Raw genomic sequence first — 144179 nt, 5'->3', positions numbered from 1 at the left:
AATGAAGAAAAGAGAAAGAGGGAGTGATTTAGGTGACAGGCTAAAACTTTAAAATGAAAAGGGCAGTCTCCTGCCTCCTTTTCTTACACAAAAAGGTTTGGCATGAGGTCTCCTATAGGTCTCTTATCCTCTGGCCAAGAACTTGGGGCTGATTTTCTTCAGCCTAACCCAGGAATCAGTGGGTGCACTGCATAATGTGCAGTGATTATTGCACATTTATTTAGTACATGTATAAGCAAGTGCTAAATAAATGTGCAGAGTAATCAGGGGTATTGTGCAGTAGTGCTAGAGAATACCTTTTAAGTGATGATACTGCATGGAAGTCTAAAACTACGGTGCAGTACCATCTCAACCTGGTTTTTGCCATGGGACGATACTGCACAGCAGTATCTGGCTATTGCACAGTCAGTGTCTAATGTAGATGTTCCCAGTGTAGTTCTGAATCATTCCCATGGTACCATATGGGACTTCAGTCTTACAGACAAAATGTCCTCCAGACATTTCCTGTCTTTGCTTTTTCTCTGTGAGGTGGCCCCTTCATCATTCATGTTACCCCAAACTGTGACACTCACCAAACTAGTCTTACCTCTTGTCATTATTATACCAGCCACCGAAAAGCTTCATCTTCCCTGTAGATAAATTTGCTTGAATTGATTTTTTTACAACTTGGACATCTTCCCTAACGTACCCATTGGCTTCCCAGAGTATAATAATTAAGATTAGCTTATTTATTCTGTAGCGACTTCCAGATTGGGTGTGTAATGGACCTTCTCATCCCCAGGCTGACTCCTTATATGCTGAGACATTCCGTGACACAGCAATTTCATAAAAATAACCAGAATTCATAATCAGTGCATACATTCCTCAGGTGTACTCCTAATATTAACATTTCTGTTCTTATTGCTGTTAACCTAAACTATGTTCTTAGAATATTGTGAAGAAGAAGGAGTGACTTCTGATTCCCTGTACAGGTGACTCAATGGGGCAGGGGAGGGGGGATTCTTTTTTTAGGAACAAGAAACCAGATGCTAACAAATCTGTAAACATAGCTCAGTACACCTCAGAGCAACAGAGCTTGGGCACATAATTAATAGCAACAAGACATGAAAGCTTCAAAATGACTCATAGCCTCCTTTTCAATCAATCTGCCTCCTACCCTTCATGGCTGGCCAACAGAACACAGAAATCCCTTCCTAGCCATGAAACACATTTTGAGACTCAAGAGTGGGTTAGTTCCAATGCTTCTGGCTATTAGCTCTTGTTGGACTTGGCAGTCTTAGAGCAAATTCAGTTAGCTACTGCCAGTCCTATAAAGTACAATGGAACTCATTGAACCTAAGGTTTTGTAATACAATATCTATCCATACAGTGAGCACTTGCTTTCATTGGCATTGTCAAAATGTGTCATCCCAATCAGTTAAATTGCCTTGGGTTCCACTGAATTAAACTGCTATATTACTTAGGCAGAGACTTCAGCTCACAGATCAGGGAGGGATATGAATGCTCTGAGGAAATTTTCAAAAAGATTTGACCAATTCCAGTGTAAGAATTAGTAAGGCATCATGAGGCACTTAAAATACTCTTTTAAATAGTTTATTAGGAGCTTCAGCCTTTAAAAAAAAATTTTTTTTTGCCTCTTGTTCGTAAGGCAAAAGTGGCAGTAGGTTTGTGAATTAAAGTGAATAAGGGGGATGATATGCTTATTCTCTAAAGACTCAAAACAAATTTATAGTTCTTATAGCTGAAGATAGTTGCCTGTAGCAACCATGGACATTTAGGGCTGTATTGTCTCATCAGTGGTATATCCTTCAAAAGATCAAACGCACACTTGAAACTATACCCCTGTGCTTACAGAACACCTCATTTTGTAACTGTTTTGAAGAAAAAAATTACTAGGGGCTTGAATAGTTTCTTAAAAGAAATCCCTTGTGAAATACCACAAAATTAGACATTAAATTGTTCAATGAGCAGCACAACACCACTAGCATACACTTAAGTTACTGAAAATCTGATCTCAGTGGTTATGCCACTTTCCAGAATTATCCTAAAGATATGCCTCCCTGCAGAAAGATAAATGTTATGATAAATGGCAAGAAAAGATCCATTCCAAAATAAAGGAGAACTGCCTAGGTGTGACTGAATTGTTCTTAATGGAAAAATGAAAATGGAGAACTTGATATCCTTCTGCAATTGCTATTGGATTTTTTTATTGAAGTTGTGAATCTGAAGATAAAACCTACTACACACTTGTCCCCTGGGATACCAAAATATTACAGCTATGAACAAATGCAGATTTAAATTCATCAGTGCACATCCTCATTGGGAAAACGTACAAACATAAATGTCATATTACCCTTAGTAGAATGTCAATAAGCCAAGAAAATGTTTAATTAAAATGTGTGGAAAAATTCAGTAAGACCATAACTACAACCCTTCCTTCCTGCCCTATCTCTGTACTATTTTGAGAAAGGGTGGGGAAGTATTTTTGGTAAGTGGTAAGGACAGAAACTGCTGGTTTTCTTACTGATGCTTCTTTTCCCCCTATCTTCTTCTGCACAGGTGACACTAAATACATACTATGTTCTGTGATATTTGACCCCCATAGATTTGAAAAGCAAATGTAGAACTTCGAAGAGGCAGGCTGTGGAGCATAGTACATCTGTTACATCTCCATTATAAAGTGATCGATTTGTGCACAGCAGGGATTCTGAGGGTAAGGAGGCACATGCCTTTTCGGAGAATCCTTAGTAGAGACTTCAAAACCCTTAATCTAGAAACTGTGGTCATGAGCAGCAGATACTCATGGATTTAGTGACAATTTTTGTACCCTTCTTTAGAAGGGACTTACTGATAGAAGCCATCACCTTTTACTTTTTTTGCTAAGGGCTTTTGCTGGGTTGAGACTGAAGAGAGTGCTGCGTTGTATTCAGATAGCCAGAGAAATAAAATAAATATTTTATTTTAAGGTAAGTCTTGGCATTCTTGATTTGGTGAGGGAGACAGTACCCCTGACATCCTGGTTGGAGCCCTCCATAATCCAGAATTTAGAAATAGATGGTTTATATTTATGGTTATAATCTAGGCTGAATTACCTCACTGTTTAGTAAAGTCTTATTTTCAATATAAATATGAAATGAGGTACTTATATGGCTATTATCGCACTATATTTTTGGCAATAAGAGAATGGACATGCCAGAAGTAATATAAAATGTAGCTAGAGTGTTGATGTACTCTGGTGACAGACCTGTAGGTTTTTTTAAGGTCTGTCATGAATTGGTTAGAAACTGGTATGTCCATCTCCTTGCTAAGACAGAGGATAAAGCCTCTTTTTTATTGCATATTTGCTGTTGCTATTGCCAGAAGGCTTGCTCTGCATCAGGAGTAAAACATGCTATCTAATCATAAACGTATAATGCTGTTCTTGCCACAGAAAAAATCTGTATCTCTGCTGTATGGAGAACTGTAGGGCTAATGAGAGGGGAATTAAATTTTCAACCTTGTTTGTAAAAGCCATTTCATACACTTATTAATCAAGATGCAGGAGCTTGTAAGAGAATTATTCTCTTGAAATGGAAATCTATTCCACTCTTAGAAATATTAATCTCTTATAATAGTGTAATTGAGTTGGGCAGTTCACAAAAAATATTTTTATGCAAATGGAAGGCTTCCAATATTAGAGAGGATATCATCAGCATATCTTGAAGGATATTGGTATAATGAAATAGCTTCTAGCTTGGTGTTTAATGAGGAAACACAAGTTCCTTCAAACACGGAACTATAGGAAATAGAAATGAAATAGTCGTCATTGGGCATGTCTACATGGGACGCTGTTGCACAGTGGTTTCTATGCATTTATTTAGTACTTGTATAATCAGTTACTTGTATAATCAAGTATTAAATAAATGTGCATACCAGTCACTGTGCAGTAGTGGCAGAGAATGCCTTTTTAGTGATGGTACTGAACAGTAGCTGAATAATACTGTGCAGTAGGGCAGCATGTAATTTTGCTGGCCATTTTGTTTCAACACTGTTTTGACTCATTTCAAGGTTGAAACAGCTAAATTAAAACAAAACAAAGGCCATCCAAATAGCCTTGAAACAAAACAAGGCTAGTCAAAATGTTTTGAAAGTTTAAACTTTTTGACCATAGCACTGGGGATGGGAAGTCAGTCTAACTGGGCTGACTTCCCATCCCTGGCACAAGACCAGACAAGGGACGGAGAGACAACCCAGCTGCACTGCCTCCCCGTGCCCCATTCTAGATTGCACTGGGGATGGGGAGGCAGCCCAGCTAGACTGACTTCCGATCCCCAGTGCTATGGCTGAAACATTTTTTTTGACTAGCTCAGCTGGGCTGCCTTCCATCCCCAGCGAAACTTGAAACAGCATCAAAACAGCTGTTCTGTTTTGATGGAATGGAACAGAACAGCTATTTCAAATCAAATGAAATTTGAAATGGAACAGTGTTCTGTGGCACCATCAAAACTCAAGGCTGTTTTGCACAGCCCTACTGTGCATAGCGTATTAGCACTGTTGATGCTCTAATGTGCTACTGTGGAGTATTATTCAGCTACTGTGCAGTCAGCATCTCATGTAGATATGCCTGGGAAGGCCAATCCTGTCCTTTCATGGGCAACCCCCTTTAAAAAAATCTTATCTAGTTCAATCTTGAAACAATTAGATTTCTTGTCCTGCCTTCTGTTGGAAGGTTGTCCCTAAATTACACTCTTCTATAGTTAGAAACTTTAAAATTTCCAGCCTAGACTTATTTTCAGCCAGTTTGTACCCATTCATTTTTATTCCAACATTGTCCTTAGCTTAAATAGTTCTTTTTCTCTGGCATTTGTCTACCAATCCCACTTTATTTTTCTCCCTCTTCAGCCTTTGCTTGATAAGCTGAATGAGAAAAGCCTCATAGTCTTCTATGATAGTCTTCTTTCCCCTGAATATCTTACTAATCTTCCTTTGTACATGTTTCTGTTTGAATTATTTTTTCATGTTCAGAACCTCATCTTTATCTCCTTTCTGCATTGTTTAATTGTTTTTGCCGTTACTTGCTGTTTTTAAGACAATCTTATTTCATGAGGGCTGCAACCTAATTGACTACCGGATTGGGTTCTGTTATGGGCTATGCCATTGGTTTCCATCTGACTATGTTACCCCATGAATAAAGTGAAAATAATGATAGTGAACACTTGCAGAAAGTTCTTTGAGATCTGTTGACCTTATGTGTAAAAGACAATGTTATACTAACAGTCTTCCCAGGGGCTTGTATTGTTTTGATTTAAATCACACTGTTCGTGCAATTTTACCCCATGGACAAGTCTGTGATTTTAAAGCAGTGATTGCCAAATTTTTGGTCCATGGATCTCCCCCTTTAAGTGTCTAAATTGTGAAATGCTGTTAAAACCTTCAAAGTGGGAATTAAGGATTTAAAATGGACTTAGTTTATGAATTAAATTAATTTAAACCAAAATTCTCAGAATTAAAGGGATGAGGATCTTTGTTCAAAATAGGTGGTTTTAATTCCACTTACAGAAATAAGTGGAAAAATGCACCTTGTGGATTGGTTGAATATTTAGATAAATCTTCAGTATTAAGGAACCTGAGTCAAACTGAAGGTAAAAAGCATTGTAGTGTTATAAAGCCAGATATTACGAGTATCCTTGGCAGAGTAGGACATGTGTCTAGTGTTTAAAGTCCATTGCATAAAGGTCATGGTGAGAGGGACACAATGATTTGAGAAGTTTTGTACTCCGGCTTCTTTTTTGGTTGCCAAAAAACTTACTTGGGCTCTTGGTAGCCACATTTAAGTTAAGTAGCCCCAAAACTATTCTAGCATATGCTAAGGGGCTGAGCAGGTCTCCATCAGAGCAAGGATACAACCCTTTAGACTCTATGCCAGTCAAGGCTCTACTGGATGTAAGCACTGGACCATTTTATTTGTATAAGCTGATTGTGAATAAAAAAGCCGTCTTTGGTGCAATCCAGTTGCTTCCGGTGTATCAAAATGAGAATGTGGCCTGCTGGAGAGTGATGTTTTGTAACTGGACTCCTGATCCAGAAAGCATGTCTATATAGCATGTAAGACATGACCATCTAAATTATTAGCTGATATGGAAGACTCATAGAAACAATAATAATAATAATGAGTAATATTAGTTGCTGTATATCCCTTTTTTGGTAGATATCAAAGCACCTGATTAAAGAAGTGATTATGCAGTTTTTTTCCAGCAAGGGCTTTTTTCTTATATGCCAGATGTCTCAGTTTTGTGTGTCCATTTTGGTGCTACATAATGTACCTTGACCAAGAAGAACACTATTAGAGAAAAGACTTTTCAAGTTGGCATCTAAAATGCAATCTTGATGCAGAAAGTGAATTTGGAAAAGGCTTGACACAAAACTTTTTAATATCATTTTTGTAACTTGATCTCTTCTTCAGTTGCTGAACATCTGCAGCCTGCAGAAAGACAGCTGATACAGGGATTGCTTCTAATCAGTAAAGTGTATAATACAAAGATTATTTGACGAAGCACAGATTTTTTCATTAAAATATTTTATGGTATCACTGGGAAATTTTGTAAAACAAGCCTTCAGTAAGATTTTACCATGACAGATCATATCTTTTTTCAGGTTGCATCTTATGACACCTACAAATGAAATTGATGACAATGCAAGAAAGTGTAGTCCAAGTGCTTTAAAACTATATATAGGGCCTAATCAAGCTGTATTAAAATAGTCATCTTTTGGAAAATGCATCTTTATCATAGCTGGTTCCTGACCTTAGTTGCAGATCTTGTAACTAATTATATGGACAATTAACCCAAATCCAGTAGGTATCCCATGAGAGACTAGTGCTTATCTAAACTGAAGAAAGCAGCTATCCTTGAATACCAAGTGCTATTAGTGCTTCCTTGACAGGCTACAGAATACCTATGAGATACTGATTATGCACCAGCTGAACCTGGACATCCCGAATGGCAAAAAGGACATTGTGCCAGATGGTATTTACCATATTCTGATTAGAGGATAAAGATCTTATCATTCAAGTTACTCTGCAGCTTTGAAGCAGACTGTGACCTGTGTGGGTTCTTTTTTGCTAGCATTGCTGAGCAAGCAATTATGCCATAAGACTTGCACAGTTTGCTTGTATTTCCATTCAAGGTCATGCTCTATTCAGACTTTGATACTAAAACAAACTTCCTAGAGAAAATCCTGACAAAACCACCTGTGATCTAACAATAAATTGTATCTGAACATGGTAAGATCTCAGCATGAAGTGAAAATGAAGTCAAAACTTGAAAGTGAAACCCAAGGCCAAACTACATTTTGGCCATATAATAATGCCTTTAGTTTTTTAATCTGTTAAGACAAATAGACAGTGACTTCTCCAATCTCGGGCCAATTTTGTTAATTTTATGTAATATTGTTTTCTGTTTCATACTACAACACATTCTGCATTATAGCAGGTGTCAGTAATAACTATTGTAAGTGCCTACACAATTTCTCTATTGTGCTTTTTCTTTTCCTCCAAACGTCATATTTGGGGGTAAAATAATACTTTGGCTGATCTTCATCTGAAAATATTAAGGTTTACAATTTAGTTACAAATCCTTTTTTTTTGGCATTTTGACACCTGGAAAAATGCCCCACCCCAACTAGGGATGATGCCCTCTGTGAAATCTATACAAATTCATTGCCTCTGTATAAGTCTGAATGATTAGCACTCAGTAAACCTTCCTTTTGATGAAGAATCAGACTGAACAAGCTGGATTTGATGTCCTCTTAGAGGACATTGATTAAGCAGGAATAAAATACAGTAAAATCTTGTCACTATAGACAGTTGAGATGCCTTGAAAAATACATCAGCAACTGAGCTGCTGGGTGATAATGACCATCCTAAATTATCTTGTTCTTCCATTATCAGGGTTTTACTGAATCTCTCTTGTTTGTTGACTACCTCTTATAGCCTTGTTTTATTTACATAAGGAGTTTTACACAAGCTTTTGTTTCAACTGCTGCTTGGCTCTGTTGCATTTCCTTCTCTCCCAGAGACCTGAGGAATGGTACAGTGGTACTCAAACACTTGTCTCTGTCTATCCCAACCAAGTAATTGGTTCTATAAAAGATAATAGGCACAAAGCTGTCTCTTATGATGATACCTATTCCCATTTTAAAATTTCATTTTAAGTCCTTCAGTCATGTTTGGAAGAAGAAAAATTAAACTGAAACTTCAGGGCTAAAATTCACTTGAGCATGTTTAGGGAGTATCTGATGAAACTGTAATACTATAAAGAGCTCCAGCCCGCTACTCCCATCCCCTTGTGATTATATGTTTTTTCTTTAGGAAAATATTGATGAGTGAGCTTATAGAGGTCTCATTGAAACACCCACAAATGCAACTTGAAACAAAAGAAACCTCAGCCTTACAAAGACCTAGCACTAGGAAGAGACATGCAGAAATAAAGTAGAAGCCATTATACTTTCAGTTTGGTAATTCATATTCTGAAATAAAATAGTGAAATTTTACAGATCTGGAGGAAAGTATATACCTTTAGTTTGGCCAGACATTTGGCCTGGCCCATTGAACTCAGTGGATTTTTTGACAAATTATTTACTACAAATATAGGCTTATTGTAGGTCTATAGCCTAATCAAGTATATTACCTATTAGTCTATGTTCAGAATTATGAAGTCAAACCTAAAAACACCTGCAGTTTTGGTCACTGGAAATATGTCATATGACTTCCCTCAGCAATCTGTGAGAGGGAATTCTTATGTTCTAAATCCCTTTATAAAGTCAAACCTAAAAACAGAAAGAAAGATCCTAAAGCTGTACTCAGTTAGGCTGCTTCCTTGGCGGGGGGGGAAGAGTGATATAAGGAAGGTCTAGCTCCTGTATAAAAAAAAATGTAGATTGCACAGAGGGTATTATGTACAAAAATTGAAACCTACTCCAAAGGCTTTAAAATAAAACTGCTAATAATATTCTAATAAGTACCAGGAAGGTCTTTAGTTACTTGTAATTGTGACCACATAGTACTTGGTTTGTTGAGTGGCAGAGGACCTATAATCAGCAACTTTGGGTGATCTGTTCTGGGTCATGCAGTTTCTATGTTAAATTATCCTTTTAATCTGAGTAATGAAATAGCTAGTGCAAAGTGAATTTGAAGCAATTTATGACTTTCTTTGTCAGTTGTGTGTGTATGTGTGCTTGCTTTCACATGGTAACTTTCCTCTCTTTTTCTCATTCTCCTGTGGATATCCCTGAAAAAGCAGCACTGAAAGTACAGCTTTATTTTCTCCTTTATTTAGTATCTCCTCTCTCCTTCTCAGTCAGTTTTCTTCTCTTTTTCCTGACAAAGAACTACATTGATTCATTTTCCCCTGTTCCATCTTACTTAGTATCTTAAAATGAAAAGGGGGGAAAGAAATCAGATAAATATCATTTATGTTTAAAAATACTGACTTCTCCCTATTCTTCCGTTCACTATTTTCATTAACATCAGCCTAGTTTCAAACTTGCTTTTCTTTTCCTTTCTTGTACAGATTCTTTTTCAGAAATCATGTCACCTATAGGGTCTGGCTAACTATTTCCAATGTAGCGATTCCTCATTTTCTTTCTGATGCAAATTTAAATACTGCTCTCCAGAAATAATCTTCTTACAGGAAGTGTTTAAACATGGTATTAGCATGCAACAATAAACTCCAGCACACATGGCACCAGAGTTTATTGCTCCCAGCATGTCATTTGAATATGCACCCGGGACTGAAACATGCTGAACTGGGTTGGGGCAGGCCTGCTCTGACTTGGCTCAGGATGCTGTGGCTAGGGCACAAAGGGTGTTTCAGTGCAGTGTTAGCTAGCAGGCAGCCCCCACACTGATGCAACCTTGTGCCCCTGCAATCTGGGTGAGCATCTGCATGTGTGCTGTTGTACATAAAAAACGCTGCAGCAGGGTAGTACTTGTAAATACTTGTAAATACTACCATACTGTGGAATTAATTAGTTTCCTGTGTCAGGGATGTACTTGGTAGCCGCACTGGTCTGAGAGAAAAAGAAATACAAAAATGTAGAACTCTTGGTTTCAAAATAATACCTTTTATTAGACCAACGAAGAAATTGCACAACCCACCCCCCCAACCCCCCGCCTCCACCTTTTGGGCTCAAAGGCCCTTCATCAGGCTCTGGGGAAAGTGTAGTTGATACAAGATGGTAAAAAGTCCCCATAGGTAGGAAATAAGCTTCATTTTTGCACAGGAGGGAGTTGTAGATGGAAAGCTGTCCCTCTGGGTCCATGAGAGTGTCTTTGTGAGTTGTGCTGAGTTGTTCTTTGATGTATAGATCAGGTAGAATTCCTTCCCTGGAGGAGTCAGATGGAAGGCAGGGAGGTAGAAAAACTTTCTTGTTCTGCAATGAAGTTTAAAATGCAGAAATGTTTTGCAATTTCTCAGTTAGTTTAATACAAGGTATCATTTTGGAACCAAAAATTCTAGATTTTTGCGTTAGTTTCATAGATTTCATAGACATTAAGGCTGAAAGGGACCTTGAAGATCATCAAGTCCAGTCCCGTACCCCAGGGGCAGGAAGTCAGCTAAGGTCAAAGGATCCTAGCAAGATAAGCATCCAAACATTTCTTGAATGAGTCCAGAGTAGGTGCCTGCACCCCTTCTGGAAGGAGTCTATTCCTGGCCTTGGGGGCTTGGACAATAAAGACATTTTTCCTTATGTCCATCCTAAAATGGTCTTGGAGGAGTTCCTTATTATCCCTCAGGGCACTCTGGTGAACAGATGTTGCTCCAGATCCTGATGCACACCCCTGATGTACTTATAAGCAGCCACCAGGTCCCCCTGAGCCTGCACTTTTCCAGGCTGAAGAGTCCCATGGCTCAGCCTCTCTTCATAAGGCCTATTCTCTTGCCCTCTGACATCATGCACATGGCTCTCTGGACTCTCTCAAAGTTCTTGACATCCTTCCTGAATTGCAGAGCCCAGAATTGGATGCAGTACTCCAGCTGTGGCCTCACCAAGGCCAAGTACAGCAGGAGGATGGTATCCTGAGATTTACTTGAGAAGCATCTATAGATGCAAGCCAGGGTTTTGTTTGCTTTACCAAATGTAACATCGCATTGGTGGCTCATGTTCATCTTGTGGTGAATCATGACCTCCAAGTGTCTTTCATTTGTGGTGCTAGCTAGCGTAACACTGCCAAGCCTATAAGCATGCTGCAGGTTTTTTCCCCCCCTGAGGTGGAGTACCTTGCATTTATCAGTATTGAATGTCATCAGGTTTGTATTCACCCACTTACTAAGCTTATCCAAGTCAGACTGGATCACTAGCCTGTCCTCAGGTGGGGGTGTTATGCCCCAAAGTTTAGTGTCATTGGTGAACTTGGCCAGTGTGCTGCTGACACCAATGATCACATCATTGAGAAAGATCTTAAAGAGAACTGGTCCAAGGACAGAGCCTTGGAGACACCACTGATCATGGAGAGCCATAATGATTCGATACCATTGACTGCTACTCTCTGGGTTTGACCTCAGAGCCAATTCCCCAGCCATCAGACTGTGGTGTAGCCGAGGCCACAGTTGGCCAATTTTTTTTCCCATGAGAAGATCATGGGACACCAGATTAAAGGCTTTTTTTAAAGTCCAGATATGTGATGTCAATCTGTTCTCCCTTATCCAGGTGATATGTCACCTGGTCATAGAAGGAGATGAGATTGGTCAGGCAAGACCTACCCATGATAAACCCAAGCTGGCTGTCCCTCAGGATGTTGCCATTAGCCAGCTTATCAAGAAGGGTCTCTGATAATTTTCTCCAGAATCTTGCCAGAGATTGAGGTCAAGCTGATTGGCCTGTAATTCCTAGGATCTACTTTCCACCTTTTCTTGAAGATGGACACCACATTGGCCTTCTTCCAGGTATTTCACCTGAGCACCATGAGTTTTCATACATTTTTGCCAATGGTTGGGCTATGATACTTGCCAGAACCTTGAGTACTCTAGGGTGTAATCTATCCAGACCAGCTGACTTGAAGGTGTCCAGCCTCTCAAGATGTTCCTTTACAAGGTCTACACCGATGCTGGGTATAAATATGCCCTCACCCTGGCTGTCCCATATCCTGCTAGGCAGGGCTGATAAAAGACAGAGGCAAAGTACCTGTTAAACAGGTTTTTGCTGGGTGTCAGTTAGCAGTTGTCCCATTTGGTTCAGCAGGGGTCCAATGTAACCCTTGCTTTTTTTCTGACTCCCTACCTATCTGAAAAAGGACTTTTTATTATCTTTGATATGTGAAGCCAGATGGAGTTTGGTTGCAGCCTTGGCTTTCCTGATCCAATCCCTGCAGATATGGACCAATGCTGAGTACTCCTCCTTGGTGGTGATTGCAGTCTTTATAAGTCTCTCTTTCTCTTTTTAGGTGTAGGAGTTCCTCAAGTTCCCTGCTGAGCCAAGGCGGTTGCTGTGCCCTTTTGCTAGCCTTCCTCCTTGATGGGATGGACATTCCTTGTAGTGTCAGGAATGGCCCCTTGAGGAGCAACCACTCCTCTTGGACTCCTCTTCCTGTCGAGTCATAGTCCCTTAGGGCCTTGACAACAAGCCTTCTGAGCTTGTCCAAGTCAGCTTCTGTAAAGTCAAGGGCTTCTGCATTGCTGACTGACTTACCAGCTTTGCTATGGATAGTAAAGTTGATCAGCTCATGGTCACTATCACCCAGCTTTCCATCTTAGGTCACCTTTGACCAGTACCAGGTCCAGCAATGCTTTACCCCTTGTCAGCCCATAGACTTCTTGAGTCAGGTAGAGTTCATCCATGCATGTGAGGAAGTTTTGCGACCAATTGGATTTGACTGAGTGCTGTTCCCATGAGATGTCCAGGTAGTTAAAGTCTCCATGACAACCATGCACTGAAAGCATGCAGCCTCAGCCAGTTCCCTGGTGATCCTGGTCCAGCTCTTTTTTCTGGTTAGGAGATCTGTAGTAGACTCCTACCATGGTGCCCCCTGTGCCACGTTCCCCAAGTATTTTAACCCAGAGGGACTCCAGTTATCCTCCCTGGGTGCCAATGTCAATTTGCAGAGACACATAGCTTTTCTTGACATAGAGAGTTACACCCCCACCCCTTTTATCTGCACAATCTCTCCTGTACAGGGTATAGCCATCTATATCTGTGGCCCAGTTATAGGTGAAGTCCCACCATGTCTCCATTACCTCTATGAGATCATAGTCTTTCTTGCTTAACACAGGACCAATTCCTCCTGTTCATTCCCCAAGCTCCTGGCATTGGTGTACAGATACATAAGTGTCCCATTGGAAGTCCTAGGCTTCCTTGCACTCCCAGACAGACACTATTCCAGGGCTGGGGTAGGTGTGGATTCTTTTGGGTGCCCTAACCTGCTGGTTATGCAGTAGTTGCCTAATGGGCTTACATTAGTGGTCATCCACCCATCCCCCAGTGGGCTTAGTTTAAAGCCTGGTCAAGCAGATCAGCCAGTCTGGCTGAGAAGAGCCTGCTCCCCGGCGCAGTGAGGTGGAGGCTATCTCTTCCCAGAAGACCACTGCCGCCCTCACCAAAGAATGGACTGTGATCATGGAAGCCGAAGGCTTCACAATGACATCAGCACTGCAGTCTTTGGTTAACTACTTCATTCCTCCTCTCCCTCCTCACCCCATAGCCCCAAACTGGGAGGATTGAGGAAAATACTACCTGTGCCCCCAACTCCTTAAGACCCACTCCCAAAGCCCTGTAGTATCTCATGACCCGGCTGAGATTGATCCAAGCCGTGTCATTCATGCCCATTAATTTCCTGTGGCATTATAGGGTTTCACATGTAAATTTTTACTGTGGAGCTAATTAGTCTACTGAGCAGCTACAGTCTTGTGTAGATGTGTCCACAGAGTTGCATTTAAGCTCCCAATGCGCATTTCTACATGTTGCCATACAGCTATGTTGCTACAGTGCCATGCTGTAGTATTTCCTTTTGGAAGTACTGCTATGCTGCTATGCCTTGATGATATTTAATTAAATTATTAATTAGGCAGGATGCTGCCCATTTCCTGCCCTGATGCTAGGGGGTGCTATCTGAGGCTCCATTCCTCCCCTATGCCACAAGCCAAGCCTCATAGATGGCATCCACTGTTGTTAACCTCACTGGCCCCACACTGGGCCCCAGAATCCTCCAATTAAGACCCCTTTAAGATCCCTTCATTCAGGCAGCCTACTCCTCCTTCATTTGGAGCTGCCTAGCTCCATAATCTGTTCCCCCTTATGGGTGTGGTCCCCCCAGGACCTTTGGCTACACTGGCCCTGGCCTCACCTCCTGGCCAGTTAGAACCCCAGGGCCTCAGCTCTGGGCATCCCTCACAGTGGGCCCCTGGCCATTTGACCCTTCCGGTCCTGGCCCCATTATTGACCAGTTGAGGAATTCCATGTCAGACTTCTGAGTCTATAGCCCTTTCCCTCTCTTGGGTCCACCTTCCTGATCCTTTTATGGGGTAACCCACCCGGTTGTGGGAGTTAGGGTTATTAAGGTGCCCTGACCCAATTTTCACTGGGGTGGTAACTGGCCTGGTATTTCCTGGAGGTTCCTATGCCATTGAGATCCCTACCAGGCCACCCATTCCCAGCAGGGTGTAGTTTTAAGTCATGCCTAGGACCAGGAGCCTCCAAACCATCCCCTACAGCACCTGCCTTTACCTCTAAGATGTTGCATGCAGCCTTGCAGCCAGCCAATGTTACTACCTGGCCTGTCAGCAGCAAACTGCCCTGTTTATACAGGTGGCCAGGGATCTAAAATGGCCGTCACAGTCAAGCCCCTACTGGCTGCTTGGCTCAGTGCTTAAAGTGGCAGGCACAAAGAGTGCCCTGTCACAGTTAGTTATAATTATAGTTGAAAAACATACTGTAGAAAAGAAAAATACAAAGTTAAGGTGTTCAAAGTCCTTAAGGACTTATCAATATTAAAACTCAACCCATTTTAAATTAAAATTATTTTTTTAACTGATTAACCTGGATTACGTCTTTTAGTGTCAAAGAATTTAGATGTTAGGGGAGCCCTCTAGTGGCCCCAACTCCCAAAATTTCAGAAGCCACCAGAACCTTTAGGTTAAGTACAGACAGCCAAAAAGCCTGAGGCTGAATCAAGTCAATCTTTGCAGATTAGTGTAAACTGCATAAATTGAACTGATAGGCAAGTGAGCAGACATTCACTTTTGGTTCTGGAAATGAAGTCATATATCTGGAGTGGTCCATGCCAGAAGCTACGGGGTACAGGAGCAGGCCTTCCTGCTCGGCTGGAGCAGACAGCTTAGGCCAAAGCTAGTGTACACACCCTACAAGGCTGGTTTGCAGGGGACGCGCAAAACATCTTAAGGTGCTGAGAGACTGTGAGTTAACTTGAATCTGGGAATCTGGGACAGAAATTCAATAATCTAATTTAACTTAAATCAGTTAAGTCTGATACTACATCCAGGTTTATCTTAAACTGGGTTCAGCCATTTTGAAAATGGTTTATGTGCGCTGAAGTTCTGTTGTACTGTACAATCACTTATACTGGTTTATATGTAATTTCTGTCCCTTGCCTTGTGGAGCAGGCATGTATATATGCATAGGTGTGGCTAATCATAACAGTTCAGTAACCTATTCAGTGGTTCTTATCATTATATCTACATTTTTATTTATGTTTATAACTTTTTAGACATGAATGTAGAAGTGATTATACCTGATTTCTTTACAGGGAACAAAACTAATAATAATCTGGAAAAAAATATTAAAACTCACTTAAAAATCTATTGCAGCTTATTAAATGTAATTGTACATATGTTTTATTTATAATAATACAAATATGTGTAATGTAACTTTCTCAATATACATTAAACCATTTTAGAACATCCATCATTAATAGAATAAATAGCATGAAAATTGTATCTGCTTTTATTCACTTACTAGGGACTGAGTTAAACAATCCTTTAATTATATATATATTTCAGAAAACACCTACTTTATTTTAATTTTGGACTTATTTGCAATTCTGAAGCTACATCTACATTGGTGGTGGGTTTAAGAAATTGAGGAGCTGAAGATATTTATTTAGAAACATCTCAGTGATGTGGAAATCACGACAGGATCACTGCTTGACTAACAGAGCGCTTTATTTTACATGGTCACGGGAGAAGAAGCAAGGGCGGCTAATTCTCTGCAGCTGCAGGATACAGACTGTGTTACATACTTGTGAGGAAAAGACACACAGAAGCCTCCCCCGAATACATTCTTGGCAGTCTGACAATAAATCACCCTGGAGTCCCGCTAAACTAAACGTGTTTTCTCCAGCTGTCTCCCGATAAGTTTTATCTCAAGGCCCCTTTGTTTTTCGGCCTTTACTTACGCTCCTTATTATGGCTTAACTTTATTTTTGCTTGCCCCGTACTTTTCCTCATCATTCCCCACCATGTAAGTGCTTGTGCTTACATCTTTATATTCATAAGATCTTTGACCTCTTTTTGATGCTTACACTTGCAGGCCACTTCTCCGAGCACCATCATCTGTAACTCAGTTGCAGACAACCTAGAAACACTTTGGGTGGTTTTTGATAAGCAAAGGCATGAACAGCACAAAATTATTTGGATAATAATAAAACAGCAAAAGGGCATAATACACTTATAATGCACCACTTCAATAGGGATTTCACCCATCTCCCTATATTTGGCAGCCAACCCACCAATCAAAGAATTTCTCTTCGGCATCAGCATGAATTACTTGCAATTGCTTTTTTATGGTGCGGAGATCCCCCTGTACTTGTTGGTGCTGATTTATTCAAGTGCAGCATGTGTGGTTCACAACCGCACATACCCCACCTTGGGCGGCTAGGAGATAGTTTAGGGCCATACAACTTTTAACAGCTACTTGCCCCACCTGGGTAATCTTATCATTGAGAGCTCCCAAATCATCAGCACTAGCATTGATAAAGTTCTCCATGACTCCCAAAATATTTTTAATGGCTTTTTCTAATTTAGCTATCCCTAGCCAAGGGAGGAAGGCCCTGGTAAATTGGTGAAACCCTGTGTGTCGGAGAACCAGTGGGTTTTCAACCGCACACTGATGTCTGGGCAAGCCAGGTGGGAAGTTAGACACTTTATGCCAACAGAGGCTACAGTGCAAGTCAAATGTCAGAACAACTTTGTCCAAGATACAGGTTCCAACCCAATTTCATCACAGAGTCCTCTGGGCGTCATCCCCACATAGCCAGCACAAACTGGGAGCTGCTGCAGTACTAAGATCCCTACAGGGTGTGTTCCTCACCCAACATTTTTGATTGACCTGTAGGGTGTAAGAAAGGGCATGTTGGCTCTTTACCATTCTGTGATGAGATATTGATTTGTTACAGGAAACAGGACCTAACACCACATAAAAATTAAAGCAATCAAGCACTTGCATTTGGGGTAATGCCTTACAAAGTAGCCAGCCTCCCCTGTCCTTTCTGTCCTATTAAATCTATAACAGAGGGCTGCTTCCAGCCCTGAGGACAATTTTCAACTGTCTTGAGGCACTTTTACCTACCATGTAGGTATTGACAGTTGGTTTCTGCTAGAGGGGCAAAACTTGACAAAGCTAGTATTGTAGTCAGTTCCCCAAACCTCAAGGGGGGTCGGCACCCCAAGCATTGGGATTCCCTTGGCAGAACTGAGGGGGTCACAGTGAACAAGGGTCATGTGGTCCGCCACCAGGAGGACCACCTCATAGTGGGTTAAGTGGCCGGGGGACAGGTGCTGAGTTCTGCTGCGTCGAAGAAGGGTGAGGACAGCGTGAGGGACAGCAACAGTAAGGGGGTGCCCAAGAACAAGGTTAGTTTTAGAAACCAACAGGGCAGCAGCAGCAACAGTGTGGAGGCAAGGGGGAGATCCAGAAGCAACTGGGTCAAGGGAGGCACTATAATAAGCAATGGGATGGTGCGGAGAAGGCCCAAAAGGCTGGGTTAAGACACCAGAAGAAGTGCCTTGGTGTTCATGGTAAAAAAGAGTAAACAGCTTAGAATAGTCAGGCAAACTGAGAGTGGGAGAAGAGGAAAGGGCTTGCTTGAGCTGGCAGAGAGCAGATTCATGGCTTTCATTCCAGGGTAGTGAGTCAGGGGAACAGTCACAGGTGAGAAGAGTAAGAGGTTTGGAAAGTCCAGAGTAATTGGGAATCCACTGTTGGCAGTAGTTTGCAGCACCTAGGAAACCACGGAGCTGGTGTTTAGTTTGTGGGTGAGGCAGAGAAAGGATAGCAGAAAGGCGATCAGGAGATAGGTGACAGGTACCATGAGAAATAGTATAGCTCAGGCAGGTAACAGAAGCCCGGCAGAATTGGAGCTTAGAGTGGGAGGCTTTGTGGTCCCGTGCTGCAAGTTGTTCTAAAAGGGCAACAGAATCAGCTTGGCAATGGGGCGGGTGGTATCAGAGCAGAGGAGCAAATCATCTACATATTGAACAAGCACAGAATCATGAGGCTGCTGGACTGTATCAAGGTCAGACTTGACAAGTTGGCTGTATATGGTGGGTGAGTCATGGAAACCTTGAGGCAGACGTGTGAAGGTATACTGCCGGCCCTGATAAGTAAAAGCAAAAAGATACTGAGCACCAGGGTGAACTGTTATAGAAAAAAAGGCATTACAGAGATTCACTACAGAAAAACAAGAGGCAGAAACAGGTATCTGAGAAAGAACAGTGGCAGGATCGGGCACCACAGCTGTTAAAGGAACCACAAAACTGTTAATAACATGCAAATTTTGAACAAACCAATAAACAGGCAATCGTTCGGGGTGAATTTTCCTAGTTTGCAGACCAGCAGGATTGGGGTATAACAACTGGAGTGAGTCGGTATAAGAACTCCTTGCTCTAGGAGCCCTTGTATAAGAGGTGCAATGCCTTGAGATGAGGCAGCCAACAGCGGGTATTGCAGGATCGATAGGGGAGACACTCCTGGTTTAACCTTGATAGAAACTGGGATGGCACTGTTAAGAAGCCCCATATTGGTTGTGGAGTAGGACCAAAAGGACTTAGGAAGGTGAGCCAATAGTTCCTGTTGCAACGAGGAAGGATTGCACTGGGGTTCCTGTTCCATTAGTGTCATCATCAAGGCAGGAATCTGGGTCTGGGGTAATGAGAGGAAAATCCCATCCAGAGAAAAATGAACAGTTCCTTGTAACTTGCACAGGAGGTCTTGCCCCAGAAGGTTTACAGAAGCACAAGGACTTAATAAAAAGGCATGTTGCTCAATAAGGGGACCTAAGGTAAACAAGAGTGGCTGCATAACAGGGTGGTCAATAAGTTGATCCCCAGTACCTACAGCGGTGATTACTTTATCAGAAATGGGAATCTTAGAAACAAAATCAGAGCTAAGCATAGACAAAGAAGCACTGATATCAACAAGAAAGGGAACAGTCTGTTTTCCCACAGTAACAGGTATTGTAGCATCAGAAAGGGTAGAAAGCAAAGGGGCTGGAGTCTCTGGGTCTTCTCGGCTGTCCTAACACTGATCTTTACCTTTGAAGGACTGGAGAGGAGCTGGTCCAGGCAGTGCAGCTTGGCTGAAACGGAGGGGCACTAGCTGAGAGCGGGTGCCCCCGGGGTTTATGTGGGGACTCATTCTTCCAGTGGCCTTTCTGTTTGCAGTAGTGACAGACATCATTAGGAATGTTAAAGGGACCGGGTGGCCGGGTTGAGTGAAACGGTCCAGTAGAGCACAGTGGTCTGGTGTTATCTTGAAGGTCTCTGAATTGCAGGGCCATCAATTTTTCCACAGCCTTTGATTTATTGTGGCTGAGCTTTAGTATAGAAATGAGTGGCAGCAGCCAGAATTTTGGTGATGGGTTTAGCTCCCCATCTGATAACAGTGGACTGCAGGGGATCAGAAATCTTTGGTAACAGCCCTAAAACAAAGGTCTGGATGATTACAGCAGAAAGGTTAGCTTCTGGGTCTTCATTGCCAGAATGTGCCTTAAAGGCTTGGATCAGGAAAGAATAGTAATTGGCAGGGTGTTCTTCTAGCTTCTGTTTACACATAGAAATTTTGGACCAGTCTGTTTTTTGTGGGGAAACCTTAGGGACAGTGTCTAGGACCTGTTTATAGAGGTCCCGCAGACTGGCATTGCTGGGGTCCTGAGCAGGCCAATGAGCCTCTTTAAGGAGGGTATCCCTTTGGTCTCCAGAGAGAAGACCACTAAGGAATGTCACCGTAAGTTGGCTTATAGACCTCAAAAAGGTTTTTAAGCTTTTGAGCAAACCTGGTAGGGTCTTCATGGAGCTTAGGGAAAGTAGTTGACCAGGAGATGATTTCTGAGGGTGAGAACGGGATGTGGACTACTGAGGATTCCCACCCCCCCGGCACAGGGTACTCTTGGAGAAGATACTGCACCGCAGCAAGGTTTCCGTCCCGACGAGTAGTAATCTTTCTTACAATGGCTCCCTTTGTTTCTATGTAGGTGGTAGCATTGTGGCAATTCTGCAGAGTCAATCTGATTGGGGAGTCATGTTGGTCTAGGGCAGCTGAATCTATGGTCCACCCATCTACAGGGTCCAGGGGGACAGTAACATAAAATTGGTCCCCCTTGGGAGAATTAAAGGTGAGAGAAGTAACAGGAGGCAATGAGCCAGAGGCAAGTGTTGGTGGAGTTATCGGAGAAATTGGTGCAGATGCAGCAACGCCTGAGGCCTCAGGATCGGCAACCAGCAGCGGAGCAAAAGCCGGAGCGAGTTGTGGCAGGACAGGGGCCAGAGGCTGTGGTGGGGATGGAAACCAATGATCCAATGGGTCATTTCGAGGTGAATTGTCCGGTGGTGGAGGCATGACTGGGTACAGCCTAGCCGGATGTGGTGAACAAGGGGCAGGTGGGGTTGGTCCCTGGCATTGGAAATCCTTAACTTGGTTCTGACTATGATCAAACTGTTTCTTAAATTTTTCCTCATTTTCCTTATAGGAAGCCATAAGGGAGTGCTTATGGCACTTTTTAGACTCTCCTTCCCATAGGTACCAGGCTTCCATTTGAACAGAGTGCTTGCTTTCCAAATTTCCTCAGAGGTGTTTGAGAATTTAGTGATCCCAGGACTCATCTAAGGGCCAGCATAATTTCAGGTCATCATTGGTATACTGATTCCATTTTGCTAAGTATTGGGTTGACCGGGGCCCATATTTTAGAGGCATAAACCAGGCGGGATCCCGTTGCGGGACCTTAGAGGTTCCGCTACCCACTGTCACGCCTAGGACTTACAGACACCGGAACAGACAGGTACTCACCCTGGCCAGAGACTTTTCCTCCAGAGCCAAGCAGGCAGATGACAGATCAGGGTCCAGAGTATCAAAGCCACAGAGCTGAAGAATTGGGTCTAGGAGAGCCTTCTCGGAGTGACAGAGTTGAAGAGCCGAGACGAGGGTCCTACCCAGGGCGGTCTGTGTGAGGACACATCCCAGACTGAGCCCCCAAGATGACGTGGAAATCACGACAGGATCACTGCTCGGCTAACAGAGCACTTTATTTTACATGGCCACGGGAGAAGAAGCAAGGGCGGCTAATTCTCTGCAGCTGCAGGATACAGACTCTGTCATATACTTGTAAGGAAAAGACACACAGAAGCCTCCCCCTGAATACATTCTTAGCAGTCTGACAATAAATTACCCTGGAGTCCCGCTAGACTAAACGTATTTTCTCCAGCTGGTTCCCAATAAGTTTTATCTCAAGGCCCCTTTGTTTTTCGGCTTTTACTTATGCTCCTTATTATGGCTTAACTTTATTTTTGCTTGCCCCAGTACTTTTCCTTATCATCAGTTTCACTGCAATTTGTGTTACTTTTGTCAGTTTGATTCTCAATCTTAATATTAACACAGATGGCTCCTTTCTTATTATTTTAATGCATTTTGTATTTCTATATGTGAAGCACTCCCAGCAACAGTGGTAGGACAGAAAATAGAATGAATGAAGGGCTTCAGAAATACTACTATTGGGGGAAAACCCTGAAGAAAGTAGCATTACAATATTGTTTTATCCTTCTGGGCAGTGGAGAATGGTGCTTCTTTGTTCTTTTTTTCCTTTTTCTTTTTGCAAATCTTAGAACTCATCGTGTTATAAGAAGGTTGTCTCTCAAAGAACAGTTCGTTGCTATTGAAATGCAATGTGAAGTTTCCTTTGGGACTACATCTATTTTCTTCAATTAGGAGACCTGATAACTGTTAAGTTATAAAGCGGAAGGAACTAACACATTAAAAACATCTGGTAGTGTTCTATAGGGAGGCCACTGAAGCTGGATTTTCCTTTTAAATACTTATTGAAATGAAGTGTGCAAAATTAAGCAAATCCAGCTCATTTCTATGGTTTTTTTTAAAGCTTTATTACTGAATGAAACAAATAATCAAGTGCCAGTTACTACACTTGTATCACAGGGTACATAAGCTTAAGAAGAAAAGTGAAAAAGACAAAAAGGCAAGCTATCAGTGGTATGAACTTTCACTTATCCTTAAACTTGATTTGTTGTCTAGTTGGTTACAGCTTTCAAATGGGTCATAGCTTTTCCCAGACTCTTTCACTGATCTGAATAGTTACTTTAGCCTTTGATTGATTGGTAGGTAGGCATGGATTTCATCCTATTTTTTCATTTCTTTTTTCAAGAAGCAAGAGGAAATTCCATTAGAAAAATTAATTATGAATTTGCTTTCATTATGTTCTTTTGGTTTTGTTTTGCTTCTGTGGTCCCAGGGCAGGAAGTCATCAGGGATCATAGGATCCCAGCAAGATAAGCATCCAAATGTGTCTTGAAGGCATTCAAAGTGGATGCTTGAACTGTCTCCAGCGGCAGTCTATTCCAAACCTTGGGGGCTCAGACAGTAAAGAAGTTCTTCCTTATGTCCAGCCTGAATCGGTCACAGCGGAGTTTGTGACCATTCGATCTTGTCATCCCTTGGGGTGCTCTGGTGAACCGACATTCCCCCAGATCCTGGTGAGCAGCCCTGATAAACTTATAGGTGGCCACCAGATAACTCCTGAGCCTGCGCTTTTCCAGGCTGAAGAGTCCTGTTGCTCTCAGTCCCTCATTGTAAGGTCTGTTTTCTTGACCTCTGATCATGCGTGTGGCTCTCCTCTGCACTCTGTCAAGCTTCTCCACATCCTTTTTGAATTGTGGAGCCCAAAACTGGACTCAGTACTCCAGCTGTTGCCTCACCAAGTCCGAGTACAATGGGAGAAAGACGTCCTGGGATTTGCTCGAGAAGCATCTATGGATGCAAGCCAGGATTTTTCTCAATTTACTAGCCACAGCATCACATTGCAGGCTCATGTTCAACTTGTGGTCAATCATGACTCCCAAGTCTCTTTCATCTGGAATGATAACCAGCATAGCACTGCCGAGCGTATAAGCATGCTGCAGGTTTTGCCTCCCAAGGTGGAGAACCTTGCATTTTTCGGTGTTAAACACCATCAGGTTCTCATCCGCCCATTTCATGAGCCTGTCAAGATCTGCCTGGATCACCATCCAGTCCTCAGGTGTGGATGCTTTATCCCAGAGTTTAGTGTCATCAGCAAACTTGGCCAGTCTGCTTCTGACACCAAGGTCTACATCATTGATGTAGATGTTAAATAGTATAAGGCCTTGGACAGAGCCTTGAGGGACCCCACTTATCACCACACACCAAGATTATTGGCTTCCGTCAACCACCACCCTCTCTGGGGCCTACCGCGGAGCCAATTCTTCAGCTGGGGAATTGTGGTGAGGTCAAAGCCACAGTTAGCTAGTTTTTCCAAGAGGTAATTACGGGATACCAGATCGAAGACTTTTTTAAAGTCAAGATATATAACATCAATCTCTTCCCCTAGTTTCTTCATACTGGTGAAAGTTCCCAATGCAGAAATTCTTGTTTTTAGTCTTCTTTTGGAGACTTCTTTTGTGGCAGGAGACAGAAGATATTCACTAGCACTAACTTGCAGTGTAATGGTACTAATAGACTCAAAATCTAATTCCACATACTTCTTTAGTAGCTATTCTATTATCTTTTTCTACCTATTCATGGGTTTTGGGATTAGTAGTTAAATATCTAAAACTCATGCTCACTAAGCTGCATCTCATTTTTAGTCATTACTATTCCTTGCGTCTGCTAACAATCAACAAATTCCAAATGAACAGTTAAAACACATACAATTGTTTTCCATCAGCATAAGCGCATATATGCTGATTTAGCTCTTGAACCCCAAAATGAGAACATCTTGGTGCTACCTCCTACTGCAAGACTGCTATTTCTGATAATTTTTTCCAACAAAAAACAGAGAGCACGATACATTATTTTACTGGATTTAAGCTCTATTCTTTGCATATGCAGCAACCTATAATTTATTTCTCAGTGTTGCTATTCAATTTATGGCTAGTATAAAAAAAATCTGACTTTATTTTTCTTTCTTTTCTTTCTTCAGTCCAAAAAAGAGTTTTATGAATTCTTCTAACATATATATTTTTTATTAAAGCTTTAGGAATAATTATCTAGAGCATTTAAACACATACTCATAATATTTTTTATTCCCCCTTAAAATGAAGATTGGATCCATAAATATGCTAAGTCAGCCACCTTATCATAATATCCTTAATTATTTTCTTCAGGGTATTGTTCTGAGCAGTAGTTCTGGCAGTCACTGTTCATAGATTTCATTGATTTCATAGATTTTTGGGGTCAGAAGGGACCTTAGCAGATCGAGTCTGACCTTCTGCTCCGGGCAGGAAAGAGCGCTGGGGTCAGATGACCCCAGCTAGGTGCTTGTCCAGTCTCCTCTCGAAGACCCCCAAGGTAGAGGAGAGCACCACCTGCCTTGGAAGCCCATTCCAGATTCTGGTAAACTTTACCATAAAGAAGTTTTTCCTAATGTCTAGTCTGAATCTGCTCTCTGTCACTTTGTGGCCCTTGTATCTAGTTACTCCATGAGATGCCTTAATAAACAGAGTATCACCAATTCCATGCTGCCCCACCCTGATGAATTTCTAGATGGCCTCTAAATCACCTCTCAGCCTTCTGTTGTGGAGGCTGAAAACGTCCAGGTCTCTCAATCTCTCCTCCTAGGACCTGTACATTCACTCTGAGATTTTTTTTTTTGAATTTTATTCAAAATCTTTGCTCTACTTCTGTCAAATGTTCTGTCAAATGTGTGTGTTAGTAAGCATCAAATCTTTCCCAGTTTTTGTATTTGTTTTGCAAACTCTACATTTGTATCATAGAATCATAGAAGTAGGGTCGGAAGGGACCTTGTAGATCTTCAAGTCCGACCCCCCGCCTGGGCGGGAGAAAAACTGGACTCAGATGAGTCCAGCCAGGTAGGCATCAAGCCTCTTCTTAAAGATCCCCAGGGTAGGAGCCAGCACGACTTCCCTAGGAAGTTGGTTCCAGATCCTAGCCGCCCTGACTGTGAAGTGGTTCTTGCGGATGTCTAATCTAAACCTACTCTCTAATAATTTGTGTCCATTGTTCCTTGTCATGCCAGGGGGCGCTAGGGGAAACAGTATCTCCCCTAAACCCTTCTAGTCCCCCCTAGTGAGTTTATAGACAGTCACCAGGTCCCCCCTCAGCCTTCTCTTGTGAAGGCTGAACAGGTTTAGGTCCCGCAGTCTTTCATTGTAGGGTCTGCCCTGTTGTCACCAAATCATGCAGGTGACCCTCCTCTGGACCCTTTCAATGTTGTCCACTTCCCTCCTGAAGTGGGGCGCACAGAACTGGATGCAGTACTCCAGCTGTGGATGCGTGACAAGGTCTGGTTAGCCCTGCCAACTGTGACCTCGCATTGTCGGCTCATGTTCATCTTGGAGTCAATAATGACTCCAAGATCCGTTTCTGCCTCCCTGCTCTCAAGAAGGGAGTTTCCCATTCTATAAGTGTGCTGCTGGTTTCTACTGCCTAAGGGCAGCACCCTGCACTTGTCAGTATTGAAACGCATCGTGTTTATATCAGCCCATTCCTGTAACCTATCCAGGTCTTGTTGCAGTCTTTCCCTCCCTACTAGCGTGCTCACCTCACCCCAAATTTTGGTATCATCAGCGAATTTAAACAGGTTGCATTTCACCACGTCATCCAAATTGCTGATGAAGAAATTGAACAGTGCAGGCCCCAGGACCAAGCCCTGGGGGACTCCACTGCCCACTTCCCCCCAGCTCGAATATGACCCATCCACCACCACCCTATGAGTACGAACCTTGAGCCAATCTTCAATCCATCTGACTGTGTAGGCATCAATACCACAGTCACCTAATTTTCTAATGAGGATGGGGTGGGAGACAGTGTCAAAGGCCTTTCTGAAGTCTAGAAAGACTACGTCCACGGCAACACCTGCATCCATTGCCTTTGTGACTTGATCATAAAAGGCAGTCAGGTTGGTCTGACATGACCTGCCCCTAATGAAACCGTGCTGGTTGCCCTTGAGCATCATCCCTGAAGCTGGCCCATCACAGATGTGCTCCTGAGGATCTTCTCAAAGAGTTTCCCAAGGATAGAGGTAAGACTGACAGGCCTATAGTTGCCCAGGTCCTCTCTCTTCCCTTTTTTGAAGATGGGGACCATGTTAACTATCTTCCAGTCATCCGGCACCTGGCCTGAGCACCACGAGCACTCGTAAAGCCATGCCAAGGGCCCTGCAATAACCCCAGCTATCTCCCTCAACACCCTGGGGTGGAGAGCATCTGGACCCTGTAGCTAAACAGTAATCTTGATATTTTTCCAGAGAACCGTGTGGGTGTTTGACCCATTTTAGCAAAAACAGTAGGTGGTCTGTGGTCACTTTCAACTAGCACTGGAATGTTTTATACCCTTGAGCTAAAGGCAGTATCAATGGCACTATTCCATTTTTGTTCATTGTTATGATGCATATTGGTGCCTACCATGACTCTAATGACAATTACAGTAAAATATTTCACCCCTGCATTGTACTCCAATATTGTCCCCCTTGTAGACAGGGGGTGTGTCTCCATGTGCAATGAAAGTGGAGCAATGAACTCTGGTGCATATCATGTAGAATATATTGCTCCCAGGTGCACCATTTGAAAGTGCGCCCAGAACTGCAGCACACTGAATGGGGTCAGAGCAGCCCCAGCTGGCCAAAGGCCCATGCAGTCCCCTAGCTCAACGTGCTGAGGAGGGGATGGCTGGGGTATGAGGTTGCTCCAGTGCAAGGTAAACTTGTAGGCAGATCTTTGTGCCCCAGCCAGCCCTTCCATAATCTATATGTGCATTGCGGTGCAGAAGAAAACACTGCAGCAGGATAGTATTTGTATTTACAAGTACTACCCTGCTCTTCTTGCAGCCTAATAGGTCAGTATGTATAGACACTGAGACAAGTCCATAGTAAACATCTCATGTAGATGCTCCCAGTGAAAACTATCTCCTTTTAACATGTGCCTTATTATTTACGAACTCTATTTAATCTATATAATCTCAATTGATTCCTGTGATAACTTTGATCTATAGAGGAAAGAAATTATTCATCTCTTCTTCTACCCTTTGTCTGTGGATAATGAGCATTTTTTAAGGCATGATTTGTGTTTTGGGTGGTGTCATTGAGGTCTGCATTTGTACTATGAGAATCTTCCTACCTTCTAGCTGATGCTTTCAAACTTGTCAATGGCCCTTAGTATTAAAATGTTTCTTCCAATATCTTATTTTTAAGTTTATCTTTCATATTTCTGTAGGGAGAATAAATTGCCAAGTGTAAGCTTTGAGTTTTATCCATTTTTCCTTCTATTGTTTCTAACTTTTCCTTTAGACTTGGTTAAATATATATATATATTTGGCCTACATTAATTTACACAATACTATTAAAATGAAGAAGATCCATTGATTCTCTCAAGTTGGACTTCTTTTTTATATAGTGCTACATCATTGTCCATTGCTCCTAGGAGGAATTTGTTGGAGATAATGGTACTGTCATTGTCCTTTTTGTACACCTGGTGCACACACTTTTGATAGCTTTGAGCTTTACATGCTTCTCACCCCTTGCAGTATTTAGGATACTCGATCGTGTTCACACTGGCAGAGCAGTATCCAAAGTCACTAAGCTTAATTCTGGACTGGGTTACTCCTGCAGTTTGGCAAAGTCAAAACACAGTAAAGCGTTAATTATGGATTATACCACCCTATCTGGAGATCCTTCCCCCTAAAATACTAGTTTCATGTGATAAGCAGTGTTTTCCTTTTCCTTCAAATCTGACAGATATCAGGAAGGATGCCTGAGAAGTTGAAGTCTTGAAACCCCATGGACCACTGCATGGATTGATATCTCTCACCCCTTCCTCCTGCCCAACAAGAACCTCTCCATAGCAGATTTCAAGAGGGTCATATTGCCATGGTTCCACCTTGCCTGAAGGAGACCCAGGACCAACATCAGTGGGTGGATTGTATTATCTTGACAAGGAAATATATAAAGGGAAAGAAGGGGACTTACTTGGTCCAGTCGTTATCTAACTTATCTTACTCTACATAAGCCCCAGATCAAGTGCTCTCCTCAGGTTTAAGAAAGGAGTAAAGAACACTTTCCTTCAACATGAGAGAAGAAAGATCCATGCATGGATCTGTCTTCATTAACCTTTTGAAAGATTACCCCCATGGACACTTTGGAATGATTGTTTTCTGTCTAATTTTAGGTAGACACATGCTTTTTCTGTGCTTTTTATGCTTTCTCCTTTTTTACATTAAAAGGAAATGAAGCTGTCACAAATTAGCGCTTGAATTTTGAAACCTTTATGTGAAGAACACAAGGCACTTTTTCAGTCTATAAAACTGAGCATTATAAGACAACCCCTCTCTAAATTGTGTATCGTTTACTTTGCTATAGAAAAGGCATTCATGTAATTGAAGCCACATCTAAGTTTTTACTACCACAGCCAATTGCAGTGGAACAGAAATGTGACCTACATCTCAAAATTATTATTCATCTTTTTTCATCTTCTCTTAGCTTTCAGAACAAAGAGCACTTGCCTGGAGATATTTACTTTGATTTGGTATGTTAGCATATTTTTATGATTTATTCCATGTGCCTGGGAAGCCAGAGAATCTTCTTGTGGTGATTCCTTATATAAAAATCTCTTTTACATGTTGAAAGTGAACTAGAACACTGAGGGCTTGGAGGGTACATTTATTGAGATTGTGTTTCAAAAGGCATGTTTTTATTTTTTTTTCAGTTTTGCTTTCCCAATGCATTTCAGCTGCTTAAGTGACTTTCTGCTTAATAGTGATTTGATGTGTTAAATTCAAAAGTAGTTGAAATATGTTTGTTTTCAGTAAAATAAGAAAACACCATGCTGGAAATCAAAAGAGCGGTGTAAAGCTGTTGTTGGTTTATCCTATAAATCTGTTATGTGTACATAGGCATAGGTTAGGGCATGGTTTAATAGTCTGTAGATTTATATGATTCTGAGAACTATATTTTCTCTTCATCTGAGGTCGGTATTTTAATTATTTCTTAAATAAGGCAAATGTGGGCATTTCTACATAAGATGCTTTACTGCACAGTTGACTTAATTGACTGCACAATAAACTGTCACCGTCTACACGTGCAGACACTTACTGCACAGTCAATCTACTCCACTGTTAATTTCTACCTGCAAATTAGTTACTGCATAGTAATGCACTTGTAGATGCCAAATTTGTTCCTGGTCAGCCCCACCATCAGAGGGCACCTGCAGGCTAGCCCTAGGGCTATGGGGCTTGGAGCTTCTCTAGGCCCTGGCCCTTAAAATGCTGCAGTGACTCTGGGGCTCTGGGTCACCTGCAGCCAGCTCCTGGCCACTGGCTCCCACACCAATGGCCAGCCACAGCAGCCTGTGCAGACCCCAGAGTTGCCCCCAGCACAGCCCCATTGACTTCCTGCCTATACTATGACATTCCTAGGCCCAGCAGCACCTGAACTGTCACATTCAGCAAGTGCTAGCCATCAAGGGAGCCACACTAGCATCTTCACCAATGCCACACTGCCTCCTGGTGGCAGAAGTGGTCCCAGGAGGAGACTGTGGACCTTGCGGCACTGTGGGGTGAGGCTGAGACCCTGAGCCAGTTCGTTCAGATTGAGCACTCTAATGCCCATATGTATGAAGGCCTGTTGGGCCCTGCATGCAGGAGCACAGGCATGATTGGTCAGTGCACCAGTGCCACCTAAAGGTCAATGCATTATGGGTACTGTGGGTCACTAACATCAGCCACCACCACCAGTCAGGGTCTTCCCACACATCAGTGCCCTTCATGTGGCAGTTGAACCACATCCTCATGCCCTAGGGACCCTGGCCAGAGTGATGCCATGTATTCTAGCATGGGTGGCCTGGCCAACCCTCCTCTGTGGCCTAGAAGTGGTGATGAGGTGTCAAAAGGGGATAGCCTCTCAGGGAACCAGGAGCCTGTCCTGCCATGGTTCCCATCTCCAGCTTCATCCAGCAGCTATGGAAGCCTGAGCCAGTGCTTGCCCTGTCAACTGGTGATACATAGTCTCACCCAGGAGGCAACCCTGGCCATGGCACTGCCAGCCCTCAGCAGCTCCAACTCCTCCCCGGCAGCAGCCTCTGCTCAGGCAGTCATGCCCCTGTACCCCAGGACACTTCCAGGAAATGCACATTTTCACTGCCTGCATGGACAGACTACCGGACAACCTGCCACACCCACACTGTAAGCCCTGCACTGAGGAGAGGCCCTCCCCACCCCTGGTCCTGCCTTTCACCGCCCCCCACCCAGACCAGCCATGCTCTCCCTGGCCTCCAAAGTCCCCACCCCCTCACAGCACACAGGGAGGTGGGAGGAAGTGAAACATTTTATTCAGCAGCCTGTGACACCTCAGCTAGGCAGGCACAAGCCTCCCACATGTGGAGGAGCATGTAACTGTCAGTGGTGCTGTTATCCTTGACTGTGGGGGGCAGGGGTGTGTAGTCTAGGCACAGGTACCCCTCCAGGCAGCAGCAGATGTTGCAGGGAAGTGTGGGCTTGCCCCCAACACTGTCAAAGCTCAGTTGCGGGCCAGATTCTCAAGTGCACTGTCAAAGCTCAGTCTGCCCACACCAGATGCTCAAGTGCATATAGGGCACCATGGCAATCAGCAGCAGCAGGGCATAGTGGATTGGACATCCCTCAGCCCACACAAACAGCTCCTCATGACACACCCAGGACACTCTCAGTAGGGGCACACTCAGGGCAAAGGGCAGGCACTGGTGGGGAGGGGCTGGCCCTGGGGCATCTCTCCGGAGAGATCCCCTGGGCTGAAGGTGGGGGTGCCACCAGCTCCACATTCCAGACAGCCTGTGTACTGCGGGCCTGGATCAATGACAAAGATAACCTGTCTTGCAGGAGAAGGTGGAGTGTGGCTCTGGAGCTGCAGCAGCAGGTGTTGCCAGGAGCCTGTCCTGTCCCAGCCTGGGAAGGAGGCAGGAAAGGCAGGCTGCCCAAGCACTCAGCAGCCCACCAGCCCTGTGGAGTGAGTGGGGATGAGGGGGCTCAGCTGCCAGCCACCTGTGCCAGAGCCTGCTTGGCTGACTAAACATGGGGCCTGTGTGCACACAACCTCTGATCTGAAGCCAGGCAGTGCACCGCCCCCTGGTACAGAGCATATTGTCTCAGAAATGTTCCGAACTCTCACAAATAGCCTCTTCCTTCTGGCTCTGAAGGCCCTGCAGCTGTGCATCAGCACCAGCTGCCAGCTGGCATGCACCATCAGGGTCACCATCAGTCTTGCCTGGGTCCCTCCATATGTGCCGGATCTGACAGTTGTGGACCCAGGACTGGACCCAGCTACTGGACCACCTGTTCACCATGGTGGAGGACCAGTTGCTGGAGGAGGATGCATGGAGTATGCTGCATGTGAGTGCAAGTTGTGGGACAGCCCCCTGGCTCTGAAGGAGAAGCACCTAGTTAAAATACATATCTTGGTTAAAACTGGATCTATTATCTAGCATAAAACAGATAAATAAACTCTGAGCAACCTTTAGCCTACTTTTAACCCGTGCTTCCAGCACTTTCTAAAATTATTCTGATATCTTCTTGCTTCCTCATTTTGTCTTCTCTTACCCAAACTTTGGTCAAGAGAATGCATGAAAATGCTATATTATGTTGTCACTGAGCAGCTTAAGGCCTATGATAATCTACACTTGCCTAATGTCAAACACAAAGGCTGTTCAAGGAAGAAGTTATATCTTGCTATTCCAAGATTCAGGCTGGTAACCTAAATTTAGCCTTGTCCTTCCCTCTATTCCCCTTATTCAATTATAGGGGCCTATTTTACATAACTAAAAAGCAATGATAGGATCATCATGCTATTGAAGATATGAAAGGAAAGAGAGGAAGAGGTGCAAGCAAGGAGTGACCTAGAAAACTGCAGGAAGTGTTAAGGCAAAGTCATTTGGAAGCCAAGAGGAAGGTGATGGAAAGTCATTAAAGGGAAGAGCTGTACAGGGCCCAGGAAAGGAATATGGGGAACAGATTTTGGGCCAGTGGAAAAGATAAGATGAAAAACCTGATGAAATGAGATATATTAAAAAATGGTCTGTAAGATGTATAGATGAATGAGATATATATATGTCTTTATACCTATTTAGAGCCACAGCACAAGAAAGAATATGGAGATGAAATTATGAGAATCATTAAGGGAGGTTTAAAATAATAGGAATGAGAGAAAATGACAGAAAACAAAGAGCTGGTCTAACAAAAGGACATATATTGGCACACCACCACTGAAATAAGCAGTGATCCCCTCTGAGACTATGGTCCAGAGAATCACTCCTGTTCAAGGATTTGATTTCAACTGGTATTTGTTGGAAGGGATTTGCAGATGTGACAAGGCTAAATTCATTGGTAGTATATTTATTCTTCATTTTTATTATTTCAATTTCACTGCACCTACATTTACATTTTAATTCAAACTGAGAGAGGGAGAGAAAAAGAAAGGGGGAGAGAATAAGGCTCATACTTACAGCCTTTGCACAGGCTGAGAACATTATTGGGAATGGGAATTGCACTGACTTCCCGCCTACTCAGAATGACTACCAGAAATGTCAGATCATAAAGCCTTTATGGGGAAAAAAGCAGCTAAAGTAAAAGAAAGTCTTGATAAATTTGATGACATTTGGGACCCATTTTTGTGCATACCGTTAGTAACAGCTTAAGAGGAAGGAATTCTGAAAGGTTATAAACACTGTTGAGCCCAAGAACTACATTCAAGGGATTCCTAATACCCATGTTTCTATCATCATGCACAATAAACGTACTTGCTCCACTAAGAGTGCCTATAAATAGCAATACGTTTCTTTCTTTGTATGCCTCAGTTTATTTCCCTTGTCCTGTTATTTCCCCTGTCCTGTGTATCTTTTTATTTTTATTTTTTTGTCCTTTATAGTTCTGCAAAGTTACTCTTAAGATATGAATAGCATTTGTGTGATACACATATTAGCTGTAGGGGATATGCTCATCACTGCCATACCTGTAAATTTGGTGTGCTAAGTATAAAGAAAAATGATTGAAAGAAACTCCCTCAAAATAAAAGCAGCTGGATCAGAGCTTTAGGAAGGATGTGAAAGGAGGAAAGGGTTTTTTTTGCTAAGATGAAAAACAAAACAAACAAAATACATAAGTTTTGGATGAACTGAATAAAAATCACAAGTATTCTTCTCTTTGAGAGAAATGTTAGCTCTTTGAGTCCTTTGATAATAACAATAACAGATGTTTCCCTTTCCAATTTTCTAACCACAGCTTTGTAGTTGGAAAAATCACAATTGGAAGTTGTGGGGAAGCAATACAAATTTAAATGGACTATCTGAGAATATCTCTTTCCGACTCATCTATGAAAATTATAAAATACCAGATAGATTTTGGACAATTCTAGGCAGTGCGTGTGCTTGCTTGCTATATATAAAAATACAAAATACCTTACCAATAGTAATTCATATTATTTATTTGCTCCAGCAAACATATACCATGAACTCTAGTCTCAGAAGCATATACGTAGTACTCAACATATACAAGCACACATAGGCACACATGCTGTATTTAAACATTATAATTCTTTTGTAACTATATACAGAATGAAGTGAGTTATCTTGGTCCCCAATTATAAGCACCTATTTTGCAGTGAAGTGTCAAAACTGACTTTGTCTTGCATGAGGCCCCCAGTCTACTATGCACACAAGTATTGGAGTTCCTGTGATATGTTGTTGCAGGCTTATTTTAACTCATTCCATTTAACTCTAACTCATTCCAAATGTATTTTTCCTCACTTTAAATTATTCTGCTTCCTTCACTTACTTTTATCTCCCTCATGTATTTCTAAAGTTAACTCAGTCTTCTCTGTGCTTCCTTGTTTTGGGATTTTTTAAAATTTAGTTATTTATTTATTTTTATTTTGCTCTTCACTCATCCCACTTACTGCCCCTATTTCCTGCCTCTTTGGCTACTCTTTTCCAATGCCTGTTTTCCCTTGCTCCATCTGGTCTCCATTGTCAGTGCCCTCTCCTCTTCTTTCTTCCTTCCATCTCATTTTTTTTTCTCTATCTAAAATCTTTCCTTATTCGGTCTTAATCTTTGTATTGTTTAGGATCCCATCTCTCTCTGTACTTTCCATATGCTCTTTATTATCCCACAGACCAGGAACCCTTTCTTCTTTTGTTCTCCAAGTATTGCTACCACTGTCCCATTGTTTGCTAGAATTATCACTCTCTACACATCTTGTCTCCAATTTGTTCTTTATACTCAACTTCACCAGGTTTAAATTTTATTCCATTTCTTCCTATTGTTCCTCTCAGTCCTGCAAGCTTCCTGGGCTCTGCTTAACCACATCGTGGCATTCTTACCTCTCTTTTCATCTTATGCGGGACCAGTCCTGAGCTAAGTCCATCTTCTGATTCTATCAACATATTTCTTTCCATAATGCATCAGTTCTCTTGCCCTCACACTTTCCAGTCAACCAATTATTCTGCTTACATGGGAAAATATGCCAGAACAGACATCATGAGATTATGTCGTCTAGCCCCCTGCTGAAGGCAGGAGCACCCCTGACTAAATCATCCCAGCCAAATATCTTTCCAACCTGATCTTGAAGATTTCCAAGAGTCCACATTTCCTATAGGTCTCTAGTCCAACCCCTTCCCATGAATAAATTCCCACATAGTCAAAAAGTTCTTTTAAGTCTCCAACCTAAATTTCCTCTCCTGTAGTTTGAGGCCACCTGCCCCTAGTCCTGTGTCCTATGGCCACAGAGATAAGGCTGTCTCTATTCTCTTTGCCTTCCAGGTATTTATTCCTTTTTCTTTTTCCTGGGAAATGGATTAGTTTTTCACTCCATTTTTTCTGCAGGCTTTTTTCTCTCTCTGCCTTATGAAGGAAGGGATGAATGTTGAATGTGAAGAAGCGAGAACTCTTTGGTAGATATTTCAGTTCCTGAACTTAGAAGAAATAGAGTACCAACAGTGCTCTCCCAAAAGCCTGCATGGGTCTTTTAAAGCCCAGCAAATTACCAACTGGACCTGCTTTTTCTTTTCCTCCTCCCCATACTCCCATCTGTGAGGCAGCAGTGAGTCAACAGCACGACCACTGCTGAACTGCTGCAGGGCACAGAGAGAACATCTGTGTGGCAGCACTTTCACTGCTTGAAGAGATGCACTGGCTTCATAGTACATGTGGTGGGGACAGCCCCCCAGTAACATTTCTCTGTGGCAACAGGCCTACTCACCTTTTATAAAGTTGCCAACAACTGTCATCTGTCCCCATGTACAGTTTATATTAGCATTAACATCCATGACATTGGAGAACTCTTTACATGGGTAACTGGAACAGCTTAAAATATCCTGCACCTTAATCCTGCTATGCATTGATACTTGTTCCTGGGTCTCTTCATAGACTATTTATTTCCTAGGCAGCAATATTATTAATTCAACAGAGCACACTAAATGGAAAGAGCTGGATGCACAGATCAAGGGGACAAATAGTTCTTAGAATCCTATTCTTATCTTTATTACTTTTTCTTGTCCTACAAATAAAAGATGTTCAACCTTGATTACAACTTCTATAATCTTTACATGCTTTATATCCCCTGATTATGATGAAATCTCATTTGGTGTGTTATAATGCTTCCCTCAGTACTGCCAGCTGGGACTGTATCCATCCAAAGTCCATTTATTTACAACATTTTCCCTATTCCTTATCCCAAACGAAAGAGAGATCCATTTGGCTTCTGATGGATAGCCAAGATTCTGTGCCATCTGTCATACTGAACATTACACCCAAATACCTCATCAGTCTGAGTAGGTTATCCTGTTAGTGAGTGAAACCTCTTGCCAATGTGTAGACTTACCTAATCTGCCTGGGGTTGCCCAGCTTCTAAATAATGTTGACACTTCTATTCTTTATTGGTAGGTGAAAGAAAATGTTCCTTTATACAACATGGTAACCTGGAGCAGCACAATATGGTACAATGACACAGAGCCTCACCACTTATTATAATCTCCTCTTCTAAGTATTAACAGGCAAGTACACCATATTATGAAATCATGTTAGCACCCCAGGGCCCTTTTACACATGCCACTAAAGTTGCAATGGGATCTAAGATACATGATCCACACAACTGTGCTTTCTACTAAGCCACATGTAAATGGCAGGAGGCACGATTGTGGAATCGTGCATTAGATTCCATGTGCCTTATTGCCGATTCAGGGGGAGCCGGAGATCTCAATTCCAGGCTCCCCTTGCATTAGTTCCCATGACTGTGAGCTCCACATAGCAGGAGGATTGCAGTGGCACCAGGGTTTCCCTGCTGTGAGTCCTGCAGGCCACGTCAACAACAGCAGTGAGGAAAAAGCTTCCACCACAGAAAGCCCTGCTACGAGCCCTGCACCACGTGGGGCTTGCAGTAGGAGCAATGTTCTCCCTGACGACCCTACTGTGAGCCCCACAGCTGAAGACTCTGCCCCACCTGTGAGTCAGACAGCCAGGCAGGCTCACAGGGGCAACATTGTTTTCCCCGCTGCAAGCCCCATAGTAAACAATACTGTCACCACTGTGAGCCTTGTCAGCTGTGGGGCTGGCAGCAGATAATGGATCTCTGTGGCTGGGAGTCCCTCAGTTGATGGGGCTCCCAGCCACAGGGGAGCACCTGGCCACATGTTCAATTAATGGCATGGCTAGAACAAACTACAAAGTTATTACACATTTTGTGGAATAACTTTGTAGCTTATTGCTTATTTTACTATGCCATTAATTGGTTGAACATGTAGCTGGGTCACAACTTCAGGCATGATTACCTGGTAATGTGTAGAGGGGGCCGTGGACACCTGTGGCACTTTCTAGATGCTGCATTTACATCACAGTCATGGGTCTGATTGTTCAACTAGCCCAGAGGTTTTCAACCTTTTTGGGTCAGAGGCTAGTCGAGTAGGAAGGAATCCCCAGATGGTCAACTGGTAAGCAGGGGGCCGCGGTCTCCCAACAGCCAGTCAATGAGCGGGGGGGGAGAGGGGGGAGCAGAATTGACAGCAATGGCAGAAGTGTCAATGGCAGCATCTGCTGTGGAGTACCTCCTGAGGCCTTCCCAAGTATCCCCAGGGGTATGTGTGCCTCCAGTTGAAAACTCTTGACCTAGCCTATTTTACTCTACACTTAAGTCATAGATTTTTAAAGGGAAAATTGTGGGTCAGTGTACTAAAGCAAGGGGTCCCAATCATATATATTATATATGTGAGATATTGTTTCATAGACTTAAAGAACATAATATAATGAGTATGAAAAATGTGTTGGTCTTAAAATTACAGATTTTTGGTAACCCCTGTATTTTCTGATTTTATAAGATTATTTACTTTGAATTGAAGGAAAAATGAAAAAAAAATCTAAAATGTGGAATTATTTGACAAAATTAGATTTTTTCACTTTGTGTAATTTACTGGAGAACTTTATAACCTGTAGGAGCTTTTACTCAATGAAATGCACTCACTGAAATCACTGGAAAGATCCTGTAAGTCACAGAAGGTTTAGAATGGCCATGAATGAAGCAAAGGCTTCTGTACCTGGATGAGATTTTGCATTATTGTTATGGTTATTTTTATTAGTTGCTCTTGAAATCCAGTAGCATGATATAGAGATCTGAATTTTGGAGCTGGTACTCACTGCGAAAAAAATTTGCTGAAACTTGATTTTTGTTTAGACCGCTACATAAACTATTGGAAATTAGTGGAATTCAGTCGGTACCTTAATCACTTTCTAGGCAATATTCAGAGTAAAGGTATCCATTTAATCTCTTCCCTTCTCCCCTGGGAGTGGGGCTTGGGAACTCAGCTTCCAGCCACTGGCTTTTAAATTGCTGTCTGCCACTCAGCAGCATGGGATAAGGCAGGGTGCTTTGCTCCTGCCTCAAGGACCTGGAGCCTTGCTGCAGCAGTAAATAGCCTTGGTCTTTTTACTGCATTCATCTGGGTCAGCCTAGAGGAGATCCAAGAGCAGGAATTATTCTCCTGCAGTGGAAAATCCCATCCTACCAATCAGCTGATTGACATTTGAAGGGAAGGTGGAGGGTGGGGGACATTCACTTGGGGTGAAAACCCTCCCTGGCTTTCTCTGGCAGCTGGTGCTTTTCAGCAGCTTCTAAATGCCCCTTAAGAAGTTGACCCCCCCAGGTAGGGGAGTGGACAGACTGTCAATTAATGGACTCCCCGAGGGAGGGGGTGGCCCAGGGAGCAGCCCTCTAGTTCCTCTTTTAGTGAGAGAGCTTGCCTGTGAAGCTCTTCCGCTATGTGGCTGAAGGAATGTCTATACAGTCCGGACCTCAGGCTATTTTTCTACCAGAAAAAAAATTCTTCTGATAGATATGAACATATATATGCAGCCTCAGTCCAAACTACCTAAGCCTAAATATAGCAACCTGTATGTTTTTGCTTACATATGACGTATGGGAAAGGCAAATCTTGTGCATGTAAAACAGAGTTATAAAAATGTTTTCTTTATAAGTATTTAAAAAATTTATCCCATGATGAAATCTCCCAATATTCTCTAATGCTCTTATGCAGGGAAAAAAGAACTTGATTTTTAACCTCTAATCAAACATTTTAATTCCTTTTCCCTAGTCAGAAATTAATCATTTTCAGTGGAATGAGATTTTTTTTCCCCACTGCAAGAATATTTTAATTTAGATGGAAAATGTGAAGCAGGGACAAGTATGTATGTGAGAACTCTTGAAAATACACCAGTGAGGAGCTGGCACAATGTTTTTCCTCAGACAGTGGGCATTTTTTCTTCAATCAAGTATTCCCCAGCTGATATGTGGAGAAATGCAGCAGCGTACCATAAGGTTCATCCCAGGAAAGCTTTAGCATTGACATAATTGGATTCAGATGTTGGCCCTTCTGTAATACAGGGCAAAGCCCCATATTAAGAATCCTATCTTTAATTTCCAAAAGCAAGCAGTGTTTGGCATGTTTGCTGATTACTGACACTTGTATCAATCATCTGCTGATGAACAAAAACACAATATGTTTAAAAAGGATAAAAAATTCAAGTTTGTTTTGCTTATATGTTCTACCAACGTTCTTGCAATTTGACAGTTTGTCTCAACTCTAAGATTAAAAACCAAGAATTGGCAAAGAAAACAATATGTTTCATTACATCATGATAAAAAAAATCTTAAGTGAATCATTTTTACGTAACTGCTTTGAGATAATGGAAGCACTGGTCTGAATACAGGTCAAATAATATTTTAGCTAATCATATTTAACAGTTTAAATCCTAAGACATATGATTGTTTGTAACTGCATTTTTTTTCACTCCTTCATGTATTTTCTGCCTCTTCTATTGATATTTAGTGTACAGCTCCATGTTAAGTTCTCCTTTTTTAGTATTGATAAAATTGTATTCACAGGGATGTGCTTTTCAAAATGAAATATCTGCCATAATTAGAGTTTTAATTAGAAGAAAAAAGAAATCTCTTGATAGTACTTCAAAAGAATGGATAGCATTTAAAATTGTACTTGGGTCCTCCTCTTTGTCAGGATTTTAAGATTAGAAGCTTTCAAAGATTCTATAGATTCATGGATCTGAAGACTGTTCTTATGAATAAAACTTTACCAAGTAAATTCTACCGTGTTTCCCCGAAAATAAGACACTGTCTTATATTTATTTTTCCTCAAGAAGACACACTATGGCTTATTTTCGGGGGATGTCTTATTTTTAAAACAGCATTTTTTTTTTTCCTGTTTTTTTGCACCGGTCCTGGAAGCACTGCAATACCAGGTCAATGCATGGAGTGGATGGAGCACGCTCCGGTTCCACCACCCAATACCAAAACTATGTATGATGTTAATCCAAAGCCGCAGCCACAGCTTTATTCTTCCCCCTGAGGACACACAATACCTACAGCAGAACTTCCTGCTCCTCACTTCACTGAGGAGACTTTTACTTTCACTTTCTATTTCTCCCTCTCCGGTCACCTCCGAGACAGCAGCTGTCACGATGGGGCAAATGAGAAGGGCTGCCCGTCTTATTTACCGCTTCGCGCCGGTACGCTTAGCCACGCCTATCACTATGTCTTATTTTCGGGGTATGGCTTATATTGCGCAAATACGCAGAAATCCTGCTACGGCTTATTTTATTATGTCTTATTTTCGGGGAAACACGGTACATCAAGCCCATAATGTCTAAATTCCTTGTTTGCAGAACTCAGCAGATTCATAGCAGGGTAGACCCATGCCTGGGGCAGCGACCAATGCATTTGGCAGTTCCAGCTCCTGCTATGCCTTTTGATGTGGCATTGTCAGCTGTCAATACAGTTGGAATTGTTTTTGTGCCCCAAAGGCACCCTGGTGCCTCTCTTCCCCCTTCAGTTCTGCTACTGGAACTCATAACGTTTTAATAGTAATAAAGCAAGGGTAGATCCAGTTAAAGACAGATAAAAGGTTGGGGGGGGGTGGACGGTTGTATAAAAATGGGGGAAGGAAAAGATTTCAGAGGCTGTTAACAATGAGGTACATCATTATGATAATATATGAAAAAGGGTTTAGTAGAACTCTGAACAAAGAAACAAATTTTATAATTCTCAGAAATAAAATCCAAAAATCACACTTTGAGGATGCCATTAAAAAGACCAATCCACTTTCAGAAATCTAACAATAACTGCTGTTTTCTGCAGGATGAATATGAGAGAGCTTCTCAAGCAGAGAAGTGTCTCCCTCTACCAGGCTCTGAGATTCTCCCTGTCACTAGCAGGATGAACCCTTGGCTTTCTACTTGTGACTCCTTTGCACAAGAACAGTACATTGCCTCTCTCTGAAGCCAGGAACAAAGCCTTTCTTTAGAGAAAGTTGAAGCTGAGCTCAGAGGAGAAACAGATTAATAGAACTTGACAGTTTTGGGAATATATACAAGAACCAAAGAGATGACACAGACTGGGGAAGGGACTTTATCTCTTGAAAGGAAAAAGGAGCATGCCCTGAATTCCCAACCAACAATAGCCTCTCTTGTACAAAAGACTAGGGGGTGACTTCTGATATGGCCTTGTATTATGTGTACCACTAAAGTAGAATCTCCCAGAGCTACTATACAGGAATAGTTTCTCTAGAGGCTTTTAGGGGAATATTAGCCAGAACAATCCATGTGTTTTATATCCTTTGTTTTGAGTGGCTATTCTGTAACTGGATAAGGGGGAAATGTGATAATAAGGCTCAACATTCATCATTCACAGAATGTGTTATTTTCCCTGTGAGCTGGAACAGACTTTGTGCTCTTTTAGTGAAAGAACAGGGAATGAATCATTCCCTTGAAAAAAGTATGAAAGAAGAGTTAAATTTCATGTGTTCTCTCCTTGTTCCTCTTCTCCTTTTACACATCTCTTGCACCCATTATCTTTCGGCTGAAATTACCCTGGACGGTGTGGAGGAAGTTCAAAGGACCCACGTTGAGGTTTTTTTAATATATATATCTTTTTTTCTTTTAAAAAGAAAATTGGTCCTCTTCCTCTTCCTGCCCCTTTTACATATTGCAAAACGAGCCAAAGTGCCATCAACTCCAAAATGCAGAGTTGATAAATAAATGTATAGTTGCTAAATTTCCATCTGGAAGATCCCCAAATTTAGACTGAGAAAAGAAGATTCAGTAACAGGATCAGGGATTTATCTTTCTCAAACAACTTCCTATTTTTTAATCCTTCGGCTTAATTCTAACAAGATTATTACTCCTGTGGCAGGCGGGCTGGTGGGCTCACCTATAGCCTGGATTGTTAACTTGAGCTTGAAATGGCTCAGGCTGATTGGTAGAGCATTCCACCAATCAAGAGGAGGCAAGCTTGCCCTGCCCCCAGGGCAGGGTGAAGAAGAAGACCTGAGGGGGAACTGGGAAACTAACCCCTCAGGCTTCCTTGCTGGTCCATTTTCATTCTGGGGGTGGAGCCTCCAGAAGGGATAAACCCATGTGCCCAGCATCTGGATGGCTGTTGGTGAGGGAGACGGGAGCTAGAGCCAAAGCTGCCTCGCCTACCTGACAGGAGTACAGACAGCAGGCAAAAAGCTGAATAGCCTTGTTAACAGTTCAGATGGATCTTGGAGGTGACCCCTAGGAGGTGTTAATGGAAGAGCAAAAATAAGGATGAAACAGTGGGCTGGCAGATTGAAAAAAAAAGAATACACCCCAGAGAAACACAGAGAACAGCTGAGGTAACTTTGGAGCACTCAAAAGCTCCAAATCCTTCAATGTGATGTTGCAGCTAGTAAAGCAAGCAAAACACTGCCTTGCATCCATAGATGGTTCTCAAGCAAATCCCGGGACGTCATTCTCCCCTTGTACTCGGCCTTGGTGAGGCCACAGCTGGAGTACTGCGTCCAGTTTTGGGCTCCACAATTCAAAAAAGATGTGGAGAAGCTTGACAGAGTCCAGAGGAGCGCCACGCGCATGATCAGAGGTCAGGAAAACAGATCTTACGACGACAGGCTGAAAAAGCGCAGGCTCAGGGGTGATCTGATGGCCACCTATAAGTTTATCGGGGTGCTCATCAGGATCTGGGGGAATGTCTGTTCACCAGAGTGCCCCAAGTGATGACAAAATCAAACAGTCGCAAACTCCGCTGTGACCGATTCAGGCTGGACATAAGGAAGATCTTCTTTACTGTCCGAGTCCCCAAGGTTTGGAATAGACTGCTGCTGGAGGCTGTTCAAGCACCCACTTTGAATGCCTTCAAGACACACTTAGATGTTTATCATGCTGGGCTCCTATGATCCCTGCTCACTTTCTGCCCCCTGGGGCAGGGGGCTGGACTCAATCCTTCGGGGTGCCTTCCAGCCTGAATGTCTATGAAATCTATGAAAGGCTGTGGGCCAGTTTGCATTCAAGGACTCAATTTGCTATACCATGGCTGCCCAACAAATCTTTTGTACAAGAGAGGCTATTGTTGGTTGGGAATTCAGGGCATGCTCCTTTTTCCTTTCAAGAGATAAAGTCCCTTCCCCAGAAGCTAACCCAGAAGGTAACTTTCTGAGGTAGGGGCTTCAGAAAGTTGGCGGTGGGATAAGGAAGAAGAACTGGTCTCTGAGAGCAGAGAGGCAGGGGATCAATTCTTGCAGAAATCACACCCAAGATACTTCAGGGAGTTCTCAAAAAGGCAAGGGTTTTGGGATCCCAGGACAGAGTTCACCTGGAGACCTGGAGAGGCTTCATGATAACATATTTGCAAAAGGCTTTTATATATCTATATCTATATCTATACACACATATATATATATACATAGATATAGATATAGATATGTGTGTGTGTGTGTATATATATATGTGTGTATATCTGTGTGTGTGCATATATATATATATATATTTATGTAGGTATGTATGTATGTATGGGTGTATGTGTATATATATATATATATATATATATATAAACTGTTTGTGAAAATCTACCAAAAATATGATCTTATTGAGAAAAAACTTTGTATGATTTAATAAAACTTGTTTTATATAATTCAGGGTAATATGTTTCAAATAACTTGTGGAATAATTAATCTGATAATTTAACACTTAATTCATACTAGAGGAAGTAAACTAAAGAAGGTCTTGCTTTGTAATAAATTGAGGTGGGATTGGAGCATGGGGTGTACTGATTCTGTTTCTTGAGATTGCTGGGACCTGGCAGCAGTGAGGGAAGGTGCTTTTGGAGCAACTAGTGTCCCTGCTCTGGGAAGGAAGCCCCAGCCTCCAGGATCCAATCTTGCCCCCTACCTTGTTCCTCACTCCCAGACTCATGTGACCTAGCTAGCTGGCATGTGCTCTGCAGGCTGTTTTTTCACAGAGTTGCACTCTCTGGGGTGCAAAGGTCACACCCTTGGGGGTAGGAGAAGGAGTTGGCTTGGTGCCAGAACTGCCAGGCAGTAGAGTTAGGGGGTGAAAAGTTTGTCTACACAAGCCAGGAGGGGAGGGGAAGGGACACTACATCCTAGGATGCTGGAGCTAGGATGACTCATCTGTAGGGAGTGGCCACACGTTAATGGAACACAAGCTGGGTAACTTGAATCAGAGAAATTTGCCCTGGAGTGGTGTAACTTTAAGCCACCTAAAATGTGCTTGAAACTAGTTTCAGGTGTTAATGTGTGAACAATCCAGGGGTTAAGAGCTCCAGGACTCACCTAAAATTAATATGTACCAAAGCCCCAAGTAAAGTTGAGTCAAGCTGAACTCCTATAAAAGAGTGGGAGTACCAGTTTATCTGTGTCTGGTTTCCTACCATGTTCAGGTAGACAGCAGGGATCACAACTGATTTTTTCAGCTTCTTTTTATATGAGCTCCCATCCTCCCTTCTAAACTGGTAGATGCTTGGCAGAAACACTACCATATGCTTATTTAATTTGATTCAAAATGTTACATGCCCAAAACTTTAGGGAACAGGTATTGGATCTTACTTGAGAGCACCTAAAGATACAAATAGACAAAATAAAATTTTCTAAATTACCTAAAGAACTTGATGAGATTGAGGTTCATGCTTTTAGTCCCCTCTACACATTACAGGTATCATGCAATTAACCAGTTAACTGAACTATTACCTTAAGACCAACTACAAATGCAAAGTAGCTGGCAAAACAAAAAACTCCAGCCAGCTGTAAAATTAGTCATTGAAAATGTGTACTAACTTTAATTTGCATTGTAGCAGGGGTGCACTATGTCCAGCCCGGGCTGGGAGTCCCATAGCTGAGGAGCTTGCTTCTTGCTGGTGCAGGAGGACCACATATTGCATGGCAGGAGGCATTGCAGTTGGAGTACTGCTTCCAGTTCTGGGTGCCACACTTCAGGAGGGATGTAGACAACATTGAGATCGTCCAGAGGATGGCCGCTCACATGACCAGGGGGCAGCAGGGCAGGCCATACAAGGACAGGCAACAAGACCTAAACCTGTTCAGCCTCCACAAGAGAAGGCTGAGAGGGGATCTAGTGGCCGTCTATAAACTGGCTGAGGGAGACCAGCAGGCAATGGGAGAGTCCCTGTTCCCCTGAGCACTACTAGGAGCAACAAGGAATAATGGCCATAAGTTGACAAAGAGTAGATTCAGGCTAGATATCAGGAGGCGCTACTTCACAGTCAGGGCGGCTAGGATCTGGAACCAACTTCCAAGAGAAGCAGTGCTCGCTTCTACTCTTTAAAAGGAGGCTAGACAATCATCTAGCCACCCCGGTACTCATTTGACCCCAGTACTCTTTCCTGCCCATGGCAGAGGGTCGGACTTGATGATCTGCTCAGGTCTCTTCTGACCCTCCCAACTATGAAACTATGATTATATGAATCACACATTAGATCCCATTGTACCTTTACCTGCATGTGCATAGAGGGCCTTACTTGTTTTGGCCTATTTGGAACTCCCTCAGAAACCTAACTGAATCTTTAGGCATCTAAATGCCTTTGAAAAACATGCCCTTCTCATTTTGATAAGTGTTGGGATACAGTGAAATTGCAGAAGCATTAAAATAATAATTTTAACAGGACATCTACCAGCCAGTCACCTACAGAAAGTTCTTTCGGCCCCTTCAGCATTAGGAAAAGCACATAATCGTACTTCTCCAAAATCCATATCAAGCAAGCTGTTTTCCATTACCGTAGCTAATCACACTCCTTAGCTATACATTCCACAGCTTTCAAATAGTGTTTTGGATAATATTACATGGTTGGATGAGCTGCAGGAGTGTCTGATAGAATCTTACTTAACTGTGAATATAACGTTGGGGTTTTTAGCACCTTTTTCATATTACTTCCACAAGTTAAATGACAAGTTGAAATGTGAGCAGATTGAAGATCTGAAATAATACAATCTACCTATATTTGAAAAAAAATATTGTTACATCTCAGCATTTATGTGATTATAATTAAATCTTCTTTTCTGCAAGTACAGTTAAAAATCGAAATCATTATATTTTTTTCTCAGAAGTTCCCTTTGAGGGCCCTGATTCATTAAAGTACTTATGAAACTATTTGGAGTTAAGCGTGTACCTATTCATTTATGATCAGGAAACTGTTTAAATTTAAGCATGTGCTTAAGCTCAGTTAAAGAAGGATTTAAGCATGTGCTTAGAATTAAGGGGTACCTGTACCTGTGTGGGGAAGCTATTTAATTTATGATTAATTGAGTCTGCTGGAGTGTGCTAATTAGCATGCTCCATCCAGCTTCTGCACTCAAGAAACTTTATTTAAAGCACCCTGTTACCATTTTAAAGTACATGGATGCTGATACACAAGATGCTGTGGGTGCCTTAATTAAAGCCCTCCTCCCCACCTCCCCACCCTTGGAGCACGTGTATAAATGCTCAGGGAGTGTTTCCTGTCTCAATGTAGATAAATTATTCTGTATATCAGATGCAACTGTGGGCAAGTAAATTACTGAGAACCTCATTCTTAATTGCTGTAAATCACTGTAACTTCTTTACACCAGTTAAGGATGAAGGCCTAAATTTTAATGGTGACTGGAACCTGAAGCCAGCACAGTAATTAAGCAAATTCATCAACTTCCATAGACTACTTACATGCTTAAGTTTAGGCAGCAGTTATTGCCTCAGAGTACATAATATATCTTTATAAGTTAGAGCTGGATAACCACTATATAAAATATTTAATATTATTTTCTGTCACAGATTTTAATATTTAATTTCAGAAATCATGGTATAAAATGTAAAACGTTATATTAATAGAGTTTGTGAAACAAATACAATAGCATGGGAAAAAACATGAAATAGTAGGGTCTAAATAGTCTTCTAATTCCTGTTTGAGAAGGTATGCATTATGCCTGGGCTTATAAAAATTCAAAGCAATAAAAAAAAATTCTCCTTTGATATTCTGTAATTGGTTGCTGTGCCTTTAGCTTGTGCACAATTCTGGTTACTTTGTCTTAAAGTGTATAGGTAAACTAGAAAAAGGGTGAGAGAAGACAATCAAGAAAATTAAACGACAAAGACTCCTCATGAGAAGAAACAATTGAGGGAGAGGGAAAATATGATAGAGGTCTATAAATTCACAACAGCCTTATAGTTATGTCTCTTAACTCAGACAGGGGGATGCTTGCTTGGTTCTGGTCCATTTCCAAGATTATTTCTGTGTTTTGTCCAATGATGTTTAATATAAAATTACTGAATAGCCCCTGGACCTCCTATCCCCTGTTAGGTAATTCATGCTTCTCTCTTCACACTCTGGCTTTGCAAATCTTACACTATTAGTACATAGTGGCCCATCTCCAACAGGAGGACAGCCCTTTCAATGCACTAGAGTCTTGAACCACCACCAGTGCAGTGAGAGGAATGGAACTGACATTTACCCTTCAACTGGCTCTGATGCAGTGAAGAGGGCTGGGACTAACAAAGTGATGTTTTTTTTGTTCCATCTCCCAGCCCACTGCAGCACACTAGAGTCTTTAATGGCTCCAGCATTTAGGTATTTTATGTAGATTACTGTGTGGCTGTTCAGAAAACTTTCTAACTCATAGTAATGCTTACTACTACCTAAATACAACATGCCCTAAGAATAACATGTGATGAGGCCTGAGACAGAGAATGATATGACCTTTTTACTTTAAACATCAAGCATTAATTCACAAGCTATTCAGAATTGAGAATGCTAATCAAGAGACTTATTCCCTCCTCTCTCAGGTGGCATCTTTGCAAAGCAATGAAATATCACAGTAGAGCTAATGAATAAACAACTACTGTGTAACCAAAAACACAATTTGTCTAAAGCTAATATGCTCACTTAAGCTTAAATCCTATTTATTATCCTTTTGGAAAGTAGCCATAGTAGTAAATATTGTCTTCTAGCAAGTTTTGCTTCATGCACATTGGGAGAGATGCATATTTGTATAACAAGCATGGACAGTACCATAATCACAGTATCAGAGAACTAGAAAGAAGAGTGTTAAAAAAAAGAGTTCAAGGAGGCTTCACTTTACAGATTACATGCTCACAGGTAGTAATTCTCTCCAGTCTTTTTTTTATTATTTCTGTTAGAGATGCATAGAAAACCTGATGTTGCTGGATGGGTAGAAATGGCTCTTATAAATGCATTGGATATTCTCAATGTATAGGGACATAGTGTGCTACTTACTACATAATGAACAGATCCATGCTCTCAATTTTTGTCTGCTACATCCAGTTTCTGCCTTTTAACCAGGAAGCAAGAGTGAGTCTGACATGAGAATATTACATGTCAACAGCAATGTGGACTGAAGCTGAATTTATGAATGAAATATGCTGCTTAAAATCCTTCCTGGTCTTTAAAAAATACCAACTGTACAAAATATCACTTTCAGTTCAGGTTGGATTTGGTGCTTAGGAAATTCTGTTTTAAGAAAAGTTACATTTCCAACTTACTAGGTATGATGGAGTGGATTTGGCTTGTGCATAAAACATACCATAAATCATATTTTTGCAGAAGTTTCCCTTTCTCTCGTCTCAGATATAACTTTGAGTCCTACACATGTTCACAGCATAGCCTTGGGGCTGGGAAAGCCCACCCACTCACCACAGCCCTGAGGCTGTGCTGTATTAACCCTTCCAACCCTGATCGGGTATGTTTTCCTTCCTGACTATACCGCCCCAGACCAGGCAGCTCCCCTCTGTGGACCTGCCAACCACCCCCATAAATCCCCCAGCTACCATCTATGGACCCCATCATCCCCTACCCCCAATTTACTTACCTCTGGCTGCCCATGTTTCCACTGGCAAGTGGATCCTAGCTCAAGTTTAGGCAGCTTACAGTAAGACACCTAAACCTGAGCCAGGTATGCAATAGCTTGGTCATACCCTTAAGGTGCTATTGCTCAGGATTTTCTTACTCCAGAGAAAACAGAAGACACAAACACAGTCTGCTGTTATTATTCTCAGCCAAGTACTCTTGATTACATAGATGTAATTCCATTGAAGTTCATGTGTAAAAGAGGAATTAAAATTTGGCCATACTGACTTCCTTCTGTAGGATCTTTTGCTAAGCAAAGTTTGACACTGTCTCAACTGTGCATCCATTTAAGTACCTTGATGAACTGGAGTTCTCCAGCAGCCAAAAAAAAGTAAGTGTAGTGATCACCAAGTTCAATAAAATCAAACATAAAAAGAATGAGAAGAACTAACAACAATTTTTATGTTGTACTAGTAGATGAGCATCTGCGGGTCTCTCTCCCTTTAGCAGGCCAGCTGATCCCTAATTGAGGGACTGTCTCCGAGTTTCCAACTTTGTCATCCTCCTGCTAGGGAGCATCTCTAAACTATAATTCTATCACTATAGTAGGGTACTAAGAAGTCCAAATTCTACCCTTGATTATAATTATTCATAGAAGTCAGTGGGAACTGTGTGTGAACTTCTGAGAGAAAAAGCAGCTCATAGTCACCAGGAGAAGTGGAAGTTGAGGACCACGTCACAAAATCCTTGGATGCAGGTGTTGCGGTGGACATAGTCTTTCTGGACTTTAGGAAGGCCTTCAACACTGTCTCTCACCCCATTCTCATCAAAAAATTAGGCAACTGTAGCATGAATGTGTACACAGTCAGATGGGTCATAAATTGGCTGGAGGGCCACATCCAGAGACTGGTGGTGGCTGGGTCTTTTTCACCTTGGAAGGATGTGGGCAGTGGGGTCCCCCAGGGCTTGGTCCTCAGGTCCACAATGTTCAACATCTTCATCAGCGATTTGGACAAGGGGGTGAAAAGCACCTTGTTCAAATTCACTGATGACACTAAGATGTTGGGACAAGTGGGCATGCTGGAGGACAAGGACAGGCTGCAATTAGATCTAGACAGGTTACAGGGGTGGGTGGATGAGAACAGGATGGGATTCAGTTCTGACCAGTGCAAGGTACTGCACCTAGGGAGGAAGAACCAGCACCATACCTACAGGATGGGGAACCCCATTCTAGTCAGCACAGAGGCACAAAAGAATCTTGGTGTCATTATTGACTCCAAAATGAGCATGGGCCGGCAGTGTGGGGACACGGTCAGGAAGGCTAACTGCGCCTTGTCATGCATCCACAGATGCATCACGAGCAGATCCAAGGAAGTGATCCTCCCCCTCTATGCGACACTCGTCAGGGTGCAGTTGGAGTAGTGTGTCCAGTTCTGGGCACTGCACTTCAGGAGAGATGTGGACAGCATCAAGAGGGTCCAGAGGAGGGCCATTTGCATGGTCAGGGGAGAGCAAGGCAGGTCCTATGAGCACAGGCTATGAGACCTGAATCTGTTCAGTCTACAAACTGGCCAAGTGGGTCCAGCAGGCTATGGGAGAGTCCCTGTTCCCCTGAACACTATCGGGAATAACGAGGAATAACAGCCATAAGTTGACTGAAAGTAGATTCAGGCTAGGTATCAGGTGGCACTACTTCAGTCAGGGCAGCTAGGATCTGGAACCTACTTCCAAGGGAAGTGGTGCTGGCTCCTACCCTGGGGGTCTTCAAAAGGAGGCTAGATAGACACCTTGCTGGGGTCATCTGACCCCAGTACTCTTTCCTGCCATAGCAGGGGTTTGAACTTGATGATCTGCTCAGGTCCCTTCCGACCCTACCAACTATGAAACTATGAAACTATATTGAAGAAATGGAATGAAACCCAAATTCCATAAGTACTTGAAATGCTGACTACTCAGTCATTACTGTACAGTCATTTAGTACTTGTATAAACAAGTAACCAGAGTTACTGTGCAATAGCACTGAGGAACTGCTTTTTATTGACACTTACCGCACAATAGCCCATGACTATTCCATAGTAGTGTTGTGTTATGCTTTTGGCCACATGACACTACTGGGCAGTAGTCACTGGCTACTGCACAATCAGCATCTCATGTAGGTGCGACCTGACACAATGATACTCAGTATAACTATGAATCACATCTAGATAGCTACTTGCAAACCTGAATTAGGCTCCTAAGTTTGTTGTACTATGAACAGGAGAGAATCAGAGGCCTAATGGGACTTACAATGCTAGCACACTAACCCTAGAAGCTAAGGAAGTCAATAAAAAATTCTGGTTCCATATAGGCACCTGAGTTGGACCTCTAAATCAGAATTCCAGTTACATATTTTGAAACTGCTTCATGGACTAGGGGATCCTTTTAGTTACAAAGAAGTGGCTGATTTATTTTGCTTTTAAAATATAACTGGAAGAGAAGGATGAAGGGAATAAAGTGTTGATGGTGTTTGCTCCATTTACCACCTCTTATAGTCTAGTGGTTAGAACATTTGCCTAAGCAATGCAAGATGAAGTTTTAATGACATCGTTAGTGTGAAGTAATTCAAGCCCACCTCTTCTGCCTTCCACAAGAGTATGATAATTATCACTCGATAGGCAAGGCTGGAGCAGAGGTGGGGTTGGGCCCACACTGTCAGCCCATGCTCTCTTCCCTGCCTCTTGAAAATGTGCATGCTGAAAAGCATGGAAGTCTTGTGGGGACGGAGCAAGTAAACATGAGGGAGGATGACCCAATAGTCAGGAATGATGGCATTTACCTTGGAGGAGATAGTCCTAGTGATTGGTCTCTGCTTTTAGCAATATTCATTTCTAATCCAGTGGTCATTCAAAACAGAATGCATGTGTCCTTGGAACAAGAACAAGAACTTAGGACTTCTCCTTTTAGGGGAATGAAATCACCACTAGGTCATGACCCCATGATTTTTTTTTTCCTTTTCTGTCCAATGGCTCATCTTCCACAGGAGGAATGAAAAGTGCCTCCACCCCAGCCCCTTATATGCTGTTGTCCAGACTCATGTTTTGGAAGGTGATAGGTGTAGATTTAAACCCTTTCGGCATGAGGAAGGCCCAAAGCCTAGATCTCCGAGGTAAGTGCCTTAACTATTAGTGTATTAAATAATAGGTAGGGATATTTAATGAAAATATGAGTGGCCCTGATTCAGAAAATCATCCCTATTCAGCATAGCATTTCAGCTGATGGTGAACTACTATTGAACTCAGTAGGACTCCACTATGTGCTGAAATGTTTTCTTGAATCAGAGCCAAGGCTAATACATCTAATGCTTCACATGCTCAAACATTTATTTTGACACAATGTATAATTGACTACAATAGCTGAACTTGAGAAGAGCTAAGCTAAAAATCCATCCGATACCTTTAAGTATAACCTGAAGAAGTGTGAAACTTGCATTTGGTATCTAGTTAATTACTGCTGCTACAGGATTCTGAAAATGTCAAACATTCTATAAATGGTAAGTATTGTTATTTATGTATTATTAAGTAACTACCTGCTGTTTTCTTATCAGCCTTGGGTTTCATGCAGAAACTTAAAGAGATGATTAAAACAAAGACAAAACCCTTTCCCCTCCTCTCCTCCCTCCCTCTATCGCCCCGCCCACATACATACAAAGACATTTTTCATAATTCACCAGGAAACAGAGAAAGGGTAAAAAGATAATGATGATCTGATCTGCATCCATGAATTTATCAGTTCCAGTGGTTTGTGTTAGACTCTAATATGCCTGCTAATCTCTGTATGTTTTTCAGTACTCCAGATCTCCTTGGTATTCATTATATTGGCTCACAATTTTAACTATTTGTAGTGCACTGAAACCTAAGTGGCCCAGTAAGGTTGGGACTCCCTTTGGTGCTGTACAGAAGTACAGGAAGGACATGATAGCTGCTCAGGATAACTTAGAATCCAAGGCTTTGATCCTGCAGTTTTGAACTTGCAGGTAGATTGCTGCTTGCACATTCTGTTCCACAGGTGTCAAGCTGTCAAACTTTTGAGATTCTCTCATACCTCATTCAGACCATGAAGACTCATAGATTCACAGATGTTAGGGGCTGGAAGGAACCTCACAAGATGATCAGTTCCTGCCCTCCTGCATTTGGGCAGGAAAGACTGCTGGGGTAAATTACCCTAGCAAGGCAGGCGTCAAGATCCTTTTTGAAGATTGCCACGGTGGGTGACTGTACCACCTCTGGGGGAAGTCTGTTCCAGACCCTCAGCACTCGACTTGTAAAGAAGTTTTTCCTTATGTCCAATCTGAAGTGATCTTCAATCAGTTTGAGCCCATTGTTTGTTGTCTTTCCCTGTGGTGCCTTGGTGAATGGATGTTCTCTCAGGTCCTGATGTATGGTCCTAATATACTTGTAGGCTGCCAGCAAGTCCCCTCTAACTCTTCTCTTCTCCAGGCTGAACAGTCCCATGTCTTTCAGCCTCTCCTCATATGATCTACTCTCTAGATTTCTAATCACATGTGTGACCCTCCTTTGGACTCTCCTGACCTTCTCTACATCCTTCATGAAGTGTGGCACCTGATAACTAAGTAAAGGTTTCCTTGTCTTGCCTGCAATGGATACTGACTTCAGTACTGACTTCACTGACTTCAATAGGGATATGGCTTTACTCCTTGCTGTCTTCTATGCCTTGTAATGCCACAAATAGTGACAGAAATAATTACTAATAATTCATGCTGCTCTTATATTGGAAGGTTGGATTAAACAGCTGTTAAAAGTAACTCATTGAACTGATATGTAGTACAGTGAAACCTATAATCATTTTCACCAGTTAACACTCACTCTGATCATTTCCCTAATGTATAGTCAATTCTTAGCTCTGTTCTGCTGTATTAACCACAGAGTATTGTACTGTCTCCTTTTGTAACAGTAAGAAAGAATGAGAATTTTGGTTGAGAAAAGTATTCCTTTGATTGCCATTATTATCGTATTTTAATGTGTAGATATATCTATAGATATAGATGTCTCTTCCCCTGAGGTATCTGCTCAGAACTAAACTTGAAATATTAGTAAAAGGATAAATAGCCAGAACATCTGATGAAGTGACTAGTGTTCTTTCTGTTTTATTATTGTCAAGGTAGTTCTCTGTAGAAAATTCTCTTTTGGAGTTTAGTTGTGCTGTAGGACTCTCTATACTCATATTTTGAAAGCTGAAATGTGTAATAAGCTGAAAACTTTCACTTAGGATCATAGCAAAGAATGTGAAAAAAGACTTAGTTCAACTTCTCTTAACAAGCACTGTTTTTTCCTAAATTCAAGAAGCTAAACTAGCACAGAATCAACTTCCAGTGTTGAAAATTAGTAATGTAAGTCACATGCACAATATCTTTCTAAATGTTTCCAAGAAACATATCCTTAGTACTTGTAGCTTTTGTAATCAATCTGTAATGTATTTAACCTCACAACACACCTGGGAAGTAGGGCAATTCTGTTTTACAGTTTGCAAAAAATATTTGTGGTAGAGCAAGGACTTGAATTTTAGCCTTGCTTACATCAAGCTGCAGTATATGTCATCTATATGTTGAGTGCAAATCCCTAAACAAGTATAACCATGTGTATTAATTCTGTACATGTCAGACCTGATGTCTTTTCATAAAACAGCAATGCAAATCAGGGGTAACACAAATGAAGTCAATGGGGCCCCACAAATGATATACTGATGTAAATCACAGGAGAAGCAGACTAAATACAAATATTTGATCATAAATACAAACTGTTTTATATTGCAGTTAAAATTATGAATGTGAAAACTAAATTATGAACTTAAATAAAAAGAAGAAAACATTGCAGAGATGTTGTAATTATACTTAGAACAAGCATTACAAATCCACCAACTCAAGTGCAGGGTGTATCTGAAAGAAATCCACATATTGTTTACAGAATAGAAAAACTTAGTTTATGCTTTCAAAGAATCTTAAAGCTGTAATGAGCCCATGCTGTTACCACATAATGAAGATTAGCATATTTTTAGATTAAACTGTTGTTGAACATTAGGTTTTCCCTCCTTCTCCCCTCCCTCCCTCCAGTGTTGTAACCATAGAGTTAAAATAACTTTAAGCAGGGAAACCAGATATGTACACAGATTTGATTTGTTCTCCACAGTACAGAAGTGCAAAGAGCAAAGGGAGTAGGGTTTTGGTGACAGGGGGCATAGTAAGCAAATAGTTGTGCATTTACACCAGAAAGACTGTGTGCCTTCTGCACATAAATGATCCCAACTGTAAGCTGGAATCAAAGTATAGAGTATCACAGCCATCTTTCTTTCATGGCTGGTTGCATTCAGCCAACATTCAACCAGTACTTCCAGATCTAGTAAAGGAAGAAATGGTTATATAAGCCTGCAGCATCAGCTGCATGCTCTGGTGCCAAGTCTCACTCTTCAAAATGTCCAGCTCTTCATTAGCACCAGATAATTATACAAGTGAGAGAAAGTTCACATTTGTTTTTGAACAAGCCCCACTCAGAACATAGTCTTGAGGATTTCCTTGTTAAAATGTGGGTGCAAAGCAAGCAGCAGATTTATAACCCATTTTTGCTTTAATGTGTATAAGAGAATTGACAGAAAAGGACTGTATGAACAGAGGCTGACCTACTTAAAATCTCTCAAACTAGACTATATTAATAATGCATAAAACATATGAGCCTGACTGTAGTACACACCTTGGGAAATAATAACACCTCCTTCAAACTGATTATCATTTTTTCATAATAGGGTACTTATTTTCTTGTGTGTTCCTGTTTGACAATGACATTTTCCCTTCTCAGGTGGATTGTGAATATTGCACTAGAAGATGAAGAAAACAAAGACACAGGAGAATGAACAAAAAGTTGTTGCAGAAGTCAGAAATTTAGTAAAAGAGCGTTTGGAGCGAGACCCATAAATCTATAAACACTCTTCAGTAACCAGTGCTCATTTTGAAATGCTGGATGGATCATACACATATGTCAGTGGTCCATTGTCATGAGGATTATGCACAAACTGGTGCACCATCCAACTGGAGAAGCTAATGTCAAAACGATGCATCATTGCTGTTTCCTGTTGAGTCTACAGATGGGAACACTTCTAGTATATTGAAGTTTGGCACTCTGCATTGACAATACATGAAACAACAAAACAAGAATTATAGGTTAAGAGGAGTAACCATGGAAAGGGGAGAATTAAGGAAATGAAAAATGTGGAAGAGGCAGAAAGCAAGCTGAAGTTGAGGAAAAACACTGGAAAAAGAGTCAGGTATATTGCTGTTTTCCCACTGCAAGATATAAATGACAAATAAATGAATATATATTTTACAGGATCCACAATTTAAAAAGACCTGTACACAATAAAGGTACAGTAATGACTACATATACATACCCACATTGTATTTACATGAATCCAAGACAACCTCGGGAGCCAGGAGCGGGGAGGAGAGGAGGGATCCAGGCACACGTGTGTCCCGCGCACACATGTGCCCCCTTACCTGACCCAAAGTGGAGGTGGACTCAGCAGCAGCAGAGCCAGCAGCAGGGGCAGCAGCAGCTGATCCCCCTAAGGTAAGTGGGCAGAGGGACCAGACGCAGCTGAGATGGATCTGGAGGGGAAGCCACCCGGATCCCTTTTAGCTGAACCAGTAGGGAGCTGTGCTCCCGAGCCGCGCTGCATGAACAGAATGCACAAACAGATGCGTTCTGTAAGAGTGTGCTGGCGTTTGTGTTGGCGTTCGTGCCAGCAGGTGAGCAGGAAGGGCCAGGAGGGAGACTCCTGCTAAGGCAGGGTGAAGCACTGCACTAAGCCATAAACAAGCAGCAACTCCTACGATGGTGTTGACACGGAGTGCTGCCAGGACCCCTGCCCAGGGGACGCAGCCTACCCGGGGCTTGTCTGAGGCCTCCACCCAGACAAAGCCCATGGAGGGGCTGGCATCCCCCACCCCCTGGCCTGCAGGAGTTGCCCAGCAAGGCCTGGGGGGGCAGGGATTGGGGACTCCCACACCTGTCCTGCAGGCACCCGCCTTAGGGCCCTGGAGGCTTAGGTGAGGGAGCTCCAGGTGGAGATTAGCAGGCTGAGGGGAATCGGGGAGGCAGAGGATGAAATTGAGGGCTATTTTCTTTCCCTGCAGAGCCACATACCCAAGGAAGAAGCACCTTAGGAAGTGCCCTCCACTGCAGAGTGGCAGACGGTCACCTCCAGAACCAGGGCTGCTCGTAACACAGCAGTACCAGTTCTTGCAGTCTGGCTGGAGAACAGGTACGAGGCCCTGGCAACTCTGGGGGAGAAGGAGGCAACCAGAGAGGAGGCAACTTCACACTCTCCATGATCTGAGCAGGAGGAAGGAGCTAAGCAATCCTGGAGGAAAAAACGTCAAGTGATCGTCATAGGCGACTCCTTCCTGAGAGGTACAGAGGGCCCCATCTGTCACCAGGACCCCTAGACATGCAAGGTCTACTGCCTACCCAGAGCAAAGATTCAGGACGTGAAGGGGATGATCCAGGCCGTGATCCAGCCCACCAATTACTACCCCATGGTTCTAATCCATGTGGATACTAATGATGCGGACAGGACAAGCCCTGATCACCTGATGGCGGACTACAGTGGTCTGGGGGACGTGCTGAAGGAGATAGGCGCACAGATGGTTTTCTCTTCTGTCCTACCAGTGAGCAGACATGGAAGACGGAATGCAACGTGCATCACAGAGACCCACTGATGGCTTTGGGAATGGTGTCTCAACAACGACCCACACATCATGACAAGAGACATGCTCAGATGGGATGGGCTCCACCTTTCTCCTAAAGGTAAGCATGTGTTTTCTTCTAGGTTGGTGGATCTCCTCCAGCGGCCTTTAAACTCAAAGATCCATGCCAGAGGCTGGGCTATGATGCTTGCCAGCGCCTTGAGTACCCTGGGGTTTAGATTGTCAGGGCCAGCTGACTTGAAGGTATCCAGCTTCTCAAGGTGTTCCTTCACTAGGTCAGCATTAATGGAGGGCAGGGGATGTCCCTCACCCGGACTTCCCTGTACCGTAGCGGGCATAGGTGTCCCATGGGACTGATGAAAGACTGATGCAAAGTACCCATTTAATAGGTTATCTTTTCCCTGGGCATTAGTTGTCAGTTGTCCCATCTGGTTCAGCAGAGGTCCAACGTTGCCCTTGCTTTTCCTCCGGCTCCCCACATATCTGAAAAAGGACTTTTTATTGTCCTTGGTGCTCGAAGCTAGTTGGAGTTCAGTTGCAGCCTTGGCTTTCCTGGTTTGCTCCCTGGATTTTACCTTGCTTTGGTTCTGGTCTGGATCCAACTTTGGCAGGCCCAGTCCATGCTCCATCTTGGGGCATAGACCATGTGCTTGTTCTTGCCCCAGCACAATCCTGTAGCAGTGGAAGTAGTTTGGCCCCAGGTGTGGGGCCAGAACAGAGCTGCTGTTGCCACTGCTACCAGGCTGGGCTGGGGCCAGGTAAGAATGTTCGCCATTCCCCAGTTTGGAATGGGGATGAAGCCTGCTGGAGGCAGAGTCAGAGTATGGGTAAGGCATGGAGTGGTTGCAGGGCAGAGTCTGTAAAGGGAATAAACAAGGGAGAAGATGCCCCAGGGGAAGGAGGAGGAGGTATGGGGGGAGAAGCAGCTGTAGGTCTGGATCCAATCTGGGGTTTGGTCCAGGGCTGGACCTGGAACACCTGCCTGCCCTCTCCTCCTGCCACCCCACCTGGTATTCAAATCCAAGAGAAAAGGCCTTTTCCCCATGTTAAATGTATGTGTATGTGTGTATTTACTTGGTTTCACACTAATTTTCTTTGAGGATTCTGTTTAATATATTCACTGGTCTGTCTACTGCACTGTGTGTACCTTGTACTCATCTCTGAAGTACTATGCATCTAACTCTGGCTTGGGAAAATTTATGACAAACAGGAGCTCATGTGGGAGCGCATCTCTGTTAATCAAATCTGCAGCAGTTTTTGTACTAAAGGCCAGAATACTTTCCTCAAATAATCCTTTATAATTCAGGGAGGCTGCCCAGTGCTCACATCAGCAGAGTGAGCACAGTGTTAAGAGTATTTAAAAAATAATGTCCGAGACTATGAAATGACAATGAACAACGGTTCAGTCAATTCAATAGGTAAAGACCGGTTCTGCAATATTTTCATCAGTTATCTGAAGCCACGTGACTAATGGAAATCTAAATTTATAGTTTCATAGTTTCTAGGGTTGGAAGGGACCTGAGCAGATCATCGAGTCCGACCCCTGCCATGGCAGGAAACAGTACTGGGGTCAAACGACCCCAGCAAGGTGTATATCTAGCCTCCTCTTAAAGACCCCAAAGGTAGGAGCCATGACCACTTGTCTTGGAAGTTGGTTCCAGATCCTAGCTGCCCTGACCGTGAAGTAGCGCCTCCTGATATCTAGTCTAAATCTACCCTCTGCCAGCTTGTGACCGTTATTCCTAGTCACTCCTGGTAGTGTACGGGGGAACTGCCCCAATGCCTGCTGAAGGTTTAATGCAAGAGTCTTCTAAAACTTCCTCCTGCAAGGGGTTCATGAAGAATTTGGCATATTGAGGGCCACCTTTGCACCCATAGCTGTGCCGATGGGTTGGAAGAGTATTGATTGTTGAAGTGAAGTCCTTGTGGGCAAGGATGAAGTGGATGATTTATATAACATATTGTTGCAAATCTGAGTCTAGTCAATATTCTTGTAGAGTCTCTGTTTTAATTTATTTAATTTAACTTAATCAGAGGCAAAAACATCAGAGATATTAACCATGATGTTCAGCAAGTGTTGTGTGCCCAGCTTAAAAGATTTATTTAAAACTTCAAGCTGGGCATTCAGAATTGCTGATCAATTTAAAAAGTCTTATCATGCTAACAAATCTTAACCTTCTAAGGATGAATAGTGAAGCAGAATTTTTAATGCACGACTCACTCTTCTGTAGGAAATTGACTTTATGTTAGATTTTAGCTTTTTCCTGTTATGTTAGGGTCCACAGCACACATTACATTTATAAAATTATTAAAATGTTAATCATGTCATAAATGTAAAGGATGCTACATCTCTATCCACAAAATGGCAAAACAGTCATAAAATATGTTCCACATATAGGGCTTATCTACATTTGCATTTAAGGATGACTAAATTTACTGCACACTATGCTAATGTAGACTCAGTGGTCCTGCTGTGCTTGGTCCCATGCATCTGCCCAGGCGGCATCCTCTGCCTGCCAGGTCTGCTTCTGAGCTTTCTATGCCTGCTTCAGTGCCTTCCACTCCTCCACTGCCACCAGCTGCTGGAGCAGGAGAATCAGGTCCCTGGTGCAGCACTGGCACAGCCAGCACATTCAGATGGTTCCAGTGGTAAGTGGAGGTGACCAGAAGCCTGCATCCTTGCTGGAGTTTGTGTCCTCTCCCCTACACTGAGATGCTGGATCTGCAGAGGCAAGAGACAGTATCCTTTTTTGAGAGTCTGCAACATTTCAGAGATAAGATGCTCTGCACCAGGGGCTGTATGTTGCTTGGCCTCAGATCAGGGATCGGCTATGCCTGGGTGCCCAGGGACTATGGTAAGCCAGCCAGACAGGCTAGAGCCCAGGCAGCAGCCACCTGAGCTCCCCATCCTTGTTTTCTCCCCTGGGACTAGTGGCCCCCTGAGTCCTGGAGGCAAGCAGCCTGCATCCCCAGCCTGTTCCCAGGACAGCTAGGCCAGGCTGCTGGCAGCACCTGCTGCTGTGGCTCCAGACTGCACTTTCCCCACCCCCTGTAGGCTACCTGCACTGCCACACTGCCTCCTAGCCCATGGAGCCCAGGCTTGGGGCACACAGGGCTCCTGGACAGCTAGTGTGAAGGGTTGGCCACATCCCGACCTTCCCCCTGCAGACAGCCTTTCTGAGGAGGCACCCTGGGGCTGGCCACCCGCATGCTGCTGCTGCACCCCAAATGTGCCCCTGCTACTCATGACCCAGGTAGTGTGTGATGAGCTGTTTGTGCAGGTGGAGAGGTGCCTGACCCTCTACACTCTGCAGCTGCTGATCCTCCTGGTGCCCTGGGCACACCTGCGCTCCTGATTCAGGAACCTGGGCTATGATGGTGCAGGAGGCAAGCCTGCATTGCCTGCAACCTCCACCACTGCCTGGAGAGCTACCTGTGGCAGCACTACACATCCCTGCTCCCACTGCTGAGGAGGACATTGCCGCTGACACTGATGCTTTCCTTGGTGTGTGAGTTGAGTATGACTCCCCCAGCAGTGGGGACATGGGCTGCTGAATAAAGTTCTGAATGGTGTCCTGCCATCCTGTTTGCTGTAGCGGGGTGGGGCTGGGGCCAGGGGAGTGAGGAAGGGCAAGGGGCATGGACCAGGGCTAGGGGCAGGGGCAGGGACTGGGATGGCCCTTCTTCAGTGCAGGACTTACCATATGTATGGGGCTGACAAGGCTAGTGGCTCAGCACAAGTTTCTCCATCAGCAATGGCATCCAGCTGCACCTGGTGTCCTGGCACTGTCATGGCCTGCTGCTCCTTATGGCAGGGTCCAGGGCTATGCTGGCTGGGGCTCTCCAAGCTGCCACTGGATGCAAAAGATGAGGAAGTGAATGGGGTGGGGAGCTGCAGGCCTCAGGGTCCCTCCTCTGGTGATGTGTCACGGAGAGGTCAGGATAGACCACAGGCTTGGCCAAGGCACCCCTGCTGGCAACTCTTGCAAGGATGTGGCTTGTGTCCCAAGGCATCAGAATATGAGTCAGCTCCTGCATAAAGGTCATGGTCTTATGGGAATGAATGGACTTATGATTGTAGTTGGTCATGGCCATCCACTGTTCCTACAAAACCATGATCTTAATGTGGCACTGCTGTGCTGAACTCACTCATACATGCCACCTGGCAGGACCTCATAAATGTGGGCAGTTGAGTGCCTGCCTCATGCAAGCTAGCTGTGCATGTCAGCATGGCCCTAGAGTGCCACAAGGTTGCCAACCTCCTTGCAAGACCAGCTGGGGGCCTCGGTGGTCAGCACAGGTACTTGCATATGGGTGGGGCTGGGGCTTGATGGAGAGGATGATGAGGATGGCATACATCTCCCATGCTTGCTCTCTGGGCCCTTGTGTGGCTGTCCCTGGACAATACTCAGGAGTGCTCAGCAGATGGGCATAGCCAGTGACTGGGAGCTGCACAGAACAGGCACTTCACCACAGCACCTGCAAAGAGAAACAGCTAGCAGGATGCAGATGTTGGCCATGGTGCCATAAACAGCCAGGCAGCAGGGGATTTCAGGACTGGGCAAGGGGTGCAGCAAGCTGCAGCCCCTTGCAACACTCACCTGTCACCAAGCAGCAGCTCTAGAGAGGGGAGAGACCAGGTAGAGGCAGCCTGTGGCCTATCCATGGGGGACACACAAGGCCTGCTGGACACCTGGACAAAGAGCAGGCTCTCTCTGGCTCCCTTGTGTGTGACCCAAGGCACAAAATGGTCACACAAAATGGTCTCCAGCCCTGGAGCAGGAGAGACAACTAGCCAGGAGCCCTGATGCTGGGTTCAGGCTGACCCCTTAGTGGCTGGGCAGACTCAGCACTAAAGTTAGTGTCAGGTTGCATCTACACATGTGTTACTGAGCATCAACTAATTGCAACTAAATGCAATACCTGCATTTGGTGCGATTAGCCTAGTTACTGTGCAGTTACTGTGTAGACACGCACCCATACTGTGCAGTAACTTAGGCTAAGGTCCATTAAAATGTCTTGTATAGACGTGCCCATATTGTAGAATATTTTTATGGCATCTTAAAATTGAAGGTGTGGTATGTCCACACACTGAGGCTGTTGAGGAAAGATGCCCAACAATCAGTGGATTGTCTGAATCAGCCCTGAACAGTCCCAGGTCTCCAAGAAGTGGTGCAATCTTGTTGACAATGGCCTGGGGCAAACATGTATTTCCAGCTGGCCCACAGCTTTTCCAAGGTCAGTGCCAATAAACAGCTGACTTGTCAGGGCAAGTCCCCAAAGCAGCTTTTGTTCTCCAACTAAGCCTAGGGCTGTTTAGAGTCTTCCCCACCTGTTATAGGGTGTAAAACCCTATGCTGAAACTTCTCCATGTTCATGGAGCTACCCAGCATAGCAGGAGGGGAGAGCTGAAGGGCTCCTAGCCCCACCCCCACTAATAGCCTCCCCCCCCCCCCCCCCCCGCTCTGGCTCTTTAAGAAAAAACAAACAAAAAAACGCCCGCACCCACAGGCTGCTGCAGCAGCCTTGGGCTTCTGGGGGCTCATGCAAAGCCCCCCACACAGCAGGGAGCAGTGGGAATCTCACCCCCTGCCAGGCAGCAGCCAGTGAGTTGGGGCTTTCTTTGTTTGTTTTTTTTAAAGGACTGGGAGCTGGAGTGAGTGGGACAGCCATGGGGGGTCTGGGACAATAGGCAGAGGTCAGAGGGCTCATGGCAGAGCCCCACCACATGGTTTGGGCCAGTGGGGGGCACCAGGAATCACCCCCCACCAAGCAGCAGCCAGTAAGCCAATGGGGGATTTTTTAAATAAGAGTTGGGAGCTGGGGCCCAGGAGGGCAGCTGTTGCCAAGGCTGGGAGAGCTGGCAGGATGGGACTTGTGGGATTCAGAGATTTAGCAGATTCAGATGAATCAATCTGGGGAAGTGATTAAAATCACCGCATCGAATCACTGTTCCCCAAATCGAATCTGAATCCAAAACAAATAACAGCCACTTTGCACAGGTCTACTTGAAAGCATAGCCTAAGTGAAGAAGTGAAAAAATATTTTCATTTTTAGAATTCTCATAACTTTTTAAGATGGTCTTTCAGTTCTTGAAAGTCTAACCTGTGATTTTGAATTATTGAGACTGGAACTGCTGTATTTTGCTCCCCTACCATTTATGCATACACAATTTCAGTTGATTTTGTTTAGAGTTTTGTATGAGGAAGCTAAAAATATTCCAAAATGTCCTTTGTACCTATTGTACATTCGTGTGTGTGTGTGTTCACTTGCTTATGTTTCACTGAAATAATAGTCTAATTTTTCATTTCTGCAATAAGATGATGTTAAACTCAAAATTATTTTGAAACATTATTGTGGATATTAAAATGATACCTGACTTCTTCAGATAATTGTTTATTAAAACTATTTTGAATCTTTCAGCACAGAATTTAAATGGAATTCAGATATATTTTTGTCAGGAAAGAATAAAGGTTCATATCTTTCATTTTGCAAACATAAAAGTAGCTCTTGAACATGGTATTTTTTAAATGAACGAACATGAGTGTCTAGTGATTACTTTAATATATTAGAGGCATGAAAACACTTGCCTTAGCTACTGAGAGACATGTATAAAGTCAAAGGAGAATTCAGTAATTTTTATTTATCTCTTTATTTATTTTTCATGCATTGGAAAACTAACAGATAATCAGTATCTATAGACAGTAAAACTAATCCCCTAGATTGGGATCAGAGCAGAGCAATAAGCTTAAGTGAAAGACCCCAAAGTTTATGAGGTGTTCCTCAGAGTGCTGCAGAGATAGCTAGGCAAAACTCATTTTAAATAAGCTAGCTTAGATACTAGCAGTCATCTAGTCATGACAGTATGGAGCTAGGAGCAGGTTAATTTCCCCTGCTGAGGAGTATATTTGGCATTCTCATGAGTAGGTGGCTAGTCTGTATTCTGTGCAGAATAACAATACTCTCTGGAGAAAAATCTTTGTTGTTCAGTTTCTCAAAGTGCATGATCACAACATCAATATAGGTCATGTCATGGCAACGTTATCTATTTTTAATTTGTCCTTTAAAACTCAAAGCCGACATTCTTTGTTGATATTTGGCCACATAAAAGCTGACTATCTTGGCCTATGCATTATAAGCATGAGTAGGTAAGAGTCTTCAAGTTACTTTGTACTAAACTATTATGATAGATCATCATAAAGAATGGCAATAGAAATGTAAACTCAATTTCTTCTATCTCTAAATTAGTTCATTTGTCTGATAATTAAAACTATGGGATAAATACTCCTTTTTTTTCACTGTAACATCACAGAGAGAATGGTGTCGCACTTCAGCCATTCCCACTGAAAGGAGTAAAAGTAACAGATATGTTTGGCATACCTAAATATTTAGAATGAAATCATAGCCCTATGGAAATTGGTGGGAGTTTTGTTATTTGCTTTGGTGAGGCCAGGACAGCAACTATAGTATGATTAGACAGGATTTGTCTTATCATTTGTTGTGCTCTCGTGATCCAAAACATCAATTAATAGCAGAAAGAGGGTTTATGATCAAAAGCTGCAGAATTACTATAGACATTATTCAATTTAATTAGTAATCCAGCTGTTAAATTATTTTTCATCCTTGTTTTATTATGATAAATCCTAATGTAACATAGAAAGTATTTTCTTTTGCGGCAGCTGGCAAAAAATAACAAAAAAGAGAAGAAAAATTAGCTGCCATTATGAGGCTGCCAATGCCCTTTTCATCTGGGAGACAAAAGATAATGACTCTCTTGTGAACTTGCAATAGTTTTCTATTCAGTCACAAATTAGCAATTCCATTACACCCATAACCTCAGAGAGTTAATCTAAGGCAATATTAGACAATACTTTTGAGAGGGAGGGAGAGTATTCCTTATTTAAATGTATTCTATTCTATTTGGTTAAGCTTTCCTTTTTAGAAAAGGTCATGCAAGGTTTTTAAGAATGGCCTCCAAAAACAATGGAAGAACAGGCAGAGGAATAGATGTGCTAATAAGCAGTAATGTGGCAATAAAGGGTAGGATATGCAAATAAGCATTGGGAAGTCAATAATAGACTTCTGCATGTTTTTCTTTGCCTATCTTCTGATAAATATTAAATTAACCAAAGAATATAAAATAATTTACAAATCAAGCAACCTTTCTATTGACACTAAAAGTAGCAAAGGTATGTGAGCATGCATGTGTTCACGAGAGGCATACAACTGTGTATGCATTGGATTAAAAAAATAATCCCCATTTTTTAACTAAACAAAGGAACTCAAAATCTACATTTTCCTGTGAATGTGTGTGTGTGTGTGTGTGTGTGTGTGTGTTTGTGTATTCAAGAGAAATGGTGGATTTTGGGTTCCTTTTTTTAATCCTTTTTTAAATTTGAAATTGGGGATTTTTTTAAAAATAAAGAAAACCAGGATCCCTGTTGATTAGAGATGTATGCAATCCTGGCCAAGAAACCACCATTTAAAAGTGAAAATCATCTATATTGAATTATCCATATTGAATCCTGGCCTCACGGATACTCATGGTACAACTCCTGTTGGTTTCATTGTGGCCCTAATTTTTGTTGGTAAAATTATCGAAGAGGTGGTGGTGAGACAACTCTGGTTTCACTCTGTTCTTCTTGACCCATGTCAATTGGGACACTGTCCCATGCTTAATTCTGTCTTCTTAGAATAGCTGTTGTAAAATATTGTTTTTAGTGACAATAGTGATTGCAGTAGTAGGGATATGCCAGTGATGACCAGGGATTGGATAAACTGGTTTTCATTAGATATAAAATTAAATGACAGTGCTATAAACATCAGTATGCAAAAAGTGGGATGAATCAAGTGCTTTTATTTACTGACAACTGAAGTCTCAATAACTAAGACTTACTGACAGAAATGTTCTAGTCCTGGCCTTTCTCAATAATTTTAATGGGTCACTTTATCTTAAATTATCTGTATTCACAAATACATAGACTTCCCATGCATAAGATTAAGTATAGAAAAAACAGTCTGCGGCAATAGCCTACCCAGCCTATTTTCATTTTGCAGACAATTAGCATAATCAGTAGGTCATGCTGCTGGATTTATTTAGAAATTAAGAGGTGAGGAAGAAAAACAGTATTCAGTTCCCCAAGGGAAATGGAAGGCTGACTATTTTAATACTAGAATGCTACCACAGGGCAATCTCAATTGTAGGTAAGCAATTCCGTCTTTTAAGAGTAAATCCATTTTTTTAGAAACTAAAAAGTTGTGGGGCCTGATTTAATTTAACTGTTCACTCACAATGCTCAAGAGTTGAGAGAGATAATCATGATAAGAGTTAAGAAAGATACTCTCTCCTCTACACTGATTTTCATTTTTGTAGCTAAATATAATACATCCATGTTCATATCAGCACTGTTCCAAAGCAAAACAAAACTGAAATCCCCCCTCACCCAAAAGCTTCTAATATACAAAAATTGGTTTCAGAGTGCATATCTAGATAAGACAACATTTCCAATTCCAAAACCTGGCACACAGCAAAGGGAATATTGGCTGCTCATTCTACAGGGCCTTCTCTTTGGACTGCACCAAAAGAAACACTGGCCAATTTAAAAACCAGATGGCTTTTAAGGGGACATGCTTATTGGAGCACAACCCTTGACCATTCTATCTGCCAGATTATCTGGTCTTCAAAGCCAGCAGGTATTTTCATTCAGGGGCACTTACAGGGACATAACTGGAGTTCTGCTTACTCATATTGGACTGGATATCAGATGTCTACATTTGACCCAGTATCCTCAGTTGGCATTTAAGTTACATTTAACTAGTGAAATATGGTGACCCAATTACTAGAATTGGTCAGAAGATTTTATGTCCCCTTACATGAGGGAAAGATACTTTTTAGATCTGCCATGCAGTTTACCCTTTAGAGTATCCATAACCTATACACAATTTACCTTTTAGAATATCCTTGATCACCTATATCTCAAAATGTTTCCAAGAAAGACTGAATTCTTATTTCAGCTATAGAGCTGCTAATTCAGTGTCATTTTGGATTTTCAATGGTGCAGCTGAGAGCATAAAAATCATAAATGGCCCAATGGGCTAGATCCAGTAAAAGATCCAATAAGGCTCCCAGTACAGGGCATGGGGGAAAGTTAGGTGTCCCCCCACCCCCAATCAATTAAAAAGGGGTGGTATTTGGAGTTAACCAATTAAGAATGTGGAAGGCTGTATCTAAAACCCAGCCATTACTCCTTAGATGGCTATGTTGGAGCTGCAGGCTTACACCCTCATCCATTTGAAATCTAGACCTTCTCCAAGGAGGTATCTGCAACAGTTCTTGTAGAGATGGTGGCACAAATTCTCCCATCTTACATGTGGTACCCCACTGATTAGAACCCTTCTTCATGGTGTAGGAGATCTGGTGACATATTACAGGATGGCCAAATTTAAGGATAACAAATCCAACTTTAGGAGTTATGGAAAATGCTGCAACAAAACTGGGGAAGAGAGAACAGAACATAAAGGTTTAAAACACATTACGTCCTAACACTTTTCACTGTCACCTCTGGCTAGGTGCTTACTTCACAGTCCACAGCTGGTTCCAGTTGCTGGCAGGAATCCTCCCTGTCTCGGTAGCAAACCCCTTGGCCCCAGAGTTCTCAGCTTCTCAGCTTCCTTCAGCCCCTTGCTCCAGGCTTCTTTGCAAGTCTGGGCTGCACTGCAAACAGCTGCAGGCATTCACTAGATTGGGTGGTCCCCTTCCTGGATCGAGATAGGCCCTTTCTCAATCTAAGTGCGTTTCTTGAGGTAAACTAACTTAGATCTGCTGCATCATTTTTTGGCTGATTTAAAACCTGCCAAGACTCGCGCAAGTGGGCATTTAGATTGACCTGACCCTGATTAGTTTGATCTAAATATAACACTTGTACGTGCCCTGAATAACTAACTCCTACAGAGGTTTCAGGCGTACTGTAATTTCTGTTCTCTACAACATGAAAGTCAGGCCACTTGTGTTTCAAAAAGCACTGGAAGGTAAACTGGGCAAGATTGCCGGTGTTGGAAACTTGGGTCAGTGTCTAATGTCAGACATCCAAGTCCATATTTAAGGATTTGAAGTCTTAAGTATTCTCTGTTCCAGAAATGCTCTTTATGTGTGCATGCATGTTAAAGATTAATAGGTATACACATGACAGATAAGGTTACAGTAGATGATGATTAAAAATATGTAACACAGTTCTTGAGGTTTCTAAGATTCAAAAAAACACTTTATGTTCTGCGCTACTGATAGCTTCCTCTGTGCAACTCTTTTCATCACCTCCTACAGCACTCAGGTGCATTTAAGACAATGGGAACCACGAGTTTCCAGCATCTCTGAAAATCAATTTGTATTTATGGTAGGTGTTTTAGTATAGTTCTGACTTGCTTTCAAGTCCAAATGTAATCCCTTGGTCCCACTGTTGTATTGAAGAAGGAACCTTTTAAGACTATTATTGCTAAAATAGAACTGATTAAGCCCGTGGTAAGAATAGTCTCTTTTTTTAGGCTGATTATACAAATCAATGGGAGTGTAGAAATTTAATTTTAGAATAAGCATGTTTAAGAGAATGAAGCCAGTATGATGATCATTTCAAAAAATCAGGAAGTTTTTCCTCAACTATTCACATTGCAGAGATGGTTGTACCTGGCTTCTATGTTTGTCATATTTCCACTGTGGTAGTATGGAGCAGTTAGTAGATCTGACTGAAATATTTACATAATACTGCCAAAAAATGCAGATTGAGAAAAAATGTCTTGAAATTTGCATTGATGTCACCTTAAAATTTTCTATTTCTCTTTGGTCATCTAAGTGAAAGATTGTAATTGTATAAATAGCATTATTGGCATTTACACGTAACTACCAATTCTATTTCCTGGCAGTTACCCCTTATTGAGGAATAAAGTTACAGAGTAACTTCCAGCCAGAGGAAGTTTGATTAGCAATAGGACTCAGCTTTTCTTTTCTTTTTTATTTCAAGGACCTTCTACAATTATCACTTGAAATAGATAACTATACACCTGATTTTCCAAAGTTTGGCACCTAGTTAGTCATAGTTTCATAGTTTGTAGGGTCGAAAGGGACCTGAGCAGATCATCGAGTCCGACCCCCTGCCATGCCAGGAAAGAGTACTGGGGTCAAATGACCCTAGCAAGGTGTTCATCTAGCCTCCTCTTAAAGACCCCAGGGTAGGAGCCAGCACTACTTGTCTTGGAAGTTGGTTCCAGATACTAGCCGCCCTGACTGTGAAGTAGCACGTCCTGATATCTAACCTAAACCTACTCTCTGCCAGCTTGTGACCGTTATTCCTGGTCACTCCTGGTAGTGGTTGGGGGAACAGGGACTCCCTCAGTGCCTGCTGGTCATCTCTGACCAGTTTGTAACAGGCCACTAGATCCCCCCTCAGCCTTCTCTTATGGAGGCTGAACAGGTTCAGGTCCCATAGCCTGTCCTCGTAGGGCCTGCCCTGCTGCCCCTGATCATGCAAGTGGCCCTCCTTTAGTTCCTCTCCATGTTGTCCACATCCCTCTTGAAGTGTGGCGTCCAGAACTGGACGCAGTGCTCCAACTGTGGCCTGACCAGTGCCGCATAGAGGGGGAGGATCACCTCCTTGGACCTGCTTAAGATGCATCTGTGGATGCATGACACGGTACGGTTGACCTTCCTAAATGCATACCCACACTACCGGCCCATGTTCATCTTGGCATCAATGATGACTCCAAGATCCTTTTCTGCCTCTGTACTGACCAGAAGGGAGTTCCCCAGCCTGTAGGTATGCTGCTGGTTCTTCCTCCTCAGGTGCATCACCTTGCACTTGCCAGTGTTGAATCCCATCCTATTCTCATCTGCCCACCCCTGTCATTTATGCTTGTTTGCAGTGACTGCAGGTTTGTGGGGAAGTAAAGGCTAAATATAGACATTCAAGGTAGAAGTGCTCTAAATATTGTGCCATACTAATAGTGATTTAGGTTAGGTCAGGAGGGAACAAAGCTCCTAGCCCCTCGCCCCCACTTTTGGTGGGGCTGGGGACAGGATTCAAAGCATGCCCGCACTGCCCAAGGCCAGAAGGTAGGAGGTGTTCTCCCAAAGACTCCCAAGCAGACTGGAACAGGTGAGCCACCCCTGATTGACTGCTGAGCATGGGCCACCATAGTCCTGAAGAGCATTGTCAACCACAAGGGCTGCTTCACTCACATCTTTGCTGACTGGGTAAGCAGCACCCATGATGCACAGTTCCCTGCTTCCTGAGTTGATGGAGAGTGGGCACTATGTTCCTATTATCAGTGACACTGTCCTCCCCCACCTCCTCATTGGGCTCCCCCTGTTTCCTCGGCTTATGAAGCCCTATTGTGGACAACTGGACTGTTGGAAGGAGCACTTCAACTGCTGCCTGAGCAAGTGCCTAATGATGGTGGCTTTGCCTTTGGCCACCTCAAGTTGTGCTGGGGGGCTCTCAGTGCATGCTTTGAGGTGAATGAGGAGAATCTGATATGAATCATCATCATCGTGTGTGCCCTTCACATCTGTGACACCACAGAATCATAGAATCATAGAAGTAGGGTCAGAAGGGACCTTATAGAACTTCAAGTCTGCCCCCCGACCTGGGCGGGAGAAAAACTGGACTGAAATGAGTCCAGCCTGGTAGGCATCAAGCCTCTTCTTAAAGATCCCCAGGGTAGGAGCCAGAATCACTCCCCTAGGAAGTTGGTTCCAGCTCCTAACTGCCCTAACTGTGAAGCAGTTCTTGCGGATGTCTAATCTAAACCAATAACTTGTGTCCGTTATTCCTTGTTCTGCCAGGGGGCACTAGGGGAAACAGTGTTTCCCCCAAACCCTTCTGGTCCCCCCTAGTGAGTTTATAGACAGTCACCAGGTCCCCCCTCTCAGCCTTCTGTTGTGAAGGCTGAACAGGTTTAGGTCCTGCAGTCTTTCATTGTAGGGTCTGCCCTGTAGTCCCCGGATCATGCGGGTGGCCCTCCTCTGGACACTTTGGTGCCAGTCAGGGGTGTTGTAGGTGCACCACAAGCATAAATTTCTTATCTTGGTGCTGTGACACTTTCAGATCCACAGCGGCATGGGTTGTCTCCTCCAAACATTGGGTGGCCAACATTCACATGCCTCAGCAGCTTGTTCCTGCACCCTGGTAGCCTAGGTATAACCTTCCCCAGCCAGTTCACTTCCCCGCTATACTTCTGAGGTAATTTCTTGTGCTGGTCCCAGACATTATGGCACCAGAATTCTGTAGTGCATCCCATAGTTTTGAGGCTGTGACTACAGTTTTTAACATCTTTTCCTTATTTTGCTGGCAACTCCTATGCACATCTCTCATGCACTTTGCAGGTTCTTAGCCATCTGTCTTTGAGCCATACTTCTGGCTATTGTAAGCTGGCCATTCTCAGATGTGGAATCTGAAGACAAGGGAGAAACAGAGCCATTGTGCAAAGCTGCAAATTTTAGTGAAAACAGTGAAACAATTAGAAGTGTTTTGGACCCTGTCATAACTCACTTGGGCACTAATACAGACACACCGAGGGAGCTATGGTGAGCTATCTGGACCTTTCAATCACCTGGGACCTGGAGCCTCACAACTGCTCTCTAACCAGCAGAGCACAGATCATGAGTCCTGGGGTACAGAGAAGGTACTGGGAAGATAGGGCCTGAGTCTCATTGCAGGTACTATGGTGGGCAACAGCTCTGCTCCTGAACCAGGCACCCTGGCTCTGGGGACCTTGGTTCCCATGTGGATCCATCCTTCCCTTACAGGAGACATGTTTCAGTGTGGGTCCCCATGCTAATGGCATCTATGTCCTGACATTGCTGGGGTGAGATGCACCTAGGATGGCAAGGTTCTTATGCCACCACCCTCCCCTGTGTTTCCCTTTCAGGAGTGAGTCCTGGATGGCCCAGGTCTATACTCCCAAAATCTCCCGGGTGAGAGTTGGCCAGGCCCAAAGTGATATGCTTTTCTATTTCTCCCAAGAGATCCCCAGCCAATATGTTGTGTTCTGGCTGCTCTACATGGTCCCCTGGGAGGTGTTTCACAGCTGGAGAAGTATTCTGATGGTAGCTTGACAGTACATTGGGGAACCCCAGGTTGCCAGTCAACATGAGAAGGTGCCTCAATTACTATCTGTGACTCCACTATGATTAGCTGACATCCCCAGAAGCATTTGCAATTGCCACTACTATTGATGTACTACTCAGGCCACAAGGTGACCCAGAGAGAATCTCCTCAAATCCCAACTGTCTCAGATGATTCCTGTTATGCATTGCCATTGCCTACATTCCTATTTTGGAAACTCTGAAGGGAGGCATAGGGATGGATTGCCCTGCTTTCTGGGGCTGGGTTAGTGGAGGGGGGGATGGATACCACAACTGTGGTGGGGAGGGGTTCCCTTAGTAGTCAGTATTGTGACTGTCCCTACCATGAGAATCAGAATCAGCTGGCACCTAATAAACTTTAACCATAGATCAGATCAGAAGGGAGGGGTAAAAGTGCTTTTATGCCATTTGTCATCCTCTCCAGGTGCATGACCCGGGAGTCACCATGGCACCAAGACCTGAGCAGCTGAGATAAAGATTCCCATGAAGGACTACAGCTATCACATCTGTCCCTGTCTTGGACTGGAAGGGCAGAAGGGATCACTGGGGAAGCTGTGTGTTTTATCATGCCTCTGACCCCTGAACTTTTCAGAGGCTTCCATCAGACACCCCATGCTTCTGACAATGCCCTGCTGGAGTGGCCAGGAACTCTTCTCACTCCCAGGACAGCACCTGGCCATGCCCAGCAGGGGGTGGGGGTGGGGGGAAATGGGAAGGGAAGGGACAGAGAGAGGAGGGAAGGAAAAAGAAAATGTCTCTGAGCACAAAGGGAGGGATACTTACCTTCCTTGGGACTTAAATCCTCAGCTGCTGCTTTTGCAATATCATCTGCCTGCCCTAGTTGTGGGGAACAGGGGATGGAAGCTAGGCGTGCAGGGGTGCAGCCACCCCTGTTGCACTGGTTGGTACAATGCACCCTACTTCATACAATCCTAGACCCATGAGTACATGAGTGCCCATGTGTTCAAGCAGTAAAACATATGCTAAGTACATTCATATTATAGCAATGGTATGACACATTCTGACTTCTAGTACAGCACAGTAACACTTACTATAAAGTAAATAAAACACATGCTAAATGTCCCGTGCGACAAGGCTCTGATAGACAATAACAGTATTAGGGATTTAATTGGGAGAAGAAATTACATTTGTTTTCCCAGTGTGAACTTAAAGTGGGGAAAAGAAGGATGATATGTTGAAAGCAGTTACCTAGAACATATCTTGAACAGCTGCTGTACTGTGTTAGGCTGTGGGTTTTGAAGCCTCCTTGGGTTATATTTTGTGTGTCTGCTCTGCCTAATACTCCCATTTTCTTCTTTCTGTATAACAAAGTGAACATTTATATGGTTCTTTGTATAGAAGAACTTATATGCAGTGCAACATTGCATGTTGTACACATTAATCTTATTATTTCTCTCATTCAGTTTTGCTTAGGCTGTAAACAAATGTCTCACCTGATGTGGTTCTGATTGATCCAAGTCAAAGCCTGGGACGAAAGAGGAGTGATAGTGCCATTAAAGACACAGTCTTTCTCAGATGCATTTCTGCTTCTTGGCCAATCAGAGGCCAGGGAGAGCACACAGCGTGGTACACTTGTCCCTGAAATAATTGCCAATTGTCTTGAATAAGCCACTATAAAGTTATATACCATATTGTATGCATTGGCTCCAAAGTAATCTCAATTCCTCCTCTTCCTGACCCAACAGGTCTGTTGGGTCAGGGGCTGCTCAAGCTCATGGAACTCTATGTGAAGTGCCATGAGTTAGACCATGAGTTAGGCCTGAGTTTCTGTAAGCACCCAGAATCACCCTGCACACCATATCTAACCCTGAGCACTGACCTAACACATGGGACTGTCAGCCCATGGGACTCTCCAAGGATCCAGAAATTTGTCACTGGGGAATGGTGGCAGCATTAATTGGTTCAGAAGCTGCTATTCTGTCAATAAATTTCAATACCAAAGAAGAGCACCATGGGCTGGATGACATGGCTTTAAGGCTCAAGTCTGGCCCATTGGTTGAGGATTGAGCACTTTCAATTTACACTATTAGATTTTAAGCTCTTGAAAAGACACCATTGGGCCTCCTGGTCCCTGACTGGAGCTTGTGGAAAATACTACAATGAAAATCATTATCATTACCTCTGAGGTTATGTTTGAAATAACATATACTTACCGTGGTCTACAAATAGATTTTTTTTCTGCATAACATTTTGCAGACATAGAACTAATCCTGTAAAGTTTTGCATAGTAACCTGGACATTTGCTATAAACAGACCAAAGATGAAGCACTGATACATTGAAGGATATCATAGTGAGGAAGCAATTGATAATACAGATGATTTATTAGCTACATACTTAATTGGTTCTTCTTTACCTTTTCATTTATATGCCATTGATGCCAAAGATTGTTCAGAAATCATTGATGGGGACCATATAAATATAGGTCTTAATTAAATAGGAATCTGATAATTAATAAGTCACTTTGTGGCCTGGAGTCTTTTGCTATTACTTAGTCGTGATTTGCTTAGGAATGAGAACAACGTAGTTAAAAATTCTAGGCAGGCAGTGGTTTTGAAATTAAATGTATTGCTTCTTCAAGTGAGCTTATTAGCATAGTTTCCCACCATGAAGCTGAGTTAACTTCTTCAAAAGTCCATACTAGCTTACCAAGCATAACCATTTGGGACTGGATTGTAACTGACCTTCAGGCAGGTGCACTGCTGTGAGAAGGGGAACAACATAGGAAGCCTTCTTCTTCCTTTTATAGGTCTTAGACATACAGTCCTCTGTCTGTTTTTAGCGGGTGACAGAGTATCCAAAAAAGGATACAGGTTCAAAAGAGACCATGGCTTTTCTGTACCCTTCCAAAAAGCAGAACTAATGGCAGAACTTCAGAAGTACATTTTGTCAATCTGCAGATGCTCATCTTGTACAGTTTTTCTCCATTTTGTACCCTACTTTGCATTGCATGCATTGATTTTGGGTAATAGGGTAAGTTTAAGCCCTTTTTGTAACTAATTCCATTTGGATTCTGTTTTTGTTGTTTATTCTAAGGAGGAGAAACTAATGAAAAATGAAAGTCATAAACTCTATTACAGAGATCCACATAGGAAAAAAAATGTGTTCTATCTTCTATAGCTGGGTTCTTAAATTTAAATAGGCCCAGTCCCTGTATGAAGTCTTCTTTTAATTTGAAATAGCAAGAACAAACTACTTGGTCCGAGTTGCCATGCAGAGTTATAGTGGGAATGATATTTACTCGATGCCCAGTCCTAACTGTTTTATTAAAAAAAAACCAAAAAAAACTCTTAATGAATTGGTTAGATTCCTGATGAACACTGCGGATCAAAGAAAGGTGGTTTATCTATTAATGAAGGATGTAAGTAATCACTTAGAGCACCTCTAGAAAACTCTGAAGTTGTTTCAAGAGAACATGGAGTTAACAATAAAACACAGAATCTTACATTCAAAATAAGAAAGGCATCAATGGCAGAAAAGAATACATGTTGAGGTTTTCTGGAGATAATAGATCCTTTAGTGAACTTTTGCAGTTTGAAAAGCATGAATGCTGCATGCTGTTGGAGGCTGGGGGATCATGGCAAGCTCTAGCAGGCAATGGCGGTGCTGTCAGCTGTGGGAGCATGGCGATGGTAAGTGGGGAGCTCCCACACGCAGCCACGGTGCTGTTGGCAGCGGGGTGGGGTGGTGGTGAGCACTGACCAGTGGTTGGCAGCATCAGGAGTGGCCAGCAGTGAGCACGGACTACCCACAGACATGGCTGGCAGTCTCAGTGGCAAGAGGGAGGGGGGGTGAGTGGTGACCAGCTGCAGGCACCAGCAGCAGAGTCAAGCAGTGCCTTTTCATAGGGGGTGCACTGCCACGCTTAGGGGGTGCACATGCACCCCGTATGTGTCGCCAATGTTGAAAAGGATAATGCAGAATTATCAATGTTGTCCTATGAACCTATATGAGTGGCAGGCTAGATGAATGCATTGTGGCTGGGTGGAAGTGGGGGAGGGTTAGGTGAGAATGATGGGTGGTGATGGCAAGGAGGATCTGAGACACTTTCCTTAATCTCAAAACATTTTATCAGCCTGCATTGTGATTCATCCAATTATACTTCATCTAAACAACAGGTCTGCCAGGCAGCACAACATCAAAAAAAACATTCCAAAATGAACTGATGACCTAGAGTAAGAGAATCATAATTTACTTGATATCTCAGGCCATCTCCTGTTCTATAATTTTTTTTCTTGTTGGCCTAATGCATTCAATAGAACCTTGCCCTTGCCATAATTCTCAAGGAAGAGACTCTTGTATGTTGATAAGGAAGGTCCCTTTTTCACCTTTAAGCTCCCTTCCCCACTTCTGGAATGAATCTGTACACAATCCAATGGCACTGTGATGAATTACATATTAATATTATATAAGATTCAGAAAAGAACCAATTGTGAAACAATTCATTCATAATATTAATAAAAGAGATATTCAAATTAGCATATATGAATTGCTTATATCATAGTTTTAATATAAGGCCATTGTATGCTTTAGTTTTACTGATAGAAGTCTTTATCCACTAAAAGCAAGGCAACTTATACATTATTATCATTTTGTGATATTTAAGTCGTGACCCTTGTGTGAATTTCAGTTCAAGTTATAAATAGGAAATAAGTTGTTAGAGAACTAGGGGAAAAACTATAATTAGGGAAAAAGGTAATGATGTATTCTTGAAAGATATGTTAGCCGTTTACACCATTAAAATATCTTAAAACACCTAGTGAAAATACAGGAAAAAACATAGAGAAGACATATATATAGGATACGAATGTGAATGTAAATAGGGTAAGCGGATAGTGCAGCAGATTGTACCATGGAACTGAGAGCCAAAATGCAACATTATCATTCTACAGTTTTTCATTTTTCATATAAAGACCTAAACATGCTAAAGGGAAACATGATTCACTATTTCGTGCCTCTGTGTAAATAACAGAAAGTGAGTAAACTATGGATTGATTTTTTTTTCAGGATCTGTACTGTAATTTAAAACATAACAACGTGCCTAATATGGTTGGACAGCTGCTTTGCTTTCAGAAGAAATCTTTCCATTTTAAATGACATCCTGTTGTTGCAGTAAAGTGAAATAAGGTTGAAAACTGATAGGAAAAAATGCTGTCGAAGATGTAAGGAATAATTTGATTAAATTTAAAAAGTATGTAAATGGAGAAAGCTGCTGGTTAATAGTAGCCATCATAAACTAAAAAGACAAAGGGAAAAAAAAGGGAAAAGATCAGGTCACTTCCACAACAACACTGTAAACATAACATGGTAAACATTGAATGTGTGATTTCAAATAAAAAGCAGGTATCCATAATTTATTAACCCTTATTCTTGTTCTAGCATGTCAGTATGGTTGTGTGAATAATTGATTTTTGGTTCTGTTCCCAAATTGAAAAAACTGGCAGGAAAAAAGAGGGGTTTTAAACAGAACCAAAATGATTTCCCCCCCCGTTTTTCCCAGCCAAAGTGAAAACAAACAAGAAAACAAGAACATTTGGGATCTAATTATATTGTAACTATACCAAATACTTGTTAATATGGCTTGTTAAAAGTGGAAAAAAGTAATAGAAATGAAGAAGTAATTTAGGCACCATTCTCAAAATGGTCCGTAACTAGTACAGTGTATAAAACACCCAGAATGCAAAAGTGGGTTCAGTTCTATCTGCTGTGAAAAGATTTGAGGTCTTGTTTTCCAGACTGCACCCTAATCATCATTCAAAAAAAATTCTAAGGTGGCTTGCTCCCAGTCTCTTGATGACCTTGTTTCCATTTGTCCAAACTACTTAAATATTAATTGAACCAGAGTGACTATGTAGTCCAATCCTTAGGATTATCACCTGTGATGTTGGACCCCTAAGTTCTAGTCAGGTTAAGATTTTTTTTTTTTAAATATGGAGTGGAGCAGCCTTATCAGGGTGCTAGCAAATTGCCTGGCAAGAATGATGGGGGGGCAGGGACTGTGCACCACCACTCACCACCCTACGCCATCACTGCTTCCCAGGAGCAGGGGGTGGGAGGAAGCTTGCAAATGGTGGCTGTTGCAGTCACCCACTACCCCACACTGCTGCCACTCCATGTCCATCCACACACCACCCTCCCATTCCGTGTCCAGCCCCACACCTCTTTATCTCTCCACCCTTCCCCCTGCCCCAGCATGGGGCAGTAGGTGGCAATCACCACCCACCTCCCTGCACTGCCACCACTATGATCCAGCTCATGCCACCTCCCATTCTGCATCTGGCCCCATGCCACACCACCCCAGGTCTAGTCCTGCACCACCCCACCACTCTGCATGCTCCTGGCCTACTCCACTGGAGCCCTGCCTTGCCCATCATTCTTGATGGGCATTCTTGAGACAGCACTGGCTGGATCCACGCTGCCCAAGAGCATTATGGACAGACAGACACACACACAGACAGATGGACTAAGCCCTCTCTATATATAGATGCTGACTATGCTTTATCCTAGATAAATGGTAAGCAACTCTAGTTCAAATCTATCCTCTGTTGGATTGATAGCAGACAGATTATTTCCCATCTCCCCCTTCAATAAAGTATCATAAGCATTGGGTTATAGAGTTATTCTTTCTCTAACCAATAAATATCTATGTTTCATAAGAAGTGGAGAAACTTTAAGAGAAGAAGAGACTAGGAAGAAGACACCCAGAATAATTTATAGCACAGTAGTAGGATAACTTTCTGAGAGGGAAGGATCAGGAGACTGGATTTGAATTTCCATAAACTGGTGATAGAATTGAGTTTTATACATCCTGGGGTTAGTTTCTTAACAGGATAGGGAGAGCATGCCCACTTACTCCATCATGACCAGGGATCCTGGTTTTCTCTGATTGAAAAAAATCCCGAATTTTTGTTTTTATAAAAAGTAACCCCAAATCCACATTTTTCCATGATTAAAATGAACTGCCACTAAAATATATATATACATATATGTGTGTGTATATATATGTATATGGTATATATATATATATGTATATGTATGTGCATATATGTGTGTGTGTGTGTGTATTTGTGTGTGTGTGTATATATAGATATAGATATACATATACATGCACACTATATATATATGTACACACACATACACACACACGCCATTTTTATCGCGGAAAAGTGTGGGTTCGGAGTTACTTTTTTTAAACCGGAAATTGGGAATTCTTTTAAATCAGAGAAAACCAGGATCAAGGATCACTGATCATGACTTTTATAAAAGTAGCCCCACCCCAAAAAATTCAGGGAAAATTCTTTGGCAAATTGAGTTTGAATTCATAACTATTTTGGGGGTGACAAATGCCTTTTTTGGTCAAATTGTTCTCTAGTCAGTGAACATTCTTATCGGTGGATACCTCTCAATTACAAATGCAAAGAGTAAATTAAGAACAAAAAACAACAATAAAAAAGTATAAATCACCTTATACAGAGGCATATGAATTATAAGCAGTTATAAATATAGAGGCTATCATAGTACATTTTGTTTATTATTATTTGAAAATACACCAGGAAATTATCAGGATATACCATAATTATGTGTATTGGTGGTAAAGTTTAGTACTAAATCTCACCTTAAATTATATATGCAAATTCACTTAAAACATAATATTTAAAGCAAAGTAATTAGGGAATATACTAAAGTGTGAAGGAGCAGGCTCTTAGGTAGTAGAAATATATGTAGCTTTAAAATAATGATTCATATCAGCTGAAGGTTTAACTTTCGAAACCATTATTTCTTTAGTTAGGTACACACTAGATTTCACAGTGCTTAGTCATATATTTGAGTATGAGTCAAAATGTCCCATACAAAAGTGAAGTTCATAATGTGAAAGACCAACTGGCCTTTAACTATATACTCATGCAAGACACCACCATCAGATTTTGAAAATGTATTTGATCTGCTTTATTGCATATTTGGAAGCACGTGCAATGGAATAAATTATGTTTTTTTTCAACAACCACATTATTACAGAACCTCTACTTATTAAATAATAAAGAAACTAATTTTAAAATACTGAACAACTCCAAAGCAACTACCAAACCTCAGTCTTAATTTATTTTGACAATGGGCATCGTTACAAACCGGAATGGGGATTTGGGAGCTGGCGAGGCTAAATATTTTTGCAAAAAGATTTTTTTTTTGAGATTCAAACATATACATATATGTATACATATGCGTGTGTGTATCTATGCATATATACATGTATATGTATGCATGTTTTTTTCAGTCTAACCGTATGATATACTAACTAACAAAACCACATTCTCTTGAAAGCTCTTATTTCCACATCCCCTTTGTTACTTTTTTCAAAAGCATATTGGGACAAATCCTGAGCTGTACAGCAATAGAAACTACTTGTCAATTATGGTCAGATGTTTGGGGCTCTTTGAACTGAAGATGATGGATGATCACTCACAAGTGAATAAGATTGTCTGCCAAGGGTCTTAATAGTGAGTCTGCAGGTGGCTCCATAGTCCAATTCTAGATTGACATGTGTTGTTGCAGTGAGGACAGGTGTTTCCAGGAGGTATGGGCACTGTGTTGCTATGTTGGATGTTCTGATGTTCTTTTTGCCTGTTCCTCTTTTCCTCTTTTGCCTGTCAAAGAGATGTTTCAAAGTTTTGAGGTCCTTCCCAAGGAGCCTTCCTCCATTGTGGTGGGTCCTGAGTAAGGGTCTCCCAAGTGTTGATGTCAATGTTACAGCTCTTCATGTTTACCTTCAGGGTGTCTTTGAAGTGCTTCTTTGTCCTCTGCTACTTCACTGACCTTCTTTAACCTGTGAAAAAAAAGATTCTCTTTGGAAGGCAGGAGTCAGGCATGCGAACAACATGACCTGTCCAGTGTAGTTGGTTTTGGATGATCATGGCTTCAATGTTGTTGGAATTTGCTTCAGCTAAGACACTGATGTTTGTATGTCTATCCTTCCAGCTAATCCAAAGGAAATTGTGAAGGCACCTTTGGTGGTACTTTTCCAAGCTCTTGAGATGTCTTCTGTATGTGGTCCAAGTTTCCGAGCCATACAGCAGAGTTGGAATGACAATGGCTCAATAAACCAAGAGCTTCATTTCAGCAAGGATGTCATGATTTAAGACAACTCTCTTACTCAGGCATTCAAAGACTGTGCTCGCACATTTCAAGCCATGTTGTATTTCCATGTCGATGTCTGCCTTTGATGAAAGATGGCTTCCAAGATAGGCAAAGTAATCCACATTTTCCAATGATTCTCCATTGACTTGAAGCGGGGAGGGGAGTTGTTTCTCCATTTGGAGTAGGTTGGTGAAGGACTTGAGTTTTCCCGATGTTTAGAGTTAGGCAATACTCTTGTAAACTTCTGAGGATGAATTAACGATGGTTTGGAGATCCGTTTCAGATTGATCAATGACAGTATTGTCATCTGCATACTGGAGTTCCATTATAAATGTTATAATGGTCTTCGTTTCAGACTTAGTCTGTTGAGGTTGAAGAGTCTTCCGTCCATCCTATGCACAATTTCAATTCCAGGTGGGAGCTTTCTGTAGACAACATGCATTATCGTGGAGATGAAGAGGAAAACAGAGAGCAATGATGGAACCTTGCTTCACTCCAGTTTTCACCTCAAATGGTTCTGTTTGATTCCCATTGCTGAAAACCTTTGCTGACATATTATCATGGAGAAGTTTCAGAACACTAATGAACTTATTTGGGCAGCCAATTTTGGACAGGATTTTCCAGAGGGCTTTGCGGTTTACAGAGTTGAAGGGTTTAGAGAGGTCAATGATGGCCTAATAGAGAGGCTGATTTTGCTCACGACACTTCTCCTGAATTTGACGTGCTGTAAAGATGATGTCTGTAGTTCCTCAAGATGGTCTGAAGACACTTTGAGATTCTGGAAGAATTTCTTCCCCAAGTGCAAGAAGATGGTTAGCAAGGATACAGGTGATGACTTTCCCAGCAGTGGCCAACAATGAGATGCTTCGGTGGTTTCCACGATCAGCTCTGTCCCCATTCTTGAAGATGGTAACAATCAGCAATCACATACAGCAATACCGTGTTGGATCTACCTAGCAATTATTGTCAGATGTTTGGGGCTTTTTGCACTATGCTTAAAATGGCACTTAGAGGTGGGTACAGTGGATTAATTCCACATTTGTGCTGATCTTTGGGACCAGCTCTTTTTTCAGTATACTTTTAAAGAAATTTTAGGGAAACCGTAGCCATGTGTCAGATATTATGATATTCTAAGGGGCTTACACTTACCAGCATGCAGGATGTTCCAGGCATATACCCTCCTCTGTTTCTGATATGCCTTTTTCTCCTAGAAAATATGAATGATATAGAACAAATTATCCCACAAACATTGTATCTGAACAGATCCATAAGACTTACCAGGAGCTGGAATTTGCTGGGGGTGCTCCTAATTATTTCTAGAAGTTACTGGGTGCCACACCATTGGCTTTCATCTACCATAAATGATCTGTCTTTCAACTGAATAGACACTTCAACTCAGGGGGCTACTTTGCTAGTATGTTGCTGTAGAGTGACTTCCCTGCAACCTCCCATACCTTTGGCTATTATACCAACATGGCTATTTAAAAGGGAACAATCTGGAGGCTTCTACTGTCAGGCTTTGGCTGCTTTGGCTTTTGGGGGCAGGCAGCATACACATAACTTGGTAGAATTTTCTGAGCGCTCTCATAGGGAGTAACTGTGGAGTGATTATAGAGGACCAGAGATTGTAGAGTATCAGAGCACTTTATTAGGGAGGCAGTAAAAAAGAGTGGGCACCCTTGAAGTCGGGGAATATTACACAACTAAAAAGATAGCTACACGTGTCTCTGCTTCACTCAATGCCATCTGATGTCAGAAGTGCACCTAATCCCATTCTCTAGGAGAGAGAGAGAGAGAGAGAGAAAGGCCCTCAGACTGCTGGAGTGCAAATGGAGTCAGAGAGAGGTTATGTGCACTGCCACAGGGAAGAGACAGCCTGAAAGCCTCGTGAAGCTATGAAGGCTGTTCGCATGTCCGTGCAGGGTGCAGCTTGATCCCCTGGTTCTCACCTGCCATGACTTCGATCTTATTAAAGAAATGGGGAGGGAAGAGATGTTGTAATAATTAGTACCTGCAAAAGAACCACGCTTGGTATATTTCATAATCTAGGTGCTTTTTCTTTTTTGTTTTACAGAGAACCAGAGGGGAGGCAGCAGCTCATCTAGGCTGTTCAAGAGACAACCCCAGTGCTCCACAAATGATCCCCGGCACCTCAGTTGGTACAGTAAGTGTCAATAGGTGTCTCACCAGCTTGCGGCTGTATCCTCAATCAGTCCCTGCAGGGTCCCGTCTAAGTCCCCATACCCTGTGTAGGGTGTCTCCGGGCTCCTTCTTCTTATCCCGATTCCTTGCCCTAACCCTTGGTACTCAGAGTCATTGCCCACTCCCAATAATCAACAGTAAGTAAAAAGGGGAAGAAGAAAAAAAGGTTTTCTTTCTTTTCCCATGCCTCGGCTCCCTGCCACTAATTACCTCGTTAGTGGTTTGTTACGGGTGACACCTCAGCTCTCGTGCCACACGCTGTGCCCATGGTTCAGTCCACGGATCTCTGCCACAGCTTCTCTCTCCGCTCGAGTTTGGGGTGCTGGGCCCGGTCTCTTCGGGGCTGGGCTGGTGACCTCCACCCCCTTTGGCTTCTGAGCTGCTTCACTGTGTCCCGGCAGGAAGCCACAGCTTCTCTCCGTGCAGTGGCTCCATTCTCCTCAGACTCACTGCTGCCGCCATGTGTTCCTGATAGGTAGCAAGGGTGGGCTCCTGGTCCGGGGCCCCGGAGTCCCTCGGCTCGCATTGGCCTTGCATTGTGGATCCCTTCTTCGCATCCTTCTTAGTGAGAGTCCCCAGCAGCTCCTCTCTTCTCTGGTGGTTCCCGAAGGCAACTTTCCCTAGGCATCATCTTCTTCGTATTCCCGGGCGCCGAGCCCCATTGGCTCTCTGTGGGCATGGGGCATCTCCTTACTCCACCAGGCCGTAATCACTACCTGCTGCGAGATTTTTCAAATAACAGGGCTTCAGTCAGGAACCCTGTTACAAAGGCCATAACGAAAATGGCTCTGCTAGAAAAGTTTGACTATAGGAATGCAGGCAGCTGGCCTGGCTGGTTCAGAAAGACCCCCATTTTGTAGGTTAAAGAAATTAGAAATATACAAAGGGGCCATATTTAATATGAGATACCGTGAACCAAGGGAAACAGTTGAATCTTTTACTACTATAGTTCATGCTCCTGCTAAATACTGCAATTTTGGAATTTTGAAAGAAGAACTCAAAGAGACAGGACTGTTGTAGGCAGAGATGACATTTTCTCAGGTCCAGAACTCACATTAGAAAAAGCCATAAGAAAAGTTAAGGTTCAAGAAACAATAAAGAAAAAGCAGTATTGCCTAAAGGCTCACAGTGTACCTAAAACTTCATCAGATAACACTGTAGTAAGGAGACAGGATCTGAGAGGGGAAGATACCCTCACATCTAAGATACTTTATAAAAAATAAAGCAAATATGAAGCAAAAAACAATCAAGAAATTTTAATAGTGAAAGCAGTGAAAGCTGTGACACATGTGGCCAAGCACTAAACCACCATCTGCAATGCTGTGCGGTAATAATTCCAGACATGCCATGAGAAAGGACATTGTAAAGAACTGCAGGCTAGTAGAAATAATTCAGGAGTGGGGATTGGCATTACTTGATATACTAATATATATTTCAATTTTCAAATCATTATGTTTAAGATAGACACTGTAACTGTAGAGTTACAGCAAAAGATTGTGATTAATCCTAGGGTGGAGATCTGCAAAGGTCAGATAAATTTCTCAGAGGGCCAAATAATACAGTATTAGGAGTTGTGTGGCCCGTTCAAGGGGTAATTGGGGGGAGGGAGGGGAACACCTATATGGTACAAAAGTTGCCAGTTCCCTTACTGAGATTGCCACCAATACAAGGACTAAACCTAGTAGAGAATCTGTCCTCATTGAATAGTAAAATTTAAACCATGCCAGAGATGTATCTTCAGGTCTTCACAGGGTTGAGGAAACTGTCAGAGGAATATAACATGAAATTGGTGCCATTACCAATTCCATTTGCTTTAACAGCTCCTAAGTGCATCTCCATTCCTTTTCAACACAAAAGTCAAGGAAGACCTAAAGACGATGGAAACAATGGGAGTTATTTCCCAGATAGATGAACCCACAGACCAGTGAGTAGAAATAGTTGTACACAATGAAGCTCAGTGGAAACATCCACATTTGTGTGGACCTTACGCAACAAATATGTATACAGAAGATGACATATGCTTCCGGAAGCAGAACAGATATTCGCTCAGTTGTCTGAAGCTATGTGTTCTTAAAATTAGATGCTACAGCAGGGTTTTGGCAAATCTCTCTTGCTAAAGAATCTAGACTATTAACTACATTCATTACCCTGTTTGCAAGATACTGTTTCAACTGTTTTCCTTTTGGTATATCAGCAGCTCCAGAGAATTTGCGAAAATGAATCTCTCAGATTGTGATGTGGCTGTCTAGCATCCTTTGCCATGCAAATGATGTGTTAGTGTATGAAAAAAAAATAAAACAGTAACACGATGAATGCCTGCATGCTACCTTGTTATCCTACCAATGATCTGGTCTCACTTTTGTTGAAGCAAAATTTTAAGTATAGGTGCTGCCAATGCATGAACTCAGTTTGACTGAGAGTGGAAAATTCCATACAGGGCCTGGACTACCCTTTCTATGACCTCAGGAGCTGTCAATCAGCCCTGACCCACTTCCAGCTCTGAGCAGACTCAGTTGCTATGCAGATCTTATTGCAGAGCATGCCCAGTGTACGACTGGAATGAGGTAATACCTCTAGAAATTTCTCTTAGCCAAGCAGCCTGATTGGCTATAGGGCTGCTATAAAAGGTCTGAGGGCCCCTCCCTCTGGGGGGAGAAGATCGCGTCACTGGAGACAGAGGCTGGTGTTTCCAGGGACTGTCTGGCAGTCAGGCTCTTGGGCCTACTGGTCTCCTTCCCCAGATTGGCACTCTGTGCTGGTTAGAGCGATTGCGGTTTTGATCTCCTGGTTCCCGATTCAATTTGACCGATTGCTGACTACGATTTTGGACCATCCCACTACGACTTCACCTCAACATTCTGGCATCCCGACCTCGGCATTACTCTATGACTACTCGATCGTCCACCAATATTGGACTGGCGTCACATCTCGTTTTCATCATTCACCGCGTTACAGTTAGTTTGTTGTTTGTATTATCCACTCAATGAGCTGTTGACCAGCCCTGGGACTAGGTCTTTGACTAGGCCAACAGACCCCTTTGTTGTTCTTGTTATTCGTAAGTTTGTAAACTGTAACTGAAGACATCGTTCTCCTACGTACCTAAGCGTAAGTCAAATAAATTTCCAACTTGTTTAAGAAACCGCTACGTTTCCCATGCCTCAGTTCTCCATAGCCAATAGAACCCGGCCTGTTATTGTGTCTAATTGCCACCCCGGCCCACCGTGACTCTGAGGTTTAGTTCCCCACCCCGGGACAACTTTGAATGAGAAATGTGAATTTTGAAAGGGACAAATAAAACTTGTTGGATGTTTCATTACAAAAATGGAATTTAGCTACACTCACACAAAATAAAGGCAAATAAAGACATTACATCCATAAGACAGTGGCTGGATGTGGCAAAACAGTTTGGAATTTTTTTGCCAAATTTAGCACAACTAACAAAAAACACTTAACAGATCTTCATAATGGATTAAATGTGTGGGTCTTGGAAAATGCACAATAAAGGGCACAACCAAGAACAAAATCAAAGAGCAGTAACTGGCACTACTGTGCAGTAACACCAGCACATGGGGTTTTTACAGATGCTAAGTGCGCAGTAGCCTAATACTACTGTGCAGTAGTGTATTAGCACAGGTGTTTCCAAGAAGGCTAAAACACAGTTAGTATCTCATGTAGATGTACCCATTAAAACACAATCAGAAAGACACTAGAGGCCTATTGCATTTATATCAAGATGTTTTACAGACACTAAGGCCTGTTACAAACTAGTCAGAGGGGACCAGCAAGCATTGGGGGAGTCCCTGTTCCCCCGAATGCTACCAGGAGTGACTAAGTGGAAAAAAGAAATCTTGGCAGTCACTTGAGCCTGTGAACAGCTCATCTCTCACTTGCTTGGCCCAAATTTTAAAATAGAAACAGAACATAAACCCCTGGTTACCTTTCTGGGGTCCAAATTCTTGGTTAACTTTGCACCCAGAATATAGAGATTTTAACTATGACTAATGCCATTTTCTTTCACCATTGAGCATTTACCAGGTGACTATGAGCTGTGGGATACTGCTCATAGGTGCAGAGAGATTATCCAGAGCACTACTTTGGTAGCCACCAACAAAAGAAGAAGCAATTTTGGAAATTTTAGTAGAAGGTTGTGAGGAATTCAGCAAAAACAAAGGCTGACTTCTACAAAGATAGACCTTGATAGCAGGTCCTAAAAGATTATTTTTTCTGGAAAGCATAAACATATTTTAGTGTAGTTTATTATTTGCCCAGATATATTGACTTCACTTTACTTACACATACCTCATTGGCTCAAGTCATCCAAAAGCTAAAGCCTATATTTTCAAGGCATGGCATTCCTGGGATCCTCATATGAGACAGTGGACCTCAGTTTTCCTTTGAGTTACTCCTACAGTTTGCAAAATACTTTTTTCAGCATTACACTAGCAGACCCCACTATCTTCATAACAATGAAGCTGCTGACAGAGTAGTACAGATTCTGAAATGGCTCCTATACAAAATCCATATCTGGTGCTCCTGACACATTGATATACATGGCATCAGGACTCTATACAGCTAAACTGCTCAAGGGGCAATGCCTTAGGACACCATTACTTATGGTGCTGATACAGCTTAACCCTAGATGGCCCAACCTACAGGAATTTAAGAAACAAGATGCCAAACTAAAACTCTAGCTGCAAAGAAACTTAAATATTAGAGAGAGAAATCACTACCAGAGCTTCTGCCAGGTGGCAGAGTTTGGCTCAAAAGTCCCCTAATGTTTGGAGCTGTCCAAAATACAGGAGGCACCCCTAAATCATAATTCACGGGTACTCCAAAAGGCCTTTTTTTTTTCAGAAATAGGATTAATTGTCAGTATATTCCATTTCAGCATAATGAGGATCAACCACTAAAAGGAAAATGGTCAAAACATGAAATGAACCTTCTCAAAGAAGTCAGCAGGAAAGCTCTGTTAGAGATGGGAGCTCTACAGAGGTTAAAAACAAGGTCTGTAAGACTGAGCAGACCTCCACAGAGACTTGACTGTTAAATATCCATTTCTAGTTTTAGATGCATATAATGGTTTATTGGTAAAGCAGAGTAAATATTTTAAGGGTTTTAATTTGTTGTTAATCATTTATAGTGATTTGTAATTTATATTGTTTGTTATAAAGAAAGGGTGATGTGGAGTGATCATAGAGCCCTGGAATTCCAGGCCTACTAGAGAAAACCAGTGGGTTGCAATAGGCATGAAATAATAGAGTGGGCAGACTGGGAGGGGGACCAGATTGCAACACACACAAAATGTTTGCATGTGTTTGTTTCATACCACAGTAACCAGTCTGAAAAAAACTAATCATGGGGAAGTATGACAGTGAACATGTGTGTATAAGTGTGTGTGCATGTACACACACACACATGCGCAAACTAGCCCCCCAGTATGGTGCTCAGAATGAATATAGGACAACATCTTTGAAAGAGAGGCTCTAGGAAGCTTATCATATCCAGTGCAACAGCAGTTTATGAAAGATTATGTAATAATGAAAACTAGTTGTGAACATGCAGAAAAATGAAACTTGTTCTTTTGGAAATTAGCTGTATTTGTAGATATTAATACTTACTGTGATATCTTTACAGTGTTATCCACTTTTCTATGGTATAAAGACAGGGCCTTCCTTAATCATGGATGATCCTGCTTTAGACAGGGATGATCCTGATTTAAACAAGGAATTGGATTAGATGACCATTTGAGGTCCCATTCAGCCCTACTTTCCTATGATCACTAAAATCTCCCGGTATAGAAAAAATGAAGTATGTAAGATGTGTCTCTTTGGTGTAGAACCCATAGTAGAGCTATTTACAAATGCATAAATGATTGTTTTGCTTGTAAGTATAGGTAAATTTTTGTTTGCTTCACCTTTGCCTTTAGTGATGGTCTGCATATCTATGTAAATTTTTGGAATGAGAGCTGATCCATTTCAGGTCAATAGCAGTTTTGTTATTGACTTCAGTGTGGCTGAGATTTCACCTTTTATGTATATACAGTAAGGAAAGCAACTCACTCTCTCACTCATAAATGCATGTACTCTTTTTCTCTTTAGCACACATACCAGTCCTCCTGTTAACCCAGGCCACATCTATATGAGATGCTGACTGCACAGTAGCCCGTGACTACCGAGCAGTAGCGTCACTTGATAGAAAGTGTCACACAATGCTACTATGCAGTAGTCACAAACTACTGCGCAGTCAGCATTATGAAAGCCATTCAAGGGCAAGACTGTGCAGTAACTCCAGTTACTGTGCAGTCATTTAGTACTTGCTTATACAAGCACTAAATGACTGTGCAGTAACAATTTCACAGCATCTCACATAGACATAGCCCCAGATCCCTTGTTAACGGAAGGGTATAGAACTAGCCAGTTCCTTTTGTAGGCTTGTTCTAAGCTTATGTATTTGAGATCTTGAATTTACTTTTTTTTGCGTTGATTCCTGTTACTGGGTGGTCTATAATAGTGCTAGTTTCTGCTATGTTAAGAAGAAAGCTAACTTCATCTTTAAATTTATAACCCTATCATTTCAATTATGTCTGAAGACATTTCTTAGAATCAAATATAAAGATCTTTTGTTTTATGTATAGTATTTTTTTGTTTCATGAATTTTTTAGGTTTTTTTTTTTTTAATCTGTATATCTAATTAAATATGTATGTAACAGAGATATAAACCTTAACAAGAAAAGAAAATCATGAGAGCTTAGGCATAAGAGGTACCTCTACACATACATTAAGGCTGTAATTACAATGTGCCAGTGAAGACTGATTAATTGAGTCTGCTGGAGCATGGTAATTACTGTGCTCTAGTAGACTCCAGCATCATGTATATCCATGTCCCCATGTTGAAAAATTGCAGTAGGGGCTCTTTAACTAAAGCTTGTTCAACAAGCTTTAGTTAAATTGCCTCGCCCCCATTTTTCAGGGCAGAGACACTGATACATATGACCCTCCAGGTGCTTTAATTAAAGTGGCTCTAGGTTCCACTGTAATTAAAGCATCACCACCCTCCCTCACTTCCCAGAGCATGTGTATAAATGCCTAAAGTTCTTAGTGGGCCTACAGGACATTATTATTTAGGACACAAAAGAACTTGATTGTGGAAACATAATGTGGCTTTAATTTTCACCAGTAAGTAATTACTGGGTGTGTCTACACAAAATGAAAATTGTACAGTTGCCTAATAGCACTGTGGTAGCTTGCCGGGCCAAACCTGTGCTAACATGCTACTGCACAGTAGTATTAAGCTACTGCACAGTTAGTGCTTGTAGAAACCTGTGTGCCGGAACTACTGCACAGTAGCACTGGTTACTGCACATTGATTTAGTACTTGGTTATGCAAATACTAAACTTAATGTGCAGTAACTACAGCACAGTAATGAACATGTAGATGCATCAAAGATATCTTTGATTTTTTATTTTAACAAAAATTTTCTTCAATGAGAGCATGTCACATGCACTCATTTATCCGTATAAAGTTAGCAGGACTGATGTTGACTTTTCTAGTTTAGGTGTGTTTTACAATTAGATATTCTTGATGCCTTTAAAGCTGCTTTGTGTATACACAAGTGAGACAACAAAGCCCGTGGGTTTGGGTACTTTCTTGGAAATCTAGTTCAGAGTTCTAGTAATTTTTTATAAGCAATATTTTCACATAAATGTGTGCAATGCATCCAGTGCCTATTTCTATTCATGTTCTAGAAGCTTGGGGAACAGCAAATTTCTCAAATATCATCTTCAAAACAGGTCCTTCTTAGATTTTTTAAAATTTTCAGATGTTTTCCACAATTTAGCAGCTTCTCTTCATCATAAGAGATCACTGAAATCAATAACTAGTTGAATTAAAGCATTTATTTAAAAGCATTAATAGCTCTGTTAATACACAGCACCATATTCAACAGTGAAGGAAACTACAGGGAATGGGGACTTTATAGCTAATTTACATTCCCGTTGTTGGAAATGTAATGAAAGTCTCCAATGGAAAGAAAAAAAATGCATATTACATAATGAAATATAATCTTTGTTATTTTATTTTAAATTAAGGATATGTGTATTTGAATTCATAGCAGTAGTCTACAAGACAAAGTAAGTTACTAATGTTATTTTTTGTAAATGCTTTTTAAGGAAGAAGGGAAAAAATAAAACAAAGCTTAATAGCTTAAAACACAAAATCATCATGTGTTCAATGGACCTAACATAATAGTGTGAGTTAGAATTTACAATACTTAATAGTATGTGTGTGGATTTTTTCATTATCAAGGCTGAAAATTAAATGCTCCTTCTCTGTGAATTTTGAAACTCCTACTCTATTTGTATTTCAGACTACTATAATCTTCTTACCATGTAGGAGACTTTACATCAGACATTCAATGCATGAAGAATATTCCTAGCATGAGCAGAAAGACAACTAGCTTATCCAAACATAGGCAATCATTTTATGATTCTCTGATGGCACATCTATACATGCGCTATAATGCACAGTGGCCTATTTTACTGTGCATTAGAGCATCGTGGCAAAAAACATGCTAATAAAGTAAAATTAGGATACTGTGCATTAAGTATCAATAAAAAAGCATGCACTTTTCCAACTGAACATTAGGGCTGCCTAATGTGCATTTAGTCAGTACTTCACATTAGAGGTACTAAATTTAAAGCACATTAATGAATATGTAAATCCACCTTGTCACCCTGCGGTTCATCATAGCAGGGTTTTCAATCATTTATCCTAGGTGTAGTGATAGAAGTATAATTCAGAGTTTCTCCATAACAGGAGACTGAAGGATTTGGGAACTGGTAGATGGTTCCTCACTTAGACAGAAGCTAGTTTGTGATTTAGAGAGGGACAAATGAGTCTGCAGAAGTTGCCTACAGCTCCACAAATAAAGTTAATTATTTTGGTCTTTTCATCCACGTATGCACTCACAACCCACTGACTGCTACATGGTGCCAAAAGTTTCAAATGAGAAAGAACTTTAAAAAAAAATGGAATTTCAAATTGAAAAAGAAGTTGGAAACTGAGGAAAAGTGGAGCAATGACACCAAGTGGAAGGACAAGAGCCTCTTTAAGTAATCTTCCTGCATGTAACAAGGACAGATAAGAGCTATGGCTCAATCAGCCCCAGTCAGGGAATCAGGGCAATTAATTCCCTGAGGCCTGCAGGGCTTTGCCTTTGGCTCCTGGTTCCAGTTCTGGCTTGTGGCAAATCCTGACCCTAACTTTTGGGTCCTGATTCTGATTCTGGCTTTTGCTTCTGATTCTAGCACATCCTGATTCTGCCTTGGCTCCTTAGTTCTGACCCCAAGAACCCACCTTCAGACACCAACAATGCAGCCCCAAACTTCCTCCACATGTTTGTCCCTGACTGCCCACACCCCAACCCCTAACATAGCTATAACTTAAGTAAAGGATAGTCAGTCATAACATTTTTATAACCTCCACCTGCCCTTCTGATGTTGACCTACATAGCAGAGAAATGGAGGGCTTTCAGACACAGGTTTGCATAATACCTAACAGCCACAGGGGCAGAAGAGAAAACTGACACAGGCAACAATTTATCTTCTTGAACATTATAGAGGAGAAAGCACAGCTGCTTGTAACACTTTCACCTTTGAAAAGAGGTCAACATATGCAGTTAAGTGCAATATTGTCCATATCTGAGGAGTATGCATGCCAAAAAAGAGCAAGACCTGTGAAAGACAACAGAAGAAATTATAAATCAGCATGTTACTGAACTAAAAGACATTTTTACACTTGCACCCAGAGTGTGGGGAGGTGGGGGGAGGAGGCGAGGAGGAAGAACAGACATTTTAATTAAATTAGAGCAACTCCAAGAGTTAAACAGTCTGGAGTGTCTCCTGTATCAGTGTCCCCATGCTTCAAAATGGGGGCACTTTATCTAAAGCTCATTGAAGGAACTTTAGTTAAACCACCCACACAGTGATTCTGAGGTACGGGGACACTGATACACAAGGCACTGAGGCAGGATGGAGTGCAGTAATAACCACGCTCCAGCAGACTTGAGTCTTCTGTGTAGGGTAATTACAGTGTGTTGGAGCAGCCTCCCAGCTTGAGTACAGGTACCCAAAGAGACTGAATGAGACCTGTGTTTTTGTGAACTTAACAAAATCTCTAATTAAAGATAGGATTATTTGTGGTATTGCAGACAAGTGCTTTACAAGAAAGGCTACTGCATGAGGGAGACTTGTCTCTAGAACAGATTATCCCAATGTAGAGAGCAGCAGAAACTATGAAGGTCCAGGCTGCAGAGCTGAATACACCAAAAAATGTCCATACAGTAGGCATGAAAGAATGTGAGCAGAAAAATCCAGCTTACAAAGTGGAATTTTCCATTGGTGAGGAGAATGCTGAAGAAGAGAGAGAAAATAAGCAGATGTGGAGACCAGAATGACCCAAAGTGTTGTGATGAATTTGGAAATACTAGAGGACCCATATACAAAAACCTCAGAGAGGGATCATTCCAGAAGAACAAAATCAATTAGAGAGACTGAATTTAGCCAATAGAAATGCAAGGAGAAATGGTTTAATTTGCACTGAAGGCAAAAAGCAGGACACATTATAGATTAACTAAATAAGAGAATTACAACTGAAGCTTTCATAAGTGGAGGACCTACATCTTCAAACTAGCACGTGCTAATTTTAAGGAATGTTAGTTGATATTAAAGTTTCCATGTGCTTTAAGTAGTTGAACATTAAGAGTCAACATTTGTAACAGGCACTGCTCTAACTTGCTATAGTACTCCTGTTACATGTAACAGGCACTGCTCTTACCTGCCCTTGGAGTGCTGGAGGGCTGGGGTGTGGCTAAGAATCAAGCTGGCTCTGTTCCTGCCCAATTTGCCTGCCCTCAAGGCCAGTGTAGATGACCCAGTATGAAAGGTTCATGCCCCAGGGGTGGCCATGAAGCCTCCTGGTGGCTGTGTGACTCCTGCCCAGCTCAATCTTTATTACAGCCCTTCCTTAATTTCTCTCCCACCACACCTTGTTCTTACTAGAGGTTGAATAAGGGAGGCTACCCACAGGACTTAGAGTAAGCCTTAGCCCACTTGTAGTACCACTGGGTCTCTCCTGCACCGCAGCTGCTTTGATTTGACCCTTAAGCTCAATATACCTTCTTGGCTGGCCTGTGTCCCTGCCAGGCCCCTGTAGCTTTAAGGGTTACATGCATATCTACGCCCCTCAGGAGCACCTGCAGCCTTAAGAGCTCAATGCATGGCTCTGTTTCCTCCCCTACACAACACCCCAAGCCTCATAGATGGTACAGTATTATTGTTCCCTTGTTGGAGCTTTGGTCTTAGATTTCACAGATTTCATAGACATTAGGGCTGGAAGGGACCTCAGAAGATCAAGTCCAGCCCCCTATCCAAAGGGCAGGAAGTCAGCTGGGGTCATAGGATCCAAGATGCAAGATAAGCATCCAATTTGCTCTTGAAGGCATTCAATGTAGGTGCTTGAACCACCTCCGATGGCAGGCTGTTCCAGACCTTGGGGGCTCAGACAGTAAAGAAATTCTTCCTTATGTCCAGCCTGAAATGGTCTCACAGTAGTTTATGACCGTTTGACCTCATCATCCCTTGGGGCGCTCTGGTGAACAAATGTTCCCCCAGATACTGGTGGTCACCCCTGATAAACTTATAGGTGGTCATCAGATCACCCCTTGCTGGCCCCTGCTGCTTTACTCTCAGCTAGGCCTTCTAACCAGGGACCATGATGTCAGATCTGGCTTTAGGCATTAGTTCTGGTTAGTTCCCCTTGGGCGTCGGTCCTCTGCCTGGCTGTGATAATCTGTTCTAGAGCCTGGCCCCTGTCTGGCTCTGTGGCCAGACTCTCAGACCCCTGTTTCCACATGCAGTCCCTCCTCCAGACTCTTGGACCCCTGGTCCTGTATGCAACTCCTCCTCTGGGCTTTTGGACCCTTGGTCTAGCACACAGCTCCTTCTCTGGGATCTCAGACCCTCTAGTCCTGCTCATCCCACTCTGGGCTCATGGAACCTCTGGCCCAGCTCAGCCCTTCCCCATGGCTCTTGAAACTTCTGGTCTGGGTCCCAGCCTTTTTCTAGGCTCTGCCCCACCATCAGCCTGAGGGCTCCTGGGTTACCAGTTCTCTATATAGGCTTTGAACCTGCCACAGCAGTCCTCAAGGCTAAAACTTACTTAAGTAACTTTAAGTTACTTAAATAAACAAGAAGCACCTCTGCCCTCTGGTAGACACCTCTAACCCTTCAAGGGCTTAACATAAACATGAGTCACTTGCCCGTAAAACTCAATCTTTCTTAGCCCAGGAAACTTAGCTGTATTCCCAGGCCTGTAGAGCTGTTCAGAAAAATCCAGATCCCATCAGGAGCCCTGCTGTCTTGAAATCAAGACTGGGGAGAGACTCACAAGACTGACCAATGCAGGCTCTGAACTTATATAGCTCAATCCTGAGCCCTCTTCCAGTCAGGCGAGTTCCTCATTAACAGGGATCCTGGTTTTCTCTGATAAAAAAGTCAAAATTCTCTGATAGAAACCAAAAATCTGCAATTGAAATAAAGCACCACTATATATATATATATATTTTTTTTTTTTTTTACAGTTTTAAAGCAACCTGAAAGCCTACCAGTACCTCAGTCACTATAGTAAAATAAATTCTAAATACCTAAACATTTTGGCATTTGATTTTGTGTTTACCATGGAAAATAAGAGCTCCCCCTGCCTCCTTAGCTCACCTGGATGCAGGTCCAGGCCCCTCACTCCTCACCCACAGCCCCCTGGGCCCTAGAAGTGCCCTTTTCTCCCCACCGATAGCCTCCCAGCCCTGCCAGTGCTCCTTTCTCCCCAAGTACAGCCCCCCCGTGGCCCGATTAGTGCCCCTCACTCCATAACCACACACTCCTTCCAGTACCCCACAGTAGCACATAAGAACCAGCTGCTGTCCTGTGGCTGTTGTGGCCTGAGCAGGAAGCCTGGCTCCCCCTCCTCCATGATTGTCACGGCTGGAGCCAAGCCATTGGGGGTTGGGGGTGTCAGGCTAGTTTCCATTCCCTGCTTTTTCTTTAGAGCTGTGGGGCAGTGGGTAAGTGGGGATTTAGGATGCCAAGGGAGTGGTAGGCCTGATCTGAGGGTGCCCTGCCTACCACCCTCCTTCCACACACCCCATCTCCTTGCAGGCTGGAACTCTGCCAGAATACAGAGAGGTCTTTGCAAAATCCATGTGTTTCTCTGTTAAAATGAAAAATCTGCATTTTTGTCAGGTAACAGGGAAAGTCCACTCTTCCCCCATTGTTGTGGGAAATGGAAAACCCAAATCCCTGATCATTAGGCTCCCCCTGCCACCTGCAAGCAACCTCTCTGGCTGCTTGCTCTCTTAAAGGAGTAGGCACATCTCAGTGCCCTACTACACCCAGGTTGGGATCCCATCAACCACTGGCAGCCTGCACAAGGCTCTCTAGCTGCTGCATTCCCAGGCTGGGTTTCTGCTGCTCTCACTTCCCAGATCAGGCCCACTGCCCCCCCGCCCTCAGCTTTTCTGGATTGGACCTGCCTTTGTCCCTCACCCATCCAGATCCAGACTGCTACCCCCTCAGTTGTCCTCCACTGACCTGGATCAGGCCACCCCATCTACCCACCTCCAGTCATCACCCACTAGCTGGATCAGGTGCACTGCCATGCCCCCCCTGCCCCAGCTATCCCTTGCTAACCCAAATTAGACCAGCCATCTGCCACACCCCCACATGCCCTGATCATGCTGCTACCCACCCTGCACCCCCAGATCAGGCCTACCTCTCCCCTGGCATCCCATATTCCCACTTACCCTCTGCCCCACAGCTCCCAAGAACAAGCAGGGAACAGGAACCAGCCTGCCACAACCACTCTTTGGACTTGACCTGGAGGCAGTGGCTGGATAGGTGGGTTGCTCTTCCATGCCTGCTCCTCCAAGACAGTGCCATCAGCCATAGGTGAGCTAGAGGATACTGCGGGGAGGTGTGAGCCATAAGGGCTGAGAGAGAACAGGGGAGGCCAGAGAAGTGGGGGGAGACCCAGGGGTGGGGAAGCAGTAAATACCAAGGGCCAGGTGGGAGCCCTGGGGGCAGTGGGAGGAAGGGGTGGGGTAAGGGGAGGGAGTTTGGCATGGCAGTGGAGGGGAGTGGGGAGATTCTTATCTTTAGGGCTCCCAGATGCCCCATTGTCATTTTGGGATAAGATAGAGTGGCTGAACGCAGTGCTTCCTGGGATGCTGGATGACCCCTCCCAATAAATGCTTTCTATTTAGAAGCACTGCTTCCTGTAGTTCCTTCACAACATTTGATGAAGTAAATCCTCTGTTTGTGAAAACTAATTCACTATATCTCTGATTTAGTTAGTCTATGCATATATACCCTTCCTTCTGCCTGACTTCAGAACTACACAGGTAACAACCTCTCTCTTTATTTACATTAGATAATAGAGCTCAGGTTAATATTTTACCATAGAATGAACCAGAAATTTTAAATTGAGACCAAAAGTCAGTCTAACAAGTATCAATATACAAGGCTATTCAGGGGCATATATATTAATGCTAACATCCCTTTTAAAACTGAAGTGCACAAACTCCCATTCACTGTGGTATGTAAGAAGAGTTCGCCAATTTTGGGTCTGGCAGTTGGTGAGAAACTGAATCTACTGAAATGTATACTTGTAGTAGAGGAGGACATATTATTTATGCCTCTTGATAATCCTCCTGGCTTTCACAGCCCAGACCTAGACAATCTTCTTAGGAAGAAACCAATTGTTCCAGGACACTAGAAGCAACCATGTCCTTTTGGGAATAAATGTACCTAAAAATGCAAATATTATCATGCAGAAAGATAAAATAAGCCTCAGTGATTTGTAGCTAATGAACTTTGTAGTATGGGCAAATCAAGCTGGGAATTGCGAGACAGGCTCTCAGTTAGGCAGCAGCTAGCTACTGAGTTGGGGAGAGAGACAAAGGGCTGTGCACTGGTTGCCTAGGGTTACCATACATCCAGGTTTTCCCAGACATGTTCTCTTTTTTGTTTCCCTGTCTTCGTGTCCAGGTAGGTTTTAAAAATTTGAACAAATGTCTGGGTTTTTGCTCCTTCTCTGCTTTCCTGGGGACTAGCAGCTTGGGACTGCTTGGGGCTGGGAGCAGCAGGCAAGGTGATTGACTGTTGGGGGTTATGTGCTTTCCACATAGGCCCCAGCAAGTTCCCAGGTAAGAGACACAGAGTATGTGTGTGCATATGTGCATGTGGTCAAGCCTGGGGGCTGCATGGGGACCAGGGCTGGAGGGGCAGGGGCTGTGGGTCAAGTTTGAGGGGCACCTGCAGGATGGGGGGGGGCAGGGGCTTAGAAGATGGGCAGAGGCAAGGAATGGGCATACCACTGCCCTCCCCTGCCCCAGTCATATACCCCTTCCCCATCTCCACCCCTCCTCCTTCTCTTCTTCCCACCAGTTACACAAATTGCCAGTTGCTCAAATCACAAGTGAGACTTTATAAAGGGGGAAAAGGAAAGGTGCAATGTTTATTGATTACATGAGTTAGACATAGAGGTTCAGGCACACCATTCATACAAACACACACAAATCATCATATACATCATTACACACAGGCATACACATACACATACACAAAACAACCATTTCATCCACACATACACCAGATATAGTTACCAGCAATAGCCCAGGGTGGCCAACCTGGGCTTATTGAGTTGATGATGATGATGTGAAGATAGCAGATTTAAAGATAACAGCTGGAGCGGGGTGAACAGATGTATCTGTGCTCCAATGAAACAGCAGTAGAGAAAAAGATTCACCCAATTTGGCATTTTCAAAGTGGTTTTTTTAATAGGGATTGGCATCATTTGTTTCAGTGCTTTGGGGGTTTTCCCATACGCAGCTTTTGTTTTTGCGGTTGTTCTTCTTTTGTCTTCAGCTTATCTTAGCCTTTCTTGTTGCCTGTCTGGCAGAATTTCTTCTTCTGTTATCTCCTTTGTGCCCTCAAGCTTTAAAGGGATTCTTCAGCCATTCATTAATTAGTTTATTGACTAGTAACTTACATTTGGCACCTTGTTGCTTACATAAACAGTTAAATCTTCTCCCATCTCTATGCTATTCTTTCACCTTTCACCCTTTTACACATAGTCATACATAAAGACTATGCAGAGTTCATTCACTTATGTCAAGCAGAAGGATACAAAATGGAGTTTTCAAGTTGCTTACAGGGCAAGACTAACATGGTTACATTTCACTATTATTACACTCTATGTTAACATTAGCTACATTAGTTCAGTTCATTCTACACCCCGCCCCCCATAGGTGTCCTCTTTTTTCATACTGGAAATATGGTTACAGTTGCCTACTGCTTCACAAATAAAAGTTTATTGTTTACTTCTCATTTACATATGCCTGTGTTTATTGCATCGGGCAATAACTACACTAGGAATCCTCATAAAAATCCTGCTGTCCAAAAATCCATAATAATTCTTATGTGGAAGGAAAAGTCATAGGAAAGAACTGAAACCTGTGGGAAGGAGGGTAAGTGGAACAGTATCCTTTCTAACCGCAGACTCCTATATTCTGTTGCCTGGTATAGAATTGGTACCAGGAAGACAAGCTATTGGGGCTAAAGAAAGGACTGGGTTAAAGGTTTTCCTTTAACCCAGAGTGGAACAGATTTAGTAATGGATTAATGAGGCATTGCCTCCTTTGTTGAGCCTCCCACCTGATTTTTGTTTAATAGATAGGAGACCTTTGTTTGATATTGACATCTTGGAGATGTCAATATAAAATACTGACAAATAAAATTAATAAAATACTATGCTTCTATTACCAATTTTATTGCTGATTTGATGACAATGGTATCATCACCTGGGGTGCAGACAGAAGTTAATTTGGCAATTGAAGACATGCAATCAGCCCTTTGAAAGCACTCTACAGCCGTGCCCTTACAAAGTTGCCTGATCACAAAATAATCTGAACCCTCATTACATAAGGTTTCAGATGGAGGTGCTCCAAAGCAGAATGCCTTCATTAACCTCTGTCAGCAGGCACTAGGAGCAGGGCTGATCTAATACAGCCTAGCCCCACCCCTGGGGCTATTTTCAGAATGGGAGGGGGAGAAACAAGGGGAGGGAGTTACATTTGACTAGCCTGTGCAGAAGTGGGGGTTGGTTGGTCCAATCCCCCACCCTCCCCAGCATGAATGGCATGTGACCCCATCATCTGGGGGACACAGCAGTGGCAGGAGTTGCAGAAGCACAGTGGCATTAAGAGGGGGAGCTCCTACAGATGCTGCTGGTGCTGTTGATCATGTGGGTTGGTGGTGGTGGTGAGCACTGAACAAGGGGTGGTGACCACCTGCAGCTGCCACTGACATCATCAGCCACATCCAGCAGAGATCGTGGACCACCCCTGATGCTGCTTGTGGTGTTGGTGGTGGGGTGGTGGTGAGCAGTGACTGCCCGCAGGTGCTACCAACAGTGTTGGCAGCACCTTTTTGTAGGGGGTGCACCGCCACGCTCAGGGGGTTCACATGCACCTGCTTGCATCTCCTATGCATCGTTCCTGCTCCCCGGACCTCCCTTTCCTCCCTTTCCTGCCTCCCATTCTGAAGATAGCACCAGAGCTGGAGGTAAGGGGCAAGGCTTGGGGAGAGGGGCTGCAGGCATGCAGCCACTCCAAAGTGGATCAATCCCCAACTCTCTGGATCCAACAGTGAACGTCTGTTGGGTTGGGGAGAATGATGTAACTCATGATGCTTCCTACAAAGCACCATAAGTTACAGTAGGGAACTGCACATCTGTCAGTTAACCTATTGTACTTTTGCTGTCACTGAAAAGTAATCATGTTTGGAAGTTTAACAGTACAAACTGGATGCCTTAGGAGCTGAACCACCAGAAGGAAACTTCAACTATGGACTGGGCCTGGCACCCTGAGAACATGTGGCAAAGAGGTGGAGTAGAGGGCAATCCTTCTGATGTTGTTTGTGGCCCCTGGCCCACACCATAGCAAACTGTCTAGATCCACAAATCCCTGGATGACTTCCTCCTCTCCTGTTTGTACTGGGAGCCCTCCGTAGATGAGTAGGGATGGAGGGCTTCAAGTGCTATGCCCTTGTACCAAGCCATGTGTCTCTTGCAATGGGTTCCCCTGGCCCTGCATCATGGGCATTGCTGCCTGAAACCCAAGTTGCCCAGGCACTGTCCCCTTGCCCTCTCCCTAACCAGTCCCTCTCAGGGGCAAACACAGTGGCAGGGTGTGGGGAGAAGTGTTGAGAATAGGGTGACAAAATCTGGAAGGTGGGTTGAGGCCAGGGGGAGCAACACAGAACCTAAACTCAAACATGAAACCTTGGAAGGGAGGCATGGGGTAGGGGTTTTTTGATCCAACAACCTACTTTCAGGAGTCCAGAGTCAAGCCCAGAGATTTCTTCATGTAGGAGCTAGACAGCTTCATGATCCCAGACCCAAAGTCTGTCTGAGAGCTGCAGGCTGGGTGGCATCATTGCAGTGGGTGCCAAAGATTTGTGTCCCTTCCACAACACAGTGGGACCATAAGTGGGGCCATGGGGAGTGGAAGAACTCCCCTGTGGGCCTTCTGGTAGGGTGGTAGATGAGCTGGGGCCACCAGACTCTGCTGCCAGAAACTCTTCCAGTGACCATCTGGCCCACTGGGTTGGTGGGCCACCCTTTCCCTGCTTTCTGAATGCTCCTGCACCCCTTCAAGACTGGTCTGGAACTGCTTGAGAGGCCTGCACCTATGGGGTGACTGTCAGCAGTCCAGGACTGTGTGCATTAACTCCCTATCCTGGTTCTGAGAATCTCTCAGCTCCACTGTGCCATGTGTCCTCCAAATAATGGGTGGACATTTGGAGGCCCTGATCATGCAACTTGGCAGCATGAGTGTAAGCACCACCCAGCCTGTCCATTTCCCCATCCATGTCCTGATCTGTTTCTCCTGACAGTCTTGCTTCCACTGGTAATGGGAGTCTGCCGTGGCTTAGAGGCAGCAACAGGAGCTTGTAAAATCTCTTCTTCGTTTGTCCAGTACCCCATACATACATCTTTCATTTGCTCAGCAGGTGTTTGGCTGCCTGTCCTGGACTGACCACTGAGACCTAGCCTTCAACACATAGATGTGGAGCCTATAGACAAGGGGGAGGGGGTGCTTAGCTTTCAGCAGTTGGGAGGACTGGGGGACAGATTTGGGGCCAGGATGGGCCCCACAATCATAGGAGAGGGGTTATGGGTTGCCTTGAGTGGCCAATAAAGTAAGAGTCTGTGCCATAAGAATCAGAATCAGCCAGTGCCCATTGGACTTCCTCCATGGATTGGATTGGAAGTGGGGTGGGGAAAAGTGATGTTGGGCCACTTGCCAGCCTGTCCATGGTACAGAATCTGGGAGTCACTCTGATGATAAGAGCCAAGTGGCTCAGATAATGTTCCCCACATGGTAATCCTTCCATCACAATGAGCCCCTTTCCAGAAGTGGAACAGAAGTAGGGAGGGAGAAATGGAGGGAGAGATGTCTGAGGGCAGGGCTAGAAAGGGGGGATTTTTTTCTAATTCCTGCAGCAATTGTGATATATACCTGCATGGTACTTCCAGTCCCTGATCTGGGGGTGCTCTCTGCCAAAAATCCTGTTTACCTTTTTCCTGATGAGCTCAATAGTCAGTACATGCTATCAATGCCTTTATGTTATTTTTATGTGGAGAGGGGGAGCTATTTTTGTCCAAGTGCTTGAGGAATCTGTCCTTAGGTTCCAATCTCCCATGGAGCACAGCATGGCCCTAACAGAAATGGCAAGGATATATTGATTATGCAGATTTATCATCCTATTGAAAGGGACATGCTCTCTTAAGCACCCAAGAGCAGGGGGGTGGGACTGGCATCTTGCCTGGAATCCAGGTTTCAGCAAGGGTTGGGAGAAAGTAGGCAATTCACCCTTTCCCCATGCTCCAGCATTCCTGGCTTCCCCCTCTGACACCAACCTCTTTGTGGGCTTCTCAGCCATAAAGCCCTGAGATAGGGCTATGACCACAGGGGCTGGCCTGTGATGGTCTCCACTCCTCCTCCTTCTCCTTCCTTCCCCACACTTCCCCTTCTGAGGGCTCTGCATCTCTCCCTGTGCCTGGGTCCCAGTCATGGTCGCATGAAGCTGCCGTAAACCTTACACTTGACCTGACTCCTCCTTGCACTCAAGCTTGCATTTGACTTGAATCAGCAGGAGAAGTGTTGGGAGAACTCACCGTGGGTCCTGTGGGTCATGCCAGCATAGTGGCTGCTTTTCTGGTATGGGGGTGGGCAAGGAGGCAGGGCAGGGGGGCTGATATATATTCCATGACTCTGGGAGGGACACAGAAATGTGTAATGGGACTTAACCTGGAACAACTGGGGAAGGGTGTCTACCCTATTTGTGGTGAGGAAACAGGATAGGTCCTTGTAGAATGGCATGCTCTGCACTGCACCCAGTCTGTTGTGCCCCTTGCCTGCATTTCCTGGGTGACCTATATGGTGCCTTAAGATCATGGGGTATCTCATGCTCACCCCAGCTTGGAGATTCAGTACCTCCCCAGCCACATGTCCCCACACTGAACTACCTAGTTGATCATCTACTAGTTAGCTGATCAGTGAGGAAGAAGAGGTAGACTCTATCTGCATTGAATGAGAATGAAGTATGTCAGGAGCCTTCCCTCTTGGAAAAAAAGAAAAAAAGAAGGGATGGCAAATATTTTGTGTCCAACTCAGCCACCCCTACTTTACACCCTTATAACATGGAGGACTTTAGTGTAGTGGATTCTATTAGTGGCATGTTATGAATTTGAAACCCGGATAGTACTTGTCAAATTTTATTAGATTTCATTTTTTTCACTTTCACCTTTTCTCTCCCCATTCTTTACTGGCACTGTACAAAGTCCCTGTTTAGAAAAGATTTCAGTATAAATATAGATGTCACAAGTGAGGAGGCAGAAGGCAACACATTGTCAAGTGGTTGTTTTCTGTTACTATGAATTCATTTAGAAAAGGAAGGAGATTACAAAAGGACGTATGAGACAGAGATAAGGAGACATCATCTCCTCTTCTTGATTTCCATCACCCAGAGCTGTAACCCTTCAAGAACAGAGGCTGACTGCACAGTAGCCCATGACTACTGCACAGTAGCATTTCATAGCAGGAATCATGACAAGATGTTACTGCACAGTAGTTACGAGCTACTGCACAATCAGCATCACAAAAAAACCCTTTCTTTAACATGCCTGTGTAGTAGCTCTGGTTACTGTGCAGTCATTTAGTACTTGTTTATAAACAAGTACTTGTTTTTTCAATTAATCAAATCTGTTCTGATGTGCTGGATGTCCGTCGGAGCAGATGAAGGTACATGTATAAATGCCCCAAGATTCTAATGCAAAAATTCCCCTATGCACCTAAATTGAAATTTCATATTTAAAGCTTTATCCTTTATCTATGTGCAAGTGATTTTTGAATGAACTAGGCAAGTACAGAGCATTTTTGGTTTAGAGTTGAGAACTAACCTAAGTCTTAGGCAAACACAAACTTGGTTTGAACAAGACAGTGTTTGCATCAGGATATTACAAAATGCTTCTGATGGTGAATAGCTGCTTACTGCATCACATCCATATGACTTCACTTTGAAGAACACAAGATGGAGACAGTAGATATTATGGATTGTAGACACCAGAAACAAGAAATGCAGGTTACTATCTGGTATTTTTTTCCTCACAAAAGCCTTCAGATGAAGAAAGTGGAGTGCTATTAAAATATTTCAGGCAAGATTTTCCTTCCTAATTTACAGACACGCACATAACTGGCTTTTATTTCTATTTTCTTTACAGGTATATTAGAGCTCAGCAGCTTCACATGATCAACCTTAGTTGGCTTAATTCACCTCTGTTATTGCTGTCTCCCCTCCACCCGCCCCCTAACTGTAGCATTTTTAAATATTTGTAACTGCTCTTAATGATTATCCAGCTGGGGATGTGATTTTCCCTAGCCCAGGCAACTTCTTTAACTCATTGCTAAGAGAAAAAAACAAGGGCTGGTCAGAGATGTACCTTATAGACTAAACAGTACAGTAAAACAAACCCCAATCTTTCTCCAGTTGAAATCAAGGGGAAAAGTCTCCATTGCCTGGCCTGCAGACATGCAATGACTCCAGTTGTCTGGTAATGCTAGGGCACTAGCTAATTAGATATTTTATTAGACCAACTGAGTAATTTTTTATTACTGTGGTGTCTTTTATTAGACCCTACAGATTTAGGGGAATCTACTGGGTTCAGAAGGGAAAGTAAAATCACTGCTTCTTTTGCAGGCAGAAGATTGGGAAGGTGGGGAAAGAGTTTCTTCTCCTCTCATTGAAAAATGTGAGTTTCCTTAGGGGAACATCATAGATGCTGTGCTCCAGAGGGTTTTGTTTTTGTTTTTTTTAAGTAGGATTGCTCTAAGAAGGGAATGCTACATTGAGGCTAGCAAAACCATTGGATTTTATTATTCATATAGCCAGGAAAACTGGCAACTGAAAAATAGTAACTAATAAAACAAACAGTGTGGGAGCTTGACAAAACCAGAGTTCCTTGATCTAGCTGCCCTATCTATGTATCTCTGGGACTTCCAGAAGCATAGCTCAAACTCTGTAACAGACAGTCTGAACCAGCTTTCTATCCCATGCACGTGGTTCCAAACGATTACACAAGTGATGAGAATTATTAGAAATTGGCTTTAAGACACAAGAACAGAGAAAAAGTATCTGCATCTTTATGGGCTATGCATCCAAGATTTCTGGGACTTTGTGTCTGTGAGCTGGACTTACGAGTTTCTGGTCCTGAATCCTGCACTGGGCACAGGCACTACAAATGATTCCCACAATTTACATGTTACACGTTCATTTTTTCCCCCCAGACAAGATGGAAAGTAGTGATGCTACATATTAGTATGCACACGTGTGCTGATGTACATTTTGGGCATGTTCAAGTACATTTTTTACTTCTATTAGGGAATTTTACCATTGCCAGAAATCAGTAAAAAATTATCTGATTCTTAAGATAGGTTACCTGTGAACAGCCAAAATAACAGCAACCCCCCGCCAAGCAGTTGCTCACCTGCACCCTTGAAAATATGCAATAGGAGAAATTCAGCAATATCCTTTTTTGTGCGTGTGAATGGATAAATGCTGTGCAGAGTAAGGACATGAATGGGCCAGGGAACAGAGGCTTTGCTGACTCTTGTCAGTGACAATTTCAGGCTGGGGCTAACCCAGTGCTGAGGCAGAGGAGAAAACTCTGGCCTAGGCTAGACCACCGTGCCATGAGGGTACTGCAATGCTGCAGGGGATGTTGGCGGATTGCAACCTCCTATGTGTTGTGATGGAATCTGGTACAGATGTTCAGTACAGTGCTATAACGTACAGTGCTGATATATGACACCACATCAATCCAGGGTTATCTTAGCACAGCACTATATGTGCCTGGCCATTTGTTCAGTTATGGCTGTAGAGCGCTTTCGGTACACCTGCCATGAATAAGTGTAACTCTGTACCTGCTTTCCAGTCTTATTGAAAACTTTAACCAGTGGCTGTAAGATATCCATGCTGGCATAATTTTGTTGTCTAACTTTCCTTGGCTGTAACAACGATCTATCCAGTGTTACTGTTTAGTACTAAATTGATTTTATTTTTATGAGTTCTTTATGTTATATTGGGTTAGAATTGAACTATTTCTGTTTTCCAGATCTTTGCAAAATTCTACATTGCATTAAGCTAGCTCATTGGACACAATTTGAATCAATCAATCAATCAATCAATTCACTTTCATAAGGTAGATAGTTCTTTCTTTCCAATCAGTGTAAGCAGTTATCTTTATTTGGAATATTTTTAAAAGCCATAATATAGCTTTAAGCACTTTAAAAAAACAAAATAGGAGGAAGTTAATAGGATAAGATACTGTTGAATAGTGTGTAAAAGTATCAGAACCTTAAATTATGATAATTACACATAAAGGCATATGGAGTCATTTTTTTTCTAGAGGAAGAGCCATCTCCACCGTTATAGATTCTGTTAGCAATCATGGGAACTTTGCAGAAATAACCAAATCATAACAACTTTTTTGGAAAGGTAAATTTTTGTAAGAGTCAACAAATGATTTTCTCACAGTTACTAGGCAAAGATGAACCTCTTTCTGGTCTTCCTGAATGCATGCTAATAGGCATTATACTTTTATGTTTCCTGGGGTGGTATTTCACAGTTCTTTCATTCCCGGCTTACATTACTCTGTTTACCAACCATTCTTACCCTTTATGTCCAGCTGGGTTTGGCATCTGCAGCTCTTCTCTTCAACAATATGTAACTAGTGATACACAGTGACAAAACAGCCAGTTTTAAAATGAAAGTATTGTTTAATATACCAGTTTTATAATTTCACAGTTGTTAGGGGCTGGAAGTAACTTTACAGATGATCGGGTCCAGCCTGAAGCACTTGGGCAGGAAAGACTGCTGGCATCAGGTGACCCCAGCAAGATGGTCGTCAAGACACTTTATGAAGATCGCCACAGTGGATGATTGTACCACCTCATATGAGTATATTTTAGATTTTAAGAAAACATTTTAAAACATCCTACATTCTCCAGATACTGGTATTAGGTTCCCATGTTTCATAAAAAATAATTATTTGAGAAAAAACTTTTCTTTAAACCTTGCTATAATTCTTTGTTTTTTTTCCATGCTCCTCAGTATTGATCCTTTTCAGCAAATCTGTCCTGAAGGCTCATCAGACATTAAAGTAAAGTCCTCCGGATCCTTAGTTACTCTTACATACTAGTTGTTAGGTGACTATCTTAGCGATCTTCTCCTCCATGACTGACCAACTTCTAGAACAGGGGTAACCCCCTGCAGTAGTAGTACCACAAGTGGCCTTGGTAGCTTCTATGTTTGCATTGTAACAGATCAGGGAAGGTCAGGCACCACAGCAGTAGATAGGGCAGAAAACAGAAGGCAGAATGAGAGATCAGACAGGGAACACAGGGCAGGAAGCAGAAAGCGTAGAAGCAGATCTGGCAGAAGAAGGGGATTGGAGTAGCACTGGGGGAGGGTATGGGGCTAATTTGCGATGCACATGCCAGAAAGGTTGACTCTTCTAGAGAGTGATTATGATATAATAATATTAAAATATCTCAGTAATTAAGCTAACTTACAGGAAAAATAAATTATAGTATAGATCTAAATCTATCACAACTCCATAAACATATTCATTTCATAATGCGGAGTAAGATTGAAATGTCACATTTAACTGCCCAGTGGGTGCATCTACATGAGACATTATTGCAGAGTAGCCTAATTAGTTCTGCAGTAAATGTGTTCAGTGTCTACGTTTGCAGGGCTATTAGGCTGGAGTAAATTAATAAATTCCATAGCAGGGTAGTACTTGTAAATAGAAGTACTATGCTGTTGCAGTGTTTTTTACTCTGTAGCAGCACACATATAGATGCTGATCCATCTGGCTGGGACACATGGGTGCTGTAGTGTGGAGCTAGCCAACAGGCAGTCCCCACACCGGGGAACCCTCATGTCCCAACCAGTCCCTCTGCAGCATATTGAGCTGGTTCAGAGGAACCCCAGATTGGTAGGCTGCTCCACTCCCCCCCCAGATTGGTAGGCTGCCCCACTCCCCCCCCCCAGGCTCCCTGCATTGACCCCTGGGTCTCTCTGCCAGCCAGGGCTGTCCTAGCTCAGCTCAAAGTTCTGCAGTCCTAGAAACATGTGTAGATGTGGCACCCATGAATAATACATTCAAGCTTGATAAACACCAGAGTTTATTGCATTCATGTTAATATGTGCGTGTAGACGCACCCAGTATAAAGAAAAAGGGGGATCGGAAAAAGAAGTAGGTGAGTCATAACAGCTTCAGAAGGAGAAAGAAGTGTCAGCTGCAGCTCTCCCCCACCCTTGCAACAGCAAGAGTTCCCCAAAAGGGCAAGAGTAGAAATCTTATAACAGATAAGTACTTAATTACAAATGGCAGGCTCTAAAGGGAATACTCTACTCTTCTGCTCCTATTTGTATGAGGAGTAATTTTAAATGTGATAAATTGGAAAAAGGAAAAAGCCATAATGTGAGAAAATATATCTCCAGGGCAGTATTGGACAGAAGTGATGATTTAAGAACAAATGTCTGCTAAAAATGACATCAGTGTCTTCTTCTAGACTGCATAGTATTTGTCACAATTGCATGAAACCTAACGTTCCAGTGATTTGACTCTAACATCCCTTGCTTCTGTTTGTGCTTCTATTAAACTGCTCAAGCCCAGGCTCTGTTGTATAGGTGGCTGTTGATATACAAGTAACATATAAGCTGAAGCACATGACTGCATAAACTAGAGAGTGGAATAGGCAGGAGCTAAAAATAAAGATATAGAAAGAAGCTAGCTTCACAAAAGTCCTTTATAAATTGGAAATACTAAGATGATGAAGTGACTTAAGTTCTATGCATAAATATTTGGAGGATCAGAGTCTAAATTCTGATAATTCCTGGGTGGGAGAACAGTTCCATTTGTGTTTCATTTCTGATTTGATGTACTTTCAAAATCTTTTTATATATTATTCGGTTTTTTATTGCCCAGACACTGGATTGTAAAAAGGTGACTGGTAAACCACTTTTTTTCCCCAATGCTAGCTCTACCTGAGAGATAACTAACAGTTTTATATAATGTGAAAGAAACAAAAATTGAGCAAAGTGTATTTTTTTTACTATCCATATATCTCAACAATAGCATCCAGCAAAAAAGAGCAAAATGAAATGTAGCAGTCAAGTGGGTACGTTTCATTCTTGACAATGACCCACATAAAGTGATGTACAGGTTAACTAAAACTTTGCTCTGGTTTCTGAATATTATCTTGTACTTTGTTTTATCTGTTAAGATGTAACATTGATAAGATCAGATAGAGTTGACACTGAACAATTGCAGTTTACCAGGCTGTGCGTCTTCTTATGTACAGACCTTGTGTGACGGGGGACAATCTCCCAGGCCCGGTCACAGTATGTGCCTGCCTGCTGTCAAGGGCAGTGCGCCCGGTCTCACCTGCCATGCCTGTGATGTAAAGTAAAATTATGTTACAATAAGCAGGCTGTTCACTGAAGACCCTGATGGCTAGGGGTTTATACATGACTCTGACCTTCCCTTATCATGTCCCATGCCTCTCAAATGTCATCCTTGGGTTGCTCTATGCTCTAGTTTGAGGCCAAGCCAAACTCAGCCCCTTGCTAGGCCTCACACATGCATTCTTTCTCTCTGTTCCAGTGGGCCTCATTCTTAGCAAGCCTCTAGCACTCTGTCCACTCTCACTGGGCTTCTTACTCACTGATCACACTGGGCCACACTCAGCTTGCCCTGCTTCCTTGAGTGGCTCTCATAGGACATCAGGCTTGCCTACTCACACTCATTGGTCAGCCAATGTGCAGCCTCTTGAGCCATTTTGCAACCCTCATCTGCATGGTGGCTAGCCAATTTGCCTTGCTCTGAGCAGATTTCTGACCTAAGCTCTTTTCCAGGTAACTCATCACTCTTACTACTTGATTAGGGCCAATTACTTGCCCACTTGGCCTAGGGCCCACTTGTAGCCTTAGGCATCCAACGACTTACCTGGGACCTTTCCTGGGGCTTCTCTCCACACTGCTACAACTGCCCCTTCAATGAGACCAACTCCACAACTGCACCTTCTCTGGGGTCTTGCACCCCCTTTGGCTCAGGTGCCTCCTTACAGGTGTGCCTGGCACTTATTCTTAATTGGCTCCTTTGCTTGGACCTGCAACATTACCACTGCCCCTCCCTGGGGCCACCGGGGTCTTATGCTTCCACATAAGAGCTTATGTGGGAGCATAAGACCCCGGTACATTGCGGAGACCAACTGGCGGCTACAGGAATGGTGCTTTGAGGAGGGCTTTGGCTTCCTCAGCCATGACCGGCACATCACGACAAGAGACATGCTGGGATGGGACGGGCTCCACCTTTCCCCTAAAGGTAAGCGTGTCTTCTCTTCTAGGTTGGTGGACCTCCTCCGGCGGGCTTTAAACTAGGCTCACTGGGGGAAGGGGAAGATGAGGGCAGAGGAAATATCAGACTGCCAGACCACAACTACAGCCCAGCCCAGACCGATGAGCGAAGCAATCAAACAGGTAAGAAAGAGGGGCCAGGGTAACGTTGGGACTAGGGGGTCAGTATACACACCACAGGAGGCCTCAAATGCCTCTACACAAACGCTTGTAGTATGGGCAACAAGCAGGAGGAACTCAACTTCCTGCTGGCTGACACCAGCCCGGACATAGTGGGGATTACAGAAACGTGGTGGGACGAAACGCATGATTGGGTGGTCAATGTCAAGGGCTATAGGCTGTACAGGAGGGACAGGATAGGAAAGAGGGGTGGGGGCGTGGTGCTCTATATTAAGGAGGAATACACATCCTCATTAATTAGCAAGGAGCCAGGGGAGGGGCACTCTGAAGTGCTTTGGGTTAGAGTACAAGGTAGTCGAGGGGAAAGGGACTTAATGGTGGGAGTCTACTACAGACCTCCAAACCAGGAAGAAGAGCTTGACCAGGAATTCTTGGGTCAGCTCACAGAGGTAGTGAAGGCTAAGGATGTGGTTGTCATAGGGGACCTGAATTTCCCGGATATCTGCTGGGAAGAACAGTCAGCCAGGTCTGAAAGCTCACGTAGGTTCTTGGCCAGAGTGCAGGACCTCCATCTAACCCAGGAGGTGCACAGCCCCACCAGGGGGGACTCCTTGTTGGACCTAGTGGTGGCCACAGGTGATGACCTGGTGAGGGGGCTGCGAGTGCTCAACCACCTGGGCAACAGCGATCATCGCCTTCTGGAATTCACCATCCAGCGCAAGGTGGCAAAGGCATGCAGTAAGGCAGCGGCCCTAGACTTTAGGAGGGCAGACTTCAATGGGCTAAGGAAGATAGTTGGAGAAGTGCTGAGGTCCTGGAGGGTAGGGGAGCCAGGTGTCCAAGGAGAGTGGTCGCTCCTTAAGGAGATGATCCTCCAAGCCCAAAGGAAGGTAATGCCAACAAGGATCAAAGGGAGCAGGAGAGCACACAAGCCTCTGTGTCTCACCAAAAGAATCCGGGAATGTCTCCTTGCTAAAAAGGAGGCTTATACCCAGTGGAAAGAAGGGGTCATCACTAGGGAGGGCTATTCTGTAGTTGCTCGGGGATGTAGGGGGGAAGTTGGGAAGGCCAAGGCAGAGGTGGAACTGGGACTAGCTTCCCAGATTAAGGACAATAAGAAGTCTTTTTTTAAATATGTAGGGGATAAAAAGAAGGTCCTGGGTAATGTGGGGCCCTTGCAGGACAACATGTGTAACTTGGTCGTCACACCAGATGACAAAGCTAACATGTTTAATGATTTCTTTGCCTCCGTCTTCCTAAGTAGGGACCAGAACAGCCACCTCCCTGCTGGGCCCCCCTCGGGCCCACCTGGGCCACGGGTTAGTGAGGATTTAGTTAAGGAGCTTCTGGAGGGGTTGGACGTATTCAAGTCAGCCGGCCCGGATGATCTCCACCCTAGAGTTCTAAAGGAACTGACAGAGGTCATTGCAAGTCCCTTGGCACAACTTTATGAGCTCTCGTGGTGCTCTGGTGAGGTACCGGAGGACTGGAAGAGGGCCAACGTGGTCCCCATCTTCAAAAAAGGCAGGAAGGAGGACCCGGGAAACTATAGGCCGGTTAGTCTCACCTCGATCCTAGGCAAGCTGTTCGAGAAAATTATGCTGGCACACATCCAGGAGGGGCCAGCAGGAGACTGCATGCTTAGGGGCAAACAACATGGGTTCATCCATGGCAGGTCCTGTCAGACCAACCTGGTGGCCTTTTACAATCAGATCACCAGATCATTAGACGCAGGGGTAGCAGTGGATATAATCTTCCTGGACTTCCAGAAGGCTTTTGACACTGTCTCTCACCCTGTTCTCATTAAGAAACTGGGGGGCTGTGGTGTAGACACCCACACCGTCAAATGGGTTGCCAACTGGCTGGAGGGCCGCAACCAGAGGGTGGTAGTAGATGGGTCCTTCTCAACCTGGAAGGACGTGGGCAGTGGGGTTCCGCAGGGCTCAGTCCTCCGGCCCGCACTGTTCAACTTCTTCATCAGTGATTTGGATGAGGGGGTAAAAAGTACCCTGTTCAAATTTGCTGATGTCACTAAGATATGCGGGGACGTGGGTACATTGGAAGGATGCAACAGGCTACAATCAGACCTAGACAGGTTACAAGGGTGGGTGGACGAGAATAGGATGGGTTTCAACACAGACAAGTGCAAGGTGATGCACCTGGGGAGGAACAACTGGCACCATACCTACAGGTTGGGGAACTCCTCTCTTATCAGCATGGAGGCAGAAAGGGATCTGGGGGTCATCGTTGACTCCAAGATGAACATGGGACAGCAGTGTGGAGAGGCAAGAAGGAAGGCCAACCGCACCTTGTCATGCATCCACAGATGCATCTCGAGCAGGTCCAAGAAGGTGATCCTCCCCCTCTATGCAGCACTGGTTCAGCCCGCAGCTGGAGTACTGGGTCCAGTTCTGGGTGCCACACTTCAAGAGGGATGTCGACAGCATGGAGAGGGTCCAGAGGAGGGCCACTCGTATTATCAGGGGACAACAGGGCAGGCCCTATGAGGACAGGCTGCGGGACCTGAACCTGTTCAGCCTCCACAAGAGAAGGCTGAGGGGGGATCTAGTGGCCTGTTATAAACTAGTCAGGGGGGATCAGCAGGCATTAGGGAAGTCACTGTTCCCCCGAGCACTGCCAGGAGTGACCAGGAATAACGGTCACAAGCTGGCAGAGGGTAGGTTTAGGTTAGATATCAGGAGGTGCTACTTCATGGTCAGGGCAGCTAGGGTCTGGAACCAGCTTCCAAGAGAAGTGGTGCTGGCCCCTACCCTGGGGGTGTTTAAGAGGAGGTTAGATGAACATCTTGCTGGGGTCATTTGACCCCAGTATTCTTTCCTGCCATGGCAGGGGGTCGGACTAGATGATCTGCTCAGGTCCCTTCCGACCCTAGATACTATGAAACTATGAAACTACTATGGGGCTCAGGTGCTTCTTGACAAGTGTACCTACCCCCCCACACACACTCTCATGCTGGGCTCATGTGCCTCCCCTTAGGTGGTCCTGGCCTCCTACTCACTCTGGGCTCAGGTGCCTCCCGTTAGGCATGCCTGGCTCTACTATCCTTCCATGTTAACCTGATAGTGGGGACTGGGGTTTAAGGAACCCCTACCAACCTTTCACAGGGGACATAACTGACCTGGAATTTCTGGGGGACTGCCCTGCCATGAACAGCCCCAAGAGACCATCCTTCCCTGGCAGGGTGCAGTTTTCAGTCTTACCCAGGATCATGCAGCTCTACATGACCTGGTCTAGTTTCCTCATTAGGGTTCCTGGAAGATGTCCTTGGGCACTCTCTCTCTCATTGGGCCTAGCTCTCACTCTGACCCCATTCTGATATTATAACAACCTGCATGCTGGCCTACTCCTACACTCTTCAGCTGTGATGTCTGTCCCCATCAAAAGGACCTTTAGTCCATGTGGGCTTTGGCCCCGACTCCAGGCCAGTCAGGGTGCCAGATCGCTCACTTTGGCCCTGCCCTGCCCCTAGCACTGGGCATAACTGTCTTTTGACCTTCCAGCTCTGGCCCTGTTGCATTGACCAGTGCAAGGAATCAGAAAGTCAGCCTAACAGCTGCTCACCACTATATTCCAGAGGGGTCCCTCCTGGGTCTCACTAGAGAACTCTCTTGTACTCTGGGGCTTGCCTCGCCCCCTTGTAGGCCTCCCAGCTGTTAGCCCCATGCCTAGGCTGGACCTTATTCTTAGTAGGCTGAAGCCTTCTTCCTGGGGCTCTGGACCCCACTGAGCTGGTAGGAACCTCCTGCCATCTCCATAGTTCCTCCCTTACCACCAAAGTGTTCTGTGAGCAGCAGCTCAGCCGGGTGTTGCTGTTCCTTCACGTGCTTGCAGTCAACTTCTCCTTCTGCCCTGAGATCCCGGATCTAAAATGGCTGCCTCATCAGGGCTGGCCTGCATTTGTCAGCTTTCAGCCCTTAAAGTGCTCTCAGCCCTTGTGAATCAAATTTCCTTTAGCTTCATCTATACGGGTTTATGCATTAACTATGGTGATCCTGGGTTCAGTTTCTGGTGACAATATAACTATACACTATACACCCTTGATTTTAATGAATCAACAATAATCAACAATAATCCAAAATACGATCTTGAATTATAAACTAATACTTGTTCTACATTCTTTTGGATCATCCAGAATACTAATTGAGATTCTTGGGGAAAAGGAGAAGCAACTCCTTTGCAACAGGGAATAGCTTAAATTAGTGGTCGACATCTCACATATGATACCAAAGTTGCACAGCATTCACTTGCACACAAAAATATGCTGTAAACCAATATGTTCTACTTGTCTTTAAAGCTATACTCCAGAAATATTAATTTATTTTAAACTTGGCTTTAATAACAGAATCTGTTTCAGGATGTTTGAACAGATAGCAGGTCTTTCATTTATTGTTTAGTTCTATAGAAGGATAGTTGCCATGCAACAACTATGGTATTTTTATCTTATAAACATGTTGGAGGGCCATAGGAGAGAAAGTAGAACCACAGGAATGCTTCAATATAAGTCTATAAATGGGTAGCTTTTTCAGATATTAGATGTTGAAATGGTTATTGAAAATTGTATTAATATATGTCTCTATCTGGTGCCCTACCTGGTGCCTACATCTGTGTTCATACAATTTTCAGCAGATCGTGCTCCTAGTGCCAACTGGAATCTCCAGATGCCATGGCAAAACAAATGATAAAATCTTACAAATATTAATAGTTTCTGACATAATATCATAAATGTAAAGAACATTTGTGTTGTGTTCAGCTGTTCAAAATATTTTTAATATTGGGGAGATTTTTTTCTGATAAACAATAGTATTTCTCTGAACTTTATATTTTATACATGATCACTCTTTGTATCTACAATCTAAATTACTCTGCTCATCCTAGTTTTATTTCTATTGCTGTGTTGTTGTTATGTCTACTAATACCGTAGGGATACTATTTTTTAATTCTTTCAGATGCCACTAATTACCCTGGTGGGCAGCATGTGGTCATAAAGATGATGTAGAATGGTGGAGGGCTTAAACAGCTTTTCAAAATTAGTCACTCCATGTTCTGGTGCTTTCTATACCCATGGTTAAATTATGCAAGTGAGCCTTTTGATATCTAAGTGTTTTGGAGAAACTTACATTCCTACTTGTTTCTCAGCAGCACATGTAGAAAGGTACTAGAATCAGAAACTACTCTGCCTGTTGATAATGGAATGATTAAAGTAACGATGACCACAGGAACAGCTGTGAGAGTCTGCAATGCCTTTGATGACTGCTTTGTATCATCATACTGTTTCTAATATCTTTTTGTGCTTTAAGGTTTACTCAGTGGAAACTGGCATGCTTAATGTCAGTCCTTCCCTGTACTCATGTTTTAAAGGGAAGAGCTGTTGTACTCTTTCCCAAGGTTTTTGTTGCAACTTAGCTTTAATTTTATATATATTACAAAATCATATCAAATATTGGATTCCTCCAAAGCAATGGCAGAGATTCTTGGAAATAATAATAATAATAATCACTTAAGGTTTTCCAAGTCCTTTGCCATGCCAGGAATTCTATTTTTCTTCTTTCCAAATGCACTGGAAGAATTGTTTGGTTAATAGGGTACGTTGAGATGTGAGCCATTTCTTGGGAGAAATCTTTAGTATTAAATTAAATGTAAATTACCTGGATCCTCTTCCCCATCAGATCTAGTTACTTAATACCCGCTATAAATATTTGATGATAGTTAAATTTAGGGAGGGAACAAACTAAGATATAACACTTTTTTCAGCAGGCAAATTGACAGAGGTAGAAATAGGAAGCCTCCGGTCTGTATGGCCATCAGGAGATTAGGAAGACATTTTCACCACAGTGGGTGTTCTGTAATATCTCTTTTAGTTCAAAGTGTGCATAAGGGTGAATAAGATTGGCTGATGCTGTGTCTCATTTTCACTGACAGTATCTCAGAGTTCTTAATCCCAGGTGTAAAATTTTTGTCCTTCTACAATGTTAGAATGCCTTTCAGACTTTGGTTGTGCTAAATCGCTGCTTTTATAGCACATTCCAACTTTTGTGTTCCATATGAATTTAATTAACAGGCTGAAATTATGTTCTCAATTAAAATAGCCAGAGTGGGGTGACAAAGTTTCTGGACAATACTAGTTTCCTTGGTATTCTTTGTTCCTCTTTGTGAGTTGAAGTGGATTTGCCATTTTTCATAAGAGTTCATTTGGCTGTATCAAAGGTTTCCATCAAATGTCTTTTGACGTCCTTTTAAAATCCTTTTATTGTTACTGTTACTATATACTGTTGCATGGTGGAGTGTCTGACCAGCAGGGACCCATTACTGTGACTTTTTTAGAGTGCCACTTAACACAAATTGATGTTGACAGTTGTTAACTTAATGACAGCTCAGTTTTTCAGGCTGTATTTTGCTTTCTTTGCTCAGGGTTAAAATGGTGTGTGTGTGTGTGTGTGTGTGTCTGTGTCTGTGTGTGTATGCGTGCACATGCAATTTTAGTACTTTTGAGATGACTGGTAGAAGAATTAACTTCAAGCTTAACAAATATTTTTCGTTGCTGAAAAAAAGATACCACCCATATTTTTCTGTATTTTATTAGAAAGTATCTCAGAGAAATGTTCTAAGAGGGTAAATTTTCTTGTCAAATTCATTGAGATAATATTCCCAGAGTGCATTCATTATTTTGTATCTGAAATGGAAAGATCCCCCTTTACAATATATTTTATAAATCAGGAGATACAGAAAAAATATCCATGTCCTATTTATTTTCATAACTGCAGCTGGTCCATAGGTACAGTTAGCAAAATAAAAATAATTGTATAGATAGTTTTTATGGTTAATTAATACGCAAGTACTAATGTCCCTTATTTACATTTTTCCTTTAAACCCTGACTCTTCCCTGTATTTTTAATTATTTCAGTTCGTTTATTTATGCTGAAGGCAGCCTCACTGGCTTATAGTTTTTCATGATCGCTCCCACTGTGATTATCTAATCATAGGTACAACACTTGCTACCCTCTAGTTTTCTGGTGCAGTAGTTGATTGTAATTAGAAATTGCATATTTTGGTAGCAACTCAGCTGGTTCATTCTTAAGCTCCTTCAACCCCCTTGGATTCTATTGATTCCTAGTGATTTCTTACAATTTGAGGACAATACTCTTTCTTGGCAAGTCACACTCTGTACAGGTTTTGGCTCCTGTTTCAGTGAACAAACTCAAAATCACGGTTTCTTTTTGCTCAAACCACACTGTCATCTGAGCAGTGATAAATGCATTTGATACACAGATGAAAAGAAATACAGCATTCACCACCTGAACTGAAGTGAAAACGTCATCACAGTAAAAGTTCTGTGATGTCACCATTATATCTGGAAAGTCAAAAAGTCCGATTAAGACTTTCATTTATATTAAATGAGAGGCACGGATTTCTTATAGTGATACCTTGTACTGGACTGAGGAAGAATGTCTTGCATTTGAAAGTTTGTCTAACACTATCCCAACCACATAGTCCAATAAAAGATATCACTTTAAGAAGTCCTTGTCTGTTGCCTAATTTCTGGACCATCATGGCTACAACATCACTCTTATACTTCCATTTATACTGGATGATATGTTTTTGCATTATAGTACTTAGATGGGTCCTGTCCTGCTAAAATAATAAATATCTATAGATATTTCTACAATAAGCAAACAGACTTCTCTTACCCTCAGGAAAGGTAGCTCTGACTCAGGCTACATGAGTGTGTTATACTTTGAAGATAGCTAAGGAGCCTCCTCCCCATCAGCAAAGATTCTGCAATTTTCATGAGAGCACTAGGAATGGTCAATTAGCTATGCCACCTATATCACAGTAATCTGCTGTCAGGGTTCATATCCACTTAATAATACATTACTGCCAGTTGTACATACTAACTACTGGTCCAGACAGCTTTTATTTGAAAGGGAAATGCAGTGGGTCCAGCAGCACAGTGTGATATTTCCCTTAGGAATTTGTCCTATAGCTAAAGGACAGCAGATTTGTTTCCCATGCCCCACTGTAAGACTAATTGAGGTAAAAGGGAAGGTTTTACTAGGATAGCTCCTCCTGGCCCCTGAATCACCTCTCCCCAACCCCAGAATTGCTCCCTCTGCCCAATCAGCTCCTCCACCCCCACATCACCCCCAGCCACCCAAACTCCCCAACACCCAGATCACTTCCCTGACACTCTGAACACCCTCTTCCTGCTGAATTGCACACCCCCACCCCCCAAATCACCCTTCTCCACCAGCTCCTTCACCCTTAGGTTGCTGCCTTGCCACACCAATTAGCCTAAGAGTGGTGGTGGCAACAGGATGGCATTCCCTGTTCCTGCCTGTACCTGGGCTCCCTGCAGCCTGTGCCACCCCCACATGGCGAAATCCAGCCCTTGTAGAAGGGGAAGAGAAGCACAGGGAACAGGAGGTGAGGGGAAAAGGAGTTTCTGGGCAATTGCAGGGCTCATCAGGAGATGGATTTTTTTGCACAGGGGCAGCATGGACTGCAGCAAGCCTAGAAGCAGTCAGAGAGGGGGGATTTTCTCTGCTGACACCACTGCTGTACTGCTGTCAGGCTGCTCAGGGGTAGCAGGGCAGTGATCTGGGGGAGGAGAAGGCAATTAAGGCAACAAGGTGGCAGTGATCCTGCAGCAGTGGAGGATTAGGACAGAAGAGCAGTGGCTGGGGAGGTAATCTGGAGTTGATCAGAGGCATAGGTAGCAATTTCTGAAGGCAGAGGAGGCAGCAGCCTGGCAGCTTCCCCTTCCCCTGTCTCTCCCTCTTCCTCCTCCAGCCTTGCCTCCACTTTCCCTGCCTCGCCCTCCCCATTCACCCTTGCCCCCCTTCCTTCCCACTTATGTGCTGCTTTTCTGTCCTCCAATATTCCTGTTCACAGTGCCTCTTGGAATACTGGAGGACTGCACATTAGTGGTTTTATCTCAGTTGAACAGCCAAAAGTTAACTTAAATTGGGTAGCACAACTAAAAGGCAACCTTCATTTCAAGTGGCATAACTTTAAGACTTCTAAAGGGCACTTAGCATTTGTTAATAAGCCTTAATATGTGATTGTTTTCATCTTAAATATTCTCAATATAGTAATTGTAACCTGTATCTTCACCATAATTTTAAACTTTTTAGCAGTCCTATTGATTTTAGTCCAACCAGTCACATGGTTAAGTTTAAATATTAAAGGTGTGCAAAGCAGGCCCTATTCAGGGACAGTGATTTGATTTGTTGACTTGGATCACTGGCCCTGATTTGATTCAGCCAAATCTGAATCTCAAGATTCGATACTGATTGAGAAAATCAGTGATTTGGACATAGACATAGCTTTTAAAAAAAATTCTACATACCTTGAGGTAGCAGGCACGGCTCATGATTGCTGTGATGCTGGGGTACATGAAGCATCCCACAGGAGCACAGGGGGGCCTTCTACTTGCTCAGCGGCAGACCCGGAAGTTGACTGGTAGTACTTCCAGCTCACTTCTGGGTCTGCTGCAAAGCACATGGCCTCCCCACACCTTCTGGCTTAGCGATTGGCTGCAGGGGGGACCCCGGGTGACCCCCCAGACCTGGGAGGCACCAGTCACTGATCCGGGAGGGTGCAGGGGGCCCCCCTGCAAACTCCTTGGCAGACCTGGAAGTGGACTGTGAGTGCTTCTGGTCCACTTCTGGGTCTGCTGCCGAGTGCCCTGGGGAGCCTCCTGTACTTCTGTAGGACATTCCATGCACCCCAGCATTGCAGCACTCATGAGGAGGAGGAACCAGAGGAGGAATAAATAGACCATTTCACTATAACTACTAAAGAAAATGAAGTCTCAGCATGGGTGTTCTGGACAGACTGCATCCCAAATCATAAAATTATACTTATTCTTTTTATCTAAATCTTATATAATAAGATAAGCTTGGAGATCTGCTTCCAAACACTGCTTTCATAAATATGGCAGTATCCTGAAAAGCTTCCGTTACTTATTCATTATTTTATATGACATCATTGCCATTTTATTATAGATAAAAGGTACATTTGCAATGCACCTTTCCATGCTGAGGACTGCAAAACACATCTGGGCAGCTCTTATAGTAGAGCATATAAACAATGTTTATGGTGTAGCATGAGCACAACACAGCAGTTACATTTTATTATATGATATTTCAGACTGGCAATATAAGTTTTCTCCTTAGTTTGGACATAACTTGCATTATAAAATACTAGGGAAACTTTGTTGCTGTAAAGCAAATTCATAAAAAATGCTGTTTTATAAATGTTGTCATGACACAGCTTTTAGCCAGAGGATAGGCAGTCTTTTCTCTTCAGCGTCATGCTAAACATATGCAGTACTGTGCTTTCATCTGGATGATTCAGATTAATTTGTCAGTCCCATTACATCAGCAGGAACAATACAATAATCACTGTGGATGCTAAATCAACACTTCATTTCCTGTAAGGAATGGAAAATTCTATGAAAAGAGTATGAGTATTTAAGGAGTTGAACACAGTTCCTCCTGATTGAGGAGAAATTTTAGGTCTCTTGTTCCTAGAGGCCCCAGGCAGATGTTACACTGAAGATGTGATTAAACAGTTACTTGGGTCTTATACTGTAAACTGGTCACAGGTTCAGGGGATTACTGGCATAATGAGGCTTGAACCCTGGTGCAGTCCCAGTCAGCTGTTTGTTGGCTGGCATGGACAACCCTGGGTCTCAAATCCTAGTCCTTGCCAGGTGATGGGATGTTGGGACAGTTTGGGATTTGAGTCCTGGAAGTGTCCTGATTCTGCTGATTATCGGATGTCATGATTATCTGGGGTCAAGACCTCCCCTGTAACAGTAATACAGCGCAACTGGGATCTGATTCCCAATCTCAAAATCACACTTCTTGCCACGCATGTGTGGTCTTTAGGTGAACATCTGCCAGGGACCACAGAACGTGCAGTTCAGATGCTTGAATTTAGGGAAAGTATAAGCAGTTTCTTGTCAGAGAAGCATGAGATCCTCAGAGAAAATACTACCTGTAAACAATCCCACAAGGCTAATTTCAGGGAGGGGCACAGGCTAAAGTGTAATGCTGTAATCTTCTATGCTGTTCTTTCCCTCAAAAATTCAATATGATTTGATTTCCTCCATCAATTATTGATGTTTCTATCTAGCTAGGTATTTAGATGGGGCTTATCACTGAAGTGTCTGAGAGCCATTCAGGTATTTAAAAAAGAAAGAAGCCTTGCTTTTTTGGAAGGTAGAAAGACAAATGGTTTTGATTGCTTTTTTTCTTTTTTAAGTATTATTTTCATGTTAAGGACTTATGGAGGAAAAATAAGAACAAAAAAATGAGAAGATGGTGACGGGTAGGTTTTCTGCAAGAGCATGTGGTGATGTATGTATACTGGAGTGTCTTCAGCCTCTGTTACTGCGTGGTTTTACGTAGGTATTGAATAAGAATGTGAAAAAGGGGTGAGACATAAGAATGCACAGATTAAGAGTTGTGAAAGAGAAGTCCTGAACAACACTGAATCTGATTTAAGAGGAGAGAATTAGGATAATTCTATACATAGGTGTGTAAGCTCATGGAAGCAGAAGTCTGGCAGAAGTCTGCTGTCCAGTAGAGCTGTACAAAATTTTGCCACCCATTTTGTTTCGACCTCAAAACAACAATGTTGTAACAGAACAGGCAGGCTCAAAACAGGGTCAAAACAAAACAGAACAGGTCGAAATGTTTCAAAAAATTCAAAATGTTTCAAGTTTTGCCTGGGAAGCTGGGCTTACCTTCAATGGCTTCCCTGCAGGGAAAGAGAAAGTAAAGTTAGAGAAGGGAGAGGGAGGAGGGGGGAAGGTGAGGGAGAAGGAGTGCTCTCGTTATTGATGTGTAGCTGGCCAGTGACTGTCACCCTTCCCTGAGGTCCCTTCCAACCCCAGTGCTCTGGGGGGAAGGACAGAAAAACTGCATAGAAGGCAGCATTTTTAAAACTGCCTAGCTTTCTGCTTTGGAGTCACTTACTGGAGCTGTCTGTTCTAGCAGCTCACCATCAGATCACTACGGCTAGCAACACGGATTTTCTAAAGGACTCCCTGCTTGCTACGCTAGCAAGAAGGATTTCAGAATATCCTTTTCTTGTAGGTGCTTTTATTTTCTTATTATATTAATTGATTTATTCTTTTGAATTTTATACTTCTACTGGATAGGTTTACTATATAATTTACTTTATATAGGAATTTACTATTTTTTTTTTTCATACGTTCATTCTTTGGACCACACCAATGCTATTGAGTTTATATACACACAGATATATTTCTATCACATTGATAAATCTCGTCACAGAACCACACCTAGTTTTCAGTTTATGTAGGAATGCAAATACATTTGTGTATTTCTAGAAAAGGAAGATATGAAACACATCATGAAGCATGGTAGAAAGGCAGGTGGCCATACTGGCCAGCCTTCAGGGAGGGGTGGAAGAAATAGTAGAGGGAGACCTGTAAGTTTCGCCTCCACCAAACTGAGATGCAGCCTTTTTCCTCCAGCTAAAAGGGATGAGGCTGCTACAAGCAGCAAGGAGAGGGGACCAGCACCAGCACAGCAGCCTACTCAACCATATGTCACTTTCCATGCTGAGTCTTTTAGTGCCAGAAGAAGAGCTCGCACTGGAGCTGGATCTCAGTGCCCTAGCAAAGGAAATTCTGGGGAAGTACGGGGAATCAGCTGAGTTTGTGCTCAACACCCCTCAAGTTTCCCTTTGAGCCAGGTCTCCTTCACCAGAAGGCACTTCAGAGGAAGTTGATGTAGAGGTGGAGGGAAACAGATTACCTGAGTCCATTCATCCACTTGCTGTGCCTCTGCCTGCTGAGGAAAGAGAAAGTTCAGCAGCATCCACAGATTCACCCGCACCCCAGAAGCGAGTGGGTAGTGTGGTCTGGGATCATTTTGAGCTGGCAGATGATCACATGTATGCTATCTGCCTGCACTGCCAAGCCAAAATCAGCTGGGGCAAGGGAACAAAACATATGAGCACCATGGGGATGCTGATGCATCTCTGCAGGCACCACCCCCTTGCCCTTGCTCCTCCTCAGCCTGGCACAAGTGGAAGCATGCCCAAAGGGAAGTCCCCCACTCACTCCAAAGCTCTCATCCCCCCAAAGCAGAGGCAGGCCATGCTGAACCAGTGGGAAAAAGGTGAACAGAAAGGGGGGAGCATTACAAAGGCGAGTGAACTCACCCAGAGCACTGGGGAGATGCTTGCTATCAATGGCCAGCTGTCCCGTCCCACTCAGTGGGGTGAAGGGAGAGGTGCTTTTGCAATCCTCTGTGTGGCGTGGTTAGGCAACACTCTCAAAGTAAACAATTAATGGTTTTATTTTGGTTAACTCAATAATAACTTTAAAACCCTTGGTCAAGATTCACTACTAGAAACATTCACATGAGGCAAGGAGAAGGGAGAACTTGAGAGAAAAAGAGAAAAGAAGAGAGAGAGAGAGAGAGAGAGATCACCACCCCTGGATCCTGTGTTGTCGATGCGTGTCTCTGTCGCTGGCGCTTCTTTCTTGATCCGTGGGTGATGGGTCAACGAGCACGCGTTTTCCTGTCCGCCTTTTATCTTCTTTCCTCATGATGGCTCCGCCTCTGGCTGTCACTCACTCGGACTTGCGCAATTTAGAGTTCTAGAAGCTTCCCCATTTGAGTCAGTGGGCTCATTGGGGGTTTCTGGTGGTAGCTGAGTTGACCGAAATGTGACCTTTGTTTTGCACATGCTCAGATCAGCAAACAACCAACTTTACACAAGCTGCAGCTTAAGGAGGCTGTTACAGTGCACTGATCTGCATTGCTTCCCACTTTCCCCAGCACTTGTTACTAGAGTCAGCATTTGCAGCAATGTGCTTGCTTACAATGTTTGAGACAAACCTTTTAACTTCAGGCTGTCCCCAGGTTATTTCAAATGTTCAGGCAACTTTTAAAATAATTCAACTCCGGGTTATCACACCACCCCGTGGCTCAAACATTGTCCTTTAGGTCCTCTTCGAGGGTGGTGATTCTCACATATCGGACAGAAGGAGTGAAAAGAGAAGAAACAGTAGAAAGGAGACGAGTTATCATACAACGTACTATAACAAGACCAATCATCAAAAATAGAAATTCGATTAATACTGTTATTCCAATTTGTATTAACCACTCTCCCCACCCTGTGAGTCCCAATGACTGCAGGAAGGAAGTAAACCAAGAATGTGGTGAGAATCCGTTGAACCAGTCTTTTGGTTGAAGGGACTGAAATAGTTCAGCAGTTTGATCGGCGATTTCCTTCATTTTAGCACGAGCTTCCTCAATAGAAGTAGTGGCATTATGGATGGTTATACAACATTCTCCATCAGTCAAATTTAACATACCGCACACACCTTGTTCCTTAAGTAACATCATATCTAAGGCTAACCTGTTTTGTAAAGCCATTTTTGATACTTGTTGGACTTGCAAATTTAATTCCCCAAAGACATACCTAGTCCAATTAGACAGCACATGGACCTGCCAGGTTATATTCTCTAAAGCCCACTGATGCACTTCCAATAGTCCTGATGGGGCAAAAAAAGCTTCCAATTCAAAAGCCAGTTTCATCCCAAAAGTCCAATAATCAGGTTTTCTTATGCTTAATATCCAATTTCTAGCATGGGAGGGAGCATCTATAGATCACCTCTTCAGTTGATGGGGTTTACTAAAATTAAATATCCGATTTGGACAGAGGGAGGGTAAAACAAGTCCACATTGCAACTCTGCATGTTGAACCAAATTTAATGATGAGTAAAACTTCCCATCAGAGCAGCCCCAAGCTAGATTAAAAGGAGCAGGGTAGAAACTAGTCTGGCAAGTCCATGTGTCAGTATAATTCAAGAGGATAAGATCAGGAGTTGATGGGAGAGGTGAGCTTTTTAAAGAGTAATGGGTATGGGGTACACCACAGTACCGAGCTCGGTTATAGTGTGTGTCATAAGATGCATTACAATAAGGGTCTCGGTTCATATATCCTCGCGAGGAGTATACATATCCCGTATTAAAACTCTTATCCCTTCTATAAACCATGTTTCAGGGGTATTTCCAGGTCCTGTACTACAATTGAGGACTTGATTACATGCAAAGCGTACAGATCGATCATGTAGTATGGTGTTGACATATTTTAGAGGTTTAAGAAGGGGGCTAGTTGTTGACCACATCCACTGTATGTGAGATAGGTTCTGGTGCTCCATACCAGTATTATTAGGGAGCTGTATACACCATGGGAGGGTTAGATTTTGCGAAAATTCAGCTTCATAGTAATCTGGTTGTTTTAAGGGATGAAAAAGAGGGTCAAAAGGAAAATCGCTACAAGAAAGAGGATAGGGTCCAGCACGAGTCATACTATAGGTTCCTGGAAGAACTACTCAATTCACCCCCATGATACTATGAGAAATTCCAATTTGGTGTGAGTGTAGGGTGAACCTCATGTCTGGGTGAGATGCATTACAAATGTTTTGCTGTATGAATTTTTTACTGGATGGATTATAAAAAATGAAGTAAGTATCGTTCTGTCCCAGAGAACGGTTATTCCAAGAGGGGTGGAAAGTAATCTCCCTGTGAGCATTTGTAAGAAGGTGGTGAGCATTCCATTTAACATAGGAGTTGTTTTCAAACCTCCATGTAATGGCTAGCAGGACATAGGTTCGTTTTATAGTCTGACTTTTATTTAGGTTTAAGGTTATGTTAACAGGTGTAACAAAGAACCTTAATCCTTGTTCAGCTGATTGGGGAAGGGCTATGCATATTCCTTGATCAGTTTGGTTCCACACTTTTACAAAACCTTGAATTAATTCCCACGCAAGATTCAGAGAATTATGCTTTCTATCCCTCCCCTCTCCTCCAGATCTGGAGAAGAGGGTGAGGACCACCCACAATGAAAAGCACAAATGCATAGCAAACATACAATTAAAGCCACAAGCAAAACTATTAGAGACAAACTAAAAAACAACAGCATGGGATTCCACCGAGGTAGGGTCTTCAGGTTGGCAACGTCGAATGTTCCCTTTTACCTAGAAGAGAAAAGAAAAAAGACCTCGGTTCTGTCTGGAACTGGTATCAGAAAGAAGGCACAATCCAACGGGTGTTAATTTTGTGCTTTTTCCCATGAGCATCTATAGCAACCCATGCAAAGTTATTAATGGGCGTCTCTAAAACTAATGGTACTTTTCCCACCGTGGGCAGGTCGACAAGGACAGGTTGCCCCAGGTAATGGAGAGGAATCCTTGAGTCCCTTTTTTCTCAACTCCCAGGGATGAGAGAGGGAGGCTTTGGACAGAAAGCGATAAGTCGAGGGCATCCATTTATTCCCCATCCATCGTTCACCCTGGTCACTGCTTCCCAGAGACGGTCGGACCAGCCTGGTTCATGGGGCTTAAGAAAACATTTCAAAAGTCCATTTGTTCTCTCAACAATTCCATTAGCTTGGGGATAGTAGGGCGTATGAAATACCCATTGTATTCCTTCTGTTTTTGCCCATTCTTGAACCACCCCGGCAGCAAAGTGGCTCCCATTATCTGACTGTATGGTTTTGGGTTTAGGAAGGTAACTAAACCAGGACTGTAGGCTCTCTACTGTGTTATTTCCTGTTGCTCGTGATACTGCTTTTGCTTGGGTCACACCCGAAATTACTTCAACCCCTGCTAACACATAGCATTTACCCCCTGAAAGTCAGAAAGGACCTACACAGTCTACCTGCCAAGTGTCCCATAAACCTTTTCCCTCTCTTAAATGAAGTGGGGAATCTTGTAAAGGGTGTCTTTCTAATTTTGTGCGACATATACCACAAGCAGAAATTATGGTGCTGCACATTTCCCAGGTTACAGGCCATCCTCGGCTTCCTGCCTCTCTAAAGAGATCCTTAACTCCTGAGTGACCACGCTTGACATGTAGCCATTCTAATAAATGCTCCCATTTTTCCTCTTCTGCTGTAGCTAATGCTGCTAAGCGTGTAAGAAAATCAACTTGATTGTTTAAAACCTGAGCTGGCTGGGTCCCCTTTTGGTGGGCAGCAACCCATCCTACCAATATGGGTTTTTCCTTGGCTCTATCCAATATTTCTATCCATTTTTCCTTTTGCCATACCAGTACTCGGTTCACCTCCCACTGATTCTGTTCCCAAAAGGGGAGCCATTTTGTGCACCCCTTGAATACTGCATAAGAGTCAGTGTAAACATATATGGGATCGGTATTATCTTTCCCTGCATGATTGCACTCCAAACAGCTATTAACTCCCCCACTTGGGCACTGCCCTCACCCTCAGTAATTACTTGTTTTCCTGAATCAATGTGTAGAGCAATTGCCCTATATTTCCATATTTTTCCTTCTCTACAGGAAGAAGCATCTGTGAACCAAACGTTCTTTAGCTCCGAGCTATATGGAGGTGCTTCCTTAATATAAGAGGTTGTGACATCCTTCTCAGGGGAGATGGAAGACTGCTCTTGTATTTGTAGCAGCTTAGGTGCGCCCTCCTCTATTTTATAAGTATGATAATAATGATCTAATTGAGCATACCATTTTCTAACTGTCTCTCGCTGTGCCACCCCAACAGGAGGTGGTGTGCCAGCTATTACAGGTTTTAAAACTTTGAAGGGCCCCCGTAAAATGAGTGACTGTTGTTGAATAGTCCGTTCTGCTTCCTGCAGGGCTAAGCAGACTACAAAAAGGCCTTTTTCCCAAGTGGAATATCGCTTTTCAGCATCTTTGAAACTATGCGAATAAAATCCAATAGGGCGTGTTGGTCCTTCTGGCCCTCGCTGCCACATATGTACTGAGACTCCATGAATTGCAAAACCCCATTCAATGTGGAGCGGGTCACTTGGATGTATTGGACCTAGAGCCTGATATGCTCCTGCTTCAAAAATCAATAACTTCAGAGCCTCCTCATGCAAAGGGGTCCAGTCCCAGATAACCCTTTTCTTTGTTAGGTCATATAAAGGACAAGCTACAATTGAAAAATCAGGGATATGCTTTCTCCAAAATATCAGCAGGCCAAGGGCATGCTGCAGTTCCTTTTTATTTGCAGGGATTTTAATCTGTTCTAAGACAGTTAAGGTTTCCAGGGGAATACACGCTGTTCCTCCCTTCTACCATATGCCTAAAAATTTTACCTCTGTGGAGGGGGCTTGCCTTTTTTCTAATGGGATTTTGAGTCCTAATTTCTCTAAGCGATTGATTATTTTAATTTGGGTCTTTTTTACGGCATCAACATCGTGACCACCGATCAGCACATCATCAACGTACTGATAGATTTTTACCCCATTCTCAGGAGTAATTTTATCAAGTTCCTGAGCTAATGCATGATGAGCTAAAGTAGGGGAATGACGGTACCCTTGGGGCAGTCGGGTAAAGGTGTATTGGATTCCTTTCCATGTAAAGGCAAATTTGCTTTGATCACTTTCTTGCAGGGGTACCATGAAAAACATATCCTTCACATCTATAGTGGCTAAAACTGGGTGCGCCTGTTCCTGTATGACAGCTACTAGCTCAGCTATGTTTGGCACTGCCGCTATTAAAGGGCCAGTGTTAGCGTTCAGGCGTTGGTAATCTATAGTTAATCGCCATTTTTCATTTGGTTTTCGTACTGGCCATACAGGGGAATTATATGGAGAGTGAGTCTGTATAATCACTCCATCCTTCAATAATTCTTTAATGACTGGAGTAATCCCTTCCTTCGCCCCGAGGGGTAAGGAATAAGGTTTTACATTTACTATTTTGGAGGGGAGGGAGTGGTGGCGCAGTCTGCAAAAGTCTAATTAGAGGGGCTGGGAAGCCAAACTTCCACTCTTGTCCCTGAGAATCTGTCCAGGCCTTTCCCTTTAATAGATCTAATCCTAAGATGTTGGTGGGAAGGGTGCCTACAATCATAACAGTATTTGTTGGAGTTGCATCACCAGGCAACCAACATTTTACTCGGGCAGTGGGTTGGGGCTTAGAATTCCCAAAAACATCTGTAACCTGTATGTATTTTTTATCTAATATTATTCCACTTTGATCTGCCATATCTTTGCTTAATGCTGACATTTGAGCTTCTGTATCTACAAGAAAGGTAACTGGGGTTTTGTTAGGACCCAAGGGGAAGGTTACTAAGAGGTCCCCTTTTTTATTTTCTGTGAGCCTTCTAAGATATACCCACAAGCCATCCCGCTGCTCACCTACTGGGGATGGCGGAAAGGGTTTCCCTGGTGGGAGAGGGGATGACTGCCCGGAGTGGTTTTTTTGGGAGGGGCTGAGGGAGCAACTACTACTTCAAAATTAGGTCTGGTAAGAGGTAATCCTTCTCTGGGGGGGCGCTTCTTTTCTACTTGCCACATTTTCACTAATAACTGTAAATTTGGGAGCGGCAACCCATCCATTAACTGTTTAGGAATCCCTTTCTTCATCCCTTCTCTCCATAATTGGTTACGTGAAATCTTTAAAGGGAAGCGAGGGAGAGGGGGTTGAGCATGAAGCTCAGCCCTACGAAGGACTGTCTGGCTTTTTGATTCCTTGTCTGTTATTCCCATTCTCCGACCATAATTAATCAATTCTTGGGCCACCTCTCCCCAGGTGAGGCGAGGTCCCGCTTTACGAGCCCCTGGTGTTACTACTCTAAGATGGTCCTGGAGCTGTACAGCATACAATTTTAAAGAATCAGGCAGTCCCCTAATCAAAGGGGTTAATCGATCAGGGTCAGCAAACATCAACATAGGCGAAGGATGTCGGGGTATCAAGCTCCGATTGTGCATTAATTGAAGGCATGCAGCCTTTTGAATACTTTCGGTAAGTTGATTAATTCCAGGTGTGGGAATGGCAAGGGGGTCCCCTCGCTCTAGGGGATCAAGATCACCAGCCCAATATGCTGCCCTTTGGGTCAAGGACCATGGTTCATGTCCAATACTGACTGTTAAAAACACTCCAGGTCCCCAGTAGCCCTGAGCCTCTTCCTCTGACAGTCTAATCCTATCTCCCCCCGTTAAAGAAACCCTCCATACATATTCTGTCTCAGATTCTTTACCCAATCTACTATATTTCTCCTGCAGTTTAGCTAATTCTGTTGCACTATAAGGAATTTGTTTAGTAGTGACAGCAGGTGGTATCTCCTCATCCCCTTCCTCATATTCAATCTCCGTCTTTATGAGGGGACGAAGTTTTTTATCCATATCTGATTCAACCCTAGCCTCATCCATTTCGTCCCAAGGATAAAGAGGGATTACTTCACTCGCTACTGGATATTCTTTGCATTGTTGGGTTAATGACACTCTCAGCTCCTTTTCCCTTTCAAAAGCTTCTTTAAGATTGCACTGTAACTTTCCAACTGTCAGTCTCTCATTAGCTAAGGCTAGCCTCTCATTTGCTAAAACCACCTCAGCTTGGCTACGTTTCTCCTTCTCTGCTGCCAACTCAGCTTGCAGGTTTCTCACTAACTCCTGCAAGGATTCAGTCACCTCCCTTTCTGCTTGTTTGACAACAAGCCTGTCCTTCTGGGCAGCTAACAAAGCTGCTCCCAGCACCCCACAAACTAAAGCCTTTCCTTTTCCTCGCTTCTGTTTCTGTTCCTTGGCCGAGGTTTTTATTCGTTCAGCCACGGTGTCTGGGGATTGCCAATTCTCCTCAGCCCACTGATGCCCGGCTGGAGCTGGACATGCTTTATATTCTTTCAATAGTTCCAGAAGAGGGAAGCAGTTCAGGTCGGGCTTTTCTGGGGTTGCCATGACCTTCCTGCCGGAGGTTTCAAACTCAGTCGAAAATCAGTCCTCCTTTCTTAGCACTCAGGCTAATATCCCCTGATTACTAACCACCAGCTGCTGCACACAGAGGATCCTGTTCGTGATGCCAATTAAATGTCCCTTCCCACTCAGTGGGGTGAAGGGAGAGGTGCTTTTGCAATCCTCTGTGTGGCGTGGTTAGGCAACACTCTCAAAGTAAACAATTAATGGTTTTATTTTGGTTAACTCAATAATAACTTTAAAAACCTTGGTCAAGATTCACTACTAGAAACATTCACATGAGGCAAGGAGAAGGGAGAACTTGAGAGAAAAAGAGAAAAGAAGAGAGAGAGAGAGAGAGAGAGAGAGATCACCACCCCTGGATCCTGTGTTGTCGGCGCGTGTCTCTGTCGCTGGCGCTTCTTTCTTGATCCGTGGGTGATGGGTTGACGAGCGCGCATTTTCCTGTCCGCCTTTTATCTTCTTTCCTCATGATGGCTCCGCCTCTGGCTGTCACTCACTCGGACTTGCGCAATTTAGAGTTCTAGAAGCTTCCCCATTTGAGTCAGTGGGCTCATTGGGGGTTTCTGGTGGTAGCTGAGTTGACTGAAATGTGACCTTTGTTTTGCACATGCTCAGATTAGCAAACAACCAACTTTACACAAGCTGCAGCTTAAGGAGGCTGTTACAGTGCACTGATCTGCATTGCTTCCCACTTTCCCCAGCACTTGTTACTACAGAGTCAGCATTTGCGGCAATGTGCTTGCTTACAATGTTTGAGACAAACCTTTTAACTTCAGGCTGTCCCAAGGTTATTTCAAACGTTTAGGCAACTTTTAAAACAATTCAACTCCGGGTTATCACACCAGCCCTTCTACTTCATTGAGTGGCCAGGGTTCAGGCAACTCATGGTGCTCACAGTCCCATCATATCAAGTGCCCGCGTGCACCACCGTCAGTAGGATGGTAGTGCCTTCCCTGTATGAAGCATGCACAGAGTTCTTGAAGGAGGAGCTGCAAAAGGCAGGTTCACAGGTGGCCTTACACTTCACCTCAGACATTTGGAGAAGCTAGGGTGGAGATCATGCCTACCTCTCCCTCACAAGGCACCTTGTTGTCAGGGACACCTTGGAGGAGAACAGGGCTGTGGGTGATGGTGTTGCCACTACCAGCAAGCTAATTTGAAAATGCAGGAAGGTGGCAGGCTACTTCCACCACAGCATCAAGGGGGGCAAGATGCTATGGGATAAACAAAAAGAGCTGAACATCCTGCAGCACAAAATCATGCAGGATGTGGAGACTCGGTGCAACTCCACATACCTGATGCTTGAGAGACTGGTGGAGCAAGATAAGGCCATCCATGAGATGGCCTTGCTTGGGGAGATCAGTATGAGCGACCCCCTGAACAGAGATGAGTGGGATACCATCTCCCAGATCTTGGTGGTCCTTAAGCTCTTCCTTGAGGTGACTGAGAGTCTCTGTGCTGCTGATGCTGTCCTTAGTCAGGTGATCCCCACAGTGAGGGAACTTCAGAGCCAAATGGAGAGCTTCCAGGGGATCACTGTTCCTGGCTGGGGCAGGCCGCTGTCATCAGACGTGCAGGCACTGGTGAAGTGGCTGAAGGAGGGCATCAAGATATGGCTTGATCCCTTGCTGTCCAGTACAGTCCATGTGCTGGCCACCATGTGTGACCCAAGGGTACAGGGCACCATATCTGGCACCATAAAATAAATCAGTGGGTGGAGGGGCAGGTAAAGAAAGTCAGGGAGGCAGAATGGTGGTGGGGGGGGACGTGGAACAGAGGGATCCACTGTCTCATGCTAGCACACCATCCATGAGCCAGTCTTGTCCTCTACCACAGGTGCTGCCACTATGAGTTAGGGGCATGGCTTCTATGGTGGGATTCAGAGCCACCAGACCACAGCATCAGGCAGATAGTACTCTGAGGACGTGGAACTGCTCCTGTGTGACCCCTTGGCCTACTGGGCAAGCTGCATCCCAGAGTGGCTAGATCTGGCCACAGTTGCCTGAGAACACCTCTCCTGTTCACTGACCAGTGTGCCAAGTGAGAGGTGTACAGCATCACTGGAGATGTAGTGACACCCCACTGCACCTGCTGGTTTGGTTGAGCAGCTGGTGTTCCTGAAGGCAAACCTCCTGATGCTGGGGTTCTCCAAGCTCCAGGTGCAGACAGACTGCATGCCACCCTCCTCACTCCATCCGCACCTATTTCCTTTTTTCATTTTTTTAAAAACCAGGTAATGCCCCACTTTCAGCTGGAGGGGGCACTCACTGCATCACCAGCCAGCAGGGGAAGAACATCTCTCTGCTGTGCTTATTCCCCTGCCAAGATGAACTTGGAGGTATGGGCTGGGGCTATGGGGAAAGAGCAGACCCCAGGTTCTAGGTATAGTTACTAAAACCGCACCCTGCCAGGGTGCGGAGGCCTGGTGAGACTTCTGGTGGTCAGGCAGCCCTGTAAATGCCAGGACTAATGAAAGGTAGGTAGGAGGTGTCATAACTTCCAGTTAATGCATGCACACACACACAGTTCTTGCTGGGGAAAGTCCAAACCTGTCATGTCTTTGACAGGCATGATGCTTGCTTGTTGCAGTGCACTTGTGAGTTTCCTGGTGTGCTCGGCTTAGCTGCCCAGGATGCCAGATTTCAGGTTGAAATTCTCTTTGTCAGGCTTAGGAAGCTCCTGCAGGTGGTGTGTCTCCTGGCCCTGGATGGAAGGAATAGTAAAGAAGCCAGAGAGTGGCCTCCATTTCTACTCCATTTCCATTTTCACTGACTGGCTTTCTTGCTTGCATTGCATGCCAAGAAAGGCTCTGTGACAATTTATTTTGGCTACCTTAGATGCTGCTGGTGCTACTGGTGCTATTGCTGTTGAGCCAGCTATGTTACTTTCACCTACCATCATTTACAGTGGTGGACTGGGATGAGACTGTAGAGGAGGAGCCATCACTGAGGCACACTGCCTTGTTGTGCAGAGGCCCCAGAGCCAGGAAGGAACACACACAAAGTGTCACCCACCCATGTCACATGTTTTGCTTCCCTGTGGCCAGAGGTGCAGGGCCCCAAAACCCAGAGTTCTGCTGTACCTATCTTATTGAGACCTGGAAGGCTTTTTGGACACAGCAGAGCCTAGCAGCCAGGCCTGCAGTGGTCCCCCCCACCCTCAGCCCCAAGACAGACACAGTTGTACAAGTACCCATGTTATGAGTTTTGCCTGCCTGCGGCCAGAGGTGCAGGGCCCCAGAAACCTGAATCCTGTTGCACCTATCTCATTGAGACCTGGCAGGCTTTGTGACCTCAGCAGCAGTAGCAGGTCTGCAGTTTTGACCTCACTGTAGCTTCACACATACAAGTGACAGGAGTTTTGCTCTCAAGATTTTGGGGTGTCGTTTCTCTGAACCCCCTGTGCCTATCTCCTTGGAACTTGGCATGCTTCATGTCCTCAGAAGGGGCTACCATTCCTGTAGGTCTAATGAAAATCAGGCCAGAAATGATAAAGTTATAGCCTGTTTTGTCCTTCCCCATTATATCATATGTCGAAAGTGCGAAATGTCGAAAAAGGCTTGAAACATGAAAATGTTTTGATGGAACGATACAGAACAGCTGTTTTGACTGAAAACAAAAGTTGAAACAAAATGATGTTCCATCAAACTGTCAAAGTTGTGGTCAAAATGGAACACTTCCATTTTGCACAGCCCTATTCTCCAGGCATCTCTGCTTTCTGGGGACTGTTGCTGAGATTTTTTGTTTTCTACTGAGCTTTGGGAAGGGTCTGATTTGTTGCTTGCCATATGCCTAAATTATAGACGGTTGATTTGACATACTAATAATCATACTCTGATTGGTTTTATTTACATTCTTTGATTGTAATTGGTTTTGTTACATTCAATTGATCTTGTTAGATCAGTTTTCAGGTTGAAACCCCTTTGTCAGGCTGAGGAAGCTCCTGCAGTTGGTGTGTGTGTGTTGTTCTTGGATTGAAGGACTAATAAAGAAGCCAGAGAGTGGCCTGGCATGCAATGCAGGCAAAAAAGCCAGTCAGTGAAAATGGAAATGGAGGCATCAGTGTGTGAGGGACAGGCTGGGGGGGGGGGGCAAGTAAGAGCTCAGGTAAAAGTGGAGGGGTATCTGGGGAGTCAGACGTCTGTCAGGTTGTAGCATGTCATAAATCCAATGTCTATATTGAGTCCAATGGTTTCTGTGCCTAGGAGGCTGATGATGTGAAGTTCATAGGCCTGGCTGTGAAAAGTGGTTTATAAATTCAAACAAGCACTGAACCTTGCTAACCTAACCTCATCACCATAAGCAAACTTACTACAGCCCAAAACCTGCCAACAATCTCCATTACCCCCAAGAAATGCACACCAGAATCTATCAAAGACAACAATACCCAACTACTTGTGGAGGCACAAAAAACCCCACACTTTTTCTCCAGTTTCTCAGACCTGATCCTGAAAGGGGATTTACAAACTGCTTTTCACAAATAAGCCTATGAACTGCAGTTCATCAGCCTTCTAGGGATCCTAGGTAGTAGGTACAGCAAGTCATGGACTCAATATAGAAACTGGAATTCTGAGACACTACAAGCCAGATGTGTGACTCCCCAGGTACTTCTTCAGTTTTACCTGCGCTGCTACATCCCACTTCCCCCCCTTGACCCTAGCCTGTCACTCACCCCCTGATGCCTCCATTTTTATTTTCACTGACTGGCTTTCTTGCCTGCACTGTATGTCAGCCTCTGGATTTTTTACTATTCCTTCCATCCAGGAACAGCACACACACACACACATCAACTGCAGGTGCTTCCTCATCCTCAGCCCCAAATCTGGTAACCCAGGCAGCTAATCTGAGCTCACCTGGAGCCTCAGAATTCCACTGAAGCCAGCAAGCCTCAGGCCTGTCAAAGATGTGATGTGTCTGGGATTTCCCCACCAAAGACTCTGTGTGCATGTGTGGTAGCTGGAGTTTATGGCACCTCCTACCCACCTTTCACCAGGGGGATCCTCAGTCATGGCATTTCATGGAGCTGCCACACTGCTGGCAGTCCCATCAGACCTCCCTGACCCTGGCAGAATGCAGTTTTAGTGGTCCAGGTCCTGGAGTCTGCTCCTTCCCCATAGCCCCAGCCCACACCTCCAAGTTCATCCTGGCATGGAAGCTCAGCAGGGAGATGTTCTTCCCCTGCTGGCTGGTGATGCAGTGAGTGCCCCCTCCAGCTCTGAGAGCAGGGCATTAAATGGCTTTTAAAAAATGAAAAAGGAAATAGGAGTGGATGGAGTGAGGAGGCTGGCATTCATTCCATCTGCTTCTGGAACTTGGGGAACCCCAGCAGTGGGAGGTTCACCTTCAGGACCCCAGCTGCTCCACCAAACCAGGATCCAAGCAGGTGCACTAGGGTGTCACTACATCCCCAGAATTGCTGGACACCCTCCCGCTTGGAACACTGGTCGGACAGGACAGGTGTTTACAGGTGACTGTGGCCAAATCCAGCCATAACTGGCTGCAGGTTGCCCAGTAGGTCAAGGGGTCACACAAGGACTCCACGTCCTTGGCAAGATAGGTCTCCACTAAGGCCTGAGTGCTACCTGCCTGATGGTGGGGTCTGGTGCCTTTGGAACCCACTATGGAAGTCAGGCCCACTTTGGCAGTGCATGTTGTGAAGGAGGAGACTGGTTGGTGGATGGCGTGCTAGTACAGAACAGTGGATCCCTCTCTTCCACGTCTCCCCACCTCAAATGTTCTGCCTCCATGACTCTTCACCAGCACCTCTGTCCACAGATTCAGGCTTTGGCTGCTGCATACACTGCTGATCACCCTCTGGTCACATGTGGTGGCCAGCACATGAAACATACTGGACCACAAGAGTTCAAGCCATTTCTTGATTCCCTCCTTCAGCCATTTCAGCAGTGCTTGGATGTCTGGTGTCAGTGGCTTGCACCAGCCAGGAGCACTGATCCTCTGGAAGCTCTACATTTGGGTCTGAAGTTCTCTCACTATGGGGATTACCTGGCTAAGTGCTGAGGGTCTCAGTGACCTTGGAGAAGGGCTTGAGGACCACCAAGATCTGGGAGATGGTATGCTACTCAGCTCTGTTAAGGGGGATGCTGATCCCAATCTCCCTGAGCAAGGCCATCTCATGGATGGCCTTCTGTTATTCCACCAGTGTCTTGAGCATCAGGTATATGGAGTTCCACCGAGTCTCCACATCCTGCACAATTTTGTGCTGTGGGATGTTCAGCTCTTTTTGTTTGTCCTGTAGCATCTTTCCCCCCCTGGATGCTCTGGTTCAAGTAGCCTGCCACTTTCTTGCATTTGGAAATGAGCTTGCTGGTGGTTCTGGTGTCATCACCAGCAGCCCTGCCCACCTCCAAGGCATCTCTGACAATGAGTTGGAACTTGTGTCCCTCCCTGAAGGCTTGCCAGCTGCCTTTCCACGGTGCTTTATGGTGGAATATGTTTCATATTGTCTTATTTTTATACAAGTATATAAATGTATCTGCATTCCCATATACATTCTATAAGATGTGTAGTCTATGCCACAAGGTATAAATGTATATAAATAAAATGTATCTACCTTCCTATATAAATTAAATTCTACAGTGTAATACCCAATATCATTATAAAATTGAAAAGAATAAGACAATGACTATAATAATAAAATAAAAGAAGGTCTAGAAGAAAGCAAAGGGCATTGTGGAATCCCTCTTGCTAGGCTAGGCTAGGCTAGCAAGTAAGAAATAATTCAGACCAATGCTAGTAGTAGCCTTTGTGGTCTAACATTACTGAGCTGCTGGAAGACACAGCTGAGTAACTGTCAGGCCCCAAGGCAGAAAGCAGGCCAATTCAAACAATGCTGCCTTTCATGCTGTTTTTCCAACCCTCCCCCCAAGCACTGGGATTTGAAGGGACCTCAGGGAAATATCACAGTCCCTGGGCAGCTACACAGTCTATATGAAAGCGTTGTTCTCCACTTTCCATCCCCGCTTCCCCCTCCCTCTCCTTACTTTCTGTTTTCCTATGGGCAAGCCCAACCTTGGAATGTCTCAAAACTTTCAAAAATGTTTTGACTGCCCTTTTTTCATTTCAAGGCTGTTTCAGAGCCCTTAATTTCCTTTCAAGTTTGCTGTTTCAATCTGGAAACAATTTGAAACAGTGTCAAAATGAAACAGCCTGCAAAATTTTGCACAGCCCTACAAGATAACTAGTAATGCATTTGGTCACCATAGTTATTAATGTCTTAGGATGCAACTGTAATACAGAGTACTTAAGATACAGGTCCTTGACTTACTGGTCAGTCATATTTCTGCAGCTTTGACTTGGGTTCCCTGAAAATGGGGCTACACCAGGAAAGTTCCCTAACCAAGAAGATGTGGGGTGAGCCATCTCTCCTGTTTAAGATGAACCATAGTATGGACATGGAAGCATCCTGGCATGAAAACAAGCAAGCAAGAGGAGCCTAATTCATTTAACCCCATGAGGAAGTCACCCCTCTTGGAGTGAATTAATTTTGTATTCTGGCACATGCTCTTGGAACTTCTTATATACCTTGGATGCTGGCTAACATGCATAAACATCTTTGGGGGCAAGAACCCAGGACTACACTGGAGTACAAAATGAGGCCATATCCTTCTTATTATCTCTAACATTATGACACTTGCAATAATCTAGTTTGAAGTGGAAGAGTAGAGCAACACCCCAACCTAACCTCGTCCCTAGATTGGTAATTTGGTAGTTAGAATGCTTTCCTGAAACAGTAGATTTAAGTTTGAACCAATTATAACTGAGTAGGACCCAAAACTTAGGTCTTTTTCTTTCTGGTCAAGTGTTCTAAGCGCAAGCCTATTGTGCAGAAACTGGGCAGCACTACCACTCTATTTTTCTATGTAAGAAGGCATGGGCACCAACCTCAATAGCATTTGTTCATCAGGGGAGATTGGCACAGAGACATTAGTATGTGGCTATCAAACAAAAGGGGGTGGAATGTAGATGCTGAGATAAATAAGCTATCAACCAACATGGCATCAGCTCTGAGCCTGCACAGTAGCTGACTTTTAGGATCTTAAGTGTTTTTTTCCCCTGAAAAATTATTCACATAAGGAAAGTTGGTCACCTAAGATGGTTAAGTAGGATTTTTGTGAAATTGTCTCTTAAACTTGGAGAACTAGGGTCATTTTAACTTTCATAACATGGTACAAGTTCCATAGCAAATCTTACCCCTAGTACAAGACAGTATATGGATGTTGTCCCATGTTGAACTTAACACTTACTAAGTGCAGTAATTTTTTTTTTTAAACCTGCACATTAAAGTATTTTAGCACATGTTCAGTTTTCTTCCAGCGCTGGAAAGTTGTTCCCTATCAGCCAAGTGTTATCTTCCAATATATACTAACTTTAATAGGTCACTAGGTTTCATCGATTTTCATTTATCACAGATGAACATGTGAAAAGGCCCATTTTATCTTTAGCCAATGAATAATCATGAAACATAATTCTGATCTCAGACAGGCAGAAGAAAAAAAACAAATCTGGAATGTATTCTTTAAAGACTAAATTTCAAGTCATTCTAATTTCAATTAGATTAAATATTTTTCATAAATAGCAATTTGACTAAGTGCAACAGGGTCAAGTTTTCAAGCCCGGGGCAAGCACTGGCCTACCTCCTGCCTATGGGCCAGCCACCGACCTAACTCAACTGCCATGCCTTGATATAATAGTATTGTGATGTTAATCAGGTGGGAGACTGCCCATTTTGAACCCTGATGTTTCAGGAAATCTCTGCAGCTCCATTCCATCCCTACACTGTGGCCCAAGCCTCCCAGATAGCATCTCAGGCAGCTGAATTCAGCTGTACCTTTTACCCCATTAGCTGTGGTCCCCTCGCTGGGACCTTTGGCTCCCCCTTAGGCCCTGGCCCCATCTCAGATCAGTCAAGACCCTGTTAGAAATATTATTAAAAATGCATTATCAATAGCTGTTAGCTCCCATCAATAGTGTTGTCCTCTGAATAAGCACGGCTGCCAGCTCTCCTTGTCTCCTTAATGAGAGAGGGAAGGCGGGGTTGGAAACTGAAGGAAAAACTCCAAGAGCTCTTTGTACTAAGGTATCACTCTCTCTTTGTTCTGCAAATTTACTATCTCTTTGTTACACTAAATCACACTTTCTTTCATGGCTCCCACATTCTTAGGCTAAGATAAGAATAATTGCAATCTTAGCCTTGAAGTTAAACCCTTCATAACCTCGAGTGCTTTCTGGGCAAGCGCAATAACCTAATACATATTAAGCCTATCCGCCCCGCATACTTAAGTAGTTAATTATAATACACATGGGATGCATGATCTGACGTATTCACATGCATGTTTGTATGAACCGGAAATGAGTTGTAAGAGTTCCTGCTTCTGTACACGTGCCAGAAGAGAGGGGATAAAAGCCTGCTAATGATTGTGCCCAGGGGCAGAGGGTTTTGATCTTTTGTCTTCTCTCTCTGACCCTATTTGCAAATATATACCCTTTTGTATCACCAACAATGTGTGCCTGAAGGATCATTAATATTCATTGAGCCTCCAAAGAAACGAACCGAGAGAGAGTTTTTTTTACCTCAACCCTGAGCTTCTTTGTTCTATGGGCATCCCTTGTGGTGGGCCCCTTCCTCTTTTGACCCCTCTCTGGGTCCTGGCCCCAGCATGGGCCAGTCAAAGTCCCTCAGGACAAGCCTAATCTGCCTGGCTGCTTTTACCCTCAAAAATCTGCTGGCAAGTGCACCTCAGGCCTTTCTACGCTCTCATAAGTCTGGGCATTACCCAGCTAGGACTGTGCGGAAGCTGAAGGTTATTAGGTGCCCCCGATCCACCTTTCACCAGGCAGGTTTTCAGTCCTGGCATTTCATAGGGCTGCCATACCACCAGCTACCCCACCAGGCCTCCTTACCCTGTCAGGGTGCAGCTTTAGGTCATGCCCAGGACCTGGAGACTCTTCTAGTCCCATAACACCAGCCCATAGACCTCCAAAATGTTCCTGACCTTCAGCTCAGCCAACTGATGTCTCTCTCATGGCTGCTAGCAGAAAACTGCTGCTTCACCCTATTTATAGCCTGCTCTCAAAATGGACACCAAAATCAAGCACCTGGTTGCTGCCTGCTCTGGCCCTTAAAATGGTAGGCATGCCCTGCCACACTAAGATAAGCCACTATGAATTGATGTATTGCATGCATGTAAACTGTTGCTAGGATTTGGTTTACAGTATAACACTGCAAACATTTGATTCCATCACAGTGTTTTCTACTGTGATTCAATAGGATTACTCATTGAAGGTAATACACGTTACACTTGACAGTTCTGGTACTACTTGCTCATTTCTATAACCAGCTGATTCTACATAACTATTGCTTTCCCTAGATGTAGGTCAAAGCATGAACATAGCCAGCTGTCATCTTTTCCATAAGAAGGTCTCTTCTCAGACACGCAATTTGAAAAATAAGTTCCTGGTGGCATAAATACAATTTTTGGTGCCCAAACTTCATATGTAAGCCATGTTATTGTGGAGATAAGCACTTCTAGCCAACTTTACCCTGAGCCAGTGGAGATCAGAATGTAGTACACTTCAGTAATGAACATTGTGTAATGGGATTATAGTAAGAATTATGTGTTCTATAAATGTTGTCATGTCATAAATCTCAGTTTATTCATAGAAATGTTACTTATCATTCAGACTGATAAAGTGATAGCCATGTTAGAAAAAAGTCTAATCCAAATAATAATTACTATGCTTTGACTGTCACATACTAAAAAACATTTGTTAGAGGTGAACAAGTTAGGGAGCACACCTAGTATTATGGTACCTTTACCTAGTTTGGAAACAAGCCTGAGAAAAAGTAG

General features: G+C 43.3%; 1 pseudogene; it reads right to left on the bottom strand.

Moving 5' to 3' along the window:
- Positions 1-40184: 40184 nt before the first annotated feature.
- Positions 40185-40314, bottom strand: LOC149874464 (U2 spliceosomal RNA; annotated as a pseudogene).
- Positions 40315-144179: the final 103865 nt, after the last annotated feature.

This window comes from Crocodylus siamensis, chromosome 1 (assembly GCF_052110815.1).
Source record: "Crocodylus siamensis isolate JL-2025a chromosome 1, ASM5211081v1, whole genome shotgun sequence".
NCBI classification, from domain to species: domain Eukaryota; kingdom Metazoa; phylum Chordata; order Crocodylia; family Crocodylidae; genus Crocodylus; species Crocodylus siamensis.
This window is presented reverse-complemented; position numbering and strand designations above follow the sequence as displayed.